Genomic DNA, 144179 nt, shown 5'->3' on the forward strand with positions numbered 1-144179 from the left:
TAACCTCGTGCGTGCATGTTCAGCTGGCTTCTTCGTCTGAATTCAATATACATCGACTCTCAACATACCACAGAGTTAACCACCTCTAGTGGTTCATCAAAGTACTGCACCAAATATAACAGTTTCTTTTTTCTTTTTTTTTTTGTAGCACATGAAACAAAAATAGTTATAAATAATTTTACTGTAGGACTAAAAACAATAAGAAAATATGAATGTACAATTCAATGGGGTTACACAATCATGGCTCTTTCTGAACTTCCCCAACCAGTCACAGATCTGGCTATTACCTCTGCTCTGCGGCCAAGGAGAAAGAGGAGGAAGAAGGGTCCTTTCTGTCCTCCATCCTTGTCTCCCCCCTGAGTCCGTGATGCCTCTACAACTCGCCGCTGTAACTGAGAGCGCTGTTCCTGAGAATGCTGCTTTAAGAGCGGTTCCAGAGGTTGCTGCAGAGAAGGCTGTTCCGAAGACTGTGGTGGAGAATGTTGTTCCTGAGATTACCTCAGTAAAGGAGGTTTCTGAACCAGCAATGGAGAGAACTGTGTCTGAGTCTGCAGTCGTAAGTGCTGAGGAGAGAGCTGCAGCCGACTCGGCTGCTGAAGTGGTGTTGCAGTCTGTCTCTGTGAGCCATGCTCCTTTTCCCCACTCCACAATTGCCTCCTGCACCCCCTGTCATGGTCCAACCCTGGACTGTTTCTCCCAAGCTCATTTCCCACCCAGACATGCCCGGTCCCCTCACCATCAGCCATCGTCCCGTCAACTTAAGACCTCCGCTCCACCCATCCACCATGGACACCCCCCCCCCCATGAGCTTTGCTGTCCCACCTCCTCCTCTTCCTTGTTTGTTTGTTTCTTCTGATGTCACCCAAACCCTGTCGTGGTGTATTATTGTTTTACTTTATTGTTGTTTTTTAGGGGAAGTCGTGGCTTAATGGTAAGAGAGTCGGACTCCCAATCGTACAGTTCTCTCTCCACCTTCAATACCATGACTTAGGTGCCCTTGAGCAAGGCACTGAACCCCAACTGCTCCCCGGGCGCCGCAGCTTAAATGGTTGCACACTGGCAGAATCATGTGTTTCATGGTAGCCAATCAGAGCCAGTGTTTTTACACACATGCCGGCTAAGGGGTCATTCACATATCACGTCTTTTGCGCGCGCAAGTTCGTTATTTCCAATGTAGGCGTGCGGCATGCGTGCTCATAATGGAAGCGACGTGGTCGCGACGTGCACGCGGTGCGACGCGCCCGTTTTTCCCAGGCGCGTCCGCACCGCATCGAGTTAAAAACATCACAACTTTTCAGAATGCCGCAAGTGCACCGCAGGTCATGTGACAAGAACTAACCAATCAGCTTCATCCTTTCCCGTAACAATGTTGAAAGCTCAGCCAAGATGAAAGGAACAGCTGATCATAGTTGTATATGGATTTCCATTTTGAAATAAATTTAGTAGCAGAGCTACTGCAAGCGATTTTTAGAGCTGCAAATCCATATATCCTTTGCTAAAATTTTCGCGTCTTCATGGAGAGAGCACGTCATGTTTGCTTGCTGAAATTTCTGCGTCTTCATGGAGAGAGCACGTCATGGTGGCTTAGCAAAGGCAGACGCCTCAGGGGCGCAATTGCCCAAGCGCTTTGGAAAGAAGGAGAAAGCGGCACGCCTAGCGTTTTCCACGCGTTTTTAGGCGAGATATGTGAACGGCCCCTAACGCGGCAGCGCCAGCGGCGCCAAACACACACACGCGCAACAGCTACACAGATATTCGCAGCAGCAGCAGAAATGGCGAGTCAGGAGCAATCCGATGAAAAGTTGGCATTTTCAAGGTGGAGATATAAGCACTACTTCAAATTAATTGTGGACAAAGGCAAGAGCGTGCATGTAATGTGTACATGTAATGTGTGACACGCATCTACAAAGCTAGTGGCCAAAAACGCTTTTCTTACAAAGATAATACTTGGAAGTGCAGGATAAAACTCTTGCTGTCTGTTTCACATGCAATAAATATTGAAAGTTATGTACGAACACCTGTCTGTTCTACTCATTTTGTGTAGACTTGTGAAAACTGCTTAAAAAAATACAAATACAAATTCTGGAACAAGTAGTGAGTAACTATAACTAATTACATTGTTAAAGTAATGTTCCCAACAGTGCCTATGATGCACTGCAGTGCCTGAACTATCTAAACTGTATGTCTCCTTAAAACACTGTTTCAGTTTCTTTCACAGACAGATCGTTTTGTGTCTTTATACATCAGTGTATCGACATAAGCTGCAGGGTTAAAATTGGTTTTGTTTATGTATGTTTTTTTTTTTTTTTTTTTTTTAGCCGTGATTCCCATCCACTTGCATTATATGAATAACAGACTGTTTTGTTTTTAAAATCTTTGTTTGTGTTCTACTGAAAAAACAAGGTCACCTACATCTTTAGATGCCCTGGGGGTAAGCAGATAAACATCAAACTTTAATTTTGGGGTGAGCTATCCCTTTAACTTTATGGCTGACAGCCCTAATTGTTTTGTATTATATATATTTAAGCAATATCACATGAATAAAAATGCTGTATTTTTGTATATCAGCAGACTCACCATAGCTTTATATAGAGAATAAAAGCACTCAAGCTCAGGCAGATCAAAAAATTAATAATAATGCAGACCATGCCAATTGCAATACAGAACGTACATGCACTCAAGTCGGCCTATGTTTATCGTGTGTAAATTGTTTCATGTGTTTTTGTTGAGAAAAATAATAATATCCACGTGTCCAGTTGAAAGTTGGCTCCTCAGTTTAATAATAATAAGAATGTGCCAACACAGAAGTTCCAAAGACACAAAGATAATGCTGTGCTAAGCAAAGTTTCTTACAGCGCTTTGTGTTTTCTGTTCTTTAACCACTCTCCCTGGAGGAAAATTAAAGGAATTAAAGGATCATAGTATCAGATAAGCTCTCTTCTCGACTCACTCAGGATACAGCTGCGATTTCTCATTGTGGTGTGGTGATATTACAATAGTTTGACCGATTTATTTGATCAAAAGTTATTTCATTTTGTTAGATCAGTTAGTAAGACCAATGTAAAATTCAAAATAAAATTTGAACAAGATGGTGCCGTGCATGGCTACCTTGGTTTGTAGCTCCTTGGTACTTTAACTATTTTTGTTTGTCCGTTTTTTTTTTTTTTTTTTTTTTTTTCTCTGCTGTCCAATCCTTGTACTTCCTTCAGAATTTCAGTCTGTCATTGACATTTTTCTTGGAGAGAAGTGGCTTCTTGCTGCCCTTGCTGACACCAGGCCGTTTTCCAAAACTATTGGCCTCACTGTGCATGCAGATGCTCTCACACCAACCTGCTGCCATTTCTGAGCAAGCTCTGCACTAGTGATGACATGATTTCATAGCTCATTCCTCAAGAGGAGACAGTCCTGGTGCTTGCTAGACACTCTGGGATGTCCTGAAGCCTTCTTCACTGCAGTCAAACCTTTCTTCTTGAAATTCTTAATGATCCAGTAAATGGTTCTTTCAGGTGCAATATTCTTTGTAGCAATTTTCTTGCATGTGAAGCCATTTGGATGCAAAGTGATGATGGTTGCATGTTTCTTTGAAGGTAACCATTGCTAACAAGAACACAATGATTGGAAGTGCTTCTTCCCTCCTTTTATAGTGATCAGTCTTCTCTTACAATCTAATTAGTGTGATAGGGATTTCACCAGGCTAGTACTCATTCACAATTAACTTAATTTGTTGTTAACTAGTTAAGTATTCAAATAATCAATAACTTTTTTAAATTATTTTATTATTTTTTAATGACATGAGACTGTGTACTTTGTGACTTACTGCACTCGCTATACTTTGTCATTTTGTAATAAAAAATAAAAAAGTTGAAATGGCAACTGAGCTGATGAGTGATCCGCTGCTGCTATCTGCTGGCTATAATGTTATTTTCATATTGTGTTTTCATTCTTACAATTTGTTTTCCACCAGGTGACATTTTTTTTTAATGTCATCTTCATGAATGATTTGTGAGTCTTTAAAGTGAATTTTACTGCAAGTCTGTCACCTTTTTTAACCATAATGAGTTTGCATCCCTTCAGAAGACAGTAGTGCCATCCTCCAGCATTGCAAGCATCATAATATTCCACAAGTAATCGACATGACTACAGTCCATCAATTAACCTCTTGTAACGTAAGAAGCTGTGTAGTTGACATTTTTAACATCAGACTGTTGCTTCTGGCTAAAATAGTCCTGTATACATAATATTGCTTTATTTAATGAAAAAGTCAGTTTCAGTTTATTCTGCATCAGGAGAGAAATATGCACAGATTAAGTATAATTTACAAGCAAAAACAGTTCTAACCAAATTTGTTTGTGGTTTTTAATGTGATAGGACAATAGCATGCAGCTGCCATTCTCATAGCACCTATTCAATGTAGAGGTGAAGTAAGTAGCAATGTGACGTAAATTCTCCAAATCTGTTCTGATGAAGAAACAAACTCATCAACATCTTTGATGGCCTGTTGTGTAAATTTTCAGCAAATGTTTGTTTAGGTGGACCTACATAAAACTTTAAAGGAGGCAGCACACATCTGGTGGATGACTCAAAGTTTCCTAAAAGTTGAACACATTGTTTTCTATGAATTTGCATGTACTGTGCCACTCACACAACTATGACTTCTGAGGCTGCTCAAAATCCTTTCACACCACGCAGCCTTTTTTTTCTTCTTTAATTTCTTTAAATATATTTTTCCTTGCTAATGTACATACTGAATTTACACTATAGGTTAGGAACATTAGTATAGACTTTTTTTTTCCCCCAAGTTTTGTGATTTCACAGCATAACTTCAAGTAAGGTCACCTTTATTTGCATAGCACATAATGCAATACAGATTTTTTTTGGAAACAACTTTACAAGGATAAACAGGAAAATAATGGTTTAATGATTGTTTATAGCTAAAGCTTGCTGTAAAGCAGCTCTGAAAAACAATAGTGTCATTGTTCAGATGAGGTCAGTGTAGTGTTGATTAGATCTATGAAGATAATCAATTATAAAAGTAGTTCAATACAGCTGTTAAGCAGCCTTGTGGAAAACAGTGATGCCATCATCCTGTTCTGTTGAGTTATCCAATGGTGTTTGTAAAGTCAATAATATTGTTGTCTGTACAGTAAACAATTCAGTAATATTGCTGAATATTAAGGGAATAATGTATATGCAACATAATAAAGGGAAATTCTATAATCTACAGTACATCGTCCTTGTAATCTTGTAAAACTATTTGCACTGCTGTTTGCATGGCAGGGTATTTTTCTTTTATCTTTTCTTTTTTTTTTGAGAGAGAGAGCAGATTTCATACTTACCAACTTGTTCATTCTTGAAGTGAACTTTTGCCTGCATGGTGATTTGAAAGGTATTAAAGAATGATGTCTGGCATTCAATACTGCGTGTGCATTGTCACACCCTCAACATGACTCTGCATGGAGCTTTTTGTCCACTGTGTTACTGGCTTAATAAATCTAGATAAGGTTTAATCCTAAGGGATTATAGTTTTAAGCCATTACCACTAAATTATCATATCTTTAAAATCATGCACAAAGGGAATAAATCTCATTAAATATACAAAAATCTTGAATTTAATGTTTTTAACAGAAACAATTGAAATGGGTAGTATATTCGCTGACTGGCTTTACTAATGATTTTACAAGCATAATAATTTCCATATAGCTTACCTTTTCATATTTCTGACATTTTCTTACACTGTCTCTCATTTCTGTTGCAGAGGGCAACCCTCAGACTGGCTGCAGAAGAGAGAAAGCCATCGGCATCAGCACTTACTTGCTAAGAAACTGCATTAAAATCATGTGAAAAATGGTTTGTTTAATAGGTTTACAGTTGGTTAACAATTCACCATGACAAATTATTTTATTGTGAAATTGAACAAAATATTTGATTCCTGGATTCAATTAAAAGAACCGGCCAAACAAGATTTACAGTAGAAGGAAGTGCTGAATGAATGAAGGATTCATGGTTTATAGCATTAACACATGAATACAAAATACTGTATGCACATTCATTACATATTTTAATTCAAAGTTTAAATTCAACTCTTGAAGTCCATAACAGATTCACTGCTATCTTTATGGAGCAACTAACAAGGTATGAACTTTCACCAACAATCCACCAGTGCACCAAGCTTAGAAAGAAGACTTGCACTAGTTATTTTAGTCTGTGTTTATTTTCACCACATACTGTTGCAAAACAGAGTATCCTGTGTTATAAAAATATATAAAATATCTAATATATAATTATATATAAGGGTGTTATAAAGACCACAATATGGCAGAGACAAAACAAAACATCTCATTACAAAAACTACTCTGCAAATTGAGTTACATGAACAATTTGAACAATGAAACTGGCAATTTTCCTCACGGCAACCCATTTGTGCCATTTAATTCGTTTTATTTTTGTGGCTGTAGGAACAAAAAATAGCAGAGTCAAAACTGACAGGGCTCATTTCACACGGTCGCAAGCAATGTCATTATAGTTCAATATTTAACAACCACAGTTCGCTAACGATGCTTATGGGAAACAGTTTGTGAACCATTGGTTTCCACACTGGTTTCATTAAACAAAATAAATGATTATTTTAAAAGACTAACTCAAAAGAATATTCTGTTCACGAATCGGATCATGAACTTGTGTGGCGTTACCACACCAAATGCGATCTATTCTTGAACATTTTGAATGAATAAAGACTAAAGTTAATCTGTAAAGCACATAAAACTATCATTTGACTTTATAAACTTTTATTTGTTAGTTTATAAAGTAGTATGGATCTGTTAACTGAATGCAAAGTGTGAATTCTAGGGTAATTTTTGTGTCATGATGATGAGTATGTATGGACGCACACTAAGATTTGCTAAATGAACAGGCTGCTGCATGCAGATTTATTTTATTTTTTTTCAACGGAGAAATTGGTTGCCGTATTGTTGAAAATCCCCAGAATGTTTACTTGAGTATTAAATTAAGAAGTTACATTAAATTAAAAGTAATCACTTTGGTAATATAAAATACTTTTTGGATGTAACTGTAGTCTGATTACCCCTTATTTAAAATGTAATTATAACAAAATACAGTTACTCATATTTTGTATTTTAAATACGTAACGCTGTTACATGTATCTTGTTACTCCCCAGCCCTTTAGGTATGGCATATCAAGATGCTGATTAGACAACATGATTATTGTGCAGGTGTGCCTTAGGCTGGCAACAATAACAGGCCACCCTAAAATGTTTTATTACACAGCACAATGCCACAGATGTATCAAGTTTAAAGGGAGCGTGCAATTGGCATGCTGACTGCAGGAATGTCCACCAGAGCTGTTGCCCATGAATTGAATGTTCATTTCGCTACCATAAGCATCTCCAAATAGGGGTGTAAGAAAATATTGATACACGAGAGTATTGTAATGTTTTGTTTGGCGATACTGTATTGATTCATCAAAACAGAACATAAATACACAATGAAAAACCAGTAAAAGCATGGAAAGGTTCAAAAATCTGTATTTTATTGTTTTATAACAATATATATATTACTTGAGTATGTGTGTGTGTGTGTGTGTGTGTGTGTGTGTGTGTGTGTGTACTCGTACTGCACAAAAATTGGTTCAGTAATGTTGAATGTTGCAGGGACTGATTATTGCAAATGCAGATCCCACTGTGTTCTGGTTAAATTATTTGTATTTACTTATTGCTAAGGTTTGCATATGGTGGTGTGTTCTTACAACATACAGAACTACCAAATTTTGCTTTAAGTTTGATTACATCATTTAATTGCTGTTAATAGTGTTCAGCGTCTGTTTGATTATGTCTTTGATTTTTCCGTACATTTCTGCCATATGTACATAAACTGACAGTCACCACAGAAAAGCGACTACTAAATAAAAATATTGTAGAAACTAAATTTTCTGTAAAGTTGATTTGCAGTGATTTGTATTGTAAAAAGGACAATACAAATAAACTTGAATTAAATTGTGTTCTTAATGACAGCTTTCCTAAAAAATATGTCGCAATCTATCGCAACACATCATATCGCAACCCATGTATCATGACCCAGACAGCAAGCAGTTTCGGCCCAGGTCTGGCCCACATCTGGCCCACATGGATTTCATGCGGGCCAGATGTGGGTCAGTTCTGGGCCAACACTATGTTGCTGTCTGGGGATACGTATCGTAGCCCCTTCTCTTTGGGGGCTTTTTGTGCAATACAAATTGATCCTGCAAGCACTTTATTTTCCATATTAAGCAGATGTATTTCTTTTGTTTAGATCGAAATGTTATTATAGGAGGTCACTAGGTGGCGCTTTTAAGGGCAGCCGCATGACTTTTGAGCTGCTCAGAACATACCTTTTTTTAGCTTTTTAAACAGTACTAACTTAACATAGTCTAGAAATGCACGAACGGATCACCTAATGGTGTGATTTTATTCTTAAATTGGGCATCAGGACATCTGGATGGAATTACTCTGAGGAGATATGTGATGGATTCTAGGAACATTGCGGCCTACTCGACTACAGTTGGATGGATGAAAATTCTCCACTGCAACCTCTTAAGTAACTACCATTGTCTTTCCCCAAGTTAACAATGACACAACTCAGTTTTAAGAACAATTTAAACTTTATAAATAGCCTGAAAAAATATGCATTCCCTTTGGCCCCTGAAGTCAAAACCATCTTGCAGCAAACTGGGATTCTACGACTTAGATCTCGCCCAAGGGGTAAGAAAGCTGGGAAAAACCAAAGCTGGGTTTGCATATGGTGGTGTGTTCTTACAACATACAGAACTACCAAATTTTGCTTTAAGTTTGATTACATCATTTAATTGCTGTTAATAGTGTTCAGCGTCTGTTTGATTATGTCTTTGATTTTTCCGTACATTTCTGCCATATGTACATAAACTGACAGTCACCACAGAAAAGCGACTACTAAATAAAAATATTGTAGAAACTAAATTTTCTGTAAAGTTGATTTGCAGTGATTTGTATTGTAAAAAGGACAATACAAATAAACTTGAATTAAATTGTGTTCTTAATGACAGCTTTCCTAAAAAATATGTCGCAATCTATCGCAACACATCATATCGCAACCCATGTATCATGACCCAGACAGCAAGCAGTTTCGGCCCAGGTCTGGCCCACATCTGGCCCACATGGATTTCATGCGGGCCAGATGTGGGTCAGTTCTGGGCCAACACTATGTTGCTGTCTGGGGATACGTATCGTAGCCCCTTCTCTTTGGGGGCTTTTTGTGCAATACAAATTGATCCTGCAAGCACTTTATTTTCCATATTAAGCAGATGTATTTCTTTTGTTTAGATCGAAATGTTATTATAGGAGGTCACTAGGTGGCGCTTTTAAGGGCAGCCGCATGACTTTTGAGCTGCTCAGAACATACCTTTTTTTAGCTTTTTAAACAGTACTAACTTAACATAGTCTAGAAATGCACGAACGGATCACCTAATGGTGTGATTTTATTCTTAAATTGGGCATCAGGACATCTGGATGGAATTACTCTGAGGAGATATTTGATGGATTCTAGGAACATTGCGGCCTACTCGACTACAGTTGGATGGATGAAAATTCTCCACTGCAACCTCTTAAGTAACTACCATTGTCTTTCCCCAAGTTAACAATGACACAACTCAGTTTTAAGAACAATTTAAACTTTATAAATAGCCTGAAAAAATATGCATTCCCTTTGGCCCCTGAAGTCAAAACCATCTTGCAGCAAACTGGGATTCTACGACTTAGATCTCGCCCAAGGGGTAAGAAAGCTGGGAAAAACCAAAGCTGGGTTTGCATATGGTGGTGTGTTCTTACAACATACAGAACTACCAAATTTTGCTTTAAGTTTGATTACATCATTTAATTGCTGTTAATAGTGTTCAGCGTCTGTTTGATTATGTCTTTGATTTTTCCGTACATTTCTGCCATATGTACATAAACTGACAGTCACCACAGAAAAGCGACTACTAAATAAAAATATTGTAGAAACTAAATTTTCTGTAAAGTTGATTTGCAGTGATTTGTATTGTAAAAAGGACAATACAAATAAACTTGAATTAAATTGTGTTCTTAATGACAGCTTTCCTAAAAAATATGTCGCAATCTATCGCAACACATCATATCGCAACCCATGTATCATGACCCAGACAGCAAGCAGTTTCGGCCCAGGTCTGGCCCACATCTGGCCCACATGGATTTCATGCGGGCCAGATGTGGGTCAGTTCTGGGCCAACACTATGTTGCTGTCTGGGGATACGTATCGTAGCCCCTTCTCTTTGGGGGCTTTTTGTGCAATACAAATTGATCCTGCAAGCACTTTATTTTCCATATTAAGCAGATGTATTTCTTTTGTTTAGATCGAAATGTTATTATAGGAGGTCACTAGGTGGCGCTTTTAAGGGCAGCCGCATGACTTTTGAGCTGCTCAGAACATACCTTTTTTTAGCTTTTTAAACAGTACTAACTTAACATAGTCTAGAAATGCACGAACGGATCACCTAATGGTGTGATTTTATTCTTAAATTGGGCATCAGGACATCTGGATGGAATTACTCTGAGGAGATATTTGATGGATTCTAGGAACATTGCGGCCTACTCGACTACAGTTGGATGGATGAAAATTCTCCACTGCAACCTCTTAAGTAACTACCATTGTCTTTCCCCAAGTTAACAATGACACAACTCAGTTTTAAGAACAATTTAAACTTTATAAATAGCCTGAAAAAATATGCATTCCCTTTGGCCCCTGAAGTCAAAACCATCTTGCAGCAAACTGGGATTCTACGACTTAGATCTCGCCCAAGGGGTAAGAAAGCTGGGAAAAATACATTCACACAATATGTACAATTGTTGGAAATCGTCCTTCTCTCTGTGGGACTACAGTGGATGCTAAGAGCAAGCTGACTGAGTTAAGTCTGTTTGCTTCTGACTGTTGTCACCATCCCAAGAACTTAATTTACATTAAGACAAACCAACATAAATCAAGACCAATCATGCCTGGTTTTCTACTTTCCAATGTGCGCTCCTTACGCTTCAAGTGCGATGAGTTGTACAGTATAGCTGTGAATAATAACTCAGCAGTTATTGCTGTATCCGAGACCTGGCTAAATGCTGATATCCCAGACTCAAATGTAACTCTGCCAGGATATACAATACATCGGCGGGATCGTGAGGGGTGTGGGGGAGGAGGAGTCGCTTTGTATGCCGATGAAAACATCACCCAGATTCGACTGACTCATGTAGAAGAAGACAAACATGAAGCATTGTGGGTCTGGTTACGTCCCAGTCGTCTTCCTCGAGGGTTAAGCTGTATTATTGCTGCTGTGCTCTATTTTCCTCCACAATCTTCAACAACAGCACAACCTGACACACTAATCACTCAGTACCTGGATCGTTGCCTTAGGTATATTGAATGCAACTACCAACAGGCTGCAATTGTCATACTTGGTGATACAAATAAATACAAGTCTGAAACCATCTGCAGTAGACATGGTCTGAAACAAATAGTGACTGGAGCAACAAGAAAGAACAGCCAATTAGACTCAATCTTTACTAACATTTCCTCCATGTTTGAGTCACCAGAGCATTTGCCTCCTGTTGGCTCCTCTGACCATGAGACTATCCTACTAAATGCTGGAAACTGGCCCATCAAGCCCGTCAAGCACATTTTTTGTAGAAAACGTACTTCTGAAACAAACAGGCAACTGGGCCTTCTCATGAATACCTCTGATTTTTCTCACATTTATGAGGCTACGGACCCTGAGGCTAAGGTTAGTGCCTTCACTTCCACGATCAAGTCTATCTTAGATAAAACAATTCCATTTAAGAAAGTCTCTATCACAAATAATGATAAACCTTGGATGACCATACAAATCAAAGATTTGCTAAAAGAAAGACAACGTGCCTTTTGTTCTGGCAATAAAACATCCTACAGTAAACTAAAAACAAGTATTGCCAAAAAAATTAAGAACGCAAAGAAACAATATTATAATCATGAGGTCGAGAAACTGCAAAACATCAAGCCTAAGCAATTGTTTTAAGTCTGTGAAGGCTTTAACGGGGATGGATGGTTATAAAAGTGATGTGGTGTCTCAGGATCTTAACATCATGCAATATGAGTGTGACAACTTGGCAAAGCACTTTGCTTCTGTCTGGGATTATGCAAGTCATATTTCTCCGTCTGAGGAAGAGGTTGCCTGCAAGTTATCCAGTTGTAGTATACCTCTTTTGAGTATTGGACAGAGTTAAGGTCAGACTCCGCAAAGTGAAAGCAGCAAAGGCTGCTGGTCCCGACGACATTCCTCCTTGGATATTAAAGACATTTCACGAGGAACTGGCACCGGTGCTGTGTGATATCTTTAACACGTACATGCAAAATAACATTTTCCCAAAACAATGGAAGGAGGCTGTGGTCAAGGCTGTTCCCAAAAAAACAAAGCCCAGTTTTCCAGTAGACTATCGGCAGATTTCATTACTCAGCTGTGTTGGAAAAGTGTATGAAGGAATCCTCAGAGATGCAATTCTGGAGGACACCGTTGCTAAAATTCAACCATCACAACACCGCTTCATGGCGAACAGATCAACTGACACTGCTCTGATTCAGATTTTGCAATCTTGGCATGATGCACTTAACACCAATCATAAATTCGACATCCATGCTGTTTTTGTTGATTTTACTCGAGCTTTTGACACAATTGATCATTGTCAACTGCTCTATGCCTTAGCTGACATGAATATCAGACGACCGCTCTGGCTCAGTGTAAGGAGCTATCTGAGTAACAGAGAGCAAAAGGTGATGTGGGGCTCCTGTGTGTCTAACTCCTATCCAATTGCAGCTGGTGTCCCTCAGGGGGGTCTTCTATCCCCTCTGCTTTTTGTCATCGCCATAAACAGCTTGGATTCCTTTCTGCCTCCCTCAGTAATTCCGGTCAAATATGCTGATGATTTAACAATTACTGAATTTTTAATGGGATCCCTACCAGGATTAACTCAGAAGGCCTTGGACTCAGTGGAGGATTGGGGACAGGAATTTTCATTGGCAATGAACAAAGGTAAGACAGTGGATATGATCATTAGCACCAGGAAAGATGAAAACATTCCCTCCCCTCCCTCTCCCGTAATATCAGGATATGCAATTGGCAGAGTTTCCACCTTTAAATTGCTTGGAGTCCAAATTTCTTCTGAACTGTCATGGGATGCCCACGTTAAATACATGATTTCGAAGGTGTGTCCTAGAATACACTATCTCTGTGTTGCTAAAAACGCTGGTCTCCCTAGTGATGTTTTAATGAAAGTATATCTGACATTTATACAGCCAGTCCTAGAGTATGCTAGCCCGGTATGGGGTGGATTACCTAAAGGTCTCTCTGATGAGCTAGAGAGGGTCCAAAAACGTTGCTGCCGGATAATAGGTGTTCCAACTTCTACTGTCCCATTACTGAGTCAGAGGCGGAACGAGGCCACTATACGTACTTTTATAAAACTACTTAAGGACAGTTCATCACCTCTGCATTGTTTCCTGTCTGTGGCTCCCAAACCTACTTACCTATTACGGCAGCATAGGGAGTTTGTTGTGCCCAGGAGTAAATCAAAAAGACATGAACTTTCTTTTATTCCACGTGCTCTTAAACTGTTTTATAAATAATTTACAGTTTGTTTTGTTTTTTTGTTTGAAGCCTGGTTTGTTTAATTTATTTATTAATTGTATATAAGGTTGTTTCGAGTATGTGTTCTGTTTGATACATTTCAGGGTTTTGTTCTTCAATATCCTGCCTTGTCAAACTCTAAATAAAACTAACTAACTACATTGTATGTTACAATTGTAAACTTAAACTGTGAACTTTTAAAGCAGGGTATAAACATACATGTGGTATTTTAATAAAATACATTTTCTATGATACATTTAACTAAAGGATCCTGCAAGCACTTTCTTTTTTCCCCTTTACGCGTACTGCATTAAAAGTGATTGAATGTTGAATGTTACAGGGACTGGTTATTGCTTGCGCAGATTCCACTGTGTACTGGTTGAATATTTTTTATTTATTTGTTCTTAATGACTGCTTTCATAAAAATATATCCTATATCCTATTCCTAAAATAAGAAATAACCCAATATATAGCCTTTGCTTGCAGTATCACAATGTATTGGGTATTGACATATCGTATCGCAACCCCTGTATCATGATACGTATTGTATCACCAGATTCTTGGGAATACACAGCCGTAACACCAGCCCAGGACCTCCACATTCAGCATCTTACACTTCAAGATCGTCTGAGACCAGCCACCTGGACAGCTGCTGCAACAATCGGTTTGCATAACCAAAGAATTTCTGCACAAACTGTCAGAAACCATCTCAGGGAAGCTCATCTGCATGCTCTTCGTCCTCATTGGGGTCTCGACCTGAATGCAGTTCGTCATTGTAACCGACTTGAGTGGGCAAATGCTTACATTTGATGGCATCTGGCACTTTGGAGAGGTGTTCTCTTTACGGATGAATCCCGTTTTTCACTGTACAGGGCAGATAGCAGACAGTGTGTATGGCGTCGTGTAGGTGAGTGGTTTGCTGATGTCAATATTGTGATACAGGCATATGTTATGGACAACGAACACAGGTGCATTTTGTTGATGGCATTTTGAATGCACAGAGATAACGTGACGAGATCCTGAGGACCATTGTTGTGCCATTTATCCATAACCATCACCTCATGTTGCAGCATGATAATGCACAGCCCCATGTTGCAAGGATTTGTACACAAATCCTGGAAGCTGAAAACATCCCAGTTCTTGCATGGCCAGCATACTCTGAGAAAGAGGCATTTTGTGTACATAGAAAAAGAATTTCAGTTCAGTCAATTTGGAACTGCATCAATTGTTGACACTAGGGGAACTCCACCCAGGAGTGATGATCTCTGAAGCACGTACAGTATTCTTTGGCAAATGAAGCTCTACAATAGCACTTTTGCATCTTGACACATATAACCAAAGCCAAGAACCATTTTATTTAGATTTTGTGTCTTGAGAGTTGCTATAACAGTTTCTCTGAGAGTCCAACATTTCCTTATCTGTCATTATTCAGTGAAAAAAAAAATAGATGCAGAAGAGATGAAAGAAATGCTTTTGTCACATTTTGTTTGCAGTTGAACTGTATTCTGTTGTCAGGTAAAGAACAATCACTTTTTCTTCTTTTTCGTAAAAACAGATTTTTTTCTGAACTACTTTTCAGCATCGGTGTTCCCCTGCTGCTATATAGCACTGCAGCAAAATGTAGCATTTTACCTTGAGTGTAAATGCGAATGTGAATTTGAGCTTGCAGTCTGTATTTAATATGACTTAAAACAAGATTGTATTCCAAAAAATAATGGCAAAAAATATTTCTGTTGATATTTCTGTTGAGACACCCGTTGCTGGCTGAACTCAAATCAACATACAATGCAAGTAGTCGGATTTAGGGAAAATGACTCCTCTGAACAAGTTATTTTACTAAATAGTCACTGAACTGAATCAATCAGAGCATCTAATAAATCAACATCTGGTTCACTTAATCACTAATTCCCTTAACTGCAAGAACTTTACATTGAGTAATGTCCATATCAAAATGTGTCAATACCATTACTGGTAAAAAAAATAAAAAAACATCCAGGGATCTACACACCCAATTTGACTCAGAAACACTTACAGCTCAGTCTGCATTTTAAAATTGAGCATGTCATTCTAGGTCTAAGATTGATCCCATTACTCAGATCCCAACCCATCAAATCAAACAATGTGATTCAAGTTGGACAGTGCTGAGACAAGCTTATTGGCCCTGTTAGGGTCATAAAGGTTCACCAGAAAGAAAGACACGTGAAAAAAAAAATAATAATAATAATAATTATATATATATATATATATATATATATATATATATATATATATATATATATATATGAAAGAAAATCCAAACACAATCCATAAGACAACCTTTGGATAAAGCAAAGATTAAAAAATTATTTTATGAAGATGTTGTGGTCTGTCACTGGTTTCTTTAGTCTAAAATAAGTAAGTATTACCTGAAGGAGGACTTTAGGTTTTATGAGGTTTAAGTTGAGGAAAAATACATTGTCTGGTATACTGGGCCAATTACAGTCATCAGGAATTAATCCTAATGACTGACATCCCTGCACTCTCTCTACTACCAGGGGCATCATGCAGTTATTATGCAGTCAACCATCCACACACATTTCTGTAATTAATCACAATCAATCACACCTAATATTAAAACTTGTGATCATAAGCATTTTCACATTAAATCAACAAATTAACTTATGCCCATTGATTTTTTTTTTTTTTTTTTTTAATCAAAATGTTGATGCTTATTCCTGTAATTTCTGCTTTCAGCTTTGTTTGATTCTTTATTTGGTTTGCTGCAACATTTTCTTTTGTTTTTAATCTTTGTTTTAAAGGTTTAAATGAATAATTACACAAATTTATTTAATAAAATGCATGGTACATTCAGTACTTTGGATAATGTCATAAAGCAATTTCATAAATATAACTGTGTACGTAATGTAAAAAAAATATATTTTATTTTTATTAAGTTTAGAGTTTGCAAAGAGAATGTGCAGATATTCTTTCTTAATACAGCACTATGCTTTCATGCAGAAATTGCAAGGGAATTGGCCCCAAAGTACGAAAGCACCTGAAGGAAATCTCCGCCACCCGGCTCAACCCACCACACCACCTCTGGTACGCAGTGTGAAAATGTGAGGATGCCAAGGCAGGCCATCCTCACAGGATGACAGCCATCCTCCTTTCCAGTACCTTTTAGCATTCCTTCAGCAGGGTGAGTGTCTGTGTTTTCCAGGATGAAGATAAGCATTTACCTTCTTTACCAAAAATGCATCTTTTGCAAGAGCCAACAACAAGCACAGAGGAATGAGATAAGAAATGAAATGGTGGTTACAGCATGTGATGACTTGCCTGTGATGGGAAAGAGCTACAAATGGTCAGAGTAGCAGAACATGTAGTGGTAGATTCAAAGCATGATGTCTGATACATTACAGAATTCGATTAAATAAAGCTTAAGATGGGTGTGATGTTCACCTCTAGGGTATTTATGGATTGGTTTATAGCCCAGTCAATGTCCCATTCAGCTCAGTTTAAGCTCTAATGTGATTCACACATGACTGTTACAGTTCTTAAATGACTCATACTCCCTTTAATCAGATCACTGTGGGAAATATAGCTTCCCAGGTTAACACTAGGGTACAAAGGTATATGTATCAGTGCTTGCTTTTTTTAGGGTCCTACTGTTGTTGGAACCAAAATCTGAGGAATTGATGGAAAAAGGGAGAGTCACAGAAAACAGATTCATCTGATTCTTCTTGAAAAAGTGATCCAACTGTGAGCGGCTGGTTAAGCTTTCAAGAGTCCCAGTACCCTGCTGGCAGCCTGATTCTCCCCCAGAATCCCCCAACGAATTGAAAGAGCTCACAGCAGGCTAGACTTGTGGCATGATAAGCATTCAGCTGATGAGACAAAACCCAGCCAATCTTACAATGATCTTAAAAAAACTCATGTCCTTTTCTCCTACACACAAACTGTTTCATATAGTCATTTGTGTTCTCAGTGCTTATACACATCAAGCAAGTACTTTGAGCTTCCATTTATCATATTTATCTCTTTCCCTGACAGCATTTGTGAAAAAAAAGTTGCCAGCCACCGCCAGCATTTTTGATTTTCATTAAAATGTAATGGCCCCCAGAATATTTTTTTTATGAATATCTGAATATGCAATACATTAAAATAAAGAACAGATCCTCCACTTTTATTTTCAGTTTTATTCCAGCTTAATTTATATATATATATATATATATATATATATATATATATATATGAACACTTAAAAAAAAGCAACATTTTGAGCAAAAAGGAGAGAAAATCAAATTTTTATCAAACAGTGGCGGCTCCAGACATTTTTGATTGGAGGGGCAATGGGGGGTCCTGGTCATTTCAAGGGGGGTCTCATGAAAACCAACAAAAAATACAGTGGACACTGCTAATAACTGCATATTACTGCTACTAAACAACAAAAACAACAAAGCATATCAACTACTTTGTTTTTAATTAATTAATCATTTGCAGTTTGCAAACAATATGCTCAAACTTTAAAGGGTTCGTGTTTTAAATGGTTCGCGTCTCCAATACGCATTAATCCACAAATGACCTAAGCGGTTAACTTTTTTAACATGGCTGACACTCCCTCTTAACAGGGCCATGCAGAGACCTTTGGAGGGGCAGGTGCTCAAAGTATAAAAGGGGCACATGGAACAAGGATTTAAATGGCGCTGTTCAAAATATCAATACAGCAATATGTTGTGAGGCATTCGTTGCTGATTCACGTATAGATATGGATGGTTATGTATTGATACAGCAGCAAATACTTTGATGCAGTTTTGAAAAAGAAACAATAGAGAAGACAATTTTAAGTTTAAAATAATAATAGCTCTGGGATTAGAAACTGAAATGTCTTAAATTGTCCCAACCTGATGGCTTTTTCTTCTCTGTTCTACAGAATAATTAAGAACAGCGGTTATAGTTAAAACTATAGAAAACACTTGTGCCTCTACATTTTCCTCTTTCTCACCAGCCTCTGTCTCCCGGCTTGTTGTTACCTGCTCTCTCTGTCACTTGTGCCTCCACATTTCCATCTTTTTCTTCCTCTTTCTCCAACTCCTCATCTGATTTATTACTTTCCACTCTCTGTCCATCTAGGAACAAGCAGGGGCGGAGCCAGAAGATGTAAACATTCGGGGCTTAGCCCAAACCTAGGGGGCTGCAGGGCTGTACTCCGCAGGGGAGATTTTTTTCCCCCATTTATGTCAGCTAAATGCACTATTTTTCAGGCTGTTTGAGATAACAGAATGCCTAAAAATCTATACACTATCTGGGAAAATGATGGTTACTCAGAAAAAAAAAATATTCACCCAGTAGAGCCTACAAACTATTTTGTATTTAATTGTTCTCCAGCTATATTTCTCAATTAATCTATCTTCTTATCCCACTAATGTGCCGAGAACAGTTGTAAAACATGCCCTGAAATAACTTAGCATTTGATACATTGGGATATATTGCTTTTGAATCTCTCGCTGGCCGGTGAGGTTTGCTGTTACGAGTTCCTTTTAAAAAAAAATTATGTCCATAATGTTAATTTCAGGCGGTTAGTCAGTGAGCTCGCTACGACGGCGGTGAAATAAAAAGCCCACCAGCCCCTAATGACAACGACGGAGAAGATGATTTATATTCTTCTTCGTTAGTTTTTATCAGCAGTTGGCAAACAAGCGAAGTGATGCGTGATGCTTTACCGTCCGCCACAACGCACAGTAATAGAGCTTTTGTTTCTTTTTTCTTTTTTGCCGCTCCAGTCTGAGAGACTGAGAGGAAATGAAACAAAGTTGAAATTATTTTAAAAAAGCTAAAAGATTCGGGGCTTTTGACAAAACATTCGGGGCTTAAGCCCCATTAGCCACCCCCCCGCTCCGCCCCTGGGAACAAGGCTCAATTTACTATTTCAGCATTAATCTATTATTTTAACCATCACTACTACTCTTGCACCTAATCAATAAGTCCACCTTAAATATTGATACAAAACATAAAAAAACTGATACACTGGAATATAATGATTCATATTATTATTACTGTTGTAGTTGTCTAAAATTGAACACCTTTGCAATGTAAACAAATGACAGGCTACATTTGTTATTCATATCCTTCACACTGCACTTTCATGTCAGGTATATTATGTATTTTTTATTGACATTGGTATTTATACATTTATTTCAAGAGAGATATTATTGAGTTTACAGGCTAAAGTGGTCTTGCTGTTGTAAACTGTTGCTATTGTAAAAAAAAAAAAAAAAAAATATATATATATATATATATATATATATATATATATATATATTTGCGTCACATTTAAAATATAATTATATTTTAATTCATTTCTGAATTGTTATCATTGTTATAATGATAATTCAGAGAATGAAAAAATCTGAATAAGCCTTACCAGTGTTGTGATAATTATTTTTAAGGCACTCTATGTGTTAAAATAAACAAGTACTGTAATATCTCTGAAACTTTTCTCCCACAAACAGCACGTTAATGCTACTTCTACACCACAGGCTACACACAGCAAAATAAACAACATATCTGCATGTTCTCACATCACATTGTTCTTGTAAAATAATAATAAGTAAATAAACATCAAAATCACTTCGCTGAGAATGAAACACCACTTACCAGCTGCCGTGGCATTGAAAATATCCTTTAGCAATTAAAAAATGCGAGTGAGGAATCGTCCCGGTGGGATGAGGTCGTCGTCGTCAGGTGAAAGGTCATCATGTTGGTCATTTTATTTACGGCTAAATTATTATTAATAAACTGTACTAATATTATGATTGGGCGTGGGCAGGCATTCACAAAAGGGAATGTTATTACAAAAATGCTGTTTATTGTTGATGATTGCATTGTTTTTTGAATGCATATGCATACATACAAGATTGCTAGTTTCTGTGTCTTCCTCACATTTGTTTTTGAGCGGCACATTAGTAACATTGCCGGTGTTGTGTCCAATTGTGACCCCACTCCCCCCCCCCCCCCCCCCCCAACAGATTTGTACCCCCCTAGTATTGGTTGGTTAAGGAGTAGGTGTTGGGGAGGGGTTAGGATTTGGAGTGGTTTTAGGGTTAGGCAATCAGGTAGTGACTTCAACGATGTGGATAATAATTTGGCAGGGGGTCAAAACTGGATCAGTCCCAGAACAAGCCCTGTGTGAACAAAAGCCAGGACCAATGCTGTAATGGGTGTGTCGTAGTGATGATGCACGTTATCATGTGACTCTTTTACCTTGACTCTTTGTAAAGCAGCTCAACGTTCACAAAGAAAAAGATTTGCAAATTGTAATGAAGCAGAGATCAGGGAGCTCATCACTATCCACGCTGAGATTGTTTGCAAGTTTATGCCTAGTTCACACTATAGGATTTTAAGCCCAATTTGCAAGTTAATGAGCTCACTGAAAGGTTGGGCTGTGATCAGGGGAAAATAAGCGGGTGATCAGCGCTCGGCAATTTTTAAGTCAAGTCAAGCTTCATTGTCTTCCGGTACATGTGTCGACATACAACATAAATGTAAACATACACACTAGATGTACAAATTTTTAAACCTATACATAACTAACTTATTGAAAGCAGTAACCTAACTATAAATATACTATAAATAGTTGACTATACATATACATTACCTAAGACAGACTATACCAGTACTTTACATAATAACTGTGCATGATATTTGCAAAAGAGATATTTAAGGTTAAGAAGCAAATAGTTCAATATGATTCGTGCAGTGGCGGCTCCAGACAATTTTGAATGGGGGGGCAATGGGGGGTCCTGGTCTTTTCAAGGGGGGTCTCATGAAAACCAACCAAAAATACAGTGGACATGGCTAATAACTGCATATTACTGCTACTAAACAACAAAAACACCTTTGCAATGTAAACAAATGACAGGCAACATTTATTATTCATATCATTCACACTGCACTTTCATGTCAGGTATATTATGCATTTTTATTGACATTGATATTTTTACATTTATTTCCAGAGAGATATTATTGAGTTTACAGGATAAAGTGGTCTTGCTGTTGTAAACGCTGTTGCTATTGTAGAAAAAATATTTGCATCACATTTAAAATATAATTATATTTTAATTCATTTCTGAATTGATTTTATTTTTATAATGATAATTCAGATAATGAGAAAATCTGAATAAGCCTTACCAGTGTTGTGGTAATTATTTTTAAGTGTTAAAAATAAATAAGAACTGTAATATAATAAAAGTTTAGTCAAATAACATAAAAAAGACCAGACCCCTCGATGCCTGTGAAACTTTTCTCCCTCAAATAGCACGCTAGTGTTACTTCTACACTACAGGCTACACACAGCAATATAAACAACATATCTGCATGTTCTCACATCACATCGTTCTTGTAAAATAATAATAAGTAAATAAACATCAAAATCACTTTGCTGAGAATGAAACACCACTTACCAGCTGCCACGATGTTGAAAATATCCTCTAGCAATTAAAAATGCGCGTGCAGCGTGAGGAATCTTCCCGGTTGGATGAGGTCGTTGTCAGTTTATGTTATTACAAAAAAAAAATTAGAGGAAATTTTGCTTTGACAAAAGGGCACTTAAGGGGCAAAAGAGCAGGTGCTCAAGTGAACCGGTTCTTTCAGACAATTCGATCAAATAAACCAGTTGAAAAAAAAAATGGTTCACCGGTTCTTTTGCGCTCGATGTAATGCCGTCATTGGCGATGATTACCCTTCATACAAGCCTTTGGTTTACCCGCGCTTATAACATTAGCACAGAATCAGTTCAGAATCAATCACCAAAAGAATCAGTTCGGTTCAGATGCGCTCTGTGTCAGTCTGCTTCACACTGAATCACACATGCGCAGTATCATCATATTTTGAAGAGAAACATTTTTGGATCTTTATCCCGAATATATAGATTTTTTAATCAGGAAGAGGGTCAAATGGGGGGTCAAGGCATTTTTTGGCAGGGTCTTGAGACCCCCCAAAACCCCCACGACCCCCCGCCCCGCCCCCACCGGCGCAGCCGGTGGATTCGTGGTGCATTCACAATAAACATTTGTTAAGTTCTTACGTTCTTGTAACATGGAGTGTTTATAAGAAAGTGTCTGGTGCATTTAGTGAGAAAAGAGTGATTCAACATATGGTTTGTCCAACCCACTCACCTGTGTGTAGCACAATAAGAATTGCACAATATTTTCCTTGCAACATAGAGTCTTTATAAGAAACTGTCTAGTGCATTCAGAGAGAAAAGAGTTTGTTTTTACAGGTGGGTAGAGGATCCTTGTTTCAGGAGGTAGGGTTGTTGGATGAGTTTTCAGAGGGGGGTGAGGTGAATGCAATTGAGAGCTCTCACAGCCTGAGGGAAAAAGCTGTTGAGCAGAGTGGGATCTGATGCCCCGATACTGTCTTGCTGATGGCAAGAGCTGGAAGAGATAATGGAAGAGATGTGTGAGGACCTTCACCATACTGGTGGCTTTACTGGAGCATTGTGCAAGGAAAATATCCAGAATGGAGGGGAGAGGGGCACAGATGATCTTTGCAGCTGTGATCACTGTCCACTGTAGGTCCTTGCAGTCTGAAGCACTACAGGTCCCATACCAGACATGGTGCCCCTGTAGGATGTAGTTAGGATGTGTGGAGGGAGATGTGCTCTTTTAAGTCGGTGCAGGAAGTGGAGCCGATATTGCGCCTTCTTGGAGAGTGATGTAGTGTTGGTGGTCCAGGTGAGGTATTCTGTTATGTGCACCTCCAGGAGCACATTTAGTGCTGCTGACTCTCTCCACAGTAGAGCTGTTGATGGTCAGTGGGGGGTGCTCAACAGATCTCGCATTTCCACCGCTGGAACTTTACCCAGGAACTAGGGATTTTGGGCTGGTACTCTGTGTGTTTCCTCCGCTGGAATCAGGACATAAATAAAGTTCTGGGTAAAAAATAATGCCCCTCAGAAAGTCCCTGCTGGCGAGGTAATACTTTTTTCAAAGTTCTGGAACTTCCGGGGGCGGGACTTGGGTGCTAAACATGCTGATTGGTTGAGTTCACAAAGCATTATGATTTCAACCACCATTTATTTGGATCAATTTCAAAATATTACTGATATTGTGTCATGAAATGTAATTTTAAAAGTATATCAGATGAGAATGTAGTTGTTTAAAACTCAAATTTGCAGTTTATTTATAAAGACAGCACCTATTTAAAAATGTGTTTCGCCGATTTCAGAGATGGTCTGCTCCACGCGATCACTGGGAGCTCAGTGCATATGTATCTGCCTAGAGCAGTCTCGACTCGACTTAGTCCTTCTGACATTTGCCACTGGCTCTGATTTCTCTTTAGTGGTTAAACATAAAATTTAATTTGTTTTGGGCAAATCTAACAGGTAATCTTTGGTCTGTATTCAATCTATCTATGTGTTAAAGTGAAAATAAAAAGGGGCAATTGATATATTTTGTTTCATTGTAATGGCTGTATATATACACATTTCCCTAAACTTCCTGGTACAAAACGTTCCGTGTAATCTCGGTGGAAACGCGGCAAGAGTTCCTCCTGAAGTCCACCACAACCTCCTTTTTCTTACTCACATTGAGGCACAGGTTGTTTGCACCACACCTTTCAACCAGTTGTGCCACTTCCTTTCTGTAGTATTTCGTCATTATTGTTGATGAGACCTACCACAGTTGTGTCATAAGCAAACTTGATGATGTGGCTGCCAGTAGCCGCTCGCATCAAATTCAAGGTACTGATGCTTGCCTACAAGACGACCACTGGCACGGCACCAACATACCTAAACTCACTGGTTAAATCTTATGTGCACTCCAGAAGTTTGTGCTCTGCAAGTGAACGACGCCTTGTGGTGCCATCCCAAAGAAGTTCAAAATCACTCTCACGGACCTTTTCCTGGACTGTGCCCAGCTGGTGGAATGACTTCCCAATTTTAATTCATACTGCTGAGTCTTTACTCATTTTCAAGAAACATCTAAAGACTCATATTTTTCGCCTGCACTTAACAAACGAATACCAGCACTTTTCCTTTTCTTGTCTTTTCATTTATAAAAAAACCTGGCTATGCATTCTATACTAGACTAACTGAGACTTGTCATGGCACTTGTATACTGTTGTTGTTCTCTTGTTGACCTTACTGCTTCTATTGTTCTCATTTGTAAGTCGCTTAGGATAAAAGTGTCTTCTAAATGATTAAATGTAAATGTGGTTGGAGCTAAACTTGGCAGTGCAGTTGTGGGTCAGCAGCATGAAGAGCATGAAGAGTGGTTTGGATGGTATGAAAACTGGACTAGATAGAGTGTGTTGGGGAGGCTGGGTTTGATATTAATAAATAAATATTAATAAATTATAAATAACTCGGCTGGCATCGCTTGGTACAACTGCTTTTCTGCAGCATATACAGCAAAAATATCTAAGATAAATTGGTGGTTTATTCTTAAACCAATTAGCAAGCCTGAATAGTGGAAGTCAAGTCAAGTCAAGTCACCTTTATTTATATAGCACTTTAAACAAAATACATTGTGTCAAATCAACTGAACAACATTCATTAGGAAAACAGTGTGTCAATAATGCAAAATGATAGTTAAAGGCAGTTCATCATTGAATTCAGTGATGTCATCTCTGTTCAGTTAAATAGTGTCGCTGTAGATGAAGTGACCCAAACTAAGCAAGAGGCGACAGCGACAAGGAACCGAAACTCCATCGATAATAGAATGGAGAAAAAAACCTTGGGAAAAACCAGGCTCAGTTGGTGGGCCAGTTCTCCTCTGACCAGACAAAACCAGTAGTTGAGTTCCAGGCTGCAGCAAAGTCAGATTGTGCAGAGGAATCATCTGTTTCCTGTGGTCTTGTCGTGGTGGTCCTCTGAGACAAGGTCTTTACAGGGGATCTGTATCTGGGGCTCTAGTTGTGCTGGTCTCTGCTGTCTTTCAGGGCTGTAGAGGTCCTTTCTAGGTGCTGATCCACCATCTGGTCTGGATACATACTGGATCCGGGTTACTGCAGTGACCCTCTGATCTGGATACAGACAGGAACTGGTGGATACGGTGACCTCGGAATAAGAGAGAAACAGACAAATATTAGCGTGGATGCCATTCTTCCAATGATGTAGCAAGTACATCGGGTGTTATGGGAAGTGTTTCCGGTTCCGGTTTACCTAATCAATGCAGCCTTAAAATTCTTTAATGGATTTGGATATTAAAAGCATATTAGTATGTTATGTGTAAGCCAGGTTAAAGGGGGGGTGAAATGCTTGTTTTCACTCAATATCCTGTTAATCTTGAGTACCTATAGAGTAGTACTGCATCCTTCATAACTCCAAAAAGTCTTTAGTTGTATTATATTCATAAGAGAAAGATAGTCTGTAACAATTTTTCCTGGAAAAACACGACCGGCTGGAGGCGTGACGTGTGGGCGGAGCTAAAGAATTACGAGCGCCAGTAAGCTTTTGCGTTTAGAGCGTTTGAAAGCTGTGACAATACCGTGAGGAAAAAAACATCCAAAACAAACCATGGATAACAGTCAGATTCAGTGTATATTTATGATCCAGAATCAGATCCAGAGGCTGAAATTTAACAAGAGCAGCAGCAGCAATGACGTCTCTATGTGGTATGTACTGAAACTGTATATATTTGCTTAGCGGTTTTGGAAAATGACTAAGTTCCACTTTTTTCTTTTTTTTTAAGCTGTACATGTGGAAAGTACAGTTTGATGACAACATCGCATATTGTTTACTTGATGTGCTTACGCGCCGATAGCTAAGTTAACAACACAGAGATATTTGAAGCAGTTTTACTCACCGCATGCGGTTCCAACACACGATCGTGACCCTTTTTCGTTGGACTGCATTATCCTTAAGAAATAAACGATGTGCAAATCCGGCGTCAAACTGGGCCTTGTTTGTAAAACAAGCATCTTCAAAATGCAGGGAACAAACAAAAACACTTGCACAACTCCACTGATGCTCTGTAAAAATAAACTCCATCCACTGGTCCCTTAATGCTGTTTTTTTTTGGTAATCTGTGCAGGGTTGTCTTGCCCTGGCAACCAAAAACACACTTTTTTTGTGACTTTTCGCGACGCTCTCGCTCTGATCAGTGAATTTCTGTGTTCAGCCTCTCAGTGCTCTGATATACGGGAGCGCGCGCTCTTCCGGCAGAAGTGCCCTTAGGACCCATATAAGGAAATTCCGCTCCATCTAACGTCACACAGAGCCATACTTGAAAAAAACTTTCCGAAACTTGTGACAAACCGGAAGGAGTATTTTTGGAACAGAAATACTCCCTCAAACAACTTAATTTTTGAAACTTAATGGCTTAAATTTTTAAACATTGTCCATGTTTAGCATGGGAATCCAACTCTTTAACAGTGTAAAAAACTCAGTATGCTGGAATAGCATTTCACTCCCTCTTTAAAGAGATGGGTCTTTAATCTAGATTTAAACTGCAAGAGTGTGTTTGTCTCCCGAACAATGTTAGGTAGGTTATTCCAGAGTTTAGGCGACAAATAGGAAAAGGATCTGCCGCCCGCAGTTGATTTTGATATTCTAGGTATTATCAAATTGCCTGAGTTTTGAGAATGTATAGCGGACGTAGAGGAATATAATTGTGACTGACTCGTCACAATTATATATATATATATATATGTATATATGTATATATATATATAAATAAATAAATATATATATATATATATATAGTCACGGGGTGAAGAATCACTTTACAAGATGTGCGTGAAATCAAAGGCCCCGGAGGGTGGATTTATTGAATAGTGTGGGGTGCCTAGTGAAGTGTGCTGCTCCGCTTTCTGCTGGCCGGTGCTTCCCGTGTGTTCTCTGTGCTCTTCGGTGCCAGTTAAGGTGAAAGTGGGTGTCCTGACGTGCTCCAAAGTGGGTGGGCTTTCGGTCACTCGCTGCTTTCTGCGAAGAAATGAGACAGGGGTTAGACCAGCGTTGCATTCAGTCCGAGTGCAGCATGTGCTGCTTAAGAGCGTGTAGGCAGATGGGGAGCAGCTGTGACTGATCAGCCAGTGACGAGGAGTTGCAGCTGCTTTCTGTCGGTTGCCAGGACCACGCTGATTCCTCTGGGAGCGCTCGTCACTATATATATATATATATATATATATATATATATATATATATATATATATATATATATATATATATATGGGGTTAGAGTCGTTGGGTGACATAGCCGTTGTTCAGCTTGTGTAGTGTGTGACCCCCTGTTGCAGATCATTTATGTAGTGTTGCATAATTTGAACACCACAATGACTTCAAAACATCCAAGAAGTCATTTTATCTGAACAGCATAGCGATCAGCCGACATTTTAAATTGTGTAGTGTGAACTAGGCTTAAGTGGAATGGTATGTGTCACATTACATGTCACAACTTAATGTCACCTGGTTTTATGAGATGTGTGTGAATGCACAGAATCCAGAGAGTTGGTTGTGGCTACAAGGGATACAGCAAAAAACAGAAGCTAACAATAAATTTAATTTTCTACCTATTAGATTGTTTTATTTTACGTCTATACATACCCCAACCTTAAAACCTACAATAATGCAAAAATAGTAATTATTGTTGTGTGCGTGCCAAGTAGTTTTTGATGTATGCCATCTAGCCTTATCTCCACTGGCAGTGTGAATAAACCAAAAGCAAACAATCTGTGTTTTCTGGAATCTCTGTGTGAAAGAGGCTTTAGATTCATTCAGGAGACACGTAATAGTTGCTCCGAATGTACAACAGTGAGAACGCGGAAACCCAGGAAATTCTGTGCTTGGCTGGGAAGCATTGTCTCCTGAAACCTGGAAAATTCTGTGATTTGTGGGGAAAGAGTTAGTATGCCCTATTTATATGTATTGAACAGTGTTTAGCCATCGTGGTTCTTCAGAACAAATGGATCAAGCTGCTTGATTCATAAGAGTTTCAATAAATTAGGTTTTCTTTTACAATGTCTTTTTGAACTTTTTGAGGTTCTGTGTAAATAGAGGGACAACAATTTCTTAGATATCATTAAAAAATATTAAAGCGCCAGTAAGATGAAAATTCTAAGCTTCCTATCACTGTTTATAAGTCCTGTACAATAGGTTTAAATCCATCCAAGGTTAAAAAACATTATCATTTTGTCAAAATTTCATTTTAATATTATCTAAATTCTCAGAGTTCCCCAAACGGTTCGCGCGAAGCTGTTCAAAAGATTCAGTTTCCTTGAACCCCACCTTTCGGTAACATACTGTGTTCTGATTGGTAAACTGACATAGTCAGGTTTGATTGGTTGTTCCGCACACAACTTCATGGTAAACAATGTGTTAGCATCTTTTTGGGGTGAATTATGTCTTATTCCTCTCATCGCGAAGCAAACAGTAAAATAAAAAACTTGAACAGTCTCGCTGCTTTTTCTTCTGTGTGGGTATATTCAAGCCACGGCGCGGGTGCGTGGTCACATTAGATATAATGAAGGCAGACGTGAAAAACGGACATCGCGTTGTTTTCATATGGATTACTTTATCACAGAATATCTGTTAGCAGCACTTATTTAGTTTTAAAGAAGACGTCAAGCTTTCTATAGATATCTCTCTCATGTCTCTTCGTTGAGTATTCACGGAGTTACAATTCATTTTAATGACGTGTTTGTAAATGAAGATCAGTGGTGTAGCCACGGGTGTGCCAGGGGAGATGCAAAAATAGATGCAGAATTATTTTTTATAGTCTCAATAAAAAATGTTTACTAAACTTGGACTATTGTTTTTTACTTAGAATATATATATATATATATATATTTTATATCAACGTTTTTTTTATTTATTTAACTCGTAAATTACAAATATTTTAACTGACCCCTTTTTTCCATGGCAACGCGTCATGATTGTCAAATTACATGATTGTAATTTTTTATTGTCACGTGACACGCCGCGGCCACTAACAGATGTATCGATATTCGTTTTTCGTTTTTAATTTTTTATTAAAATATATACACAAACTTGCTTACCATGTCAACTATCGGATATTCCGATTCTTCGTTTAAAAACCTTTATAAAATATCTTGATCTATAACGAGATGAGCGCTGCAGTTCAGAGTCCTGTCAGCCGGATTTAACGTACAGCACTTGAATTCCCCAGTTTCTCCCGAAGTACATAAAAGTGGCTGTTGAACTGGACGAAGAATAGAGTAAACTTTATTTTTCTGCTATGTGTGTCTGATATATAAATAAAACACGTCTGCAAATTACTTTTGATTAGATAGTTTTTGCTGCTTCCATAGACATCAGTGTGTATTTTACAAACTACCAATGTATTTTTTTACTAGTGATTATGTATATTTAAATGAATGAAACCTAAAATAAACATTATGTGGTTGAAAACACTGATATATGACAAGCGCTGAGCGCATCTGTCTCTGGCTCAGTGCCAGCCAACATTCAAAAGCAGTTTGAATCTGGCAGTTCTGTCTGTGACGCCACTGAACATTCTAAATCATACTCTCAGGGGCACAGAAACAAGAATCCAATATATGGTGCCATAATGCTCAAAATGTTAAAATGTAATTTAACTATTTTTGTTAAAATATATCTGCCGACAATTGGACTGCCAACCATCAATCAGCAAACAGCAGCTGACTGTGACCCCAGCAGTCTATGATATAAACAGATAATTTTTGATTTCACATTGCTAGCTAGCAATATGTCGCAGAGCTCCTTTCTTAATTTTTTTTTTAGCAAAACACCTTGGCTTGATGGACAGCTGGACACAAGGCCTTAACGTTACACCTGATGAGGATGTTTCTCCCTCCCCGGGCCAAACATCAACAGACAGTGTTGCCAGATTGGAAATGTCCAAGTATTGTACCAGAAGTTCAAAATGATCGTACCAGAAGTTCAAAATTATCGTATTTGGAAGAAAATTATTACATTTAACAATTAACTACGTTGACGCAACCTGCAAATTACCACTAGGAGTATGGTTGGACGGAAGCAGTGTGACAAAAATACTATCCCATAATTTTGCACAGTAATATGACAATAAATGTGGCACACCCAGATTTTCATATGCACACCCAAAATCTCTTTTCTGGCTACGCTACTGGCGCAGAGAAAGGCTGCAGACAGCACACATACTGATAAGACGCTCGGGAGAAAACAAACACATAACTTCATAATCATACTTTGCGTTGGGATTCGGAGATGCTCGTTGGTCTAAATAAAGTTGGTAATGAACCCTCTTTTATGGCCAAACGCATTGAAAATCCCTCCTTGTACTCACCGAGATTAGAAAAGCAGTCATCAGTGAAATGTTGTGAACACAACAAAAGGTATTTGTTGTACTGCTCTGTTATTGTGGTAAAAATTCATTTTAGCCATTGGTTCTTCTGATCTTCATTATTTGGCAGTGAAAATAAAACAAACTTGCCTTTACGATTAAAAACACACTGTCTCCTCGACATGATGCTCTCACACCAACCAGAGCGTCTGTGTGGGGGGGTGGGGCAGGTCAGAGTTCCGTTTCTCCCAAGACGGTAGGCAGAGATTATTATGCAAAGTGTTCCTTAGTTTCGTACATAGAGATGGGCAAATTTTTCAAATCTATAACGACTCGTTTCAGTGATTCAGAGTCGACTCCTTACTTTAGAAGCCAATAACTTTACAAATCGTGTACTTTTTGGTTTAATTACTTTGCACATTGTTTACACTGATGGACAGCTACATCATACACTGTAATACAGGTAATTTTTGATTTCCCATCTGTGTGGCTCTTTAATTTGTGTCTTAAAGATGAACAAAAGTTGAATGGGTTTGAAACGGTGAATAAATCCTGACAGCATTTCATTTTCATAGTGTTATATAAACAAAAAATCTATATATCAATCAGCATTTGAACTGCTGTGTGGGTGTGTGTGCGTGCATGTATTTTGTAGTTTTTCATATGTACTGTATGATTACATTATTTAAGTAAGCTGCAAACCAATACCTGCATTTAAAGTTGTAATCTGACAATTAAGGACACAGCAAACAAGTGTAACTTGCCTGGCCAAGTCTTCGGGTTTGAGCACTGATCTATATTACGATCACTACTGTTGAAATCACGACGTTGTTTCACCGTCTTACCTTCATCATGGGTGAATTATGGCTTTTCAGTGGACATTGGATTAACATTGAATTATGTGTTAATTTTGCAAAGCGAATTAACGTTGATTAAGTGACGTCGTTTCACCGTCATACCTTTCAACATTGGTAAATAACATAGACTGTGTAAACACATGGATGTAGTGTCCGTGACGTCACCCATTGGTTTCTGAAGAGCGTTTTTGAAGATCAAAGTGGGCAGAAGCGGCCTTTGCTGAGCGTCACTCCCGGATAATCGAAAATGGGCAAAAAGGCAGGAGCTGGTTTTCTGAAACCACGCCCACCTAGCTCGACGGCGGTGACAACAGCGGCAATCCACCTGTTATTCAAGTGGCTGAGCCCTTAATTATGCAGAACTTTAAAAAAAATAATGCTCACCTGAGGTGGTGATGCAGTCACGATGCGAAGTGGAGTGGCCGTTACACCTCGAGTGTGAATTATTTTTCGAATAAATCAACTGCCTGGAGTCAATTATTCCACTTATACTATGGTTACCACACCTCAAGAATTCATCCGGTTTTTGTACCTTAATCGCTATTGAATCGTGAATACGATTATTTCTTCTGCATCTCATCCAATGCCTATTTTGCTAGTATCAAAACACAATTAATTTCTGGGAAACACACGGCAAACGTAGTTCCAGGCAGCTCTCCTGACCACATTACAGTTCCATATCACTTTGCATAGTTAACTGAAATAACGGTCACGCAGTTTGCATTTTTTATCAGTTAGCCTACGTGTAACAACTTAAAGGCTACACATGACATTTCTCAATAACGAGGAGACAGTGCTGTTTTGAGATGCAAAGAGGTAGCCAAAATTATCTTTTAGACCGGCCACATCTATTAATTTTGCCTTGGCCCCCCACTTCATCTTGGTTCACCTCTGCTTAATGGTCAAGATCAAGTTATCTGCATATCCTGTGCTCCATCAAGCAGTGATGGAGTACTCGAGTCCTGGACTCGGACTCGAGTCCGACTCGAGTCACTTTTTTTTGGACTCGAGTCCGACTCGAGACTCCATTCTCTGGACTCGTGACTCGACTTGGACTCGTGGACTGATGACTCGTACTTGGACTCGGACTCGAGGATATATAAAATCGGACTTGAACATTCATTACGTTGTTTTTGACTAAAAATGTTACAAAAAAAAAATGTTTCGTGCCCAAGACTGGCCGGGATCTATTCTTTTCCCTCACAGCTCACAGACACTGCTACCACTCGCTCTCTTTGCTTGACAACACACGCACTGACGTCACTCACTTTAGTTTCAGTTTACTTTTTTTCCAAAGCAGTCGGGCACTTGCGGGAAAGGATGAAGCTGATTTCTTAGTTCTTGTCACATGACCCGCGGTGCGCTTGCGTCATTCTGAAAAGTTTCGATATTTTTTAACTCAATGCAGCGCGGAGGCGCCTGGATGCTGCCGTTATGAGCGCGCATACGCTTCCATTATGAGCGTGCATACCGCGCGCCTACAGTACATTGGACATAACGAACTTGAGCGTGCAAAAGACGCGATATTTGAACGGCCCTTATACCTTGCTTTCTGACCATGCGCGTGCCGTCACACACACATTCACTTGAAAACATACAAACGCACTCACGCTAAATCACTCAGTCACACACAAATGCTCTCTCTCTCTCTCTCACACACACACACACTCACACTCATTGTAATATGCACGTTTCTTTTTTTTGTATTTCTGTAATACAGTGTTAAAGGATTAATTCACACAAAAAAGAAAGTGTCCTAATCATTTACTCCTCCCAATGCCATCCAGGATATCCATGGCGTTTTTTCTTAAATTATGTTTTTTTTTTAAAGAAAACATTTCATGATGTTTTTTTCATTTAATGGACTTCAATGCCTACCAACTCAGTTGGTTGCTATTGTTTCCTCAAAAAAAAAAAAAAAAAAAAATTCCTACTGGGGACTCGAGACTGGACTCGGACTCGAACTCTGGTAATGGTGACTCGACTCGGACTCTTCTTTGTTGACTCGGACTTGGACTCGGACTCGACAGTGGGTGACTCGACTACAACACTGCCATCAAGTCACTCTTATATTAGCTGTCAGTGCTAAAATTAATGCACAGCTCAGATTAAATGTACAGCATGTGTATGTGTATGACTCTAATAAAGTTAATATTTTATCATGAATAAATCTTTCAGGTACTCTTGTTAAAGAGTAGCTGTGGCTGGAATAAATTTCCTATATTAATTGCTCTTAAAAAGATGCAATCTAATCCTATTTACATTAAATAAGACTTCTCCAGAGCAGGTCGTTGCTCTGTTGCTATGACAGCAAGTCTAGAGGGGTATTGCACAAAAGTAGAATTAAGAAAGCCAGTATAACAGAAAAGGCGCGGCTTGACCTAGTTTAATCAATGCATGCTGGTTCAGTCCGTTGCACATTTGCTGAGCCAGGAAGAGAACATGCAGCTATGTCAAGCCAGGTGTAGATAGTTGGGATAAATGCACGTTCGCAGCATTCTTAAGCAGACCAATCACAGAATCAATGATGCAAAAATGGTTATAACCCGTGCTGTATTCTTCTCACCAGCTGAGCAACAGTTTCTAATGGAAACATATGAAGAGGTGAAACATAGCTATAATAATTATAATAGTAATCTGAACAAGCGTGTATGGCCAAAAAAGTATCTGGCAGCAAGTCAAGAATGAGTACAAGAACATTTTGCAGGCTGGTGATTTGATGGCTGAAAAACAATTTACAAATTAGGTGAATAGTGTCTGCTGACACATTTTATTGTCTGTATTGATTATATCATTTATTTTAGTGTAAAAAATGTTTTAACTGGCATGGGGGGTGGCTTTCTGACCCAAGACTTCACCACAGCAGAGGAGCTGGCCCTGGAGTTGAATAAAGGGAAGGCAGTGATGGAAGGGATCCATGGAGGACCAGCCACTAACTTTGGCCCAGCAAGTGAAACTGGCCTCTTCATACAAGGTACATTATTGCCATTCTAAAGCACATGGAAAACAATCAAATATTTAGAGTTTGTTATGTGGACTGTTTGACTTTGCCTTACTTAGCAGTGTCTGGTAATAAACGTGCACTTCTGGAACCACCAGACTATGATCCGCCGGTGAGTACTCTTTAATAAAATCATAGGCTTGGCACGTCCTGTCAAAACTATCAATAGAAGTTCTACTGAATATGGCAGAGGGAAGGCAACTGCAGCAGTGATGCCAATGATGAGACTCCGCTGCTGGACTCAGAAGGCTTGATGTGTCGTGTCAATTTTGTGTAAATTTTTAGTCCATAATGGTAAGTAGTCAGCAATGTGGTTCTGATAGAAAATTAACAGAATTACAGAATTAACCAACTGTCAGACATCTCTACACAATGCATCTTAAGAGACAGATAGAGCTGGCAGAGGACAAGATAGAAGTGAACAAGAGAAAACTGCAGGATATAGACCTTGAGATGGAAACTGGACTTGAAAACCCAGAAACTAGAGAGAGAAGTAAGTGATTTCAATTCACATTGCAACCATGACTGCACAATGATAATCATATTTTTTTCTCTCAAAAGCTCCAAGATGACAAGTGATGGCCGCAAAATAAAAAACTACAAAAACATTGTGGTCTCTTACCTTTTTCATTAATCTCCAGTACACTATAGAGTTATTGATCCAGCGAATTGTAACTTGAATTTGGGAAGATAAATACACAGTGTGTGCTATTAATGCCAAACAAAATGCATGCACACATGAAAGAGTGACATGCAGTATTCTTTATTAAAGGGAAATCAAAACAAAATTAACTGAAATAATTTGCTATATATTTTTCTCTGACCAGTCTACCATTTATCCCAGTTATCTGGGAAGATGGCAGCATTGTCCCAGTCAATATCCAAAGCAACTCTGGGAGCCCTTTCTATTCTTAGGCTGCAAATATTGTGCAGCACTGTTCAGGCAACAGTCATGTCTCAGGCCCTGTCTGCGGAGGCCCTCAGGTGGTGCAGGCACTGAAATCATGATTTCAGGAGGCTGAAGGTCAATTCTGAATCAAGCCCTCATCCCGGGATGGTTGTAAGCCTGCTGTGCTGAAGTTTGGGTGTCTGCAGTTGTTGTAAACAGGAACATCTCACAGGCATAGCTTTGTCTCCTAGCAGAACACCAGAGAACTCATCTGAGAATACAAAATATAATTCTTACAACAAGCAGAGTAAACTTCTGAAATGCACATGATGTACAAGGTGCTTAAAAATATTGGGCTGGCTTACCTAGTGAATGTCTCTGGTAAATTATTCTGACCCGAAAGACAATTTAAGTTACAGTTTGGCCCTGTTATAATTTGGGGATTGCTTTTCTTGGATGCTGATGCTGGATGCTGAAAAGAATGTTAATCAAGACAAAATATTTTAGGTAAGACAGAAACAACTTCAAACATTACCGATACCTGCAGATATAGCTCCTATTGAATAATAATAATAATAATAAAAATACGTTGTTACAGCGTTAAACATATGCAGGTTTTTACGTGCATTGGTTACTGCCTACATTTTCAAAAAGGAGAACACTTTAACCCTTTTAATTGAGAAGTTGTGTGTCCCATATGCAATGCCTCTATGATCCCACTACCTTTTTGTTTTTTCTTCTGCAGATCAGGTTTCTTGTTTTGGTGGCACCATGAGTTGGAACTTCTTGACTCGCTTGCTTGATGAGATCTCCAACCATTCCACTTTTGTGGGAAGTTTATATATTTATATATTTATATATTAGAAGTTTATATATGTTTAGTTTATATATTTCATTATATTTATTAAATAAACTTTTATTTTATAGGGGAAATAACACATATTGACATTTGTTGATTTTTTTTTTCTTTTTTTTTCCTTTTTTTGCGATCTAATAAATCACCTTTCCTGTCATTCCAAATACATTTTGCCCAATCCTGATAACTCATATATATATTCGAATCAATATTTACAGTAGAAACTGAATGATAATTTATTTATTTTTGCCAGGAAACGAATGCGCTCAAGTTTCAGGGTTTAAAAGGCTTTCATGTGGGTGTAGACGAGCTGAAAACGCTGCTTAGGATGGATGCTCACGTGGTGCGTGGCTTCCAAACTGTGTATGGGTTTACGTGAAAAAAAGGGAGTGGAAGTTAATTGAGAGATAGGTGAAACGATAGTGTCGGAGTTTTGATCAAACACAGGTATTGTCCAACAGCTGAGCACAGGAGTACTAAACACCTGTTGGACGAAGGTATGTTAATGTTTTGTTTTGTTTCTTGTTTAAAGTGTAATTGCGCTGTGTATTTACCCTAGCAACACGTGACTTGAGAATTAAGATTTAATTTCAGTGATACAAAGTTGTCGCGAATAAAACTTAAAATAGATTTTAATCGGCTCAGATTGCTGAAACTTTATTTTATCGATTAATAAATCGATTGCGGAAAAGACTTTTAGATGTAATTTAGAAGCATATAAGAAAAATAAAGAATTATGTTTGTTTTCTTATTCATCAGCTATATAATTTGTGCGTCTTTCAACCTTTTCTGGTTTTATTTATTTTATTTTATTTTTGTACTGTATGTAACGCAAATAATTGTTTAATAACACATCACTCAACTTTTACCTGAAGTTTGAATAGTCAGACACCAATCAACAATCATTCCACCAGCTTGAATTCTGGGGATGTTATGATGATCTTTTATGAAATTTGCATTGTGTATAATGCCGTATTTATTTATATCTAGAATGATAGGGGACAGTCAATTCAGACAGTACTGTAGCAATGTAGGTATTGTGGTGTTTCCACAAGCAGCTGTCTTCTGTGGCCTATCTGTTGTCAGCATAGGTAATTTGTATGCAAACACTTTACCATACCATCGACAGATTTTTCAATAGTGGAGTTAAAATGTGAATCGTCTGTGTAGTTCCATGACTGTTCACAACACATTCTTTCTCTTAACCGCAGAACCTTAGACATGGTTAGTTTCAGGTTGTGACCTGCTGTGACTTGTCCTTATCTTTGAAGCTCCAGCTCACAGGTGAGGTCGCTGATGATGGCATGCAGCTCAGTACATTTCCATTAAAGGACGTAACAAACATTTTTCTCATGTTTGAGTTATTGTTATAATAATAATAATAATAATTATTATTATTATTATTATTATTATTATTATTATTATTATTATATTTAATTTTCATGTATTGTTGCAACAAAAAAATGCTCTTTGGCAGTAGGCTATTTCATATTCAGTGTATATTATATATATTAGGGATGTGACGAAAGACTTATCACACAAGATGAGACGAAACAAGATGTTTAGACTTTTTTTTAAGAATTCCTTTAGGAATATATTGGGGAAAAATATTGTATTTAACTGAAAATCAACTAGTACTTTATTAAATTAAACTTCTATTTTAAATAATTATATGCAGCAATAAACAACATGTAAACTGGAGCTTCAAGGTTCTGGATAAACTAAGAATCATGTTTACACACACACACACACACACACATATATTTGCATAGTCTTTAAAAAAATATATATTAATTTGTACAAAATAAAAATTTAATGAAGGAGTCAGTGTCTCAGTTCATAAAGACCTATTTCTCAATTAGAATCTTTTGAATGAACGATTCAATTACAAATACTTTTTTTAAACGGGCAGTTGTCGCCACCTCGTGGCGTAAAAGGATATGGTGTTACAATACATTCACGTGTTAAGAGATACTTTCGTTTTGATAGATTCTGTATAGAAAATAATTGTTTATACCCATATTATAAACTTTTATCCCAGTACTTCTGCTATCTAAATGTATTTAACACAGAAATAATGATGGGTGGTTGAAAAGACTGTTTGTGTAGCTCTTTCTGGATCAGCTGCAGCATGAATGATTACTTCACATGGCAGCAACAAAACATGCTTCTCACGCTCCACTGACACTCTCGATGTGGAACAGTCATAACAGACATAGCTGAATCATTGTCATTCAGGAATAAGATCGCGTGGAGGGTTAAACTGAGATCGCCATCTTTAAACGATTAATCTTGCAGCTCTTATGTAAACACAGCAAATTGTTTTTGCGAGAATTATCGTCACGTTCTCGTGTATATATGTATATATATATATATGTGCAGTGCACAAAGTCAGATCATACTTTGGTAAAGTTGCTGAAATATCATTTAACACTTCTGACCCCCCCCCCCCCCCCACCCCCTCTCTCTCTCTCTCTCTCTCTCTCTCTCTCTCTCTCTATATATATATAAGGCCAGAAGTGCTTAAATTACATTTCAGCAACTTTCCCATAGTATGATCTGACTTTGTGCACTGATTTCAGTAGTTTTTAATAATACATTTGTACACACGTGGATGACCTTACTACTTACTGAACACTATTTAACATTTATTAAAATAATAAAAATAATAATAAAGCACCTCTTTGGCACCAATATTTTATTCCATTTTGTGTATAAAAACATGGGCGCATCTGATGACAATATCAACAAAGCATTACATTAATGAGTTTAAAACAAATAATCTATTGTGATTAAAAATATCACATAAAAAGTCCTTATATCAAATTAATTACTTGAATGTGGGTAATTCTACTAAAATAGTAATCCCAGCCACTTAACTATATGGCTAAACTATATTTTGTGTGTGTGTGTGTGTCTAATGAACACTGACACCTGCTGGTGACTTTCTTCATCACAGAAAATAATAAAAATACGTTGTTACAGCGTTAAACATATGCAGGTTTTTACGTGCATTGGTTACTGCCTACATTTTCAAAAAGGAGAACACTTTAACCCTTTTAATTGAGAAGTTGTGTGTCCCATATGCAATGCCTCTATGATCCCACTACCTTTTTGTTTTTTCTTCTGCAGATCAGGTTTCTTGTTTTGGTGGCACCATGAGTTGGAACTTCTTGACTCGCTTGCTTGACGAGATCTCCAACCATTCCACTTTTGTGGGAAAGATCTGGCTCACACTCCTCATTATCTTCCGAATAGTTCTGACAGTGGTGGGGGGCGAGAAAATCTATCAAGATGAACAGGGCAAGTTCATATGCAATACTGCACAACCCGGTTGTAATAATGTATGCTATGATGCATTTGCCCCTCTATCACACGTTCGATTCTGGGTTTTTCAAATCATTTTGATTTCCACACCATCCATTATGTACCTCGGCTTTGCCATGCACAAAATTGCTCGAATGGCTGATGACGAATACCGACCACGTAAGCGAAAACTGCTGTCTATGGTTCATCGAGGACTGAGTCGTGACTATGACGAGGCTGACGAAATGGATGATGAAGTTCCCATGATCTTGGAGGAGCCCTCTGAAAAGGATAGTAAAGTGGTAGCTGCAGCCAAGTCTGCCCCTACGTCCAGTGCTACGTCTACGAAGCATGACGGCCGTCGTCGCATCAAAAGAGATGGTCTCATGAAGGTGTATGTGCTGCAGTTGATCTCTCGTGTTGCGTTTGAAATAGCCTTCCTTTTTGGCCAGTATATTTTGTATGGTTTTGAAGTTGCGCCATCCTACATTTGCACTCGAAGCCCATGTCCATACACCGTGGACTGCTTTGTCTCACGTCCCACTGAAAAGACCATCTTCCTGCTCATCATGTATGTTGTCAGTATACTCTGCCTGGTGCTGACTGTGCTGGAAATCCTTCATTTGGGAATTGGTGGTGTGAGGGACAGTCTCCGTAGTCGCGCGGCTCGGAGGATTCCCATACACAGGCCATCCACATCCACTATCTGTCACCGCCTTAGTGCACCCCCGGGATATCAGGCCGTCCTGAAAAAGCACTCCACTGGCAAACTTAAGGCACAGTCTGGACGGGAGTCATTGGGTGATGGCTACAATGGTCGGGATATAGAGCGTCTACGGAGACACCTGAAAATGGCACAGCAACATCTGGACCAGGCCTACCACTCTGAGGATGTAAGGGCTCCACATAGTAGCGGTCCAGACTCTACCAGCACTGCCATTGAGCAAAACCGACTCAACCTAGCTCAGGAAGGCTATGTCAGCTCTAAGGAAAAAGGTTTGTTTTGAGTTTCTCAACAATCAAAAGCAAAATTGGCTGGCGAATAAATTTCACTTAAACTGTTCATGAGATATAAATCATCAATGTCTGTCAGACCTGAAGTGCATCTTGATATAAATTGCCATGTTTTGTGATTTATGTGCATTTTTTTTTTTTTTTTTTACATATTTGATGAATACTTAATAATATATGTTTTCCTTTTCTGCTTTTTCAAGAGGGTCATGCTTGAAGAGACTAATGGCTTTTCATCAAACAAACCAACTCCAGGCTGAGATGCAAATTTTGGTGGGCAGTCGTTGACAAGATTTTGTGTGTTTTTCCTGTTCATCTGGCATTGAATAGATAAACTCAAAGCTGAGAAACAAATAATGGAGACCAATTATTGACAAACTTTTGTGTGTTCCTCTAAATGCATATCAGAAGAAGTGTTACTTACAGCATTAAAACCATAGCTGCCAAATGTAAAGACTAGACAAACACCAGCTCTTAAAATACACACTACTGTACCTTTATCAAGCAATTATATGTGCACATATTAAAACAACAGCATGAGCACAAAGACACATTCCCTGTGTTGTTGAAGATGTAAGTATTGTTTATTATTATCCAGTATTTATTGTTTAGCCAAAAATCACAGGTTGAGTAGGTTTAGGGAAGACCTTTTTCAAATAGAAATAAGGGCACAGTAATGGTTGTCTGTTTTTCTTGGTGAAATTCATTTTGAGGATTTGACATTTAGAACTTTATAAATAAAATCATTGCAATACAAATGAATCTGACCAGAATTTGAAAAAAAGAAAAGAAAATGAAAAAAAAAAGAACCTGGAAATTGCTTGAATTGTTTATTAAAAGCTTTAATGATCTTTATTACTGTAAGATAATAATAAAAATAGATGAAAAAATAAATAAAATCATCTATACAACATGCAATTGCATTACTTTTATTACAAGAGATATTTTTGGTGTACTTGAGATTTATGGCGAGATTTTACAATGACATTATATAGATGCTCACTGTTTGTGTCTTTGGTAAAGTATTTGGCACATCTTAGGAAATGAGTAGTACTTTGAAAAATATGTTTGAAATGTAGACTCTTATGCGATGAAGGCTCATTACTATTGTTTGATAAATTATTTTTTGTTTTCCCTGATTTGTATGTCACTTACATACAACCATACATACAACCATCTTTTAAATGTTATGTAAATGACTCCAGTTGTGCCAGTGGCTTATAGGAATACCTGTTAATACCTGTATTTAATGGATTTAACAGTGGCTACCATGTTTATATTAGACGTAACAATCCAAATGGTTATGACATACAACATTGGTTAATGCCCCTTTAAAAATAAAGGTGTCATTTGTTTCTTGCCTTCAGGATTTGTCCTTTTCATTTTAATCAGAATGTTAAAGTCTTATTAGAGTGTGATGGTACAACAGCAAAAAATCTGACCTGGTTAGCCAAAGGTCTTGTATTTAAATTGTAATACAAAAGTTCCTTTTCACTATGCCTCTGAGAAAACCAAAATGCTTTCTGTGGCTATTCATTTAGTTTGTATCTTATTTTCAAGTATCTGCTATATAATCAATGACATTCAACACATTACATTGTATTGTATTGTTTATAATAATTATATATATATATATATATATATATATATATATATATATATATATATATATATATTTACTATATACAATTGTTACTTTCTACAGAAGTGAACAATTGTTATTAATGTAGAAGTGGATAAAAGATTATATGTGACCCTGGATCTTAAGTCGCATGGGTATATTTTTAGCAAAAGCCAAAAAAAAAACAAAAAAAACGTATGGGTCAAAATGTTCGAGTTTTCTTTTATGCCAAAAATCATTATGATATTTAGTATTTATGATCATTATGATATCATCTCCCATTAAGATATTTTGTAAATGTCCTACTGTGAGTATATTGATTAGTAATATGCATTGATATGAATTCAATTTAACAACTAGCAATTTTCTCAGTACTTTTTGCACCCTCAGATTCCATATTTTCAAATAGTTGTATCTCAGCCAAATATTGTCCTATCCTAACAAACCATACATCAATGAAAATATTATTTATTCAGCTTTCAGGTGTGCAATGTACAATGTTTCAATGTACAAATCTCAATTTGGAAAAAATTACACTTAAGGCTGGTTTTGTGGTCCAGGTTCACATATAATAATGACATGTCTCTCTCTCTCTCTCTGTTTTTTTTTTTTTTTTTTTTTTTTCAAACATTTATGATTTATTTTGATATATACTGTATGGGTGCTGTGCAATTTCTTTTAAGTATTTTAGAATTATTTTTCAAAGAGCTTAGTGTACAAGGTTAAGATGCTTTTCTGTAATTGGCTGTATAATTTAGTTCAATGAAATAAATATGCAAATACGCAAAAAAAACAAAAACCTCATTTGATGCTATATGTGTGAACTTTACTGAGCAAGGTTTTACTTAGGAAAACTAGTAATTGTGTATTAACTTTTAACTTAGCACAATTATTTGCTTTGATCATTCATTTAAAATGGCTTATCTGTGTTTAAAAAATCATTCCCACATTTTACAGATCTTAAAGCTAAGAAACAGCAGAGTGTTAGAAGCAGTTGCACTCTTCTGGTGTGTTGTTATGCGGGGTCTCATACTTGAATGAATATCCCCCGTCTGAGGTGGTGGTGAAACGGATAGGCTTCATGCTCTCTGGGACAGGAGCGCAGCAATGGTTTATCCCAAGTAGAGTAGTAGTTTGCTCAGCACTGGAGCAGTTGCTATGGCAGTAGTACTGTAGAAGGTGAAGGCTCTAGGATAAACAATCCAGTTCTCCCAGCCAAGGTCCTTGAAGGAGATTTCTATCCGTTTTCTTTTGCAATCTGTGTCATCAGAAGCAGGTCTCCTAAGCTTATCTTAAATACAGAAGCCCATTATATTTTTTTATGTGAATGTGATGTCATTGCATTTTGTCTTATTAGTCAAAGGTGACCCCTGAACTGAATTAGGCGTGAAAACATTTTATTATATCCTTATTAGGGGCCAAGCACCGAAGGTGCGAGGCACCTATTGTTTTTGTTGGCGTTCTTCTTATTATTATTATTCTTCCGACTGGGAGTCTATGGCAGCCCATAGAACCGAATGCGGGAAAGTTGTTTTGGTTTGACATTCTGATAGAGGACAGTGCCAACATTAAGTACACCAATTTTGGTGTGACTAAGACATTGCCTCTAGCGCCACCAACTGTCCAAAATTTCACTTTATTTTTGTTAATAACTTTTTAACCCTAAGGCCAATCAACGAAATTATTTTTTCCTCTAATTTCTGAGCTCATGCTGATTCAATTGCACCCTACGAAGTCATTTTACGTCATAGAAATATGGCCGCCATTTAGAATTTTTGAAAAACCTACTTTTTCGAACTCGTCCTAGACGGTTTGTCCGATTCACACAAAAATTTAACCATATCATCCTCAGGCAGTGCTGACCAAAAGTTATGCAAATCAAATTGATTCGTCAAACCGTTTTCGATAAACGCTCTAACAAATTTTACGTAGTGCTTACAAAAACAGTCGTAAGGCTGTATCTCGGCAACTACTTATCATATTCAGACCAAACTTGGACCAGTAGGTGGTGCTGCACCCAAACACAACATGTCATAACAAGCATGACCTGAGGCAACATGCTGTGTTTGGGTGCAGCACCACCTACTGGTCCGGAGATATGAAAAACTGCTATTTTTGTTAATAACCTCTGAACAGTTTGTCCAAAAATCATAACATTGGTCTGGTTAGATTCAGGGCAACATGCCGAGTCGACTGATATCCAATTATACCATCTCATCCATTTTGACTGTCGGCCATTTTGTATTTTGTGCTAAAATGCTGTATTTTCAGAACGCATCAACGGAGTTTTACGAAACTTGGTATGGGTCATCAGCACAATGTCCTGAAGGAGCGTGAGAAGTTTCGAAACAGCGCCACCTAGTGGTGATCTTCTTTATTTAAATGCTTATAACTTTGGGTGTGGTCGACTTATTTTCACGAGACTCATCAAATTAGTCTCCTGAAACCTTACCCAGTCCTATGATACCAAACATTCTAGGTTTCGCCTTACGGTTTGTGTAGCGTTGTGATTTAGCGCTTAAAAAACATCTGGCTATATCTTCGAAACCGCTTGTCTGATCGAGACGAAACCACCGTCAGAAGTTCGGAAACATAGGTCTATAGCTATACGCCAATGCCCAAATGCCAAAATCTTGATAGTAAGGGGTAGTGATATTCAATCAAAGTCAAGAGTCAGTAAATTTTTACATGCTTTTTCATATAAATGTCTATAACTCTGAAGTGAATTGAGATATTTTCACCAAAATTGACACACATATGTATGGGCTCACTTTGAGCACACATAAAAAAATGGTGGGACTGAGCCTCTTGGTGGCGCTATAATAGAACAAAACATGAAATTCTCATTGACTTCAATACAGTTTTGTGAAATAAAATGCTATACGAAACAAATGCATTGGTGTAATATTACGAAACTCAGAACGTGCCAACAACACAATCCCCTGAAGGTACTCAAAATATATTGAAACCGCGCCACCTAGTGGTCAAAAGTTATAACTCAATTTACATAAAGGCTAATAACTTTTGAATAAATCTGGCTATTGACATGATGCTGGTCTTCATAGACTCCTTGGGTCAAGCCGAGAAAATAGATATAAAGTTTTTCTTATTTAGCTGAACTTCCTGTCCGCCATTTTGATGAATGTTGAAAACCTACTTTTTCAAACTCCTCCTAGACCGTTTGTCTGATTTTCACCAAATTTGACGTGGATCATCTTCAGACCATCGTGGCAAAATGTTATGGATTTCGTATCGATATACGAAGCGGTTCTCATTTAGCGCATCAACGAACCTCTGGAAGGGTGCCAAAATGCATTTGAGGCTGTATCTCTGCAAAGCTTTGACATATTTGCACCAAACATTGTATGTGTCATCGTCACCTCACACTGACCTTTCCAAATAATTTGGTAACAGCGCCACCTATTGGTTACACGTGATAAGCAAATAAATCCTATTACTAGTTGTTGTGTTTATTGTTTTCAAGCCATTTTGCCTAAAATAATCTTAAAACTGTCTTAATTACTCATTCCTGCCGTTCGTCTGAAGCTTGCTTCTGTAGTGCTTGGCCCCGTTATTGCTGCTTGCAGCTATATTTATTATTTTTTCTATGTAAGATTTTTCTTACAGTTTGGATACTATTATACCTGCTTTCCCACAGTATAAAACATGATGTTTAAAAGAACAAACAAGATATTGCTTTATCAGATGTTTGACCTAGATTGTGCCAATATCTCTGCCAAGATACTGTTTTGTCAGTAGTTTTGCCAGTTCAGCTCAGCCACTCTCCACTTCACATAAACCAACAGAATGAATAAATGTTAAAGATAAGACATTATGTTTGATATGAAATATAGATAAAATATAATGCTTTCTCTCAGCTCAGATTAAGAAATGTTACATTTGAGTCACAGTTTTGTTTATCCGGTGCAGCAGCAATACATCCTGATAGTGTCAAATCAGCATTCTGCACAGCCTGTGACCAACCTGCAAAGGACTTTCAAGAAGAAATGCATACTTCTGTTTCAGAAATTGATTCGCTCACACCAGGTGCAACCATTAATGAATGTGACAAACTCACCACTTCGTCAAAACCTAAGAGCTTGAGCTCTCATGATCACACATGCAGGGAATGATCACTTGACCACCAGCCATGTAATTCTCTAAGATGAACTCAACTCCATCTACTGGGAGTTGTGTGCAAACAGCCATATCCACATACCCGGTTACCAAGTCTGACTTCAAGAAAAATATATGTAGAGGAGCTTTTATACAATGGGTATCCACCCCGCAAAGAATGTCCAATATAAGTCCCTGGGACCAGTTTTAACACGCTATTTACAACTAATGATTGAGCTGCTCCAGTGTCCCTTAATATAGAAATTGATGTAGCCTCGTCCCCTCTCTCTTACACACACTCCATTTCCCTCTCTTGTATAAACAGACCCTGGTACTGGACTAATACTACATAATCCTGTGAAGGCTTAAAGATTAAGCTGCAGTTAATTAAGCTATTCAGATGCATTGTGTTGAGGTAAAACATTTATCTTTCTTGTTATTTTTATTTATTTATTTTTATTTATTTATTTTTTACTGTAAAATGGATTTTGGTACAAATAAGTATGATGTAAAGCTTAATTTGCCTTGAAATTCACAGTCCCATATTCTAGTGTGCATGAAATGGAAAATATAAATGGTATTTATATATACAGGTGCATTGCAATAAATTATAATGTTGTGGAAAAGTTCATTTATTTCAGTAATTCAACTCAAATTGTGAAAATCGTGTATTAAATCTATTCAGTGCACACAGACTGAAGTAGTTTAAGTCTTTGGTTATTTTAATTGTGATGATTTTGGCTCACATTTAACAAAAACCTACCAATTCATCTGAAAATATAAGAATATGGTGACATGCCAATCAACTAATCAACTCAAAACACCTGCAAAGGTTTCCTGAGCAGGCTATAGAGGAGAAGTTAGGAATGAAGCACCGGTAGTATCCCACCAACCCCAAGAAAGCTCATACCTGGGTCTTGTTTGTGGGACGTGGGAACTTCTTCACTGCCTCAACCTTCTTCTCCTGGGGCATGATGAGCCCTCTCCCAATTTTGTTGCCCAGGTATTTGGTGTCAGTGAGGACGAGGTGACACATCTTGGGGTTGGCGTCAATACCCTCTGTAGATGCTCCAGGTGCATCTCCCAGCTCTCCAAATGGATGATAACGTCATCCAGGTAAGCTGCGGCGTAGGCTTGATGGGGCCTGAGCAGAATGTCCATCAGCCGCTGGAACGTTTCCGGTGCCCCGTGAATGCTGATGGGAAGCACCCGGCAATGCCAGTGGCCATTGGGGGTGATGAAGGTGGTCTTTTACCGGGAGCTTTGGGAGAGTACCCTTTTGTCAGGGCCAAGGTGCTTATGTATCGGGCCTTCCCTAGCCAGTCCAGGAGCTCATCCACCCGTGGCATAGGATGCCTGTCGAAGGCAGAGACTTGGTTGAGCTTCTGAAAGTTGTTACAGAACCGGAGGGAGTTGTCCAGCTTTGGTACCTTCACGATTGGGCTGGCCCAGTGGCTACGGGCGGTCTGGATGATTTCTAGATGGAGTATCTTCTTTACCTCATCCTCTATAGCTGGCCGAGCTTCTGGTATCCGGTAGGGACGCTGCCAGATTACAACTCCTGGTGGTGTGTGGATTTCATGCTCAATTATGGTGGTTCTGCCTGGGGTTTCACTGAACACATCCTTAAACTGCCGGACGGTGTGGGCAAAAGCTGCGAGTTATTCCGGCCAAGGAACCTATTTTTTGAGCAGGTTCACATGGTGGATCACAGTACATCACCAGCCCCATTCGTACCACCATGGTGTAGGGCCCCTGCCAGGTTGCCGACTTGCCGCTGTCGGGACCAGAACTACCACCCTTTCCTCTGGTAGGAATTTGCTGACTTGGGCTGGGTGGTCATATAGCTGTTGCTGGGAACACTGGGCCATCACGAGGAGTTCCTTCACTAGGGGCAAAGATAATTTCACTCATTTCCCGCATGTGCTCGACCAGGCTGCGCAGTTGGGCTGGCTGGTTCTCCCACGCTTCCCTTGCAATGTTGAGAAGGCCTCTGGGTTGCCTTCAAAACTTGAGGAAGTGGCAGAGATCTGCCATGACCTGACACATGAAGGGGTGCCCTGGTCCATCAGTATTTTCTTCAGGATCCAAACCCGGCTTGCCAGCAAAAACAGCTCTCATGCAATGTTCTTGGTGTTGGCGGTTGGAAGGGGGATGGCCTCTGGGTACCGGGTGGCATAATCTACGATTACGAGGATGTGTGACCCCAGGCAGACTTCGGCAGTGGTCCCACCAGCTCCATCCTGATCCGCTCGAAGGGCACATCGATGAAGGGGAGTGAAATGAGTGGGCTTTTTATTTATTATTATGCACTGTGAACCAACATGAACAAACATTTTTGTTCCAAAAATACTCCTTCTGGTTTGTCACAAGTTTCGGAAAGTTTTTTTCGAGTATGGGTCTGTGTGACATTAGATGGAGCGGAATTTCTATATATGGGTCCTAAGGGCACTTCTGCCGGAAGAGCGTGTGCTCCCGTAGAGCAGAGCACTGAGAGCAGACACATTCACTGATCAGAGCCAGAGCGAAATGTCACAAAAGAAGTGTGTTTTTGGTTGCCAGGGCAAGACAACCCTGCACAGATTAAACCCCCCCCCCCACCCCCCACCAACAAAAAAATAAAACAGCATTAAGGGACCAGTGGATGGAGTTTATTTTTACAGAGCATCAACGGAGCTGTGCAAGTGTTTTTGTTTGTTCCCTGCATTTCAAAGATGGTTGTTTTACAAACAAGGCCCAGTTTGACGCTGGATTTGCATATCGTTTATTTCTTAAGGATAATGCAGTCCCAATGAAAAAGGGTCACGATCGTGTGTTGGAACCGCAGGCGGTGAGTAAAACTGGTTCAAATATCTCTGTGTTGTTAACTTAGCTATCGGCGCGTAAGCACATCAAGTAAACAGCATGCGATGTTGGCATAAAACTGCACTTTCCGAATGTACACCTTAAAAAAAAAAAAAAAAAAAAAAAAAAAAAGACGACATAAAGTGGAACTTAGTCATTTTCCAAAAACGCTTAGCAAATATATACAGTTTCAATACATACCACATAGAGACCAGTGGTGGACAGTAACGGAGTAGCTTTACTTCGTTACTGTACTTAAGTACATTTTTCAAGTATCTGTACTTTACTGGAGTAGTTTTATTTTGAGCAACTTTTACTTTTACTTCACTACATTCCAAAGCATAAAATCGTACTTTTTACTTCACTACATTTCATAAAACATATCGTTACTCCCTATAATATCACGTGCTCCGACACGCAGAAGCGGTGTCTGATTCATCATGAACGAACTGAATCTTTTCAAAATAAACTTTTAAATCGGATCGCGAATCACACCAAACGATTCGTTTACGAATTAGAATGATTCGATTGCAGCTGTTCTGGAGTCGACCACTCACTGATTCAAATGAACCGTTTAGTGCGAGTCACCAGAAGTAAGAACCGGCAGATCTTGTGAGCGTGCGTGCGTCTGACGTTGCTAAAAGTAAGTTATTAATGTCGAAATTTTGGATTAATTATTGTAACTGAAAATCATATTTAGGTCAAAACTGTCAGTTGTTTGGAAACTAAATCCGTTGTAAAGAGTGATCTATTTAAGCCCACTGAAATGCTCGAGTGCAGACGATGCAGACACATCAATTCTAGGTAAAAAACAAAAACAACAAAAAACCCATAAAATAACACAGATTAAATACAATAACTCGTGCACGTTCAAATTCACCGCTGCCGTAATGTTAACAGTTTTATTAAAATGTCCTTACGTCTGTTTTTATATTGTTTATCGACAGTAACGTTATACATATGTATATTGTTTGGATTAACTAGACGAGTAGACAGACATGAATGTTCATCGTACTGAAAATAAGTAAATATTGTTAGCTGATGCTAACTGTCTAGCTAACAAGCTTGTTGGTGCTAAGTTGATGTAATTTTTATAAATAATGTCCAAATATTTTTATTCAGCCACCTATATATATATATATATATATATATATATATATATATATATATATATATATATATATATATATATATATATATATATAATATAGTTTACATCTGGTTAGAAAAGAAAGGATGTGATGTTCAGAACATGGTAACTACAGTAATTATCAGTGGGAAGAGATGCACCCCGTTTGGCCAGGGGTGTTTTTAAACCACAGACAAGATTTGAGAAGGAAAAAATAATTATCTTTATTTACATTTTTTTTTTAATTTTTTTCCGTAAAATGTTCTTCCTAACTTCAGGCCTTATTATCATGTCATATATACAGTACAGACCAAAGGTTTGGACACACCTTCTCATTTAAAGAGTTTTCTTTATTTTCATGACTATGAAAATAGTAGATTCATGCTGAAGGCATCAAAACTATGAATTAACACATGTGGAATTATATATGGAATTATATACATTTCAAAAAAGTGTGAAACAACTGAAAATATGTCATATTGCAGGTTCTTCAAAGTAGCCACCTTTTGCTTTGATTCCTGCTTTGCACACTCTTGGCATTCTCTTGATGAGCTTCAAGAGGTAGTCACCTGAAATGGTCTTCCATTTTCTTGAAGGAGTTCCCCGAGAGATGCTTAGCACTTGTTGGTTCTTTTGCCTTCAGTCTGCGGTCCAGCTCACCCCTAAACCATCTCGATTGGGTTCAGGTCCGGTGACTGTGGAGGCCAGGTCATCACTCTCCTTCTTGGTCAAATAGCCCTTGATGCCTTGAGTGAGACTCTACAATTTTCATAGTCATGAAAATAAAGAAAACTCTTTGTATGAGAAGGTGTGTCCAAACTTTTGGTCTTTACTGTAATTTTGATATTCTGTAAAACAACAAACTTTAAAATACTTTGTTCTTACTGGTGAAAATCAGATGGTCATCTCTTTTCTCTCAGGTACATCACAGTGTAAGCTTCACAGTGAACATTACTCTCGTCAGCGTAGTCCATATCAACAACAAAAATATATCTTGACTCCATATAGTGGTTATTTTGAAAAAATCCAAGGTATTTTGAGCAGTAGGATTATAAAAAGAATATGTGCTAATATAAAATTAAATTAAGTAGCCTATATAAAATTGCAAACATCTATCTTGCAGTACTTTTTTACTTAAGTACATAAAAACTCGAGTACTTTTGTACTTTCACTTGAGTAAAATTGAAAAAGGAGTACTTTTACTTTTACTGGAGTAATATTTTACCATATGTATCTGTACTTTTACTCAAGTACTTGATTTGTGTACTTCGTCCACCACTGATAGAGACGTCCTGCTGTAGTCGTTGATGCTGCTGCTCTTGTTAAATTTCAGCCTCGGGATCTGATTCTGGATCATAAATATACGCTGAATCTGATTGTTAGCCATGGTTTGTTTTGGATGATGGTTTTTTCCTCACGGTAATGTCACAGTTTCTAGCGCTCTCAAAGCAAAAGCCTACTCGCGCTCGTGATTCTTTAGCTCCACCCACACATCACTCGTGTTTTTCCGGGAAAAAACGGTACAGACTATCTTTCTCTTATAAATATAATAAAACTAAAGGCTTTTTGGAGTTATGAAGGATGCAGTACTACTCTATAGGTACTCAAGATTAACAGGATATTGAGTAAAAACGAGCATTTCAGCCCCCCTTTAAAAGTTATAGACACTGAAGTACCTTGAAAAATGTTTTACACACTGATTTTTTTTTTTTATATATATATATAAAAATAAATGAAATCAGTCCTGGAGGAATCTAGAAAATGAATGGGTTGAAAGTCACATATATCTTTCTATTTCGAATCTGAAGAAGATATCATGAACATTTAGATTTCTGCAAATATTATTCTGAGACTATGTCTACAACACCCCCCCCCCCCCCCCCCATATAAAAAATATAGTATCGAAGGCTCCTACAAACTATTTTTGTCATTAAACATTCCACTGCATATTATTTCAATTATAAAACACTAAACAGAAACTTAGAAATCATATAAGTGATTTATGTGAGCTATCTAGAAACTATCTTTCTCCTATCTTTCACTTTTTTGTGGATCGTCTCATTCTGTTTGTGACACTGTATGTTGCAAAACCATGCCGTTATTCTACTACCAAGACACAGTTTCTTACCATGAGTTATTCCATAACGGTCACAAACAGTTCCTGAATAACTGAAACATAAACAATGGAATTAACATCCATATTACATTATTGCATCGTTGGACTAAACGTGCTCCGTGATATGTCATTCAGTGGACCCATACCTTTCTAACTAAACCGGGATTTACAGTTGTGGATGTGTTTATGACTCATTATTATGATGAATCTGGTATGTACTGCATTTTTATTCTTCATGTTTTGATGTGTACTGCTTACACAAATGTAGCAAATACAGTGTTTATAACCTTTCCATTGAAAAACAGCGATCTGTCGTCAATGCTCGAGGCTTAGATCTTTATAATTATATGTAGTTTACCAAGATTAAATTTGTCCCGGTTCATTTAATCTATTCATAAATATTGACACGTGCGAACATGGGGAGTTGAGGATGCCTCTGTCGGGGTGCAGGTTAACAGCGAATACACGGTTGAGGGTGAGCCAGAATTTGGAAAAAAGGCCAGACTTGAACACAATTTGCAGCAGTTTTTGGGGCCACACTATCACAGTGGGAAGAAAATGGGACACTCTACAGCAGCCAAAGAAATACATAAAAAATTAAGCACCACAAATTCCCACAATGGAGAACCCCTTGCAGTGGTGGGCCCGTAACCACAACAATTTTCCCCGTTTGGCCAAGCTTTGCAAAAGATACTTGGCTGTTCCAGCTACCAGCACCCCAGGCGAGATCAGTTTTTTCACTGGCTGGAAACACCAACAGCAGGCAAGCCTCCATCCAGCTCATGCCAATTCCCTTCTGTTCTTATATGAAAACCATGATCGAAAAGTAAAAACTGTGAATGAGCAGGACTGTCACAGTGGGAAGGCTTACAGCCTACCTAGCGTAAATGGCATCATTATGCCGACATAATGCATCATTTTGTTATTGTTGCATTGTTACCGTTAAGTTGCAAAATATAATGAGCTGTCTTTTAGCATCTGTATAATTGTATACTAATTGGTTGCAAATTGTGGCATGTTGCAAAGCAGTCCTATATATTGTGGTTTTATGAATGACGTCATCGACTAGTTGATGTCAACTCCACTTTGATCTCATAACAGTCAACTTAAAAAAAATCAGAAGTTGTTTAACTAATGCTAATGGATGGACATTTATTATAAGGTGTTACACCAGAAAGGCTTGTTTTATTCTTTTTGAATAATGGGATTAAACTGTGTAAATTTCAATGCTTCCAAACCATTTCAAGCCTTACTTCTGTGAGTTATTGTTGTTGTGCGTCTAAAATAAACAAGATTCACAGCAACTACAAAGTCAATGGCTATGACTATGCAGGGTCACAAGCTGTCAGAACACTCAGTTCCTCTCATTCTTTCTCTTTTGGGCACTGTATATCTCGTCCTGTTCTCTTATCCCCACAGTCTCTCTCTCTCTCTCTCTCTCTCTCTCTCTCTCTCTTTCTCTCTCTGTGCACACATGCTGAGTGAGTGGGCAGAGCATTGAGCGTAAGTGGACAGAGTGGTGCGAGTGCAGGTTTTTCCTTTCTTGAGCTTTTGTCTTCAAGTGTTTGATACTTATTTGACTTGTTGGGCCACGTGCTGCCGTTCACTGTGGTCACAGGTTCTCAGTAATATCACGTGGCACCATGGTGTGAAAGTGGTGTCCGCGAAGACTGTGTAAGACTACTGCTTAACTGTAGGTGAGGTCGTGGGGCATGAACTTATCATGCCAGCAACCAAGAAGAACAGTGCCACAGTTGTTTTTCTTAGCTTAGTGGAAAAAGCAAATGAGTTAGCTAGACTGGTATAGTTGTTGACAACCTTTTTACTCCTGGTATGGTAAACTGGTGTCACCTTTCAAGATTATACCAGTTGGCTGCAAGTCCCCTCTCTTGAGACAGGTGGTTTAATTTAGGCGTTTTCATGATCATAAAAGAAGACAAAGAATTCGAATTGTCTCTTCATCTTAAAGTTGATTAATTAATGTGGTGGTGGTGTGTGGGTGGTGTTGGCGCAGTGGGGTGGTGTTGCCTCAGTGGCTAAGACAAATGCCTTTGGTGTGACAGACCTGGGTTCAAATCCACTGGGAGACACCAATGTGTCTCTGTGCAAGACAGTTAACCTATAGTTGCTCCAGAGGTGTGCAACCTCTGACATATACTGTATAGCAATTGTAAGTCACTTTGGATAAAAGCGTCTGCTAAATAGGTAAATGTAATGTTTTGCTGAGGAATTTGCTTTGGATGGCAATGAAATGGAGGCAGAAAATAACCAATTTAAAGTGCTAACAAAAATGAAAAAGCAGATTGTTAAATCAAAGAAAGCAGATGTGGAGAATATTTATTGTGACGATTTATGAAACTGAGGATATTAAAACTTTTCTCAGGGCTGTAAAAAACAAAAGAGGGGTGCGTGTAATTGAGTATTTTCCAGACATAAAACAGTTTGTTGACAAAACTAGGCTTTCCATGTCATGTTTTTCCTATATTTCTTTATGGATTAAAAAAGGTAGTGACCTTCGTTAACATAATCAGAGAGTGTTTCACTACCTTTTTTAGTGAAAAAAAAAGAGAAGAAAACGTCTCAGGTTACGAATGTAACCATGGTTCCCTGAGTAGGGAACGAGACACTGCATCCTCTAGGGGTCATTATGGGGAACACCTCATTGTCACCCGTGTCTGAAGCATACATTGAAAAAACACCAACGAGTTGGCCGGCGACAACCTCTGACGTCTCTACCGGCGCTATTATAAATAGGCGCCAGGAGAACACATCATCCATCTCTTCGTCTGAAGCTTGCGTCCGAAGCATGGCGGGAGCTAGAGGACGCACTGTCTCATTCCCTACTCAGGGAACCATGGTTACATTTTTAACCTGAGACGTTCCCTGAAGGTTTGGAATCAGAAAGGTTTCCTTTAAAGGGATACGGCCAAGAACCCAGTATTTATACTAAGTCTTGCCTGTCACATAGGGGCTACCGCTTACTCTTGCATAAGCTTGCTGAAGGAGCTGTCTCAACAGATAGTAGCAACACCCTGTTTAGATAGGTGACCGAGGACACATAAGTGGAGTGGCACCCAAGATGAATGTTACCAACTCAAGAAAGGGCACGAAGCAACCGCGCAAAGCCCTCACCATATAGGATTTTAGAAAGAATGCAGGGCACTAGCGTGCAAACTTACGTACGAAGACTATACTTGCACACCATAGCATGGCTTTTCAAATACTGTTCTAAGGAGGGGCTCTCGTGACACTCTAATAGAGCAGCTCATACATGGAATGTTGCATCTCAAAACAACATGTTTGAGAGTCATCAACTCGATCTGTAGAAATAATGATGGAGTGCTCTGGGGAAAAAACAGAGAACTCTGTCTCAAATGAGAGGAGAACTCCGAATTCAGAGTAGCGCACTCATAGGCGACCCTTCTTGGAAAGGGGAAGCGCTGCTAAAATACCATGAGAATCACCCAAATAGCCCCTCACATTGAGGGAAGCGATGCTTGAAGTGTATAAACAGATACACACTGGCTGAATGGAGCCCAAGGAACCAAGGTCTAACCATCTCAAGAAAGGAAATGAAGCTGAGTGCGTAACCCTTACAGTACAGGATTTCAGAAAGTGCGCAGAGTCTTGTGTACCAGTGATGCGCGGGTCAATGTATTAATAACCCGCACCCGACCGGCGTTTTCAACTAACCCGCCCGCAACTCGGACCGCAAAAGAAATTTTATAAAATAATGTACCTGACCCGCTTCCTGACCCGCATTTTTAAAAAGCAGTAAATGCTCATCGTAGCGTCATTGGCCATAGGAACGTAGGCAAAACTAACTAGGCAAAATAAATCAATAAAAAAACGAATATATTATAATTTTGTCAAGAATTATAAAAAATCGTCAGTAAACTCATAATTTGTACTAAAATAGTCTAGTCTGGCTTTGTCTATTTGTATGTTTCTGCAAGCTCAACAGACATTGAGGCTCGGGTTTGTTCCGATCAGAGCTCGTGAGCGGAGAGTGCATTTCTGAATATCCCGATCCACTCCCTCATTCCGTGGGGTCTCGCTCAACACAGAATGGCCTGCTGGTTCGAAAATATGCAAGTAGTCATTTTATTGTTTAGTAATAAACTGGTGTTTTCTGTGTTGCTGCAAAGATGAAGTTGACAATGCAGACTCGCCATGAACGCCAGAGATTACATCATCAGAGAGTAGCCCATTTATTTTGGTTTGAATATTTTTGTTTAAAAGAAAACATTTCAAGCTTTCTGTAATATATAGCCTACATTTCTCTGTTTTCATTATGACTTCATCGGATGCCCATTTTCCACAAGTTGATATGGTTCTTTAGGGTCTTAATGAAAAGTCTGTAACATAGTTTGGTTAAAATTTCTTAATGGTAGGTTAAAAAACACCTTTTTTACCCTGTCAAAAGCAGCTCTTTTCAGAGCAAGCTGTTTTGTAGCATTTTCCTTTAAATGTTATTGAGCTCTGCTGACCCCTCCCCTCTCTTCCGAGATGCTCCCCGAGTAGGGTGGCTATATGCGCCATTCATACAGGACAAGTCCCAGCCAGGATTTTAATATTGCCTAAAACATCCAGAGCAGTTTGACCAATAACATGCAGGTATTGTACATAATCGACCAATCGTGGGGCTGCGTGTGCGAAGGTGAGATCTAGAAGGAACGATAAAAGCAATGCAAATATGCACACGTTTGTTCGTTGAATCAAACGAACAAACACATGAAAGTGATTCGAAAGCATAAGGAACTATCTGCTCTGCTCTTTATAGCTCTAATGAATGTTCACAATGATCAACCTGCACAATGCAAATAGCCAAAACCTGGATATTTTAGGCATTATTAAAATCCTGGCTGGGACTTGTCCTGTATGAAAGGTAAGATGCCAGTCCAGTCTGTGCTAAAACGCTACTGTAAATCGAACTATTGTGGGAGGGGCCTGTGTGTGTGATGTCACAAAGACAGGCATCTGACATCGGCTCGATTAGGGGTAAACATTTTGGTAGATAAAAAGAAAAAAACATTGGGATTTTTAGCATTATAGGGTTTTTGTGTACACACACTGCCAACACAATTTCAGTTCAAACTACTTGTAAAAGTGCATGTAGCACCTGATGAACCCTTTAAATCCAATAACCCTATACTTTAAAGCTACTGAATTAATTTACACAGTTAAATAAAAATAGAAATGAACTGCAACGAAATTTAAAATAACAAGTCAGTTCTTTATCTTATTGATTGTTGTTTTGAGGTAGGCTTAGATGAGAAAATGTATTAATCTACAACATCATTATCTTTAACATTATTGTCTTTGTTGTTCCATTTATGCATGTGTGCTCGATAAAGATTGAATGTCATTCTCCATGTAGTAGACAGAATTTTATGCATATAGTTACAAAATTAATAGAATGTTCATTGTGTATGCTGAATAAATGAATTCAATTAGGTAGCAAAAGAAAAAAAGTTAACTCTCTGTGTCAGCTTTCCTCCTTTCCCATTCCAGCAGGAGCACCATCGACATGGGAGTAGTGTGACGTAATCACAGCCTGACAGAATATATAATTGATGCTTTGTGCTGAGACCAATACTCTCTCTCTCTCTCTCTCTCTTCAAACTAACACCAGAGACAAAGGAAGAGATGTGAGAAAAAGAGAGATAGCACAGAGTGGAAGCTGAAAATGTTGTTTTTGCTTTGACTGCACTAAGATCTGCCTCTATTATTACCTGCCGCTTGTTATTTGTTTCTCTTTTTAGTCTCATCTACCACTACCCAATTTCTCCAAAGGGGATTGAAAGAACGCAAGTGGGTGTCGGTAAAAGACTGATTTTTCATCCCTTCTCTTGTGACTAGGACCAAGCTGACCTCCACCTCCTACTGTGCCTTTGGAATATCTTATTACTTGGATTTCTGTTTGACATTTAAGAGCATCTGAATCCAAGAGCTTGGATGTCGTTGTTGTTGTTTACTTGAGGATTTTTTCACCCCCTAAACTATCTTTTGTCACACGAGGATCATGGTTGGATGTTTGAATTTTTATTAATTTTTGCATATTAGTGCATTTTGATACATTCTTTGAAGTAAAGGCTCTGGCAACGACATGACTGATACTATTAGGAGAGTACACAGGAATCAGTAATAACCAGGATTCAGATTAGAAATAGACAGTGGTCTCTGTTGTTTAGTCTGAAAGAGAGATCAAGTTCATCTGAGGCCATGAAGAAAATCTGGTCAAAGAAAAGATTTCAGGTGAGTTTAATCATTCTATCCAGAATCATACAGTCCACAAAATATACCATTTGTCTTGTGAGATTTTTTTTTTTTTTAATTTGGAAAATCACACTCACAATGTAGTAATGTAAAATAGGTGATTTAGTTATGAACAACACAATAACTTTTAAAGAAACAAACCTAATGTCACTGAGTAAAATGTTGTTGTTGTTTGATATCAAACAAACTTACAGCACACACACACACACACAGACATATATATATATATATATATATATATATATATATATATATATATATATATATATATATATATATATATATTGCCCCAGTTATTTGCCTTTATAATGGGTGATAAACAATACAATTCCTCATGCACCGTGACAACTAAATTACCCAGTTGCCTTGGTAGCAATGTAGGAGTGCATTTGAAATGCTGCAAACCAGCATGATAATTGACAAAGGAAGGGAAATAAGCATACGTCTTCATATATATGAATTGCGTTTCATTTCTGTGTCAGTCCTGTGTCACCATGATATATTCTTGAATAGCTGTTGAATGAAACCCAAATTATTTATACCACTATCATAACCATATGAATGCAACAAACAGGCTAAGAAAGAATCTATTTAAAATGTTCCAAAATTAACGAACAGACTTTTGTGTATTTTATTTGTCTTTCCAGAGAGCTGGACATTCTAGCTGGACGTTTGGGAGATTCACTCATGGTGTGTTTTGCTTACAACAAATCTGTAAAATGTCCAAAATGGCAAACATGTTGGTAGAAAATACAACAACTAAAGAGTGTGCACAACCTTAGGATATGTTTTGCAAAATAATCATAGCGTACATGATTAAAAAGGTTTAGAAATAGCTGCTAAGATAATACATTTATATCTATAGATTTTTAAATGTAAACATCAGAAATTGTTGGGTTTCCATAAGGAAAGGAGTGCAATGCTGATTGTAGCTGTACAATAATAAAATTTTTAATTTTGCCTGTAATTATACAATTGTGTTCATGTTTGTGTGTTATATATATATGCTCCCACACAAGTGCATGTCTGCAGACATTGGTTTCTATAGTAACAGTCTTCTCTTGTCCACCTCTGCATGCTGCCGTTATGGAAGTGAAGTTTTTCACTTGTGCAGGAAGGAAAGCAATGGTAATTGTTATCCATTTCTGTGATCCTTACCTTCCATTACTGGACTCTTGGATTGGTTAGCATTTGCAAACATGCGTTATTATATTAGTTTTACTCCAGAGCTCTAGTTTCAGTTTGATTTATTTTCTTTTAACTTAAATTCTACATTATTTGTTACAGGGAGAGTAAGGCTTGTAATGCAGCATTATTTTCTTTCTTTGTTTCTTTAATGCCAGTTAATGTGGATTCCTATAATTTCAATCCATAGGGAGATTTTATCTGAAACTGCCATGATATATCCAGGAAAAGAAAATTACAGTATGAAAGTATTTGTTTAGTTATGAAAGTTACGAAACAATGTAAGCCTAATTAATTTATAAGTTATACATCATTCAAAGTTTTGAACTCGGGGCCAGTTGTATTAGTTGGTCTGAACATAGTCTGACCAACTAGCAGTTAGCCAAGGGTTAATAAGTCTCATTTATTTATTTATTATTTAAGTTATACCAATACATGTTTAAATGCAACTGACTTTAAAACATTATGACCAGTTTTAAAGAAGAAGAAGAAAAACATCCCTAACTCGTAAGACTAGTTCTAGCCTTTTAGGCAACTGGCCAGTTGTTTACTATAAAAAAATCTTTTAGTGACAGTAATTTATTAATTTGTGCTGGGAATTGTGAAAACTGGAACTTTAATAAATATGTGCCTTAGATTTATCCATAAGAACCAATTCCTTTAAGGTAGTCCTGAAAGAGTTCCACTAAATAACATCCCTCATGGCTTTTAATTCAAAAGTGTGTGAATTCTCATGTTTAATTACATTTTTTATTATTATTTATTATTATTATTATTTTCTTACATTTTTTACTAAAAATTTTACTCAAAATATATGCGATGAGACAAAATACTATAGAGCTCATTATAATCAGTGATGCTACCTACACTGGATACGGTGCGGCGATACACGACAAGTCCCCGACAGAAAACTTCTCCCGCGTTTTATTTATGTCATATTGACACAAATTTCAAATGATTTTCAATGGTCGCTTTGTTGCGTCCAGTGTAGACAGACTTTAGCTGTTGCAGCTCGGCGTGACAACTGTCGAGTCTGGTGTAGACACGTTGTAAGTTTTGCATAACTTTTCTAAAATTATTTATTTCAGAAATTTATTGCAGCTAAATCATTGAGAGAAATGTCAATGTTATTTTTGTAAAAAATCATACCAATACATTTCAACAAGCCTCGACTACTCCCTCTTTAGACTCAAACAGTACAGAGGATGAAACTGAAGAGCCTCAGGTCTCCATGGAGATGAAGGAACAGTATATGCCTTCCCAGGGGGAAGCAATAAAGAATCAACCCACTGGTAAGAACATAGTGAGTGAGTACTTGTGATTGTTAAGCCTTCCAACAAAGCTCAGAATTCATAAAGGTAGAATTAATCCATCCATCAAACTAACCAATTGAAAAAAGCTTTAGATTATTATAATATTCTATTAACAGAACATGTTTTTTTTGTGTTTGTGTTTTTTTTAAGGCCGGGGGAGGGCAATGCTTTTCCATATCCCAGGTGATGGTCCAGTAGTAGAGAGAGAGATGCAAGCTCTGGGCTCTAGAGCTCCTGGTCTTCAGGATCCCTTGTCACCTGGCAGGCAAGCAAATGCTGGGTGTGTTGAGAGCCCTCCAGCCAGACACCTGGGGATTGAAGCTCTTGTGCGGGCCTCACAAATAAGTGTGTACTATGTGGCACTGGGGTCAGAGGAGAGTATGTCAATAGCCAGTGACTACTATGGCAGTGTTTTGAGCCTCTATCGAAGAAGGACCTTTTCCATTTATAGTGTTCAATAATGAGCGCTGGCACACTGGATATGAAAAGGCATAACGTAACTTGAATCGAGGTGGCACAAAACAAATGTATCAAATTTAGATTACAGCTCTAATGGAACATTTTAAAAATAGTTTGCATTACTTTATTCTTCATTTATCGTGGCCTATTTATCTCAACCATGTCATGTTATTTATGTTTCCTTGATTCCTACTTTCCCGTGGCTCCACTTGCATAGTTTTTTTTTTTAATGTTTTTATTTTCTTACAAACTATTTTGCATGCCATTGCATTTGTATGCTAATTGCAGTCTTTTTTGTTTATTAATCTCCAGCAGTGCTTTACATCTTTCAACATGGCATGTTTTTCAGTGCATGTTTTATTGTATAACTATGACATTTTACTTTCTTTCACTCAAAATGCACTAGTAACAAAATATCCACACAATTTATTTATTTTTATTTTTATTTTTTTTGACACGGATTTGCCATTTTAATATTTTTATTTTCTGTCATAATGCAACATTTTCAACAGTCACCCTTATTTCAGGAGCTAGTTTGACTTTATGACAGGGAAACATTTCCATTTGTTCAAACCAAGCCATTCCAAAAAGCGAGTGATGTTGAGCCAACAACAGATCCAACAAAAAACAGGCATTAATGGAGCTGAGCTACCTTTTGAAATCTCAAAAATCTCATATTCATGTCAAAGCAGTGGTTCCAAAGATAAATTCTCACTCCAACCCCAAAGGCGTCACAGGCAAGTTCCAAAATATTTGATAAAGTGAGAGCTTTTGATGAATAAAAACACAGCAGTAACATACCAAAGTTGTCTTCTTCAAGACTATCATGGGATCTGAATCGAACATCATCCTGCAATTCTGAGGATAGTAAAAGTAAATCAGGGAAGCCCCAAGACAACTTCAAGAGTGATGTAACACCCAAGAGGTCTTTCTTCAAACAGAAGGCATCCTATCTGTAGGAACAGTCAACCCATGTATAGAAACAGTTTCAGAATAAACTCTCAATAGAGCTTAACCGAATAAAAAAATATTTGAACATCAATAAAGCATTTTTAGTGGAACAGCGCACCCAGACTGGCAAGCAGTCCACTGGAAACACTGAGTTATTTCCAGCCCAGGTAATTCTGAAGGTTGAAGACACTACTAATTCAAAAGATTTACCAGAATCAAAAGAAGGATGATCAACATTTCCAAAGGAGGAATCACCACAACTACAGAGAAAGAAATTGGCAGATGAATCAAAACAACCTGAAAGAAAATCACCTTTTGATATTACGGAAAACCAGTGGAAGAAAGATTCTAAGCCCAGGTGGTTGTTAGACACGCAATTCTTCAATGAAAAGGTCATGTTCAGTAAAACACCAGAACAGTGTTCACCTAAGGTGCCAAGGACAAGTATGTTCAGCAAATTCCCAAAATCACCTGTAGAAATATCACTTGCTCAACCCATAATTCAAGGGGGGTTAGTGCAAGCAACCCTAAAACCTCCAAGGTTGTTTGGTTCAGTTTCCGTGCTCCCAAAGTCATTAAAGAAAACAGAGGAGAAAAAAAGACTCATCACTTATTGCGAAAAAGACCATACCTACTATTGTGGTTGAAAATAAGCCTGTTGGTGAAGAGGCAGATAAAATAAAGTGTTGTCAAAAAGAAGTTGAGAAATATGAAGGAAAAACAACTAGAAGAAACAGAGGTAAACCTTCTTTCAGTAAGCCACTATTTTTAATTGAATTGGATGAACATTCCTAAATAAAATTGTACATATTCAAAACAGGTTTGGAGCAATCAACATCATTTGTGACATAATGCAGGACACCACAAAAAAATTTGACTTATTCCTCATTTCTTTAAAAAAAGGTTACACTGAGCTAATTTTCGGTGCAATGGAAGTTAATGGGGGCAATTTTGGAGGTCTGAAAAGTGGACATTCAAAGCTTATATTTTTTACAAGCGCTTACATTAATTGTTCTGTGGAAGTTGTGTTTTATTTTTCAGATAATCAGTATTAGTATTTAATATAATATTATATATAATATTTTTTTTGCTGTTGTGTCTTTGAATTCTAGCTTAAAAAAAATAGTAGTGTGGCTATATTATTGAAACTGTACCTTAGTACCTTAATTCCTGAGTCTCATTGATTTCCATAGTAAATTACTCACAGTAACCTTATTTTTTTATTATTTTATTTTTTATTTTTATAAAGATAATGAGGAACTACTGGAAATGTTTGTGGTAATCAGCATGCCACAAATGCCATCTATTGATCTTAACTTGAACACAGAATGCTCCTTCAAAACTCAAAGATCAGACACATCTTTGAAGCCAATTTAACTGCATTACTGCTAAGTCTGCCATAATGGAGCAACTTATTAAAATGATTAGTTGTTTGCAGCATAACGTTTAAATTTAGATCACATACAGTTATTTGTAACCAGAGTCAGAGACATTGTGGGGTTGTAATGAGTTCATGATATAGTATTTTACCTTAATGTCACTTGGTCTCTCTGTAACAATCGTTGCCTGATCCTTCTAGAAGACCAGTCAGATGCCACTTAAGAATGCTGTGGTAGCTGCTCGATCAGAGGTAATGCTTCAGTATGTCAACAAGGGAAAACCTGTTCCCAGAGGTAAGATCTCAGACCTAATATACAGTTTTATATAAATGCTTGTTATGTAGCTCCTTAAATTATTTTATGATCATCCTTATGGTATCTTCTCATGTAGGACTAATACTATTGCAAGTAGTGGATACACTTTCTGTAAATTACGTATATCATAACATGGTTTGAAATTAACCCCAACCAAATGAAGGTAAAATCAATTATGGTGGGTAATTCTGTCAACTCACTTGCCAATCTTGACGGGTTGTGATTCATTAAACTGTAGAACTACAGCAGACAGACCATCTCTATAAGATCGACATCATAACTGGGTTCAATTTGTGAAACACTTTCAGGAAAGTTCATGTAAAATCTGTGCAGATTCAGTGGAAATACTCAGAAATAAGTCATGGTGTAAATATCATCAGATTTGTGCTGCATCTGCGCAGATCTGTTGACATGAACATGACCATCTTTAGCAACAAATGACTCACTCTACTGTTTGATTTGTGCCTTCTAAGAAGAGTTTCATAATAATAATACAATTTAACATTGAAACGTTTATAATTAACCTAGGGAGTATCAGCATAAAATATTATCTGTTCATCTTATATTAATTTAAAGTTAATTTAACCATTTAATTCAACTAACATTATTAAGTATCACTATAGACCAGCAATAAATATTTAAATTTATATTGCATGATAATGGCAATATAAACACATTACAGTCATGTATGGCAATTATCGCAATTTAACTTAGCAAAAGTGTGTATAATTTTATCGACTTCTCTGAACCAACCTAATAGTGATACATTGCTGTCTAGCAATACTAAAACTACTCCTCTAAAGTGTGTATAAAATAGAATTACCCCTCTTTAAAATAATCACATTTTGTTGCTTTGCAGCCTGAAATGAAGACAGATATACAGTAGTTTTTGTTTTATACTGCTGTATTTACTCCACATCCAAACTATAACATCCCATTGAAAAACAGAATCAGGCAGCATTTTTGCACGAAGGCACCTCATGAAACTGATTTTGAACAGGCATCTGAGGCAGTGTAACAGATTAATGATCTACAACAAAATAGAATGAGTTTTGGTGATAACTAAACTTATATTCAATCAGTAAATTAACATCAAAAGTGCAAAAAGTTAGTCAGTGATATACATTTACACACAAACTGACCACCAAAAGCAACTTTTAGATGCCATCTTTATTTCTTTGTTCAACCGTCACAGAATGGAATGCACAGGATTGTAGGATATTTAAGGCAGCGAAGGATATATCTATGCTGCATTCAAAAATAGATCAGATGAAGGTATCTCATGAGACAGGAACTGAAGCTAACTTTAGACTCAAAGTGACATGACATACAGCCAAGTATGGTGACCCATACTCAGAATTTGTGCATTTAACTCATCCAAAGTGCACACACACACACACACACACAGCAGTGAACAGCCATTTATGATGTGGTGACGGGGAAGTAGTTGGTGGTTCAGTGCCTTGCTCAAGGGCACCTCAGTCATGGTATTACCAGCCCAAGACTTGAACCTACAACCTTAGGGTTAAGATTCAAACTCTTTAACCACTAGGCCACAACTTCCAATTCAGGTGTGCCTTGATGCCTTCCTTCCTTGGAATGCATTCTCCAAAGGCAGCATTTTAGAACTTTTGGATGCAGCATTGGAGAAGGATCACCCATCTCCTAAAAATGACTTGTAAACTTATTCAAGTGTAGCTAATCACCTTTCAATGGCACACAAAGCTGTGGTCATTTTGATTAGCTCAGCATGAAAAGAGCTTGCCTGGAGCATTTTTCTAGAACAGTCCTTGGTAACTTATGCAAATAATCAGCTATGGGTTAACTGGGTTAGCTATGTTAAAAGATCAAATCAAGGGATGGATAAAAAAAAAAAGGCAAAGGCGTTATCAATGCCTAGAAGCAAAGTGAAATCTATTATTAAGCAGTGGAAGGTATTTGTTACAACACAGTCCCTCCCTGGATAAGGATGTCACTCCAAACTGGATGAAAGAGCCAGGGGGAATCTGGTCTAAGAAACCTACAGCAACTCTGAAGCAGTTGCAGGAAGTTATGACAGAGTGGTCATTGTGTGCATCTAACAACAATATCACACATTCTCCAAAAATCTGGCTTTTATGGGAGAGTTTCAAGAAAAAAGCCACTCCTCAAGAAAGGTCACATGCAGTCATGACTGAGCTTTGCCAAAACAAACCTTGAATATTCTGAGGCCACATGAGACTAAAATGTAATTATTTGGCCTCCACACTAAACGATCCAAATTCCTCCAGTAACATGAAGGTTGTAATATCCTGTTATGGGGGTGTTTCTCTGCAGCAGGGACTGGAGCACTTTTTGGGGGGGTTAGAGAGTTGGACTTGCAATCAGAGGGTTGTGACTTCGAGGTTTATTATTATTATTTTAGATGGGGGAGTGAATGTACAGTGCTCTCTCCACTTTCAATACCACGACTGAGGTGCCCTTGAGCAAGTCACCGAACCCCCAAATGCTCCCCGGGCGCTGCAGCATAAATGACTGCCCAATGCTGCGGGTGTGTGTGTTCACTGCTGTGTGTGTGCACTTTGGATGGGTTAAACGCAGAGCACAAATTCTGAGTATGGGTCACCATACTTGGCAGATGTCACATCACTTTCACTTTTTTTCACTTTTTCAGGAAAGAAGGAAAATGGATGGGGCAAAATGCCATCAAATTCTTGCAGAAAATCTGCTGCCCTCTGCCAGAAAGTTGTCAATGGGAAGAGGGTTTACCTTCCAACATGGCATTGACCCAAAGCACACAGCAAAACTGACACACAGTGGTTAAAGGAGAAAAAGGTGAATGTCCTTGCATGGCCTAGTCAGAGCCCAGACTTAGATCCCAATGAAAATCTGTAAAATGACTTGAAGACTGCAGTCCACAAATGGTTACCGTCAAATTTAACTGAACTTGAGTAATTCAGCAAAGAAGAGTGGGCAAATATTGCAAAGTTAATAGAAACATATCCCAGCAGACTGAAGGATATAATTAAAGCAAAAGGTGCTTCAAGAAAATACTCACACAAGGGGGTGATCCTTTTTCCAACTCAGTGATTCAGTTTATTTATTTTTTTAATTTTTTATTTATTATTTATGTTGGTGTTATATCTTTGACTCAGATATTATAAATTGCACTGAGTAAATATAGCTGGATAAAACAAAAACTATTTTCGCCTTCATTTCAAGCTGCAAAACAACAAAATGTGGCGGAGATAGAATTATTTTCTATACCCACTGTAAGTACTGTACTTCTGTTATCTTTGGCAAGTGGAGAAGTTTCCTTTTTAGGTCACAAAATACACAACACATTTATAATCCCCCTTGTTCCTTCACATAGCTGCAGCTTTGTTTTTCTTGCATTGTGTAAGATTGTTGTATTTAACTACCCTTCAAATAAACCACTGATGAATTAAAGTTTAGATAAATCCCAGGATGTTTTTCTTCAGATCTAGTTTGATAACTAATTTATGCATGGAATTTAACCGGATACTTTGTGCAAGTGATAACGCTGTAGCGAATAACATAACTCAAATAGGAGCACAATTATCGCTGTATTATTTTGGAACACAACAACACATGAAAGCAAGCTCGACAGCTAGAACTGTCTGTTCTCATACTTGCACTGAGTATGTTTCAGACTTACAGTGACAGAAAAACACCTCACTGGCATTTCTTGTGATCCACAAATAAATGAATCTGTGTCTTTCAGCTTTTCACAGAAAAGGCATTGGCATTTAACTTTAGATATTGCTTGTACTGAGAAGACATAATAGAGCAACATCAAGCATGTAGTTAATGTCATGGGAAACCAGATCCAAAGTATATGAAAGTATCAGCAAATCTACCAGACAAGAACTTTATAACAATGGAAGGGTTGAGGATATATTTCTTTGAAAAAAATAATAATAATAAAAAACAGTGAGCATAACAGCTGAAGCAACACATATTTAAATTTTTAGATAACTGCCATGACCAGTTTAACCTATCAGAAATTATATGACACCTTTAAACAAATAAACAAATAAAGATTAAAGGAATCTTTATGGAATTTTCCATTAAGCCACAGCATTTATTCTGTGCTGGGGGGACTGCCTTTCATACTGTAAGTGGAAAAACTTTGATTGGAGCATGGAAGCAAGTTAAATCTATTATCTCCCACGCTGTGGTCAGTTAGAAATCTCACTCAGAGCCATCTGTGTTTGTTCATTGGCCAAGATTCACTGCAGATTTTCTCTTCTTTTGCCAAGCATGACACTGTCATGATAACCCTTGTGTGTTGTTCATATTTTTGTTACTCAGCCAGTGTTCGTGGGTCTGGTACAGTGAGTGGTCATTGAAAATTTGTTCTGATATATGTTCTTCACAGAAAATGATCCAAGGCCAATGAGTCTGAGTTTGAAAAAAAACATTATACTTTTCATTATTTTTATTTTGATAAAAGTGAAAACTGGTCTCATAGAACTGAATAACATACAAGGGTTAATGTTAGGAAATAAAATAAAACCCAAGTCGGTGGAATCAAATTACTGGCATTTAGTAACATCTTTTATTGTGCTAATGTCGATGGCAAATTCATGGCTTGAAATAATGGCTGCTTAAAATAATTGTTTTTGTTAGTAGGGGGACCACATAATGTGATCAGGCAGCCCTTCACAACAACAATTTGAATAAATAGTTTAACTACACTATGCGTCTAAAATTATTATATACATAAAACTATACATTTCAGGTATAGTATACATTTCTTACTATTAGGAAGCTCTGAACTGCAATGTGAAAAAAATCCTGGTTTTGGTATCATCTGAAATCTTTTTTTTTTTTTTCTGGTTAGTACAAACACAGTACAAAGAAAATTGTGCAAATTATAATCAAAATGCATCATGGAATCTGATGTTATACTGTATTACAAATAGGCCTTTAGGAAAGTCGAATTGTCTAGTTACATTATTGAAGACCAACAATTTTTTTTCAACAAAATATTTCATGCCTCTCTCTCTCTCTCTCTCTCTCTCTCGCTCTCTCTCTCTCTCTCTATCTCTCTCTCTCTCTCACACACACACACACACACACAAACCCTTTATTTTATTAGGGCTTCTGTAGCAATGCCCCCATTTTGCTTTACAGCAAGTATTTGAGCTGGCATGGTCTCCACGTAAACTTATGATTTAAGTTATTAGAAGGTTTTACAGTGTTTACACTGATGGAGTGAAGAGAACATGGAAATAAGTTCAAGAATTGTGTTGAATTGTGTATTTTTATTTTATTTTATTTTATTTTTTGCAATTCTACATTGAACTAATTTATGAACTTTGGATGGTATAATAACTTATAACTGTTCTTTTTTGCCATTCAGTTTCTGCTGAGTCATCTCTGACAATTGCCAGACCAATGCAGGATGTAAAGGTCAAGGCAGGAGAGATAGCCTTATTTGAATGTTTTCAAACTGGTCCACAGGCTGTGGATGTTGATTGGCTGGCTAATTGGAAGTTTATACACCCCGCACTATTTGATTGTAAGATGCAATTTACCTTCTGTTAAAATCTGTGCAAGATGACAACAGTGGAAGCTATACTTGTAAAATCAGTTCAGCAAAAGGTAAGAGTCCTATAACAACATTCCAAATTGAGCATAGCTCTTACATCATTTATGCATTAACATCGAGCTGCCTATTCTTTAATGTTATGTTAATCTTGTTTCTTAGTAATGCTTATTTGTTTGCAATTACATCATTTTCTCAAATGCTAACACACTGATTCATTTGGCCCAATTTTCAAAACCATTAAAGACTCGTTTCTCAAAACGTTTAACACATTTCTCCTGTTTGTACACATGGTCCAATTTGCAAAAGGCTAAAAATAAAAAAAGCCCCCTAACCCCCCCCCCCCCCCCCCCCAAAAAAAAGAACAATTCAATTGTTACCTTTCTTTACCCCTTTTCTGTATTGATTGTTATTATTCACTATTCAGGTCATGGTTACAGAAAATGCATTCAGTGTATGTGTGTGTATGTATGTTTGTGTGTGTGTTTAAAACCATGTAAAAAAAAAAAATGTAGCTATGGGATGTAGTGTGTCAGATGGTTCAGACTCAATGGCCAAACTAGTAATAGTGGGTTTTCCATCCAAATGTAGGCAAAACTATATATCAGCTTATCCCTAAAATTTATTAAGTTCCAAACAAGTCACATTTCTATCACTTTTGATATAGAAGCTTTATAACAAATACATTTTTTATAGCAGAAATTATGAAATATAATTAGGAGTATCAGTGTCTCTAAAAGGCAGCTTTAGAAAAATGTTTACCTTTTCCCCTGATGTTCTCAAATTTTCAATGTCCTTTTTTCATTTCATATCCTGCTTCACTTATGTGCATTGTTCAACAACAAGCTCTAGGCTTAGGCCAACTCATTGACTGAGGTACTGAGAAGAATTGTACTTGAATTCTGTCTCTACTCACATCAGAGAAATTTGGAGATATCTGTTACTTTCTTATGACATATTTATTAATTCTGTCCCTGATTACACATGTATCTACTGCTATTCTGCACTTTTAATGAATAAAATGGTCATGCCTATAGTCTTACTTCAGCACAGCGGGCAAAAGCAAACCCACATAAATCTTTTGTCTTGCAAAATGCTGGCTGTGTCATTTCTTGATTTTTGCACATTGCATGTAGACTTGATGAAATAATTTATTATCATTATTTTAATTGTTTTTATATCACAGGACAGTACTTGATAGATATTGTTTATGAACCAGCCTGTCACCATCACAATAAAACTTAATCATGTCCAATCAAACTCATGGAAAAGGTTAGTGACAAATACAAACCAAACATTCAAAATGCAGTATAAATTGTGTATTACATTAACATAATATTAAGTAAGCCATTGTTTACTAGAAGTGGTGCTTCTCAACAAACCTGATGTATTAGAGATGACCATGCCTGATGATGACCAGGATATTTCAGTATATTTTAGTGCCCCCTTCATTTGAGACCATCATGGAGGACTTGGATGTGTGGGGAAAACATGTATTTTTGCTGCGGTTGTAGACAGAAAACCTGACCCTATTATTCTCTGATACAAGGTCAGTTTGCACTATTGACTATTACGCCAACTGAAATGTCACTGAACATTTTTTCCGTGTGATTCCATGCTATATGACTTTCAGGATAATATCCTTCTGTCACAGAGCAGTCGTTTTACCTTTGTGTATAATGACAGAGATTGCTCGCTTGTGATTCTTAATGCCAGAAAAGAGATCTAGAGAGTAATTCACCAAGAAAACACTAGCTATGTATGTTTAAATTAGCAGTGTTATGTCACTTACATATACATGTCTGATGAATGTCTCCATTTAGATAGCAAAGTAAATGTGTGTAGGTGTACTTACAATTTCACAGCCAAAAATGTGGAGGAGGAGGAAGATCAAATGGAAGATGAAGGCACAATTCTACGGTGGACGCATAGGATGACTGATTAATATGACATACACAAACAGATTGGCAGGTCAAACACCATACAAGAAGGACACTCCTGTTTATAATTCCTTTATTATTAAGAGTATGCTGTATATATTTGGATCGGACAAGTCTGTAAGGTCCTTGCTCACAGAAGGGCTTTTTCATATGTCAAGCGAGTGACATGGGCAAATATTTGCAGCAAAATCAATTCTCGTTCCAGGCACAGAAAGAGATGACCCTCATGTCAGAGTTAGACCATGAGAAGATCATTCTCACTTCTATGTTGCATTTTAAAAGAGGCATGTAGTGGTTGTTATTACTGAATTACTGAGTCAAATTCCCAGCCTGATTTACTGTCCCAGTCCGCCTCTGGGTGATATAGTCTAGTATGGTCAAGTTTTTATAGATTGTTCAGTTTTTTAGAACACTTTTTAGAACACTTAATTCAGTGTTCTCAGATGACTCTAGTTTTCTCTTCCAGATTTTGTTACTCTGAAGATGATGTAGTTGGCTTTGTTGTCCAGATTCTTCAGTGGTTAGAATATCTCCACAGCTGCCGGATTCTTCATCTTGACATTAATCCAGACAACTTCATGGTCACCAACCTCAACCTCAACCTCAATTAATGTCATAGATTTTGGCAGTGCTGAAAGTTTTAATCCTCTCTGCCTCTAACCATACAGCAGAGAACTCGGGACTCTGGAGTACAAGGGTACGTGCAACATAAAATTATTATCCTGTAACGGTTCTCTACATAATGATATAAAATATCTATTCCTACATGGTTAACATTAATTACCTGTTTCCTGCCTTCTTCAAGCTCCAGAATTGTTGAAAGGTGATCTAGTAGGACCCCTAAGCTGACATTGAGTTCATTCCTATATTATGTAAGTCCAGTCTATAAAGGACTTCAAGTTGGCATGAAACTTGATGCAACCGAAATTTTATTATGGTTTATTTTTGACAGAAGTGGTAACATGCAATAGAAATATAAACACTGTTCACCTTGGTATAAATACATAAATCTTTTTTTACAACTTTTCAATTTTAGATTATTACACAACAATGTAAGCATTCCTTCTTGAGAAATATTTAACCTTTCAAAATGCAAAAATATTTTCCTTTAAAAGAACAGTATTCATTAATTGGAGTCTAATTTTACGTTCCTTTGTTTACTGTAGACTCAGCGTTAGACTTCCTTTCCGAGACAAATACCCAAATCTAACAGAGAACAAAATCCATGCCACAAAGTTTGATTCAACTAAGCTCTACCCAAAGGTGTCCCAAAGTGCCTCCAAATTTCTTAAGAAGATATTAAATGGCGATCCATGGTGAGTATTTATTAAACAACCTGGAGTCAGTTGCAACTTATGTTAACACTTATTCCTTAAATACAAGGGTTTTCAAACCCTTTCTGGAGCCTCCACAGCACTGCACAGTTTTAATCAGGAGTAGCTCTTGGAGGTTGACTTTGTTTAGAGTTTAATTCCAACCATATTCAAACACACCTAAACCATTAGTCAAGGTCTTCCAGATTACTCTAAACTTGGTGTGTGATGTTGTTAAACTCTGCAGGACTTTAGGTGCAGCAATGGATACCCCTCTGTGACTCTACCATTTTAGAAAGCGTAACAATCATCTAGGATCACGGGTGAGTCAAAAACCAGCAGTTACGATTCTCACCTTCCACCATCAGCTTGGCAGTGGATGTGTGTCCCCAACCTCAAATCTTATTATAGCCTTGATGCCACAGAATCATTTTCAGAAAAAATCCTGAAGACAGAACAAAAAGAGTAAATGTAGTAGATATTCCAATAACCTGACTGATTTTCTGGACCTTTTCCTCAGGTGTTGACCCACCATTAAGGACTGCCTCAATCATTCATGGCTTCATAACTCTAAATCTAAAGAAGCTGCGTCGACAGACCTTGACTTTCACTACTACACAGCTCAAGGAATTCCAGGAGGAGCATCAGTGAAGATGTGCAGAGACGACTACTAAACACAAGGTCCTCCTAAGAGTCTACCAGAGTGGGTCTTCATCCCCAGCCTCACTGACTAAGCCTAGCTCAACAAGTGAAGAATAAAAAAATATGGACTTTGAACAGGATATGGTAATGAATTTCTTCAGAGCTGGAAAATCTTTGGAAATTATACCCAGAGGTTTCCTTGATGACACCCATAATATGAGTAATATGAGAACAAAATAGACTATATTTAAAAAAAATAAAATAAATGTAATATATGTCAATGGTGTTGATCATAATTGTTTGATAGCTTGGTGATGGACATTAAATAAGGTTTCAATACTGGATTCAGTTAACTTTGGATCAGTAATTATACCCGAATGTATGTTTTTTTTTAAAGCATTGTCATTTAGTGTTTTATGTACAATAGTTTGCTACATGTGATGCATTGATTTGGACTTAAATTTTAACTGAGAATCAATTTAAGAATTACAGAAACAGGTAATAAGGCCTGTCCATGAAGAAGAATACAGTAATACTGTTTTCTGCATTTCATAAAAACATTGTTTTCTTTGAGAATTCTTAAAATACACAAACTTATCTGCAGTGTAAAATGCTGATTTGTCAGTGTTTTAAATATTTAGAGTGTAAACAACTAATTAAGCTTTATTAAAGTTTAGAAACATTATTCAGTGGTGTTCCAACACTGTCAATACATTCAGTTTTATTATAGATTTTTTTTTCTGTCGTTTTTGTAAAAAAATTAAAATACAGCAGGTAAGGGTAACATATATATTTACTAAATGTATTTCTGATTCCTGTGAGATACTTTCATTTCTAATAAATTCTTATTTAAGCAGAATTCAAAATAAAACTAATTAAAAACACACAATTGACATTTTTTTTTACAGATGGGCATCTTCTGACTTTTATTTTACTTTATTTTTTTTTACTTTTTTTACAGGACATCATGTTTACAGCTATAAGAACATTAGTACCCTGAAAATGGTTTCATATGACATTACTGCAATTACATTTTTCATCTATAAAATAGAACATTCTGTCAGTCTATTCTGTAAAATATTAAAGATTACAAATACTATAAAAAACAAATCAGTCCACATAACATTCAACTTTCTCTTCTTTATCAACATTAATGAGTGAGTTTTATTACATTAATGGTTTTGCTGCAAAAAAAAAAAAATATATATTATATTGCAGCCATTTGCTAAAATCATTTAAAATAATTTGCTAAAATCATTCATACAGGAGTTCTTTTTTTCCCCTCATTAATGTAAACACACCACCCCATATTGACAGAAAAACACAGAATTGTTGACATTTTTGCACATTTATTAAAAAAAGAAAAACTAAAATATCACATGGTCCTAAGTATTCAGACCCTTTGCTGAGACACTCATATTTGTCCTGTGACTATGTCACAATTATAAAGGCCTGAGTCACTGATGCTGCATTCCAAGATCTGTAGACAGCATTTACATCAAATGGAATAAATACTCAAAGTCTTACTGGATTTCAGCTCCAACCCATTCTGCCAATCGATCCATCAAAAGAAAACAGCTCAGTGAGAAAGAATGAAAACATATTTAGGAAGGCACTGTGCATGTGCATTTTTTAGGAGAACCTTTAGCTATCTGACTGTCACATTTGGGCTAGTCAACTCACACTCCAAAATGCAGATTCCTCCTCAAGCCTGACATTGGATCGCTTCTTAATGATCGTCACTGGTGTTTCTAAGAATTTAATTTACAATGTTTGTTATTTTTGCTAACTATGTGAAAAAAATTATATATTAACCCTTACTAGTAACCCCCCTTTTTTGGCATGGAGACCGAAATTACATACCCAAAATAAAAAGGTTTCTGCTTATGATTCTTTCTGACTAGATACATAATCAACCTTTGTTCACAAAGCTGACACTTTAAAGTTTACTGTTCAGGAATCAGAATCACTCAGACTGTTATGATAATAGAGATATATAAGCTCAAACATAAAAACAAAAATAAAAAATATTAAAAACATATGTTTTAAATGTATTTAAAAAATTGTTGATGTAGGAAATGAGTTTGAAAACACAGTGTAGCTAAGGCCACAAGTCTTCCAAAACTTCATAAAAAATTTCATAATCGAATCTGTAAAACTGTGAATTTTATGAAATATTTTCTAAGGCCATGTCATGTGTGTTTTTAGAGAAGGCTAATCAGATTGATTTATGGCCCTTGTCATCTCTGTGAGATCTCACATGTAAACTCTCCTGTGTATTTTGTGTGTGTTTGGCTGTGAAAACTGCCCGATTCATTATTCCATTGTTCTCACCAAACGAGTCTTTCACACCTCCGCCAGGTATGACACATTATCCGCATTATTCTTTTATCATTATTCTTTTGTTTTTATTCCACCTTTATTAGCCTTGATTGTGGTTTTTCAGGCTTTACAAAGACACAAAGCAGCGATCTCACTTCAGTCTCTCTTTGCATTTAGCCCTTATTTATCAAAAGTCTTACTATAAAAATACAACAAAACATTTTCCTACGACCTTACGTGAATTATTGTGACAAAAATGCATTATGAAGAAGAAAAGCACCTGCTATTAGTAGCATCAGAGCTAACGTTAGCATCAAGCTACATCAGACAATTTATGAAATTATTAGTACACTTTTACTCAAAACTCACTTTAAACGCCGATCGAGTGTTTATAATAACTTCCTTTAGCGATCAGGGGTGGAATTTGGTCGTTTACTGTTGTAAAAATATGTTATTTGTAGCCTTTTTCATCGCTGCACAAGTTAGCATTTCCGATGTACATTTTCGATTTTTTTTATAAAAACGCCCCAGATCTCAATAAATTCTCATAACAAGCTTTACTATCGTAATCGCGGGTTTATTATTCGGATATTTCGTGTGTACAGAGGTGTTTCAGTGTTGTTTTGGCCAGATAACTACCAGGAAGTGTGCAGGAAGCATGTGACACGATGTGGCGGTGTCCATATATGACACTCTAAGATTGACACTGGGAAGGCCCAATCAGAGTCTGAGCCACACACAGCACGAGCTGTGACCACTGCGCACACACACAGATCGCTGGGAGAGGCTGTTTATCATCAGATCGCGTAAATCCGTGGAAAATGAATAGAAATGACGATTCTGTCTGAAGAAATATGAAGTAAATATATCCATATATCTCCGCAGATATGCATCTTTTGTCTATAAATCCTTATTGACGCTGTTCAGTGAGTCTATGTGAACACAAATAAACCGCTGCTGACGTGACTGAATATGAGTGAGTGGTGAATTTCTATTCAAAATATGGCATAATACGGATTTATTATTTTGCACTTCTGACATAAATCACTAAATATCTGACACTGCAACAATGTTTATCAAAATATTGGTCAAATATCGAAGCTAGAGTCTTTAAACTTTCAATTGATGCACAGTTTGTCCAGATGAAGTAAGACAGTGATGTTTAATGTGCTGTGAAAGTGAAACAATAATAAACTGGGGCCGTCGGCGATGTTTGCACGTTAAAGGGGTTAAGATGCCCTAAACTTGGAAGTATACTATGAGGCCTAGTTTTAGTTTTGTTAGTATTAGTTATATACTGTCACGGGGTGAAGAATGACTCGACAAGAGGTGCGTGAATTAAATGCCCCGGAGTGTGGATTCATTGAGAAGTGTAGGGTGCCTGGTGAAGTGTCCTGATCTGCTTTCTGGTGGCTGGTGCTTCCCGTGTGCTCTCCGTGCTCTTCGGTGCCAACCAAGGTGAAAGTGGGTGTCCTGACGTGCTCCAAAGTGTGTGGGCTGGCGGTCACTCGCTGCTTTCTGCAAAGAAATTAGAGAGGGATTAGACCAGCGTTGCATTCGGTTCGAGACCATCTTCTGAGTGCAGCATGTGCTCCTTTTGAGTGTGCTGGCTGATGGGGAGCAGCTGTGACCGATCAGCCGGTGACGAGGATGTGCAGGTGTTTTGCTTTGGTTTCCAGGGCGACGCTGATTCCTCTGGGAGTGCTCGTCACATTCCCCCCCTTAAGCGTCGTTCTGGTCCTGTGAAGACATGTAGAAAGTAGGGGTGAAATTAGGGGAGGGTGGGGAATGACCCCTGACAGACCTGCATAAGCTGTCCAGATCCGGGAGAGGCCATCGGCGTTTGCGTTGGCGGCCTCAGCTCGATGGCGGACTTCGAAGTGGAAGTCCTGGAGTGCTAGGAACCAGCGAGTAACCCTGGCATTGGTGTCCTTGGCGCGGGCCATCCACTGTAGGGGCTGTAGTGTAGTGGTCGGTTACCAGGGTGAACTTGCGGCCCAGGAGGTAGTACCGGAGCTCCAGGACTGCCCACCTGATGGCCAGGGCTTCCTTCTCCATGGCGGCGTACTTCCTCTCGGCGGGGGACAGCTTCCTGCTGATGTAAATGATCGGATTCTCCTCACCTTCTTGAATTTGGGAGAGGACTGCTCCCAGTCCTGTGTCGGAGGCATCCGTCTGCAGCAGGAAGCGGCAGCTAAAGTCCGGGGCGCAGAGTACTGGCGAGGACGTGAGTGCTGCTTTCACCTGGGAGAAGGCTTCTTCCGCCGACGGGGTCCAGCATACTTTCTCCGGCTGCCCCTTCCTGGTCAGGTCTGTCAGAGGGGTGGCTAAAGAGGAGAAGTTGGGGATAAAACAACGGTAATAACCCGCCAACCCCAAGAAGGCTCGTACCTGGGTCTTTGTCTCGGGTCTTGGGGCGGCGTGGATGGCCTCAACTTTCTTGTCTTGCGGCCGGATGAGTCCTCGGCCGACTTGGTAGCCCAGGTACTTGGCCTCAGAGAGGGCTAGGTGGCATTTTCGGGGGTTGGCGGTAAGTCCAGCCCGCTGGAGCTCCAAAAGCACCCTCCGCAGACGATCCAGATGTTCCTCCCACGCTTCGGAGTGGACCACGACGTCATCCAGATAGGCGGCCACGTAAGCCTGGTGGGGCCGCAGGAGGATGTCCATCATCCGCTGGAACGTCGCGTGGGCCCTGTGTAGGCCGAAGGGAAGGGTCCGGTACTGCCAATGGCCACTGGGGGTGGAGAAGGCGCTCTATGGTTTGGCAGCCTCGGAGAGTGGTACCTGCCAATAGCCCTTGGTGAGGTCCAGGGTACTGATGTACCGGGCCCTTCCTAGGCGGTCCAGCAGTTCGTCCACCCAAGGCATGGGGTACCCGTCGAATTCAGAGACTTCGTTCAGGCGGCGGAAGTCATTGCAAAAGCGGAGGGTGCTATCCGGCTTTGGGACCATCACAATGGGGCTGGACCACGGACTCCGGGATGGTTCTATTACCCCTAACTTCAGCATTTGTTGGACCTCTTCCTCAATAGCCTGCCGACGAGCCTCCGGAACTCGGTAGGGCCGTTGCCTAACGACGACCCCTGGGGGCGTCCGGATATGGTGTTGAAGCACGTTGGTCTGCCCGGGCTGAGAGGAGAACACATCCTGGAACTGACTGACCAGGTGCTGCAGCTCCGTCTTCTGGGCAGCCGAAAGGTGGGGGTTGACATCCACAACCCCGGGCTCAGTGTGGCTCAGGGCGGCTATTTGGTCCCGGGTCCCCACCCATTTCTTCAGGAGGTTGATGTGGTAGAGTTGCTCCGCCTGCCATCGTCCCGGCTGTCTCAGGCGGTAAGTGACCGGCCCAATCCTCTCCACTACCGAGTAGGGTCCTTTCCAGGAGGCCAGAAATTTGCATGCGGAGCTGGGGACCAGGACCATGACGCGGTCTCCCGGTTGGAACTCCAGTGGTTGGGCTGCCCAGTCGTAATGACGTTGCTGCGCCTGTTGGGCCCTGCTGAGGTGTTCCCGGACTAACGGCATCACTCGGTCGATCCGTTCTCTCATTTGCCGGACATGTTCGATGACGGTATGATGTGGGGCCGGCTGCTGCTCCCACGCTTCCCGGGCCACATCCAAGAGGCCCCGGGGTTGACGGCCAAACAGGAGCTCGAAGGGGGTGAAGCCAGTTGAGGCCTGGGGAACTTCGCGGATCCCAAAGAGCACGTAGGGGATCATGAAGTCCCAATCCCGCTTGTCCTCCGCCGCCACACGTCTGAGCATTTGCTTGAGGGTCTGGTTAAATCTCTCTATGAGCCCATCAGTTTGGGGGTGATAGACAGTGGTCCTCAACTGCTTCACCCGCAGCAGCCGGCAGAGGTCTGCCATTAGCCAGGACATGAAGGGGGTTCCCTGGTCAGTCAGGATCTCCGAGGGGAGGCCGACTTGGCTGGCCAGTAGAAACAGCTCCTGGGCGAGGGGGCCTCACCTTCTCTCCCACTGTCGGAGACGAGCAGGGCCGGTCGGCGGCGGGGTCCAGGCGGCCACCTCGGTCTTCGACGGTTCCCCTTGGGGCTGTAAGGCTGAGTGGCGGCGGTCAGCAGCTTCTCGAAGCCGGGCCAATCTCTTCCAAGCAGTACGGCTACCGGCAGGTCCTTCACCAGGCCTACCTCCACCGGCCAGGCGCCCTGGGGGGACGAAATGACCATCTCACGGGCCGCGCGGTACTTGGCGAGTGTCTCCGTGCACACAGGTAATCGGTAGGAAGTTTTTACGGCCACTTCGAGGGGTGCACAGTCGTGACTGAATGAGGGTGACCGCATTGCCTGAGTCCAACAAGGCCCGGAACCGTCTTCCATCCACCTTCACCTCTGCTTCGGGGGCTCCCTCCGGCACTCATTGGTGAAGGATGCAGCCTGCCAGCCAGGCTCGCGGAGGCTGTGATTCTACACTTGGCATGGGCTCATCTCGCGGTGGGGGAACCGTCGGCCTGCTGACTGGTCGCGCGGTGCCTTCGAGCGGGCGTCGCTCCTGGACCACCCTCCGGGGGAATGGCAGCAGCCGGTCCCCTGCCCCGCTGTGATGGACAGCATCCGCCGGCTCGATCGCCTCCACCAGTTCCTGGACGTCACGTGGGTTCCTCATGTCGACGGCCTGTCGGTGGGCGCGAGGTAGTGCGCGCAGGAGGCGATCAACCACCACTCGTTCCGCTACCTGTGTTGGGGTTTCCTTCCAACAGCCAGTGCTGGGCGATGCAGCTGAGTTCGGCCGCCTGGGCACAGGCTGGCACCCGGGGCTTGTATTCCCACTCGTGGAACTGCTGGGCGGCGCTGACAGGGGAGAGGCCCAGCCTCACCAGGATCTCTCGCTTAACTTCGATATAACTGTCGGCACTCGTTAGGGGGAGTGAGAAGTTTTCCCTCTGTGCTTCACCGGTGAGGAGGGGTGCCAGCGCACGTGCCCACTCGTCCTCTGGCCATCCCTCTCGGTGGGCGGTGTTTTCTAAGACCTGAAAGAAGGCTTCCACATTGTCATCGGCTGTCATCTTAGGTAACAGATGGGTGACTTGTGCCCGAGGCTCAGGTAGCGGAACGTGCTGGGCCGCGGCCGCCCGGACGGCGGCGAGTTCATCCTCCATCCTGCCCAGGGGAGTGGCGAGGTGTTCCGCTATTTGCTGCTGGCGGATGCTTACTTCAGTGAGGCGTTGTAAGACGTCCTCCATCGCCGGGATGCGCGTGCCGCCTTCCGTGGTGCTGCTGACAGAAACAGGGGGAAAAAAAGGGAAAAAATTCATGCGTTGGGACGGTGATCTTGTCGGTGATTCCTCACTGTTCTGCCCGCATTCTCCACCACTGTCACGGGGTGAAGAATCACTCGACAAGAGGTGCGTTAATTAAATGCCCCGGAGGGTGGATTTATTGATAAGTGTAGGGTGCCTGGTGAAGTGTCCTGATCCGCTTTCTGGTGGCTGTTGCTTCCCGTGTGCTCTCTGTGCTTTTCGGTGCCAACCAAGGTGAAAGAGGGTGTCCTGACGTGCTCCAAAGTGTGTGGGCTGTCGGTCACTCGCTGCTTTCTGCGAAGAAATGAGAGAGGGATTAGACCAGCGTTGCATTCGGTTCGAGACCATCTTCTGAGTGCAGCATGTGCTCCTTTTGAGTGTGCTTGCTGATGGGGAGCATCTGTGACCGATCAGCCTGTGACGAGGACGTGCAGGTGTTTTGCTTTGGTTTCTGACAGCTAAATTTAAATTAAAAATATTATTCATGTATATAGAAAAACATGCAGCAATAGAATAGAAGAAACAAGTGACTCTAAAGTCACTGATTCAAACAGCAATGTAATCATTATAAATCAGATTAAAATATATTTCATAAGGTCCCCATTTTTAACCACACAATTAAATAAATAAATAATAATAATAATAATAATATTTCTGTGGCGAGTGGGGCGGGGCCGAGAGGCGTGGGAACGAGGAGTGAGGCCAGGTGTAGTGATTGGAGATGAGCTACACCTGAGCCCCACCCCTCGTTCCCACGCCTCTCGGCCCCGCCCCACTCGCCACAATTTCCTTACATTTATATAGCGCTTTTCTAAGCACTCAAATCGCTTTACGTGAAAGGGGGTATCTCCTCATCCACCACCAGTGTGCAGCATCCACCAGGATGATGCGACGTCAGCCATAGTGTGCCAGAACGCCGACCACACACCAGCTTACTGGTGGAGAGGAGACGGATGAGTGATGAAGCCAATGAGTAGATATGGGGATTGTTAGGATTGTTTCCAGTACCTTGAAATTTAACAATGGTTATCATTTGGTCATCAACAGCATTGCACATGTATTTTCCAGAGTCAGAAAGTAGGATGATGGATTAAGTCAGTTTCCAGAGAATTCCATGGCTTTCAATGTGTACACTCATTAGGGACCCATGGCTTTTCATTGAATAGCTACTTAACTGGGGCATTGGCTCAAGAAACCTCACAAGCTAAGATGAGATCATCTCCTGTCACCATCTCCTGGTAATCCGGATCACCAACATTGCCAGTGATCTTCACTGATCCCTAATCAAAAGTATCTTGTTATAACTTTTGTTTCGCTATAGGTATCATGCACAGGTTCACATCAATACAATTGAAAGACACTTTTTACCTTGTATTGTGACATGAATTAAAATCGAATCATTTTTAGCATCAACAATATATTCTCCAGAGTCCTGCAGCTCTGCACAGAGAATGACCAGGGTTCTGAAAACACCTTCCACCTCAGAACAGAAGTGTTCATTCTCCTCAATAGGACTTCCAATTTTATACCAATTGACTACACTTGCAATGGACAGCTCACACTCCAATACAATGTCATCATATAACGCAACATTCTGCTCACTCTTCATCTGATCTTTATTTTGGATTTTTACTGGTGCCTCTGGAAGAGATAAAAATAAAGAAAAACTAACCTTCAGAAAAAAGAATAATAACTTTGTAAAAGAATAAAATAGAAATAAAGGTTTACCATCATACCAGTAATTTTGAATTTAAAATCCATTGTGTCATCTATGGCATTGCAAGTACAGTATATTTCCCAGAATCCTTCAGAGTTGGAAAATGAATGGTAGGCTTGCGAATGAGGCCATTCTCAGTAATTGTGATGTTGCTGCTCTCTTCCACTTCCAATGGACACTTGAAGCTCTAGGACTACATGTTCACCAACTAAACTCTCTGTAATGCTGCCTGTCTTCTTGGAGCAAGAAAGTACAAAGTATCACCAGCAGAATAAAAAAAAAAAACTATTTTAAAATAGACATAAAAAAAAAAAAATCTTCCCACAGTCCTGGGTCATTTCTGACTCTAGTACATACAAACTACACAAAATTACCTTCTACTTTCACCCAAAATGCGATTCTGCGCTTAATCCTCCAATCATCCACCAGTTTCAAGTTATCATTCTATTCTACCTCCATGTCATTACAAAATCAGCAGACTTCTGTGTCTGCTTTGGAGCTCACCGCTCAGGACCAGCTTCTCAGAGCTCAGTTTACACACATATACCTCTGACTCTCTGGGGGACACAATGCCTCTGATTTTAGAAAAGGTAAGTGCATAATGGTTGACAAAATATGAAAGAAATACATGCTGGTGGTTTTTGGCAAATTTTACAATGAGGCAAAGGTTATTCCAGCTGTATATGAAATCAGTATAACAAATATTTGGTTAAAATAATAATTTAATCATTTACTATAGCAATTACTACTTAACAAATACCAATTCTAATAACTTAATCAGTCAACAAAAAACTAATCTAGACAAGAGGAATAAAACAGAGAGAAAGAAAAGAGAAAATCACTTGAAACCTATCCTTTTACTTACCCATAATTATTAGCTGAAATTGAATAAGCTGAAATACAGAGTCGCATACTCTCCAGAATGCCATCAGTGCAAAGAATGGTTACTCTCCTGTGTGGACCTTCAGCACTGAGTCTGATATTCTCACTCTCCTGGAACTTTAGGCCAGCTCCATTTGTTCGAGAGAGCTCTCAGTTCAGGACAACCTCCTCAGAGACATAACGCTCCATGTGGATGTCATCTTTTGGGTCCAAAATTGAAACTGGTGGTTCTAGATGTGATGCAGTCAACATCAATAAAGTTTTTTTTTTTTTTTTTTTTTTTTTTGTGATTTCATTGTACTGTGACTCAGGTGGTAATGGAAGATAAATGGAATATAAATACAAAGTTCTGTCATGAAACTCTAGATGGTGCAGGCCGGTTCTAAATCAATCTGACATGATCACATCATTATTCAGATGGTGCAGGCAATGAGCTTACTGCCCAACATTTAAATAGTTTAAATCTGTATGGCATCTTTTCAGAAAGCATCCGAAATCCACAGCTAAGATAAGTTAACACTCTTACGCATTTTACTGTTTAAGTGGTCTCCCTTATTAATTTCTAAATGAGCAACCATAATCAAGTTTTAAACTGAGCATCATTTTTACCTAAAATATAACTTACTTCACACCATATTTCTGATATTATTGATCAATCTTATCAGTTTTATTTTGATCGTTCACTTTTATTTTATATCCTTGAGTGCAGTAGCTACACCTGCTTTGCGTTAGCACTCGTTAGCTTGTCATTAGCATTTTCATTCATACCTATCGCTGTTTTCTTTTCTTTTCTCCTCTCCTCTCTCTCGCTCCAGTTTTTCACAAGTTCATCAAACAACCGTGGTAAGAATATTTCATCAAGCACAGTGAATAATGGCTTCTCCTGCTATTGTTATTTGCACCTCTTGTCACATGTACAGTTTATCTATCTCTGTTGCAGATGAGGGATTCACGTTTGATAAATGCAGGGAAATAGTTAGGCTGACAGAGAAGATTTCAGAATTAGAGACACGCATCCAAACTTTAATTGAGGACAGTAAGAATGTTAGGGCTCTAGATACGGCTTTGAAAGCGTCTCACTCAGGGACTCCTGTACATTGTTTGGTTCCGGCAACAGAGCCCTTGCAGCAGGGCAACTGGGTAACAGTGAGGCAGCATAGTCGTGGGTCAAAACACCGCTCTTCTGTTCCAATCAAAACATTAAACAGGTTCTCTCCACTCAGTGATGCACCCACTGAGAAACCTGATGAAAGTGCTCTAGTTATTGGTGATTCTATTGTACAGAATGTGAATATAGAGACACCAGCCACCATAGTCAAATGTTTACTGGGAGCCAGAGCACCTGACATCTTGGCAAATTTAAAAGTGGTGGCTAATGCTAACGTAAATACAGTATGATTGTTATTCATGCGCTAATGATGTTCGACTTCGCCAGTCGGAGATCACTAAAAATAACATTAAAGAGGTGTGTGAACTTGCAAGTATGATGTCAGACACTGTAATATGCTCTGGTCCCCTTCTTGCTTACCGTGGTGACGAGATGCATAGCAGATTGTCATCACTCAATGGCTGGATGTCTAAGTGGTGCCCAGAGAATAACATAGGTTTCATAGACAATTAGACAAGCTTTCGGGGCAGACCTGACCTGTTGAAAAGAGATGGTCTTCATCCCTCCTGGGGTGGGGCCACTCTTCTCTTTAGAAATATGGCAAATAGTCTTAGTGTTTATACTTGACTAACTGGGGCCCAGGTCAGGAAGCAGACAGACTGGCTAAACCGACAGTCTACTAGCTGCCTCACGTCACAGAGGTCTGCTAATTCTCAGCACATAGAGACTCTTTCACCTAGATATCATACTATAGAGACTGTGTCTGTTCCCCGAACTAGAAAATACAAAAAAAACGCCCACACCAAGTTAAGATTAACAATTTAATTGAGGTTCAACAAATAAAAAACAAATGCAATATGGATAAACAAATGATAAAGCTTGGTTTGTTGAATATCAGATCCCTTTCTACGAAAACATTTTTTGTAAATAATATGATCACTGATCATAATCTAGATGTGCTCTGTTTGACAGAAACCTGGCTAAAACCTGATGATTACATTATTTTAAGTCCACCCCCCAAGATTACTGTTATAAACATGAGTCACGTCTAAAAGGCAAAGGGGGAGGTGTTGCTTGAATTTATAACAACGTTTTCAGGATTTCTCAGAGGGCAGGCTCAATTATAACTTGTTTGAAGTAATGGTGTTTCATATAACATTATCCAGAGAAACAAATGTTAATGATAATTCCCCTGTTATGTTTGTACTGGCTACTGTATACAGGCCACCAGGGCACCATACAGACTTTATTAAAGAGTTTGGTGATTTTACATCCGAGTTAGTTCTGACTGCAGATAAAGTTTTAATAGTTGGTGATTTTAATATCCATGTTGATAATGAAAAGGATGCATTGGGATCAGCATTTATAGACATTCTGAACTCTATTGGGGTTAGACAACACGTTTCAGGACCTACTCATTATCAAAATCATACTCTAGATTTAATACTGTCACATGGAATTGATGTTGATAGTGTTGAAATTACGCAGCCAATGATATATCTGATCATTATTTAGTTTTGTGCAAACGTCATATAGCCAAAATTTTAAATTTATAATTCTTGTTACCAGTATGGAAGAACCATCACTTCTACCACAAAAGACTGCTTTTTAATTTATCTTCCTGATGTATCCAAATTCCTTAGCATATCCAAAACCTCAGAACAACTTGATGATGTAACAGAAACTATGGACTCTCTCTTTTCTAGCATTTTAAATACAGTTGCTCCTTTACGCTTAAGGAAGTTTAAGGAAACCAGTATGACACCATGGTATAACGAGCATACTCGCACCCTAAAGAGAGCAGCCCAAAAAATGGAGAGCAGCTGGAGGAAAACAAAACTAGAGGTATTTCGTATTGCTTGGCGGGAAAGAAACCTATCCTACAGAAAAGCATTAAAAATGCTAAATCCAATTACTTTTTCTTCTCTTTTAGAACCAACATCACAGCAGTAATGACTTTATGAACTACTTTACTTATAAAATCAATACTAATAGAGATAAAATTTTAACCATTCAGCCTTAATTAAGTCTTAAGACCGCCATCAGTTCGTAGCAGTGAATGAAGATGTATCATATCGATCACAAGTGCAGTATGGAGTACCTCAAAGCTCAGTACTAGGGCCGCTACTCTTCACGCTTTATATGTTACCCTTGGGAGATATCATCAGGAAACATGGTGTTAGCTTTCACTGTTATGCTGATGATACGCTCTATATTTCTTCGCGGCCCAGTGAAACACACCAATTTGAAAAACGAATGGAATGCATAGTCGATATAAAAAACTGGATGATGAGTAATTTCTTACTGCTAAATTCTGAAAAAAACAAAAGGTGTTAATTATAGGACCTAAAAACTCTGCATGTAATAACCTAGAACACTGTCTAAGACTTGATGGCTGCTCTGTCAATTCTTCGTCATCAGTTAGGAACCTAGGTGTGCTATTTGATCGCAATCTTTCCTTAGAAAACCACGTTTCTAGCATTTGTAAAACTGCATTTTCCATCTCAAAAATATATCTAAATTACAGCCTATGCTTTCAATGTCAAATGCATGAATGTTAATCCATGCATTTATGACCTCAAGGTTAGATTATTGTAATGCTTAATTGGGTGGTTGTTCTGCACACTTAGAAAACAAACTACAGCTAGTCCAAAATGCAACAGCAAGAGTTCTTACTAGAACCAGGAAGTATGACCATATTAGCCCGGTCCTGTCAACACTGCACTGGCTCCCTATCAAACATTGTATAGATTTAAAAATATTGCTTATTACTTATAAAGCCCTGAAGGGTTTAGCACCTCAGTATTTGAATGAGATCCTTTTACATTATAATCCTCTACGTCCGCTACATTCTCAAAACTCAGGCAATTTGATAATCTAATTTGATCCTTTTCCTATTTGGCGCCTAAACTCTGGAATAACCTACCTAACATTGCGATATTGTTGACTTGATTGCAAATAAATGCACAGACACTATTTGACCTGAACAGAGATGACATCACTGATTTCAATAATGAACTGCCTTTAACTGTCATTTTGCATTATTGACACACTGTTTTCCTAATGAATGTTGTTCAGTTGCTTTGACGCAATGTATTTTGTTTAAAGAGCTATATAAATAAAGGTGACTTGACTTGACTAGCATATGTAATTTCTGCAAGGACACACCGACAAGTTGCAATCATGAGAACAGGTGAAATAATCATTATCACATTTGTATACACTTAAACAGGTGTTTAGGCATATTTTAGTTTTAAGATCCTTAGTGAAGAATTAAGAATGTTTTGATTAGGGGCTGAAATGTCATAACAAAGAGGTATGTTACTCTATCACGCGTGGGTGTGCAAAGTAAAGCTCATGATGAAGGAGATAACAAATAAGGCTTTTAATGATCCACCAGAGGGAAAAGGGCACATCCAAAAACAAATCCAAATAACTGAACATCATATTAATGTGGACAAAATTGAACAAAACAAACAAGGTATTTAAACACAAGGAAAGTAATGAGAAGAACAGGAACAGGTGGGGAGTAATCAATCAACTAAACTAAGAACGGCACATGACCAAATAGGACTGACAGTTAGTTGTTAGGTACAAATATGTTACTGAAAAATCTAATTAAAAATGGAGTTACCTATAACTGACAGTTGCACAGCACTCAGTTTCCCAGTGCGTTTGAGGCGGCACATATTCAGAGTCCTGACGGTGAACTTCTTAGCCTTCCACACATTCAAGTGAGGCTCTTTGGAGCGTTTGGCCCTAAGTTGGTGCACATGGTCCACATGGTAGTAGGAAATTTCATATATCTCATTCAACTGTTTACTGACTTTCTCCCTAACCAACTGAGGTAAAGGCTCACCTGACAGCTTGCAAGTCAAGACTTGCATGGTCAAGTCTTGAAAACGATGCTTGTTGTCTTGGAATGGGTCTGCTTTCTGTACCACCCCATCCTTTTGTTGATTCACAATTCTGACTTCTTGTTCTGGTGGATTCCGCTCCCATATCACATATCACATATCACAGCGCTTTTACTGTCTTGTAATGACTAATTCTATGTTATCACTGGAATTAGAAATGGCACAAATATCGAGGGCACATATCCAGCTCTAGAAAAAATAATAAATAAATAAAATAAAACATTTAACACTCGTCAACATTTTTTAAGCTGACATTTGTAAAATTCCTGTCATTATAACTTCTTGTAAGTTATGGGTCTAACCAGTTTGTGTGTGGGTGGGTGGGTGGTTGTGCTCTCTCTAAGTTGGGAACTTGCAGCTCAGTTAATCACCAAATACTTTTTTCAGATGGTTATAATGAGACAAAGCTGGAAAAGTTAATGAAGAAATGCACATCATTTTGGCTAATAATAATAATAATAATAATAATAATAATAATAATAATAATAATAATAATAATAACTCTCTTTCTTGAATATTCCTTCTGGATCCAGTATGCTTTGTGATTTTTAAATGCTCTACAGTAGATTGTGTTGCCAGCTGTTAGTCCACAGTTGAAAAAAATTCCTAAAGAATATGCAGTTTACATTGCATGGTTAGCACAGGGTATTCCTATGAATACAGCTGACATCAGGGCAGTGTCCCAGTGTATTCCCATCAGTTCCAGTCAGTGGTCTGCTGCTATCAGTTTTAATAGAAATACAAGTACGGGTGAACTACATTTGCAAGTTTTGAGTAGTAATGTTTCGAGAAGGGTCTGGCTGCTGCAGACTTGCACTTGCACTCTCAGACCCTTGTGCTTCCGCTAGCAACGCCACTTGCAGTCTTTATTTTTGTATTTTGTTTAAATCTCTCAACATTTTACAACAGTAGCCAGGTGGTGAAGACAAGAAAAAATAAACTAAATTACAATGTCACTTGCAATCGGCACTTGCACCGGCAAATCCGTGGCCAGAACAGCAGAATATGAACGCAATGCAAAAAAATCTTTCATTAAGCGTTTTCCTCCTGTAGAAAAAACAAACACTTAATATGGCATAATGTACTATTAAGATGCATTAAAGAGACCAAATTCGATATATAGTTATTACTTAATGTACTACAAGGCAAGCAGATGGCTATGAACACAATGCGCAAACTTTGTCCTCCCATAGAGCTTGGCAACCGACGTCACAGCGCAGTGCATTCTGGGACGTAAAAAGGAGGGCGCCACCATTTTGTGAGGCCACACAAAAATTTATCAAAACAATGTTGAAAAGTGGATTAAATGAACGAAATGTACTATATAGAGACAAACTTCTACCGGACGCAAGAAAACGGTACCTGGAAAAGATGGCAATGATCGGAAATCTGGATCCATATGAGGTGCCTTCAAGAGAATGTACTCGAGACCCCGACGATTTACCTCCTCTGACTTTTCCAGATATTTTTGTATATTTAGTATGTGGTGTGAGTGCTTATACCGAGGCTCAATTTCGTAATTTTAAATCTATGGAAGCCCACGTTCAGTTCACAAATGGCTGGGTCCATGACTTGGAAGCCTACAAATCGCCGAGTTGTGAAAACACCGTCGTCCGTACAAAGGTGAGTATCATCTTGCTTACCTACCTGCGATCACAAATGACCTATATATTATATACAACAATGTAAAAACATGTTCGTTAAATTATCTTTTTTTAAAAAAACACGGTGTCTCGTTCCTTGAATGAATAAGGTTTTGAACGAATTTAAGAATCGAGTGAGCCAGTGATTTATCTGCCCATTCAGATGGACAATTTTCCCGCCTCCCAATGTGCATACTATCTAGCCTATCTGCCCTAAATAGTATTGATCGTTTTATTGTCATCATTATTTATCCATGATGAGCCTAAACTAGGCAAGGTTTTAGCACAAAAGCACATTTAGCAAAATATTGTTTAATTATCAATATTGACAAAAATTCCTCCATTTCAGGCCCAAGAAGGAAAAAAGAGAGCTTATAAATAATAGTTCATTTAATAAGGCTACTTTTTCATTAAATGAAAACCTTTTTTTAAAAAAATTATGTGAAATTAGCAACAGGAACCAAATACAGTATTGTTCAAAATAATAGCAGTACAATGTTACTAACCAGAATAATCAAGGTTTTTAGTATATTTTTTATTGCTACGTGGCAAACAAGTTACCAGTAGGTTCAGTAGATTCTCAGAAAACAAATGAGACCCAGCATTCATGATATGCACGCTCTTAAGGCTGTGCAATTGGGCAATTAGTTGAAAGGGGTGTGTTCAAAAAAATAGCAGTGTCTACCTTTGACTGTACAAACTCAAAACTATTTTGTACAAACATTTTTTTTTTTCTGGGATTTAGCAATCCTGTGAATCACTAAACTAATATTTAGTTGTATGACCACAGTTTTTTTAAAACTGCTTGACATCTGTGTGGCATGGAGTCAACCAACTTGTGGCACCTCTCAGCTGTTATTCCACTCCATGATTCTTTAACAACATTCCACAATTCATTCACATTTCTTGGTTTTGCTTCAGAAACAGCATTTTTGATATCACCCCACAAGTTCTCAATTGGATTAAGGTCTGGAGATTGGGCTGGCCACTCCATAACATTAATTTTGTTGGTTTGGAACCAAGACTTTGCCCGTTTACTAGTGTGTTTTGGGTCATTGTCTTGTTGAAACAACCATTTCAAGGGCATGTCCTCTTCAGCATAGGGCAACATGACCTCTTCAAGTATTTTAACATATGCAAACTGATCCATGATCCCTGGTATGCGATAAATAGGCCCAACACCATAGTAGGAGAAACATGCCCATATCATGATGCTTGCACCTCCATGCTTCACTGTCTTCACTGTGTACTGTGGCTTGAATTCAGAGTTTGGGGGTCGTCTCACAAACTGCCTGTGGCCCTTGGACCCAAAAAGAACAATTTAACTCTCATCAGTCCACAAAATGTTCCTCCATTTCTCTTTAGGCCAGTTGATGTGTTCTTTGGCAAATTGTAACCTCTTCTGCACATGCCTTTTTTTTAACAGAGGGACTTTGCGGGGGATTCTTGAAAATAGATTAGCTTCACACAGACGTCTTCTAACTGTCACAGTACTTACAGGTAACTCCAGACTGTCTTTGATCATCCTGGAGGTGATCATTGGCTGAGCCTTTGCCATTCTGGTTATTCTTCTATCCATTTTGATGGTTGTCTTCCGTTTTCTTCCACGTCTCTCTGGTTTTGCTCTCCATTTTAAGGCATTGGAGATCATTTTAGCTGAACAGCCTATCATTTTTTGCACCTCTTTATAGGTTTTCCCCTCTCTAATCAACTTTTTAATCAAAGTACGCTGTTCTTCTGAACAATGTCTTGAACGACCCATTTTCCTCAGCTTTCAAATGCATGTTCAACAAGTGTTGGCTTCATCCTTAAATAGGGGCCACCTGATTCACACCTGTTTCTTCACAAAATTGATGACCTCAGTGATTGAATGCCACACTGCTATTTTTTTGAACACACCCCTTTCAACTAATTCAACTAATTGCCCAATTGCACAGCCTTAAGAGCGTGCATATCATGAATGCTGGGTCTCATTTGTTTTCTGAGAATCTACTGAACCTACTGGTAACTTGTTTGCCACGTAGCAATAAAAAAATATACGAAAAACCTTGATTATTCTGGTTAGTCACGTTGTACTGCTATTATTTTGAACAATACTGTATATATAATACTTTTGCCCACTGCTCTTTTCATTTACTGTTGTTCTGTATGTACACAGGTTATGCACTCACAGCGATTGAATGAGCCTCCTCTAAAGCCCTGGGTCATTGTGAGCAGCGCTGGAAAGGTGGAGTGTGCCCATTGTACCTGCATGGCAGGGATAGCTGAGACCTGTACTCATGTAGGTGCTCTCTTGTTTAAGTTGGAGGCAACAGTTCGAATTCGTGGCACAAAGACTGTCACTGATGTGCCAGCATACTGGGTTTTGCCCAGTAACTTAAGCAAGATTCACCCAGAAGTGGGATATAGGATCAACTATACCTCCTCAGTTGCACAAAGGAAGACATTAGACCAGCGAATAAATATGCAGCCCACAGCACCAGCCATAAGGAGTCGGGCACAGAAACTGAAAACTCCTCCAGGTAATCTTGAAGATTTATCCCCGCTTCTTGATACGTTACTGCACCATAGCAAGGCTGTTGGTTTGTCAGGGATGGAGAAGTACTATGCCCAATACACACAACACACAGCTGCTGCACCATCCTCTGCTTTACCTCCATGCCTGGCAAAATCCCTGTATGATGAAAGCATAGATGCAAGTGACCTGTCTGCTGTCCTGCTGGCCTGTGAGAAGCACATAAATGCTGTAAGTGTGACTGAAGAGCAGGCAGTAGCTGTAGAAGAGTACACCAGGCAACAACATCTGTCATCTGCATGGTATGATTACAGAAGCGGAAGAATTACAGCATCAAAAATGCATGCAGTATATGCCACCTCTCTGGAGAGGCCATCCCACACAGTTTTTACGCAGGTGTGTTACCCACACATACAGCACACAGTATCAACTGTTCAAACCAGATGGGGTATCAGTCATGAGGGGGATGCTAGAAAGGCCTACACTGAATCCAGAGCTGCATCTCACACAAACTTCAAAATTGAACCGTGTGGCTTTATAATTAACAGTAGCTTCCCTGAAATCGGAGCGTCACCGGATGGCCTGACTATGTGTGAATGCTGTGGGAAGGGCTGCCTGGAGGTGAAGTGTCCTTTCAAGTATCGGTCCTGCAACATCCAGCAGGCATTGGACATGAAGGACAAAGACTTTTGTCTCCAGTTGTCATCAGACAACCTTCAGTTGAAAAGACACCATCGCTTCTACACACAGATCCAGACACAAATTTTTGTCACCCAATCAAATCACTGTGATCTTGTTGTTTGGACCGAAAACGATTTCACAGTGGTGCGTGTCTTTCCAGACCAGGAGTTCTGGGAACCTCGTCTACAGAAAGCACAAGAATTCTTCAAGAAAGTGTGCCTCCCAGAACTTGTTGCAAAATATCACTCAAAGGACATGCAGCCTCATGTTCCAAGTGAAAAAGAGCAGTAGTAAAGAAGTGGCTGTTGTTCATGAAAGAATTGCACTTAGGCCTACTCAGTTAAGAGTTGTTGTTTTTTTTTATGTTTTACTTGACTCAGAGTATTAGCCTGTTACTTGAAAATTGTTACTTGAAATTCAGTGTTTCAAAGTAGTTCAACACAAGAAGCACAAGAAACAAAAACATTTGCAGGATCTTTTTTTTGTATTAAAAAATTTTTAATGTTCAAATTGTCATCCATTTTCATTTGAAGTATTTAATGTACAAATAGCATACCATGTTCATTCTAAAGAAGGTACACACACCCCAAATACAAACATGCTCAATATCAGGAGGGTACCACACATTCACACACACCAAATTTCTCCAGGGGTCTTTTTACCATTTAACATGCACACTTTTCTGTTTCATCTGGCCTTACAACAACACTTGGACACATGTTAACTAGAATACAACAAACATTAACTATTTTATCAAGAAAGGTAAATTCTTCATCCTTACAGGGAAGCAACAAACTAATTGGTATGGTGTTATGTAACAGTGTGTACTTATTGCGCAAGCTACCTATTACCCTTTCTACATGTATCCTAAGGTGTGCTATAGCACGTGTGTCTTCCACATCCTTAGCATCAAGTTGACATCTGTGTTTAGTGAATGCAGGAATTTTAACTTCCGCACACATCATTCCCACACTGTCTTTAATATTAAAGCCTCTGTCTGCTAACACTACATCACCAGGCAACAGTTTGTTAAGAAGCCCACAATTCTCGGTTATGTGCTTGTCAGATGCTCGTCCCCCCCATCCCTTAGAAATAAATGAAATTAGGCCTTGGGGTGTAATTCCTATCAAGTATTTCATTGTGTGTGTACCTTTGTAGTGGGAAAATGATTGTGCACGCGCCATTAAATTTGACGGCCTCTCTGTACGTATTTCAAAACAGTCAACAATAATCGCAACACGCTTTCCAAAAGCTTGCAGAAATTGAGGTGGCATTGTGGCTTGTAAACAGTGCCGCTCAGGCCAGTACAACAAGGGAGCGAGGCGTGCATACAGCACATCTATGGTGTCTGCAAAGGTAGCAGAAAGAGTTCTACGTGACACATTAAAAATGTGTGAAAGATGCTGGATTGGAAGATCAAGCCTTAGACGAATGAGTGTCAGTAAAACCATTTGAAACTGTGACAGCTTCTTTGCAACTGGCAGGAAGGGCTTAACAGTAGTAAACATTGAAAACAAAATTGCAAAACATGGAAGTCCCGTATAATATCGTACCTTCTCTGTATTATCTTTGAAAAACTCTTCATCCATCTTCAATTTGTTTAACTCAGACCTAAGCTCCCTATTTTCTTGCAAAAGGCGTGTTACTTCTGCACTGCTTTGCTCACAGAACTGGCATTCTACTCTTAGTCTCTTAGCCGCTAGTTGGTCTGTTTCTGTCGTTTCCCTGTATTCTTCCTCTTCCACAGCTGCCTCTGCTTGATCCCTATATCCCTCTTCTTCTGCATCTTCTCTCTCATCTTCGTTCATGATGTTTTGATCATTGTGGCCTCCTCCCTCAGATTCTCTCAAATGATGTCTATGCTGTCTGCGGGCATGCCGATCTGACACTGTGGCTGTGACTTCAGAGTGACCCAGGTGCAGGGCTGGAGCCCAGTCTGGATGAGACTCATCCATCTCATATGCTGGTTTACCTTTGGGGAGACAAAATTATCCGAATTGAATCTAAATATTGCAAACAACAGTGGGAATGCTATATACTTCAGTTCCAACTTAACTCATGTGGTAAACAATACTAACAGGTGGCACACATACAAATGTTAAGAGAATTTATCGTGCTTCAGTCATAGTGATCAAAAATTGGTCTCTAGATTCGGCTGGATTACCCCTCAGACATTCTGGGTGCTTTTTTTGATCACATTCATTTAGCGCACTTTATTTGAACTAGCCTAACTTAGCTTGCTCACTGTGCCACAGTGTCGACAGAATAGTGCTTAAGTTACAAAATGCAAAGGAACCTAAGACTACTCCACTCGGGAACAGAACAAAATAAGAACACATAATCATTTGCTAAGTGAAGTTTATTTACTTACCCGAATGAAAATGCCTGGAACACACTTTCAGTGATTGTGGGATGTCTGCGAAGTGTATGTCCGTGCGTCTTATGGCGGATATCCAGGCCATCCGTCTCCGCTTGGTTACATCGGACACACGACTCCCTTCATTCTGTTTCCAGGCCGGAAAACAATAAAAAGAAAGTCCGTTGTCTAATTTTTTGCCCCTTCGATCGTGTGAACGGACCTTACATCCAACGACACAACATGTTCTTCCCATAGCTACGACTTCATTGGCGCGTAACAACAAGTGGCCTCACAAAATGGCGATTTTTCCCATCAGCCACCGCGGCGCTAGATCAGTGACGTCACGCCCCCATCCCCTATACAGCAAAACGCTTAATGTGGCCTAATTACAGACTAAGATGATAAAGACAATTCAGTAGGCTTAGCTATGTCTTGTTGTTAACTCAACGTTAATACAGACCAGTAAATATGAACGTGCATTATGAAATGCATTAAGTGATTTTGAAAGGATCAACTCGGTACAGGCAAGCAGACGAGTGCAGAACGCAGTGCGTTAAATTGTACATTAAAGGTTTTCCTCCTATAGAAAATATGTAGCTTAATGGACAAAGGCAGTGATATAAACGAGTTTTAGACAGTTTATTCTATATGGAAGAATGCTTTACGTGAAACTTTGCGTATTACATTTATTCTGGGCTCACCTGCTCGCCTGTACATATCAGTTATGTGTTTTAATAATGTAGAGAAGCATACTGAGCTTGGCCTTTATCATCTTAGTCCATTATGCCAAATTTTGCAGTACGTGAGGAAAATATATACATATTCATTAAAATAATTAACTGTATATTTAATTTGACATTTTAATAGCATCTTAATACATTAAGCCATGTTAAGTGTTTATGTTTTTCTATGCAAATGTCATATTCTGGTGTTTTGGCCACGGATTTGCCAGTCTTGTCTTTTTCTAGCAGGACCCTGTACGTTATAGTACTAAATTAGTTTTAATCATTTAATCACCACCACAGCTTCTTGTATCCATTGGCAACATACACGATTTGTGTAGAATGCAAGTGACGTCATAGGTAGTGGAGAGTGCAAGTAGCGATTTCAAGTGACATTGTAATTTAGTTTCTTTTTTTTGTCTTCACCACCTGGTTACTGTTATAAAATGTTGGGAAATTCAAGCAAAAAGTAATAAAAAAAATCTGTGACGTGGAAGTGCAAGTGTCTGAGAGTGCAAGTCTGAGAGTGCAAGTGCAAGTCTGCAGCCAGACCCTATTGGGATGTTTCTACTAATTTTTTTTTTTTTTTTACTGTTCAAGCACAGTAATATAGATGTAGAGGTAGATATATTAATATCTGTAGTAAAAGTGTGGTGAGTTTTCACTGTTGCAATTCTGCAGATCTTTTTTTTATTGTGTCCAAATTACCACACTCTACAGTTAAAATGTTGCAGTTATTTATTTTTATTTTTTTTGTAAGGGTACAATACAATGTACATTGTGAACTGTATACAGTATAGTGAAACATATACTTGCATTAAGGAAATCCTCTTACAGTAGTCAAGATAACTCCAGTCCATATTCCCTACTTAAACCTAGACAGCTGGTGTTGTATATCAAGAGGAAGCATTTAAAATAATCTGTCCAAATAAAGATGTGGGAGATTTGGCCATGTGCAGTACAAGACAAAGCATGTTCATATGAACTACTTTAACAATCACTCATAGCATCATGATTCATAACTCTTCTGTATCAGGGACTATACATCAAAGGTCCATCACTGTTAGCATGATTTTTATGAGAGCATTTTGCTAACATAAACTCCATGCTAAGTATATATTTTTTTTCATATAATATTACATATAGAAATATTGTATGTATACAAATCCATCTTAATTTACATGCAAATTACATTTCACACAATGGCTGGTTTTCAATACTTTCTATCCAAGTCAGGAAATATTTGTTTACTGTTTAAAAGCTATTCGTACATGAAGTATTTTTAACTCTTGGTCGATTTACACATGAGCAAATGTTTTGTTTGTCACATACAAATAGCAATACGTGATGCAATACAATGTTTTTAGTGTATTTCACCATATGTTAGGCCAACCTAAATTTTATTTCAGAACAAATCTGAACTTTGTTCTGTTCCATATATTTCTAAATATGTTTTTGAAAGTAAATAACACTGTCTCTGTCAGTGAATGAACAGAGAAGCTTCTATGTAAAATCTTTGTCACAACAGAGAGTGAAGGTAAACAAACCAAAACAATTTTTGAGTGATCTCCATTTGGATCAGATTGCCATCATGGGCATTTTGGGCTTTGAGAATTTGTAAGTTTAAATCCAAGTTGACTGTCATATCAGTCAGCACAATATAAAAGATTGTTGAGTGCATGTTTAAGACATAGTGCATGAATAGAGTGCATGAATAGTAATTGTGTCATGCAAATATTATATGTAATTATCAATGAAGATTCGGGAGGAGCGCGTCAGATACTTAGCCTAATCATCACAGGTGGACCACAATCAAGTAATCAATCCCACAGTATAAATATCGCTGACTTACCTCTATCCATTGACGGTTTATCAGCATGCTGGTTCGCTTCGTCAGTCACCTTATCACAGACCCAATTTTCGTACCAACGAAGAGTGCTACACAGGGGATTTATAAGACCTGCTGCTTTTGCCGGACCCGAGATCATTTCTACCCAGCCAAACACGGCCGTTGAGCAGCATTAAGCGTCATCGCGACAGCTGCTATCCTCGCCAAGCCACACATCGTGGCCAATAGACCGTGCAACTCCGAGCTCGCCTGCTCGATACACGATGTGCCGCCCGAGACCGAGCTCTCGTCGAGCGCTGGATTGCAGCAGAAAGAATCCAACCACGGCTCAGTCTTTCACCACGGCGTTCCGGCCGAGTGGCAGTTTGAGGCCGATTTTAACGGCAGTTTGCATTCAAAGTGTTGCATCTAAAAGCAGTTTTGCGGCTAAAGTTTTGTTAAACTACGTCTTGACGTAGTTCCGTCTTCTAGTAGTGTTTTATGGCGGTTTTGGCAAACCAATGTAAAGGTGCATTACCGCCACCCGCTGATCCGGGGTGTGGATCCCGCATAGATTTGGACTGATGATGCCACTTTTTTTAACCACGAAGCCAAAGGCATTAGGTTAGATTATTGTAATGCCTCGTTCTCAGGCCTTCCAGCTAAATCGCTGAGCAAGCTTCAGTGTATATACAAATTCTGCCGCACGCTTGTACTTCTCCTCGCGAACACATTACACCGGTTCTTTCACAATTACACGGGCTTCCCGTAAACGTGAGAATTGATTTTAAAATTCTTATCTTAACATACTAGGCACTTCATGGGACTGCACCTGAGTATCTTTGTGAACTCCTCAGTCCTGATATTCCATCACGCTCTCTTCGCTCTACTAACTCTCTTTCACTTCACCAGCCATAATGTGAGCTAAAGACCATGGGGGAAAGAGCCTTTTCATATAAAGCCCCTAAGCTATGGAATGTACTTCTTCTGAACGTCAGATAGCACCTATGTTGGGCGATTTTAAAAAGTTGATTAAGTCCCATTTATTCAAGACTGTCTGTCTTTAATGAATTGTTGTATTGCTTTTGGCGTTTGTTCCTACAAATAAAATGCATTATTATTATTATTATTATTATTATTATTATTATTATTATTGTTTCATTCGCCTTACCGCGCACGTTTAAACCTCGCCGAAATGATACAGACATAAGTTCCAAAAAAAAAAAAAAAAACTTAAGTCTCTGGATAAAAGCGCCTGCTAAATGCTTAATTTAATTTAACATTTTAATTTCCATGCAAGTCTTCTGGTAAGACCAAATCATTTAGGTACCATTCACTGGCGTGATCACTCAAAATTAATCTAAAACGCATCTGCCCTCGTGTTTTGATGCAGGATAGCAAGTGTGAGTAAAATTACCATCGCTTTTTAATGACCGTAATACGAAAAAACCTGAAAGTAAATCTCTTTAGAAACCACTTGGAAGTGAATAGCACATAACTGCTGTTAACCCATTTGCTGCAAGCATCGCCAACGGCCCCAGTCTACGTTTCATTTTCACAGCACGTTAAACATCACTCTCTTACTTGATCTGGATAAACCGCGCATCAATTGAAGTCCAAAGACTTTGGCTTTTATATTTGACCAATATTTCGATAAAAAATAATTCCAGTGATTAATTTTCCATCATGTCAGGAAAACTATTCCTATTCCTGAATGGTAAACGTCAAAGTGTTAGCTCGTGGACAAATGTTGATCATGGATCTAGTCAGAAAGAATCATGAACAGAAACATCTTTATTTTGGGTATATAATTTCTGCCTCCATGCCAAAAATGGGGGGTGTCTGGTAAGGGGTTAACGTTACTGCTATAATCATGTCTTTTGGTACAACGCCTTACAAGACTAAACATGCTCAATCGTTTCCAAAAGCCTCTGTTTCCACAGTCCATAATACAACGTGAAAACAGCGTTCCAAACGTATCCACTCGGGAGTCCGTCTAAAGAGCCCGGAGGCCAAATGAGAGGAAGATGCTTTTCCAACAGGAACATAAGGTGGACAAGGCCTGAGGAATTGTCAAATCAGGCAACAAATTGCTAAGCTGGTAACACAGTAGGCTACCCATCCATTTTTAGCTTGCCCCATCAAATTTTACTAACACTTTTTACTCTTCCCACAGCCAACATCTACAGCAGCCGAAGCAAGTAGCCTTTCATGTACCTCCTCACCGCCGCAGCAGTGTCTGCTCCCGCAGGAGCCTTTCCTGTACCTCCCCACCGCCGCTGCAGTGTCTGCTCCCGCAGGAGCCTTTCCTGTACCTCCCCACCGCCGCTGCAGTGTCTGCTCCCGCAGGAGCCTTTCCTGTACAGCCAACATCTACAGCAGCCGAAGCAAGTAGCCTTTCATGTACCTCCCCACCGCCGCTGCAGTGTCTGCTCCCGCAGGAGCCTTTCCTGTACAGCCAACATCTACAGCAGCCGAAGCAAGTAGCCTTTCATGTACCTCCTCACTGCCGCAGCAGTGTCTGCTCCCGCAGGAGCCTTTCCTGTACCTCCCCACCGCCGCTGCAGTGTCTGCTCCCGCAGGAGCCTTTCCTATACCTCCTCACTGCCGCGCAGTGTCTGCTCCCGCAGGAGCCTTCCTACACCTCCTCACTGCCGCGCAGTGTCTGCTCCCGCAGGAGCCTTTCCTGTACCTCCACACTGCCGTAGCAGTGTCTGCTCCCGCAGGAGCCTTTCCCGTTCTCCCCACTGCCGTAGCAGCGTCTGCTCCCGCAGGAGCCTTTCCTACACCTAAATATATATAAAAAAAAAAAAAAATACCACACATCACCTCCGCCTAAAGGCATGCCATGCATCCGAGGTTGCGGTGATAGCATCATGTATCGACAATAGCCAAGACGATATTAGGCCCATTCTCCAACCAACGTTTTTTTATAATAATCATTAGGCGGCCTACCATAATTCGGCTATCAAACCGCTCCGTTATCCCATCTCAGCACTGAATTTCCCGCTCCCCCGTGCTCTCAAAGGATGATGTGAGCCGGTAGGTTTAAAAAAAAAAAAAAAAAAAAAAAAAAAAAAAAACAATTCACTGGACAAGCGAGATGACCGTAGTGCCGACTACATGAACTAGCAGTATTTAAATATAGTATTTATACTTAATACCAGTGTATCAATACGTCCGAAAGTATATTTTTTGATTATTGGTGATTCCATAGGCTCTTTTCGTGCACCTGCATGGTCAAAATGGTAAATAGTAAGCTCAGACAGTATAAAGAATCTTTCTCTTACTCCACCCATGCACGATTACATCGTCGATATGTACCATCGATCTCACATGCTGACAATGACCACATCGCCGATACATGGCACCTATTTGGGGTACACTGGCACAGGAAATCCAATTTATTTTTGCACGCTTAATTTCGGATACTATGACAGCACCAAGATTTTTCAGACTCATTATCGGAAGCAGCTCATTGGATTTGTTAAACAATTATTCAAGTAAGCCTCACAGCGTCTACCCTCGTAGACAAATAAATCATCCTTAGTATCGAACTCCCTGCCAGGCGCTGCAAGTGGGCTCCCGGTTGAACCAACCTTTGCCTTCTCCATTCAACTATTAGCAAAGCTTACTCGTTTGACATCGCAAGTATTAAAATCCTGCCAGATGCTTTCCCACTTAATCAATCTTGGACTTTCCAATCCGACCACCAGCGAAGCTTACCCGATTAAAAAAGGCCGATTAACCCAAAAAAAAAAAAAAAGTGACATTTACCTATCGCACACCAATGAGTACATTGCAGCCCAAACAAATTTTCCCTCCGATGGCAAGATGTACCCATCCAATACCGCAAGTTACGCTTTCGCCGAACACTAACGGGCTCTTTGCAGATAAAACAATCTCAATTTTCCCTCCGATGGCTGGAGAGACTACCCATCTGGTGTTGCGAATTTTAATAAATATAATAAAAATAAAAATAAATATAGAAAATAAATAAATAAATAATAAATAAAAAGACTAAGCTCCTGTCGGACGAAGGTAAGAGCCTCCCGGCCGGACAACCTTTTCCGTCCTTCAGCCAGAGAGGTTTACCCATTCGATTCCTGGAGCTAAGCTCCTATCGGACGTCGGTCCGAGCCTCCCGGCTAGACAACCTGACCTTTTCTACCCTTGGCCAGCGAGGCTTACCCGCCCGATGCGAGTGCTCCCATCGGACGCTGGCGACAGCCTCCTGGCCAGCCAACCACGACCTTACCACGTGGTTTAGGTTACAAACCTACAAGCAAGCTGTTCAAATACTGCAAGTACCAAACACACAAATAAACCCTCCTTCCTTGCTATGGTCGCCAAGGCTAACCCGTCTCTTGCCGGGAGTAGCAGACTCCCTTAAAACGCTGACGACAGCCTAACGACCACACAAACGTACCTTTTCCATCCATAATCATTTGCTAAGTGAAGTTTATTTACTTACCCGAATGAAAATGCCTGGAACACACTTTCAGTGATCGTGGGATGTCTGCGAAGTGTATGTCCGTGCGTCTTATGGCGGATATCCAGGCCATCCGTCTCCGCTTGGTTACATCGGACACACGACTCCCTTCATTCTGTTTCCAGGCCGGAAAACAATAAAAAGAAAGTCCGTTGTCTAATTTTTTGCCCCTTCGATCGTGTGAACGGACCTTACATCCAACGACACAACATGTTCTTCCCATAGCTACGACTTCATTGGCGCGTAACAACAAGTGGCCTCACAAAATGGCGATTTTTCCCATCAGCCACCGCGGCGCTAGATCAGTGACGTCACGCCCCCATCCCCTATACAGCAAAACGCTTAATGTGGCCTAATTACAGACTAAGATGATAAAGACAATTCAGTAGGCTTAGCTATGTCTTGTTGTTAACTCAACGTTAATACAGACCAGTAAATATGAACGTGCATTATGAAATGCATTAAGTGATTTTGAAAGGATCAACTCGGTACAGGCAAGCAGACGAGTGCAGAACGCAGTGCGTTAAATTGTACATTAAAGGTTTTCCTCCTATAGAAAATATGTAGCTTAATGGACAAAGGCAGTGATATAAACGAGTTTTAGACAGTTTATTCTATATGGAAGAATGCTTTACGTGAAACTTTGCGTATTACATTTATTCTGGGCTCACCTGCTCGCCTGTACATATCAGTTATGTGTTTTAATAATGTAGAGAAGCATACTGAGCTTGGCCTTTATCATCTTAGTCCATTATGCCAAATTTTGCAGTACGTGAGGAAAATATATACATATTCATTAAAATAATTAACTGTATATTTAATTTGACATTTTAATAGCATCTTAATACATTAAGCCATGTTAAGTGTTTATGTTTTTCTATGCAAATGTCATATTCTGGTGTTTTGGCCACGGATTTGCCAGTCTTGTCTTTTTCTAGCAGGACCCTGTACGTTATAGTACTAAATTAGTTTTAATCATTTAATCACCACCACAGCTTCTTGTATCCATTGGCAACATACACGATTTGTGTAGAATGCAAGTGACGTCATAGGTAGTGGAGAGTGCAAGTAGCGATTTCAAGTGACATTGTAATTTAGTTTCTTTTTTTTGTCTTCACCACCTGGTTACTGTTATAAAATGTTGGGAAATTCAAGCAAAAAGTAATAAAAAAAATCTGTGACGTGGAAGTGCAAGTGTCTGAGAGTGCAAGTCTGAGAGTGCAAGTGCAAGTCTGCAGCCAGACCCTATTGGGATGTTTCTACTAATTTTTTTTTTTTTTTTTACTGTTCAAGCACAGTAATATAGATGTAGAGGTAGATATATTAATATCTGTAGTAAAAGTGTGGTGAGTTTTCACTGTTGCAATTCTGCAGATCTTTTTTTTATTGTGTCCAAATTACCACACTCTACAGTTAAAATGTTGCAGTTATTTATTTTTATTTTTTTTGTAAGGGTACAATACAATGTACATTGTGAACTGTATACAGTATAGTGAAACATATACTTGCATTAAGGAAATCCTCTTACAGTAGTCAAGATAACTCCAGTCCATATTCCCTACTTAAACCTAGACAGCTGGTGTTGTATATCAAGAGGAAGCATTTAAAATAATCTGTCCAAATAAAGATGTGGGAGATTTGGCCATGTGCAGTACAAGACAAAGCATGTTCATATGAACTACTTTAACAATCACTCATAGCATCATGATTCATAACTCTTCTGTATCAGGGACTATACATCAAAGGTCCATCACTGTTAGCATGATTTTTATGAGAGCATTTTGCTAACATAAACTCCATGCTAAGTATATATTTTTTTTCATATAATATTACATATAGAAATATTGTATGTATACAAATCCATCTTAATTTACATGCAAATTACATTTCACACAATGGCTGGTTTTCAATACTTTCTATCCAAGTCAGGAAATATTTGTTTACTGTTTAAAAGCTATTCGTACATGAAGTATTTTTAACTCTTGGTCGATTTACACATGAGCAAATGTTTTGTTTGTCACATACAAATAGCAATACGTGATGCAATACAATGTTTTTAGTGTATTTCACCATATGTTAGGCCAACCTAAATTTTATTTCAGAACAAATCTGAACTTTGTTCTGTTCCATATATTTCTAAATATGTTTTTGAAAGTAAATAACACTGTCTCTGTCAGTGAATGAACAGAGAAGCTTCTATGTAAAATCTTTGTCACAACAGAGAGTGAAGGTAAACAAACCAAAACAATTTTTGAGTGATCTCCATTTGGATCAGATTGCCATCATGGGCATTTTGGGCTTTGAGAATTTGTAAGTTTAAATCCAAGTTGACTGTCATATCAGTCAGCACAATATAAAAGATTGTTGAGTGCATGTTTAAGACATAGTGCATGAATAGTAATTGTGTCATGCAAATATTATATGTAATTATCAATGAAGATTCGGGAGGAGCGCGTCAGATACTTAGCCTAATCATCACAGGTGGACCACAATCAAGTAATCAATCCCACAGTATAAATATCGCTGACTTACCTCTATCCATTGACGGTTTATCAGCATGCTGGTTCGCTTCGTCAGTCACCTTATCACAGACCCAATTTTCGTACCAACGAAGAGTGCTACACAGGGGATTTATAAGACCTGCTGCTTTTGCCGGACCCGAGATCATTTCTACCCAGCCAAACACGGCCGTTGAGCAGCATTAAGCGTCATCGCGACAGCTGCTATCCTCGCCAAGCCACACATCGTGGCCAATAGACCGTGCAACTCCGAGCTCGCCTGCTCGATACACGATGTGCCGCCCGAGACCGAGCTCTCGTCGAGCGCTGGATTGCAGCAGAAAGAATCCAACCACGGCTCAGTCTTTCACCACGGCGTTCCGGCCGAGTGGCAGTTTGAGGCCGCTTCCTCTAGCGGCGCAGACTAATACATTTCCAGGCGAAGACGCTAAAAAAAAACAGGTTCTTCTTTTTCTTCATTGGATTTTAACGGCAGTTTGCATTCAAAGTGTTGCATCTAAAAGCAGTTTTGCGGCTAAAGTTTTGTTAAACTACGTCTTGACGTAGTTCCGTCTTCTAGTAGTGTTTTATGGCGGTTTTGGCAAACCAATGTAAAGGTGCATTACCGCCACCCGCTGATCCGGGGTGTGGATCCCGCATAGATTTGGACTGATGATGCCACTTTTTTTAACCACGAAGCCAAAGGCATTAGGTTAGATTATTGTAATGCCTCGTTCTCAGGCCTTCCAGCTAAATCGCTGAGCAAGCTTCAGTGTATATACAAATTCTGCCGCACGCTTGTACTTCTCCTCGCGAACACATTACACCGGTTCTTTCACAATTACACGGGCTTCCCGTAAACGTGAGAATTGATTTTAAAATTCTTATCTTAACATACTAGGCACTTCATGGGACTGCACCTGAGTATCTTTGTGAACTCCTCAGTCCTGATATTCCATCACGCTCTCTTCGCTCTACTAACTCTCTTTCACTTCACCAGCCATAATGTGAGCTAAAGACCATGGGGGAAAGAGCCTTTTCATATAAAGCCCCTAAGCTATGGAATGTACTTCTTCTGAACGTCAGATAGCACCTATGTTGGGCGATTTTAAAAAGTTGATTAAGTCCCATTTATTCAAGACTGTCTGTCTTTAATGAATTGTTGTATTGCTTTTGGCGTTTGTTCCTACAAATAAAATGCATTATTATTATTATTATTATTATTATTATTATTATTATTGTTTCATTCGCCTTACCGTGCACGTTTAAACCTCGCCGAAATGATACAGACATAAGTTCCAAAAAAAAAAAAAAAAACTTAAGTCTCTGGATAAAAGCGCCTGCTAAATGCTTAATTTAATTTAACATTTTAATTTCCATGCAAGTCTTCTGGTAGGACCAAATCATTTAGGTACCATTCACTGGCGTGATCACTCAAAATTAATCTAAAACGCATCTGCCCTCGTGTTTTGATGCAGGATAGCAAGTGTGAGTAAAATTACCATCGCTTTTTAATGACCGTAATACGAAAAAACCGGAAAGTAAATCTCTTTAGAAACCACTTGGAAGTGAATAGCACATAACTGCTGTTAACCCATTTGCTGCAAGCATCGCCAACGGCCCCAGTCTACGTTTCATTTTCACAGCACGTTAAACATCACTCTCTTACTTGATCTGGATAAACCGCGCATCAATTGAAGTCCAAAGACTTTGGCTTTTATATTTGACCAATATTTCGATAAAAAATAATTCCAGTGATTAATTTTCCATCATGTCAGGAAAACTATTCCTATTCCTGAATGGTAAACGTCAAAGTGTTAGCTCGTGGACAAATGTTGATCATGGATCTAGTCAGAAAGAATCATGAACAGAAACATCTTTATTTTGGGTATATAATTTCTGCCTCCATGCCAAAAATGGGGGGTGTCTGGTAAGGGGTTAACGTTACTGCTATAATCATGTCTTTTGGTACAACGCCTTACAAGACTAAACATGCTCAATCGTTTCCAAAAGCCTCTGTTTCCACAGTCCATAATACAACGTGAAAACAGCGTTCCAAACGTATCCACTCGGGAGTCCGTCTAAAGAGCCCGGAGGCCAAATGAGAGGAAGATGCTTTTCCAACAGGAACATAAGGTGGACAAGGCCTGAGGAATTGTCAAATCAGGCAACAAATTGCTAAGCTGGTAACACAGTAGGCTACCCATCCATTTTTAGCTTGCCCCATCAAATTTTACTAACACTTTTTACTCTTCCCACAGCCAACATCTACAGCAGCCGAAGCAAGTAGCCTTTCATGTACCTCCTCACCGCCGCAGCAGTGTCTGCTCCCGCAGGAGCCTTTCCTGTACCTCCCCACCGCCGCTGCAGTGTCTGCTCCCGCAGGAGCCTTTCCTGTACCTCCCCACCGCCGCTGCAGTGTCTGCTCCCGCAGGAGCCTTTCCTGTACAGCCAACATCTACAGCAGCCGAAGCAAGTAGCCTTTCATGTACCTCCCCACCGCCGCTGCAGTGTCTGCTCCCGCAGGAGCCTTTCCTGTACAGCCAACATCTACAGCAGCCGAAGCAAGTAGCCTTTCATGTACCTCCTCACTGCCGCAGCAGTGTCTGCTCCCGCAGGAGCCTTTCCTGTACCTCCCCACCGCCGCTGCAGTGTCTGCTCCCGCAGGAGCCTTTCCTATACCTCCTCACTGCCGCGCAGTGTCTGCTCCCGCAGGAGCCTTCCTACACCTCCTCACTGCCGCGCAGTGTCTGCTCCCGCAGGAGCCTTTCCTGTACCTCCACACTGCCGTAGCAGTGTCTGCTCCCGCAGGAGCCTTTCCCGTTCTCCCCACTGCCGTAGCAGCGTCTGCTCCCGCAGGAGCCTTTCCTACACCTAAATATATATATTAAAAAAAAAAAAAATACCACACATCACCTCCGCCTAAAGGCATGCCATGCATCCGAGGTTGCGGTGATAGCATCATGTATCGACAATAGCCAAGACGATATTAGGCCCATTCTCCAACCAACGTTTTTTTATAATAATCATTAGGCGGCCTACCATAATTCGGCTATCAAACCGCTCCGTTATCCCATCTCAGCACTGAATTTCCCGCTCCCCTGTGCTCTCAAAGGATGATGTGAGCCCGTAGGTTTAAAAAAAAAAAAAAAAAAAAAAAAAAAACAATTCACTGGACAAGCGAGATGACCGTAGTGCCGACTACATGAACTAGCAGTATTTAAATATAGTATTTATACTTAATACCAGTGTATCAATACGTCCGAAAGTATATTTTTTGATTATTGGTGATTCCATAGGCTCTTTTCGTGCACCTGCATGGTCAAAATGGTAAATAGTAAGCTCAGACAGTATAAAGAATCTTTCTCTTACTCCACCCATGCACGATTACATCGTCGATATGTACCATCGATCTCACATGCTGACAATGACCACATCGCCGATACATGGCACCTATTTGGGGTACACTGGCACAGGAAATCCAATTTATTTTTGCACGCTTAATTTCGGATACTATGACAGCACCAAGATTTTTCAGACTCATTATCGGAAGCAGCTCATTGGATTTGTTAAACAATTATTCAAGTAAGCCTCACAGCGTCTACCCTCGTAGACAAATAAATCATCCTTAGTATCGAACTCCCTGCCAGGCGCTGCAAGTGGGCTCCCGGTTGAACCAACCTTTGCCTTCTCCATTCAACTATTAGCAAAGCTTACTCGTTTGACATCGCAAGTATTAAAATCCTGCCAGATGCTTTCCCACTTAATCAATCTTGGACTTTCCAATCCGACCACCAGCGAAGCTTACCCGATTAAAAAAGGCCGATTAACCCAAAAAAAAAAAAAAGTGACATTTACCTATCGCACACCAATGAGTACATTGCAGCCCAAACAAATTTTCCCTCCGATGGCAAGATGTACCCATCCAATACCGCAAGTTACGCTTTCGCCGAACACTAACGGGCTCTTTGCAGATAAAACAATCTCAATTTTCCCTCCGATGGCTGGAGAGACTACCCATCTGGTGTTGCGAATTTTAATAAATATAATAAAAATAAAAATAAATATAGAAAATAAATAAATAAATAATAAATAAAAAGACTAAGCTCCTGTCGGACGAAGGTAAGAGCCTCCCGGCCGGACAACCTTTTCCGTCCTTCAGCCAGAGAGGTTTACCCATTCGATTCCTGGAGCTAAGCTCCTATCGGACGTCGGTCCGAGCCTCCCGGCTAGACAACCTGACCTTTTCTACCCTTGGCCAGCGAGGCTTACCCGCCCGATGCGAGTGCTCCCATCGGACGCTGGCGACAGCCTCCTGGCCAGCCAACCACGACCTTACCACGTGGTTTAGGTTACAAACCTACAAGCAAGCTGTTCAAATACTGCAAGTACCAAACACACAAATAAACCCTCCTTCCTTCCTATGGTCGCCAAGGCTAACCCGTCTCTTGCCGGGAGTAGCAGACTCCCTTAAAACGCTGACGACAGCCTAACGACCACACAAACGTACCTTTTCCATCCTACGGCCTGCGAGGCTCACCCAGTTTTGTCCCCGCCAGACGCTGGCAAGAGCCTCCTGGGCACCTATCGTTACCTTTTCTGTCCGCCATCAGGAGAGGCTTACCCGTTCGATGCGTGTGCTCCCTTCGGACGCCGGCGAGAGCCTCCCGGTTAGACAACCTTACCTTTTCCTTTTCTATGGTCAGCGAGGCTTACCCGTTCGATGCGCGTGCTCCCTTCGGACGCTGGCGAGAGCCTCCTGGACAGACTTGCTTTACGTTTCCACTCTACGGTCGGCGAGGCTTACCAGTTCAATGTGTGTGCTCCCTTCGGACGTCGGTAACAGTCTCTCGGCCACGCAACTTACCTTTCCATAACCCTAACAACGAGATGACTTCTCAGAAACCAAATCAGCCCCCGCCAGTACTCTGCTTTTTGGGGGGGCATTCTTTAAGCTGGCGGCTGTCCTCTTGTACATTTGCCTTTTTGGGGGGTACTCTAGGTTCGGGCAATTCCCGAGCTCGGAGCCCTTCCCCGGACAGCACGCCAAATACGCATACCATACCTCAGCTAATTATATGTAAGCGTGAACTAGTGAAATGTAATTATCAATGAAGATTCGGGAGGAGCGCGTCAGATACTTAGCCTAATCATCACAGGTGGACCACAATCAAGTAATCAGTCCCACAGTATAAATATCGCTGACTTACCTCTATCCATTGACGGTTTCTCAGCATCCCTCCTCCACCCCATCTCCTCACTTCAAGTTCACTTTACAATATACGGGGAAGGGGGGGTACTCTAGGTTCGGGCGATTCCCGAGCTCGGAGCCCTTCCCCGGACAGCACGCCAAATATGCATACCATACCTCAGCTAATTATATGTAAGCGGGAACTAGTGAAATGCCTGGTAAATTTTCCAGAAGTCCCCAGTCAAGTAATAAGAACCATGCCCTAATAGTATTCTTTTTGTCAGATGATTAGCAAACTCTGTTATAATGTTAATATCCATGACCAAAGACCGTAAGATGTGTATATTATAGCACATTGACTGGAAATAAAAATGTAAGCTATTTTTTGTGTACTTATAATCTAACATTAACATATCGTTTTAATTAATGAAATATTAATGAAAACTATAGGACTATAATGATTTATTATTAGCATTAAGATTGTTATGACTATAATTGTTATGAATGCAAGTTTAATAAATATTCATATGTGTGTGAAATGTGGAACTACTGATCTGTTAGGCAATATTAGATTTTTGATCATGGGCCCTAATGAAAGTTATTATAAATTGTTATCACATTTTTGTTTATCATATGTTCATATTCAGGGCCGTGGTGAATTACTGCTGCCTTTCAAAGTTATTCAAACTGTGGACAGTTTAAAGTTTAAATAAAGTTTATCTGTGAATGTTTCCTTAGGTCATACATTAATTAGCCTATATCTTATACTTATGAATTATATTTGTAGTAAAATTCAGTTTCCAGTGCATACAGTACTTGTGTATGTTGTACTTTGATACAATATTTTTATAGTCTTTTAAAAACCAAACTTTGACTGAGACTTTAACATTTGTGATTGTGCCCGAGAGGTTTTTGTTTGTTTGTTTGTTTGTTTGTTTGTTATATTAAAACGTAAAACAAGGACTTTTGATTTTTACAAGGATGATACAAGTTGAAAATGACTTATTTTTAACAGCAATTTCATAAAGAATATGCAGGAACAGTCCCATTGTTAAAATATTGAGTACTTTTACATTTTTTTTTTCTTTAGATTTTTTAAACGAGAAATGAGATTCAATTTATCTAGCCATTATTTTCCTTTTTATTTTTATTACATTTAAAATGCAAAAGAGGCAGAGGTGTAAAAAGGTACTCAAAAATTTTACTCAAGTGACTGTACAAGTATGTGGTCAAAATCATACTAAAAGAGTACAACTTTAAATTGTACTCAAGTATTAAAAAAGTAGAACTACTTTTTTTCTGACAGATAATACTGAAAAATGTTAAAGGGAGAGAACAAAAAAATAAAAAATAAAATGGTACAGGTCAAACATGTAAATTTACTTCAACAACAACAATTAAAATGAAACCCAGCGGAACACCAAAAAAATAAAAATAATAAATAAATACAGGGAAAGGGATTAAAAGGAAATTCAATTTCCACCCTCATGCCAGCCTATATGACTTTCATTTATCTGATATACACAAACTAAGAGTTTTAGAAAAAAATAAAAATAAATGATCTTTATACAGTCGTGCCCAAAAATATTGGCACCCTTGGTAAATATGATCAAATAAGGCTGTGAAAATTAATCTGCATTGTTAATCCTTTTTATCTTTTTTTTTTTTTTTTTTTTTTACATTTCACAAAAATGTATCCTTTCATTGGATAATAAGAAATTTAAAATGGGGTGAAATATCATTATGAAATAACTGTTTTTCTCTAATACTAGTTGGACACAATTATTAGCACCCCTAGAAATTCTTATGAGTAAAGTATCTCTGAAGTATATTCTCTTTCATATTCACAATTTTGAGCACTCCAACGTGATTATAAACATGAAATTATCGAGCCATGGCCATGGTAATTTAGCAGTGCTCCCCTTTTTCCAAAAAAGGGTTGCCTATGAGCGTGCTAATCTGAGCTCGGAGTTCTGCTCTCGTATGAGACGGAGTTCTCTGTTTTTTCTCCAGAGCGCTCCACAGTATTGTTTCCATAGATCGAGTTGATGACTCTCAATCATACTGTTTTGAGATGCAACATTCCATCTATGAGCTGCTCTATTGCAGTGCCACGAGAGCCCCTCCTTAGAACAGTATTTGAAAATCCATGCTATGCTAAGTGTGCACGTGTAGTCTTTGCACACTTTCTGAAATCCACACTGTGGTAAGTTCGCACGCTAGTATTCTGCCTTTTTTCTAAAATCCTATATGGTGAGGGCTTCGAGCAGTTGCTTCGTGCCCTTTCTTGAGTTGGTAAAAGCCCCGTTCATCTTGGGCGCCACTCCACCTATGTATCCTCGGATACCTATCTAAACAGGGTGTTGCTACTAGAGAACTGTTGAGACAGCTCTTTCAGCAAGCTTATGCGTAAGCTAGCGGTAGTCCCTGTGTGACAGGCAAGACTTAGTACAAATGCTAGGTTCTTAGCTGTATCCCTTTAACATTAGAAGCGCCAGAATTCCAAAACTACTAGAACAGCCGTGAGCGGTCATTTTGACCGCTATATTATAAACGCTATAATCTCTAAATAAATTGCCCAAATGAGAGATTAATGTATTAACTGTGTTAGGATATCTTTTAAAAAAAACAAATAACACCAACATTTACATTTTTTATTTAGTTAAAAATGATAATTATAAATTTAGAAATATTCGCATCATTTCATAGTAAAATGTAATTATTGCATATTCAGTATTCCTCTGTATTTATTTTACATAACTCAGAACAACAAAATAACATTTAAAATGATCTATTTGATTATGAAAAAACAATGTTACAACATTTATGATACATTATAACACAGAACATAAGCTGGAAACAAGCAGCTCTAAAGTTAAAAAGAGTCACGAACGAAGTTTGGAACCATAAAACAATTACGCTACAAATTCTATATTAAATAAATCTATATCGTGCTCGGCTATTTAAGATTCACAGTCAACACAAGTTACTTCTGTTCTTCTCGCACAATTTCCACACACGGGTTTGTGGCATTTGCAGCAGGTGTCGTGCGTTTTATTTTGTTTGCAGATTCTCCGCACCTGGCACTGTCTCCGTTTTGGTGTCAGTTGCGGGGGTTGATTTTTTTGATTGGGACCTTGTGTCAACTGCGACGCTGCCCTTTTTTCCCTCCATGAACTCCGCTCTCAGCTCCTCTGCCAGTTGCAGCAGGAACTTCCTCCGGGCAATTTTGCTGCTGGTGCACTCCTTGAAAAGGATGTGGGCATTGATTCCAGCAAGGTCGAGGATGTTGTAAAATACAGCCACTGGCCATCTACGCGTACCGCCTTTCACAGAGTATGCCCGTGCCATCTGATCTAGGACATCCACCCCATACTTGGTGTTGTTGTAATAGGTCACAGACTCCGGCTTTGCTTTCGGCCCATCGTGATGCCCACGCTTGTGTGCACGGAGCTCAAAATGCACACATTCTTCCTCGGCTTTCCCTGGTATATCGTGAGCGTCGCATCCGCACATTTTAGCACTTTTGTGTTATACAACTCCGCTTGCTCTTTTGCGGAGGGGGGCAACTCGCGCTTACTTTTTCCCATAGTGCCAACCAGGCTGGTCTTCTTGGCCTGTAAGGGGGTGGCCAGTTTCAGTGAAGTGAAGAAATTATCCGTTGTAATATTTCTTTCCTTACCCAAGAATGGCTCCGCCAGTTTCAGCACCACACTCTCTCCCACGAGCTGACCTCTGCTCCGTGCCTCTTCTTTACCCAGAAACGGAGCCCCGTTCAGCATGTATTTCGAACGGACATCAGCAGCCAGCCAAAATTTGAAGCCAAATTTATCAGGCTTATTCCCCATGTACTGAAGAAATCTGCACCGGGCCTTGGTGGGGAACAGCTGCTCATCTATGGTTATGTCGGCACCGGGCTTGTAACAGGCTATGCTGTTCTGAATAAACTTGTTCCAAGTGGCCGATACCAGGGCAAACCTGTCATCCTGCAGACGCACACGTCGGGTTTCTTTTTTATCGAACCGCAGGAATCTCATTATCTCCCTGAAGCGATTTCTGGCTATGGTTTCTTTGAAAAACGGGAAGCCCCATTTCTCCGACCAAAGGCTCCCCAAATCCATGTTCTTCGCACCCTGTACTCCACGGATATATAACAGAGCTATGAAGGCTTTCAGTTCAGCCACTGTCAGGTCCCATGAGCTGTCACCACGGTGCTGTAAGGGAAACAGGTCAATTTAGCTCAAAGGGAATCATTTAAGATTTTAAAGGGAATTTGAACAGAATCACTGTTTCACGGCTGTTCACGGAGACGCGCCTGCGGTTCAGTGAACGAGCCGTTTAACATCAAATCTGCGCTGGATACTAATATCCAAACTATAGTGAAAACACTATCAATTAGCACAGTAACAAGATCGGCAGTTTAAGACATTAACTTGTAAGCACAAAACACAAGATACTTCTCTTTTCAATATGAATAAGGCTTTATTAGATAAATCTAAGACATATAAACTAATCTAACACATAAACGCACGCACACACACATTCACACAAGTTGCAGGAAGGTCGAAAGTTAGGGAAAGATGAGTTTAAGAGAATGGAAATATGGAATCCCAAGTTAACAGCAATACGTTAAATTGCATAAACATGAACAACCATCAATCACGTAATTAGCGCTCGCATTGAGTTCCTCAATGAGGTTAAAATTATATTAGATACACCAGTAAAGGTCACAGTCTGGAGGTAAAGTTACTTGCATCTCCTGTGAAGAAGGAGCCTCGGTGAAAGGGCTATCCCGAGGTCGTTGATTGGCTGGAAGTTCAGTCTCTGAAGTGACGTCTTGGGAAGCCCGTGGTTGTTGGGCGTTGGCTGAAAGTGCAGAGCCGTGTTCGCTGGTTGAAGTTGAATGGACGTTACAAAACTTAACTCAGAACACGAAACTCTCAAACGGAAAAGAAAAGAAATAAAGTTTGACGAGACTAGGTTGTGTTCCTTCTCATAGTAGCAGCAGGCAGGCACGCTGGAACCGCGCTCAAAGAACAATGATGACTAACCACATGGCTAGATGCTACAAGCTAAAGCTAGGTAGCAAAGCTACAAGCTAAAAGCTAAGAGCAGGCATGACTAATAGCACGAGGCTGGAACTAAAAGCCGACATGGCTAATAGCAGCAGCTAGCGACTAAAAGCAGACTAAAAAACAAGGCATGACTGATAGCACGAGCAATGCTAGAACTAAAAAAAGGGCAAAATTTCATGGGATCCAAAGTATTTAAAACTTCCTTGTTGGCCACCCCTCAAATGTTGCCTTGACCAATCAGATATGGTCTTGAGTCTGGGGTATCATAAATCATTTGTTTATCTTACCAAGCATGTGGTTCTTGCCTCACAGGGTCTAATTTTGGACATGATTCCTATAACATGATTATGATATATTTTACAAATAAATGATTGTCAGGACAATATCAAGCAAGAAAATTCGATTTGGTCAATACTAGACATGACTATGTATCCTATAGTTATCAAAAGACATACACAATAAGTGATTAATACATGATAGTCAAATGTGTGGGTTACACATAAATGAATATGGAGTTAAGCAATGGAACGATTCATTTATAAGTCTTTTTGAGTTCATTCTGGTCCATATATAATGTATAAAAAGCAGTTTCTTTGCCATTCTCTGGCAAAGGGACTTTTCTGTGAAGACAAAGGTTTAAAGCCCTTCCCCCTTAGGAATTTCAGTCTGGCTCTGCTGGATGGGGGAAGTCAATGCAAGTATTTAACTTGATCTCCTGGGTTTACATGTGATGTCCAGCGTTGCATTCCAATCACGAACAATAAATTTGACAATCTCTTCTTCGAATTAAAATTGTCAATAATTGTTCTATTGGTGTTAATGTTGAAAGCTGTTGTGTGAACAAGTTGGTTGGTTGGTTATCTTGCTTGGTTCTTGTGGCACTAGAACTGATTTATGACTTCCTGAGGAGTTCGGCTCTCGTTTCAATGCACACAGCTCTGATAGACTCTTTGATTTGTCTGATTCGACTCATTTCTGCTACATATATCCCCCTTTCGATCGGCGAGGTGTTTAGGTGAAGACATCGTCGATCGCTGGAGAAACAAAGGCAGAAGAAGCAGACAAACACAGCAAACAGCAAGACAACACCTCCATGACAGTTACTGTACTGGTGCAGGCATCAGGTTATTTAGGTACACGTGGTTAAGTTCAATTAGTCAATGTAGTTTAGCACATTGAGGGTAGTTTAGATCGTTTTGGAAATTGTTGTTTTATTTTGATTCATCAATCAAATTTGTGGTTAACTTTGTTTGGTTCTTCTAGGTTGTCTTACTTTACACATTTACCGTTAGTTTTCTAGTAATTTCATTTTCAATTCAATGAATTGACCTATCATGCATGGAGCTCTCTGGCTTCCATTCAGTTTAGAGTGGCTGGCGGATATTAGGTGTTGCGAGTCAATCCTAATATCAGACCTTCGACCCTCGCAGGGTGTCTAGGCGTTTCACCTACTCAGGAAAGAGGGGAAGGAGAAGGATAGGTAAAAGAAGCACAAAACAAAACAAGGCTGCTGTGGGTTTTCCTAGCATGTGTTACAACTACTATTGAGCTAGGATGTCAGGTGCAGCTAGTGTGTCGTGAACCTTAACTTAGTGTCAGGTGTTTTACCTATTGTGAGGATGGCTGCACGTTTCTTCATGGTGGGTATGTGTAACTTTGTTACGCTAAAAGTTGGATATTCTACCTGTGGGAAGAATATGTTTGTTGACTGTGTTATCAGTAGATGTGTTTACCTCTGGGTGTAGGTAATGTTGTGTGTTACTGGTGTAGTGCATGTGTGGTCAGATCTGTTCAAGTCTGTGTTGTCTCCCCCTTTTTCTAGCATGTCACTGAAGACTGGCTCTCTGCATCCTTGGCTTGGATGAGGGTGTGTCCATGGTCTAATGAGGGGTCAGTCCAGCAAGGCAGGAAGTTCTTTAGCACGCAGTCGGAGGCAGTTTGGCATGGCTGTGTGAAGCTGAGTTGCAAAACTTGTCTCCTATGTTGCATTCTTCTTGTGATGCCTTCTGGCTGTAGCAGACTTTCTGACCTTCTGTGCTCTGGTGGTTGCTGTTGCACAGACAGGGAATTTGGAACTTGGAGTTGGAGTTCATTTGACAGTTTGTTAGTGACTGAGGTGATGTCCTTTAGTACCTCAGATTTTTCATCAACAGTTGGCCGTTAAAGACTTGTTCATTCTGGGTCGTTGTTGAACAGGTGCTTGTCATCTCTAATGTGGTGCACCAGGTGATCACCGGCCTTCCGTTCTGTCGCTGGTCACAGCGAGCATGACTCAAATTTGTGGTCACCTGCATGTAAATTGTCTTGAAGGAACTCTCTTAGTTGTTCCATGACTTGTTCCGTGTCTTCTAATGGTAAGCGGTTATGTTCTTGTGCATACTCAGCACTGTGCATGTCTGAGTGGTGCTGAGGTGGGTTTTGATGTCGCTTACCCACACGAGTTGCTCTTGGATGAGTCAGCTGATTACCTTTGGATATCTGGTTAGGTTTCCAGATGTCCTTATCCTTTTGGTTTCTTGAGAAGCGTGGCTGGTCCCATGGATTTTTCCAGCAGTTGGGCTGAGAGCGGTCGTGGATATGGGCGTCACGTTCTCTGTGCTCTTGATGGAAGACTCTGGTGTTGTGATGCCACTGGGTGTCGTCCAGTGCAAGGCTTGAGTCTTTGTTGACAGAGTTCAAGAGTGTGGATGTTTTGTTACCTTTCTTTGAGGCCAACTTCTGCTTGTTATAGACCTTCTGTGTTAGGTCACGCAACTGTTGGATGGTCATGGAGTTCGGACAGGCCATGACACCTAGATGGTGACTGACTCCAGGGTGCAGATTCTTTAGGAAGAGGGTTTTGAAGTTCACATCCTCTTCAAGGTCAGAGTTGTTGTGTGCACCAAAGTAGGATTGTCGGAGTCGGTTGTAGTAAGCTTGTGGAGTCTGGTAGTTTGACTTGGTTTGACTGGGCTGTCGATCTAGAAAGTTTCGTACCTCGGAACTGGACGTGGCTCTAAGGAGGTATAACCAGTCTCTGTCAGTCACATGAGGTCTCACTTCCAGGTGAAATTCGATATCTCGCAGATAAGCTTGGATGTCGGGGCTCTCTGTGGAGTTCGGGTTGAACCTGCTGATGTTTTTAGACAGCTTGTTGAGGTCTTTGATGGTCATCCCGTGTGCAGCTTCAAGGCCTTGGACGGGAGGTTTTCTTTCGTTGGCAGGAAAGGGTTGTGTGGAGAAGGCAGGTGAGGTTTTGGGTTGTGGCCCTTCGCTCCTTTCGTCATATGCCAGTTCTTGGACGTGGGACTCTGCTCTGCTCAGCAGTGATGAGGCTAAGAGATGTTTCTCTTTTCTTGGCTCTAGTTTGTGCTTGTAAGCATTTTGGAGTTCTTTTCTGACCATGTAGAGCTCATCGTTGGTATCGTCTAGTTGTTGGGTCAGATTGTCCATTTCAGTTCTGTACCTTTCAAGGTGGTCTTTCAAAGCACTGATTTCAGAGTTCTTGTTTCTGATGTCTATCTTGGCTTTCTCTAGTAGCTGTTCGGCATACTGGAGTCTGTTTACCAGGTCTTTCTGAGCAGCCGTTGTATGTTGCTGGTCGAGCTGAGCTGCTGCCAGGGCTGCTAGGAGCTTCATAACTTGTTCTGTTGTATCCTGCTCCCTCTCGCTGGGTGCTTTGAGTTGATTTTGAACTTTCACTTCCAGCTTGTCTATGCGACGTTGAGCACGTGTCAGCTCCTCTTGAAGGTGGGTGATGTGCTTGTTGCTCAGTTTCAGCTGGGTTGTGAAGGCATAGCTTAGTGAGCTCGTGATCTTGACTAGCTCCTCGTGGTTGTTGTTCTGGCTTGAATCTTGTGTCAGGAATCTTCTCAGGATTAGGAATATTATTAAAAATAATAACAGTTCAAATGTCTTTGGAGTGAGGCTGTCTGTTATGCCTCTCAGCCACATGTTCACATCTTCCCCATGGGAAATGGGGTCTGCAGTCTGCGGCATGTTGGCACGCTGGGGAGAAGAGAGACTGACACAGATCTCTGTGGAGTAAAAGCCTATGTGTGGTGGGACAACTAAGTGTTGTATCAATGATTGTGAACCACTAGTGAAATGTGGTGATTACTGTGTTGGTCTCAGGGTGTCTAAGTAGACTAGAGATGCGAAGACTTTGTCACTCTAATGAGGAAGAGGAAAAGAGAGACAGAGGTGAAAAACAAATTCAAATGACAGGCAAAATTTCTGTTTTTCAAATGAGGAAAATTATTTTTTCCAATTAAATGTTATCAAAAACGTAAACAATATTATTATATTTCTTGCTTTGGACAAAAGAATACAATAATAATTCTGATATCTCTTTTCTTAGTCTGACAGGATTGACACCGTACACCTTTCAGTTGGACCGCTCACCAGGGAGTCAGCGAAGGCGACAGTTGCTCAACACGTATCTCTATTAAATTGATCTCAACAATGAATGAGATGCTAAAACTTGGATTGCGTTTCCAAATGTAGGGAGGTTAGGAAGAACAAATGAGAGGATGATTACAATCAAATTCATAAGGATGATTCGTCGTCTTTGGCACGATTGTGTATTTACTTCACTTAGAATTGATTGATGGTTCTTACATGTCCTACAAATGTAAAAAGAGAAGAGGAAAGTAAAGGAGAGAGAGGACGGAGATGGTAAGTCTCAGTAGCGGTTATCTGAACTACAAGGAGAGCGTTGTGTTAGTTGCTGCACAACTTATCAAACAAAATAAACTTTAAGTGAAAGAGAGTTGTCTTTCTAATTTATTTGAACTCGTAGTGAGGGATAACAATGTCTCCTTTTAGGGCTCAGGTTTGTCGTTCCCAGGCTAGGTTACACAAAAGAAATGGTAAGAAATAGGAAAATTAAAAAAATTAATAACTGGGCAAAATATGCAAACATGAAATTAAAAAGAGGAAATCAATACGTAAAACAATAGTGGTTAAGTGTATAACCAAAACAGGAAGAGGGGTAAAACGCATTCAAATAAGTAAAGGTCTGAATAGCATATATTCAGATGGGTAATAAATAAATTAGGAGGAATAAGTTTACTTAACTTCCAAAGTTCAAGGCTTATTCATTCCTAAAATAATTAGACCCAAAAGAGAATACTAGAAATAAAAGATCAAATGAAATGATCTGAGAGGGAAATTTTAAATGCTTCCAAATAAATTTAATGTTTCAATTAAATTTCAATTTGACAATTAATAATTGTGAGTCAGTATTTCCCTTTCTAGTAAAATGAAAATAAGTGGTCTAGTGAGAAAAGAGAGCGATAAAAAGAAAGAGACTAACAAGTGTTAGTTAAGATGTTTAAAATGGTTAAATCACGTCAGTGTTGATTTAACACACATTATTCTACCACTGGATGGTAATGCTAACTGCTAACCTTTGAGGCTAGTGGCTTTAGTATAGACTTCAATGTAAATGCAATGGTTTCGTTAGCTTAGCGACACCGCAGAGTTTGTGCGCTGCGCGTGCACAGTTCAGAGTTGCTCCGGAAGTACGTTAGGCTTCCGGGTCACGGTCGTCACTATAGCAACCAAAACACATTCTAGTGGATTAGCACATGAATCGTTGCATTGTTGCAAATACAGTTAAGCATGTTACATGAAATGTCGGCTCATTTCAACACTGTACAAATAACAACACCGCCTTTCAGTTGGTTTTGCGATGTGGCACTTAAACTCTCAGTTTGTATAGAGTTAAATTTATCTTAATTCAAATAGCAGCTTCCTGCTGTAGTTATTATATCAATCTCAGCAATTTGATTCTCCGTGCCAGTTTTTTCTGGACACAAACATAAAAGTTTTCCTTCGCTGTTGGTACACAGTTAAAATTTACTTGATCAAGCTTTTAAAACACTCCCATTCAAATTACTCTCGGACACACGCCGTGTTACGCGAGATTGCATTCACTTTGTGAACGGATACAAATGGGCAAACATTGTTCTCTAATGTTTAACGTTAACTTAGGGGAGTCGAATATCAAATTTGATTCGGCAGTGGAACACGCACTGGCAATCAAACTATATGAAATATGAATACGGGGACTTTGATAAATAGATTGAGGAACCCGCTCAAAACTATTCTTTATTCACCGATTTATATCCCTTTTGAAACACTAACAGTTTAGCTCCGTTCAGCAAACAGTGACTGAGATAGCGTTTGAGACACTGGAACACGCAGTGAAATCAAATCAGCTATAAAACAAGGCATTACACAAATGAGGAACACGCTCAATTTCTACCTTATTGTACGATCTCAGATGTTTACTTTTAAGTTCACTTACTGCTGTTAACATTGAAGAGACGGACTTGAGTTAAAGTTTCTTCTAGCTCCTTTCATTCAAGCGGGGGGGGGGCGCGCGCTGCATTCGTCACGCGTCACACAAACACATACTCCGGTCTCGCAAGCTTCTCATCTTTCATTCCTTTAGCAAAATCAAAGATTAAATAACTTGGTTTATGCTCACAATTTAGATTAAACTGCCCGCATTTTCTCCACCATTATAAATGTAAAGGAAACAGGTCAATTTAGCTCAAAGGGAATCATTTAAGATTTTAAAGGGAATTTGAACAGAATCACTGTTTCACGGCTGTTCACGGAGACGCGCCTGCGGTTCAGTGAACGAGCCGTTTAACATCAAATCTGCGCTGGATACTAATATCCAAACTATAGTGAAAACACTATCAATTAGCACAGTAACAAGATCGGCAGTTTAAGACATTAACTTGTAAGCACAAAACACAAGATACTTCTCTTTTCAATATGAATAAGGCTTTATTAGATAAATCTAAGACATATAAACTAATCTAACACATAAACGCACGCACACACACATTCACACAAGTTGCAGGAAGGTCGAAAGTTAGGGAAAGATGAGTTTAAGAGAATGGAAATATGGAATCCCAAGTTAACAGCAATACGTTAAATTGCATAAACATGAACAACCATCAATCACGTAATTAGCGCTCGCATTGAGTTCCTCAATGAGGTTAAAATTATATTAGATACACCAGTAAAGGTCACAGTCTGGAGGTAAAGTTACTTGCATCTCCTGTGAAGAAGGAGCCTTGGTGAAAGGGCTATCCCGAGGTCGTTGATTGGCTGGAAGTTCAGTCTCTGAAGTGACGTCTTGGAAAGCCCGTGGTTGTTGGGCGTTGGCTGAAAGTGCAGAGTCGTGTTCGCTGGTTGAAGTTGAATGGACGTTACAAAACTTAACTCAGAACACGAAACTCTCAAACGGAAAAGAAAAGAAATAAAGTTTGACGAGACTAGGTTGTGTTCCTTCTCATAGTAGCAGCAGGCAGGCACGCTGGAACCGCGCTCAAAGAACAATGATGACTAACCGCATGGCTAGATGCTACAAGCTAAAGCTAGGTAGCAAAGCTACAAGCTAAAAGCTAAGAGCAGGCATGACTAATAGCACGAGGCTGGAACTAAAAGCCGACATGGCTAATAGCAGCAGCTAGCGACTAAAAGCAGACTAAAAAACAAGGCATGACTGATAGCACGAGCAATGCTAGAACTAAAAAAAGGGCAAAATTTCATGGGATCCAAAGTATTTAAAACTTCCTTGTTGGCCACCCCTCAAATGTTGCCTTGACCAATCAGATATGGTCTTGAGTCTGGGGTATCATAAATAATTTGTTTATCTTACCAAGCATGTGGTTCTTGCCTCACAGGGTCTAATTTTGGACATGATTCCTATAACATGATTATGATATATTTTACAAATAAATGATTGTCAGGACAATATCAAGCAAGAAAATTCGATTTGGTCAATACTAGACATGACTATGTATCCTATAGTTATCAAAAGACATACACAATAAGTGATTAATACATGATAGTCAAATGTGTGGGTTACACATAAATGAATATGGAGTTAAGCAATGGAACGATTCATTTATAAGTCTTTTTGAGTTCATTCTGGTCCATATATAATGTATAAAAAGCAGTTTCTTTGCCATTCTCTGGCAAAGGGACTTTTCTGTGAAGACAAAGGTTTAAAGCCCTTCCCCCTTAGGAATTTCAGTCTGGCTCTGCTGGATGGGGGAAGTCAATGCAAGTATTTAACTTGATCTCCTGGGTTTACATGTGATGTCCAGCGTTGCATTCCAATCACGAACAATAAATTTGACAATCTCTTCTTCGAATTAAAATTGTCAATAATTGTTCTATTGGTGTTAATGTTGAAAGCTGTTGTGTGAACAAGTTGGTTGGTTGGTTATCTTGCTTGGTTCTTGTGGCACTAGAACTGATTTATGACTTCCTGAGGAGTTCGGCTCTCGTTTCAATGCACACAGCTCTGATAGACTCTTTGATTTGTCTGATTCGACTCATTTCTGCTACAGTGCTGATGTGCCTCAGCCACAGTGCAGTCCCTGATGTGTTTCAACATGCCATCGTCAAACAAACACAGAAAGGCAGTGAGCGCATCTTCGATGTTGCGCTTCGCGTGCGCGGTGGGACCGGCAGCTTCAGTCAGAACATTTTGGCTCTGCCTTCTCCCTGGACGTTCAGTTGACTGAAGGATGGTCCACACCATCCCATCCTTTCCCTTTTCCACAGCCACCTCCGGCCGAGATGACTCTAAGGGCGGGTTGAGCACTCCAGCTGGCTCAAGTGCAGGTACTGGTTCGGGAAGGCCTAGGACAACAATATAACACTAATAAGAATAATAATAACACAAATATAATAATAATAATAATAATAATAATAATAATAATAATAATAATAATAATAATATCACAATAATAATAATAATAATAATATTCTAATAATAATAACAATAACAATTATGTAAGAATGATAGTAATATTCTAATAATAATAATAATAATAATTTTATGATATTATAAGATAATAAAATAATAATAATATGAACAGCAGAACTAGTAAATATGGGCATCCAAGTTTACCTGGAACGTCAGCTGTGAACGGAACATCTGGTTCCCTAATCTCCGAGGAAGGTAACCGCCTCTTTTTCCTTTTTACGGACTCTGACTCACTCTCTGATGAGGATGAACTGTTGTCTTGCACCCAGGAAAGGTCGCTGTCACTTTCCACCTCAGACAGCGCCCCTGCATCAGAGTCATCACTGTCCAGATTGTGAAGCATTTCCAAGGCCATGGCAAAAGTCATATTTCTCTTCATTCTATTATTTGTATTAGACATTTTCTAAATGCTCCCTATAAACTCTTTATAAATTTATTTTTTAAAAGGCAATAATAATTTGTAGTCCAGGAATTTGTATTTATAATCAAATGAGCATATGCTAATAGTACTGGTGACGCTGACAGAGACAATAAGCCGCGGGAAATAACAATAGAATCGCGCCTGATTTAGAGCGGTCAATATGACCGTTATGGCTTTAATAGGTAGAAATGCTCATATTTTTTTTGCCTTTTATGTAATTTATATAAAATCTATTGTAAGTAAAAATAGACACACTTTTAGGAAAAGTCACAAACCAGCAAGATTGTATTTTTTTATTCAACAAAGTTATTGTAATTATTGTATATACATTTCAAAACGGTCATTTTGACCGTCATGGCAGTTCTAGTGTTAAAGGAATCTTTCCTGATTCCAAGCCTTCAGCTCTACCCTGGGCCGAGGCCCTAACATTTAAGTTGGGTATGTAGCTTAGGCCTTTTGGCCATAAGGGGTACTGTCACAGACAGTCTAAACGTCCCAGGGGCAACTCCCATGGAAATGGTAGAGTTGGTACTTAGAGCTCGCCATGATTCTGGCCTGCATTCCCCTCAGCATGGTGGCGTGGGTATACTGTTCCCCAAAGCGCCCCCTAGAGGATGCAGTTCAAAGTTCCCTTGAAAGGGAACTGTCCCAGGTTATGTATGTAACCAGAGTTCCCTGAGTAGGGAATGAGACACTGCATCCTCTAGCTCCCTGCCATGCTTCGGACGCAAGCTTCAGACGAAGAAGATAGTGACGTGCTCTCCCGGTGCTGATTTATAGTTGTGCCGGTAGTGGCGTCGGAGGCTGTCACCAGCCAACAACCTGAAATGGTCTTCCAACAGTCTTGAAGGAGTTCCCCGAGAGATGCTTAGCACTTGTTGGCCCAGCTCACCCCTAAACCATCTTGATTGGGTTCAGGTCAGGTGACTGTGGAGGCAAGGTCATCTGGCGCAGCATCCCATCACTCTCCTTCTTGGTCAAATAGCCCTTGATGCCTTCAGTGTGACTCTACAATTTTCAATTGGAAAATAAAGAAAATTCTTTGAATGAGAAGGTGTGTCCAAACTTTTGGTTTCTCTGATAGGAGTGTTCTGGAAATATTAGAAATATTACAGAGAAATCAGTGACGCAGGACAACAGTTGCTCATTCTCAATTCACTCAGATTATGAGCTCATCTTGCTCTGTGCATTGCTAAATCACCCAGTGTGACGCTGCTCGTGGTTACTGCCTCCTAGTGTCCATTTTATGAAATACATGTCATTATGTGCTTTTTCCATAATCTCTCATTAATATTTAATTATATGAATCTGAATAAAATAAAATACTATTTAAATAAAAGGAAACAAAAAGTAATAATCTCAACAAAACGTATTTTGTGTGTGTCACATCAACCCCGACAAACAAAAATGCCTCCTGACATTTGTTACAACAAAAAAAAAAAACTTGTGTGGTGACTGGCATGTAATGTGTAAGGCATGTACATTTGTGGTGCATAAGGTGTAGGCAGGATAAACTGTCTGGTTATGTGTGGCATGAATGGTAGAGGAGACATAATCTGTGAGGAAATTACATGGATTTGTATTGAAGGTTGGCCAAATTATTCATAAGTGAACTTTGGCCTCTGCCTCCTCTCTCTGGCTGACCTCCTAACTTCTCTGTGTGTATCTTCTGCAGGCCAAGTCATCATAGGGGGATAACTCAGTCTTTCTTCCTGTACTTGTTCAGCATGTTCCTTTTGCTCATCCTCTCCAGGCTGAGGTAGGTAAGTGACATCAGGTTGTTCACTCGTCTGTAATTCCTCTCCCAATAATTCCCTCATCTGTTGAGCTTTGTTTATTCTCTTTTTCAGCTGTGTTTTGTTCGTGCTCACTTTCAGGTAGGTTTGTCTCACCCATGTGTGTAAAGCATCTTTCAGGTGTCCTTTGTTCATCTGGTAAGTGCGTGTCCATCCATTCAGTTTCCCTCATCAGTAATGCACCTGGACATTCTTTGTGGGTCATGGTCAGTTTATTTGGAGTCAGACCAGGCACTGTTGTAGGAGATGACTTTGACACCGGACTCTGTTCACTTTCTGAGGTCACTGATCTGTCATGTCCAACTTGATCATTTTCCATCCTGACTACAGGTGTTCTCAGCCAATAACCTCCTGTTCACTCATCCTCATCATCAGTGTCCGATATTCCATCCTTGTCAGCAGAATTTACCCTCTGTTGAGGCTTCTTTTGTCTCTGACGGGGGTTTGCAAGAGTCAGCTGGCTGTGCTGGGTTCTCATCAGGCAAGTCATTCACTAACAGCACCAAATTTCTGTGTATGGTTCTATTCCTTGCATTTGGGTCTCTCTCAGGATGAATGACAAATACCGGATTATCTGAGATTTGCTCCTTCACTACATAAATCCTCTTCTCCCAGTATGAGCGTAGCTTACCAGGTCCACCTCGATCACCCATGTTTCGAACCAGTACCCGATCTCCTGGTTTGAGGACCACGCCCCTCGTCTTTTGATCATAGTAGGACTTGTTCTTTGCACTTGATGACAGGCTGGATTTGTTTGCAATCTTGTATGCTTCCGTCATACTTTTTGACCATTTATCCACATATTCTTTGTGTTTCACTGATTCAGTGTTTCCCAATAATCCAAACAAGAGATGCACGGGGAGACGGGGTGCTGCCTATACAGCAGGTAATGCGGTGAGTATCAGGTGGACTCGTGGCGAGTACAGTTATATGCGTGTATCATTTGTGGCAAATGTTCTTTTTTTTATTTGTGGTCTGTTAGGGTCTGTAATATTTGCAGCACACTATGGTTGAACTGGTCAGTGGGATTACATTGCGGTTGGTATGGGGATGTTCGTGAGTGTCCGATCCATGACAGGCATCCAAGGGGGTGGAGAAGATTCTGTGTTCTGTGCCAACGTGTCCCATGTTGTCATGGAGATGTTTTAGGGCAACTGACCGGTACTTGATGGGTAGGACTAACTGTTTTCTCTCTGGTGTTTGGCAGTACAGGACTCCATTCTCCAAATGTAGTTGATTCCACTCATGAAGGAGCTTGCGAGTGAGCCCACTCACTGACCTTCTGACCTTCTGACCTCATCAGTAAGAAAAATTATTTTACTCTTTCAATGTCATTATTTCCCCTATTCCAGGCTCCTCTCAATGGGCTTTTGCCAGCTCTTCGTGGCTTATTTCGGGCAAGAGTGAATGAGGCTGTGGTATCACAACAGCAGAGGAGGTGTAAAGTGCAGCTATCCGTGCTACATCTTTCCTCTGGCCTGCTCTACTCCCTTCACAAGTTGCATGCAGCACATCCTGAGACAGATCCTCCGTGCATTTCGCCTCATAGTTGTCAATATCGAGTGACATGCGTGAGAGCGTGATCGTGTCTATATTGTTTTTCCAGGTCTTTATTAAATACTAAAGTGGAACTTGGACAATTCTCCAACCCAGTGATGTCCAACTGCATTGAGTTTCACAGTGCTCATGATGTAAGTCAGCGTATTGTTGTCAGTGTAGATGGAGAAATGTGGAGCATAGAAGAGATAGTCTCTAAATGGTTGACACTGCCCACTTCAGAGCAAGTAACTCAAGTTTTCCACTGTGGAGTCGGTAGTTCCTTTCAGCAGGTGTCAGAGTTCATGATCCATATCCGATGACTCGCATTTTTCCACACTGTCGCTGATAAAGGATTGTGCAGAGCCCGTTCTCTGATGCATCTGTGTGTAGGACGAATGGCTCCTCGACGTTGGGGTATGCGAGGACTGGGGTGTTGGTCAACATACTGACAAGCCTTTTCAAGGTGCTTTGGTGATTAGCCTTCCATATGATGATTGTTTTGGATGGGAGTTATGGACCCTTGGACTTGCAGTGACGTGGAAGGGGTTGGGGTATGGAGGACTTAACTTGGAGCAGCTCATATAATGGCTTTGCAATTTTAGCAAAATCCTGTATTTAGGAGTGGCAATACCTCAGGAAGCCAAGAACCCATCGGAGGTCACCAACTGTTTGGGGCGTTTTGGTTTTTAAAGCCATCACTGCCTCTAGGTATTTGGGGTAAATTCGAACTCCTTCGGCTGACACCAAGCGCCCAACATAGCGAACCTCCTCCAGAAACATCTCACACTTTACTGCCCATAGCTTTACCCCATGCTGCTGCAGTGCTTGGAGGACCTTGCAAATCACCTCCACGTGGTCACTGAAAGATCTGGAGTAGCACAGTAGGTCATCTAGGTACGGTATACAGTACTCGTCTCTCAGAGAGTCTAACATCTCTTCCATGCTCCTTTGAAAAGCAGCAGGTGCATTATAAAGTCCAAACGGGATCCTTTCCCATTCGTAAAGACCCTAGGGATTGATGAAGGCAGTGAGATTGCGTGACCCTTCTGCCACAAACCCTTGGTGGTAAGCTTTACCTTGGTCCAGTATGCTGAACATTGAGTACCCACCTAGTGTGTCTATCAAATCCTGTATTCACGGCAGTGGATGTCGGTCAGGTATGTTTTTTTGATTTAGGAGATGATAGTCTATGCAGAGACGAATGGTGCCATCCTTCTTCCGCACACATACAACTGGGGCGGAATAGGCAGACTTAGATTTTACTATCCATCCGTTTGTAAGAAGATCTTGAATGTGATCTTTCACTTCTTTAATCATTGGTTTGGGAACTTCAGCTGTTTATTTGGGAACAGATATGGCATTGCTAAGAAGGCAAGCAAGTAATGACAGTCTCTCTGGTTTCCCACAGATTACCACTTCCAAAAAATTAAAGCCAATCAATGGTTTATCCATGGGGTAGCTGCTGATGAGGAATGGGACACTAATGGACAAGTTTGGGTCCAAATTCCCTGGCAAGTTCACTGTAATACCCATCCACCCATCATAGGGAATGAGACTACCATTTGCAGCAATAACCTTCAGTTCCTCCTCTCCTAAGATCTCAGAAACTGAGTGAATACTGAGGTCAGGTAGGTACTTTTCTTTCCAGGCACGACTGACATTACTGACTTGGGACCCTGAGTCGAGCAAATAAGTGACTGCTAAGCCATTTAGATAGCTCTGAACTAAGGCCTTTTTCCCAATCAGGCTAGCAACCGCTCTAGCTTTAGCTACACGTGGTGACTGGGGAGGGAGCTGAGCTACTTGGTTACAGTGACTTAATGTGCTTGTCATTATTGGGGTTAAGGAGGGGAATGTTTTGTCATTGATGACCTCACTTTCTGGTTTTAACTTATTTCCAGACCCGGCCACTAGATGCCCATCTCCAGCCCGGTTGGAGTTTCCCTGTCTTTTTGGTCGCTTTAGACAGCCTGCTGCATGGTTTCCTTCCTCCCCACATGTGAAACAGTAGTCTTGTCTGTCTTGTTCCATGCAGCTTGGACAACCATAGGGTTTTCCACATTTAGATTGTGTCCTATTTTGACTGTACTAGTGCCCCTTGTGAGTCAGCTGTTATTGGTTTTGTTTTTGCACAGTTTCAACCAGTCTAGTGAGCTCCTCTACTTTGGTCGTGAGGGCTCTCAGAGGATCTGGTTTTGTTTGTTCTGCCCCTTACCCTCTCTGACTTTGTGATAGGTGTCTTTACTACATCTGACTCAAGCTGTGCGCTGTGTGCATTCGTCACAGTCTGTCGGCGGGACGAACCATGTCTTTTCATTCTCTCATTTTCTTCAATAGTGATTTTCATCACATGACGCAGAATCATCTAATCAGTGACCCCACTGTTTGTCAACAAAGATTTGAGCTCTCTGCATATGTCAGTATGATTGTGTCCAAAGCATTTGTACACGGTATGTAGGAAAACATCTTGCACCGGAGCTGTAGAATATTTAATGTTAGTGTCAGCCAGTCTTGATATCAATAGTATGCATTGTTTTAAGCCAATTAAACGATAGATAAACTGCTGTGGTGTCTGTTTCATACACATGAACTCTTGGAATAGCTCTGTGCTGTTTTTTTTTCTCTGAGGTGCGTTTCATCTAATATGTCTTTGTATATGCCTGGTCTTATTATATGCAGCACACCACGAACAATCTCGGAGAATCCTTCTTTGATTCCATCATCAATTTGCCTACAGACCTTATCGTATCTGATATCTGAGGATTGAGCACAGATCTGCCCGCCTTGCACTTTGAACTCTCTCAGTGAAAGGTAACTGAGTTCCCTTAAGGGGGGGGGGGGTGAAATGCTCGTTTTCACTCAATATCCTGTTAATCTTGAGTACCTATATAGTAGTACTGCATCCTTCATAACTCCAAAAAGTCTTTAGTTTTATTATATTCATAAGGGAAAGATAGTCTGTACCGATTTTTCCCGGAAAAACACGACCGGCTGGAGGCGTGACGTGTGGGCGGAGCTAAAGAATCATGAGCGCGAGTAGGCTTTTGCGTTGAGAGCGTTTGGAAGCTGTGACATTACCGTGAGGAAAAAAAACGATCATCCAAAACAAACCATGGCTAACAGTCAGATTCAGCCGTTTATTTATGATCCAGAATCAGATCCCGAGGCTGAAACTGAACGAGAGCAGCAGCAGCAACGACTCGCTCCGAGCGGGGCTCGAACCCTGGTCTCCGGCAGCACTAACAAGGAGGCAGAGATAAACGACTCAAAAACCAAGTGTTAAACATAGGGAAAGACTCAGTTAAAATACTCTAAGAGAAACAAAGCACAGGTAACCTGGATAACGCTAACAAGTGAAGACAAAGAAGAATTAAGACAGAAGGGAACACAGGGGACCTCTAGAGGCACGGAGACAAACTACAGGAGGTCAAACGCTGACACTGTTAATTAACAATTTCATTTATGTCTTATAGTAAGAGGCTTTGCAGTGTGATCATTAAAGAAACATATTTAAAGAAACAGATGGCTGACTAAAGGATGGTGCGATTCATTCCCACATTGGATGAGAAGAAATGGGGATGCCCAGGGAACTCCATAGGCCATGAGAGCAGAGAGTAACTGAAAAAAAGACATAATATGAAGATGCTATTTAACAAAACTTAGTTTTTATTTCTTGAAATGAGCAGAGTCCTTGGTTATAATTCACTGCATGTGTTTATGCCCAATGTAAACCAAGAGAGCTGGACAAATGGCAGATTTCCACATAAAAAAAAAAAAAAAAAAATTGTGCACTTTAAAACCTGGTAAGTTAAGAATACTCAAAACATTTGTGGTAACTTATTGTCTTAAAATATTTGAGTATACAAACTAAAAAAAAATTAAGTTAACAAAGCTTAAAGGGACACTAAGTAGGAATTACTCCCATCTAGTGGTGAAATTGTATTTTGCATTCAAACTAATTTTGCTCTCCAGCGCCTCGCTTTTTCAAATGCGCGTTGCATCTACGGTAGGCGATATGTACCAAAAAGCTTTGACGGGATGTCTTCTAATAGCACTTCGTCGAGTTTTCCTTCAGGTGAACAGGTGTGTTATTTCAAACAAACTGCAACATGACAACTAACAAACGAATGTTACAGTATGAATTACTGACTGTGGAAAACATGAAATATTGTAATTAGTAGTTATGTCTTCTTTATTCGTTATATTTTCTGAATTATATGCATTGTTAGATATAAAAAAAAATATTATAATATAGATTGTAACACTGACTTACCTGTCGAGAAGAAAACTGGCCACTTCAGCGTCTCTTTTGAAATCTTTATCAAGCATTAGCTCTTTACACCTAGAAAAAGCTTCCCTGACATTAACTCTTGTTTTCTGTAATCTACGGTCACGTTTCCTTTTACGTTCTATTTTTGACTGTTTTGGCGACTATGTTTTCTTCTCCTGTGGCGCGGCATATGTATGGTCCATAATAAGAATGCAATCCAGACTTTTAAACTTGCCGGTGCAGTTTCAAGCGCCTCTCACTGCTCTGCACCTGCGTTTCTGGCTCTGACCGAAAACGCGCTGTGGAAACGCGTTGGCTTAGTACTTTTTGTCCCTCTCTGCTATTATAGTTTTGCAAGATGGCGGAACTACATGGAAGCCTCTGTCGACCTACCCGTCCCATGTATATAAAGATAATAAATTCTTCATTTACAAGGATTAGTTTAAACATTGGCATAGGTATTTGTACACCATTGAGGGCATATTTATGAATAAAAATATTGATTTTAGATAATAAAATACCTAAAAAGTTACTTATTGTCCCTTTAAAGGGTTAGTTCGCCCAAAAATGAAAATTATGTCATTAATAACTCACCCTTATGCTGTTCCAAACATGTAAGACCTCCTTTTATCTTTGGAACACAGTTTAAGATATTTTAGATTTAGTCCGAGAGCTCTCAGTCCCTCCATTGAAGCTGTGTGTACGGTATACTGTCCATGTCCAGAAAGGTAAGAAAAACATAATCAAAGTAGTCCATGTGACATCAGAGGGTCAGTTAGAATTTTTTAGAAAATACATTTTGGTCCAAAAATAGCAAAAACGCCGACTTTATTCAGCATTGTCTTCTCTTCCGTGTCAGTGTGAGAGAGAGTTCAAATCAAAGCAGTCTGGATATCCGGTTCGCGAACGAATCATTCAGTTCACCAAATCGAACTGAATAGTTTTAAACGGTTCGCATCTCTAATACGGATTAATCCACAAATGACTTAAGCTGTTAACTTTTTTAATGTGGCTGACACTTCCTCTGAGTTCAAACAAACCAATATCCTGGAGTAATTCATGTACTCAAACAGTACATTGACTGAACTGCTGTGAAGAGAGAACAGAAGATGAACACTTGCAGCCGAGCCAGATAAAGAACAAAACATTGACTCATTCACGAGTCAAGAACCGTTTATGTCAGACGCGTCCGATTCGTGAACCGAGGAGCTGATGATACTGTGCATGTGTGATTCAGCGTGAAGCAGACCGACGCCGAGTCCCAATTCACCTACTTATACTACGACCTAAAAGTATGTACTTTTTTTGTAAGGAAAAAGTACATACTTTTGAGTGTGTAGCAAAAGAGTATGCACGTTCTGGGACATATTCTGATGACGTCATGCAACGTGAACGACAACGTGGTTGACTAGTTACGCACACCACAACTGTTAACATTTCATTCATTCTTTATGTCCAATAAAATTTTATTTACTATTCCCATCTTTTTTTTTTTCATCGTTTTTTTTTTCACAATACATTTTACAATGTGTTCTTCTACCAAGTTGAGGAGTGAAGAAGCAGGGCTGCGTCGTCGTAGAACCAAACGCAGGTCGTTTGTGAGGCAGCTGGTTCTGATGTTCATGTGCAATGTGTGTAATGAAATAAAATACAACTTTAATTAGTTATTAAAACTTTAATAACATTTGAATTCTTACACTTAAAAGCTGAAGGCTCATCTCCGTTGCTGCATCCGGCTGCCATGTTTACATCACCGCAAAGCCATCGCAAAGCTCCTCCCTCCCGCACGCAATGGGTTGTGGGCAATATTAGCACTTAGAGTGTGCATTGATCTGCACTTCGAATTCTAACCGGAAATAGTAGACCATCCGGGTATCTTTGGAATATTCTTTTTTTAACATACTACGATTTGGGACGTTCTAATTCTAGTTTCGCATACTATTTAGGATGGATAGTATGCGAATTGGGACTCAGCACGACACACAGAGCGTCTGAACTGAACTGATTCTTTTGGTGATTGATTCTGAACTGATTCTGTGTTAGTGTTATGGGTGCGGGTAAACCGAAGGCTTGAATCAAGGGCAATCATCGCCAATGACGCCATTACGTTGAGCGCAAAAGAACTGGTGAACCGTTTTCTTCAACCGGTTTATTGAATCGAACTGTCCGAAATAACTACTGGTGATCCGAACACCGATGCAACCGGTTCTTCACTCGTGAACGAGTCAGTCTATTGTTCGTTATCTGGCTCGGCTCGGTGTTCATCTTCACAGCAGTTCAGTCAGTGTACTGTTTGAGTGCATGCATTACTCTGGGATATTGGTTTGTTTGAACTCAGAGGGAGTGTCAGCCACATTAAAAAAAGTAAACATCTTAAGTCATTTGTGGATTAATGTGTATTAGAGAAGCGAACCGTTTAAAACGATTCAGTTCGATTTGGTGAACTGAATGATTCATTCACGAACAGGAAATCCAGCTGCTTTGATTTGAACTCTCTCTCACAACAGACACGGAAGAGAAGACAATGCTGAGGCCATCCTTAAAAATATTCTTGTTTGCCGTAACCCGACCGACCCTGTCAATTTAGCACAGACTCAAATTTTTTTATTTTTTTTGCTTTTAGTCCGACCGACTTGCCGATTGTAAATTTGCGTTAAGACCGACCAATTATTTATTTACTCTTCAAACAACTAATACAAACGCAATAAAATATTATTATATTTAAGTAAGTATTGTAAATATATAAATTGCCTTGGCCTACATACAAATAAAGGCTATCTTCTTTAATAAAAAAAAAAAAAACTTGACATCATCTGTATTTACACGGATGTCAGACTGTGGCCTGTGCGTTCGCTTCGTCTCCTCTCATTCACTGTCAGTCAACGGTTCGCGCTTGGTAATGATGGCTGCGGCTGCAGTAAACCAAATGTTCGCGGTCACTGTTCAAAGTCATACGGGTTCGGGCACCATAATACATCTAAAAAAATAAATTAAAACAGCTCGACACCGCTTTAACTTGGCACGAAGTTCTGGAAAAACTGTGCCCAGATCTTTTCCCATCCCTTCTCCTCTCTAGTCTAAAACCGTGACCATGTCGACTGTCACTTTATGTTCGAAAATCTATTGCACGAATCAACCAAGACAAGTTTAGAAAACGAAAATAAGAAATTGATTTTAACGACCTTCTCTCGGAGCGCGTCCAGGTATTTTTGTTTTGTTTTTGAACAGGCGTCACACAGCAACTGCAGCTTCGGACAAACGCATAACAGCATAATACTTCTGCACACTGTTTCTCTTTATACAACAGAAATGTGAATTCTGCCGGTATTCAGACAGTCTCATGCATACAGATAGGCTAGATTCGGGTTAGAATCGACTAGGGCTGTCAAAATAGCTGAAAAACTAAATTCTAATTTTTTACTTAAATATGATCAAAATTCGAATTTTACTCGAATTTTAAATGCACAATTTCAGTTAGGGTGAAGAAAAGCTTTTTGCTTCTCTTCTGAGGCTCAAGAGCGCATCGAGCAAAATATTACTGCATGTTTATTCAACGCATTAGAATACATGACTGTGAAAAATCATAATATTTAAAATAATGTTTATGAACCAATTATTATTAATTAAGTTGCTTAAAGAACTATAAACAAAAACAGCATCATGTATGCATGCATTGTTAAATAAATAAAAAGGGCGGAAAACCAGTCACACAGAATACATTTTTTCATTGAAAAACATGAGATGCAGTGGGATGGGGAACAAAAACCCAACATAAACTCTCGAAATATTTGTAGAAAATTAAATTAAATACATTAATTTTACATGTCTTTCTAAACATGCGATTTGGGATGTCCAACGGTGTCCCTCTAGAAAATGTGCGAAATATGCGTTCTGTGTGAACGGCTTGGTTTCCGTTTTGATGTAAACAAGATCTTCTCCACATTGATGTTCTTTTTTTTTTAAGTGGCTTCAACTGGATAGGCTAACATAACCTTAAAATGCAATGGCACATACATCGTCATCGCATCTCGTGCGCCACTGAAATACCTTGGACGATGCGCGTACACGAGGTGAAGATGAGAAAGCAGATACTGCGTGTCGAGCTTGTCCGCCTTTGAAAGTTGTGTAGACACAGCTGTGCGCGCGGCAAGATGGAATGGAACACATACCGGGGCTCATAAGGCAGCTTCCTTAATGCACACCTAAAATTCGAATGCGCATTCAAATGTGGATTTTATTTTAAATTCGACGAATATTCGAAAAAATATTTTTTGACAGCCTAAAAAAATTGCCCATGCAATTTTTTTTTGTTGTTGTTGAAATTTAATCGTAAACACAGCCATGTTGAAGCCGCAAGTAAAGGTTTTGCATTATGGCAGTCCACTCTGCTTATTGTTTTTAGAAAATGTTGCACTCCTGTTTGTCATTGCGCACGTAACTTCACGCAAATAAATCATCAGAAATATTGGTCTTTACCAATATATTGAATCTTAACATTCATTCTGCCTGTTGTCCGTGGATTTTGGTGTTATTTGCCGTTTAAAACTTTAGACATGCAAAATCGATTTTACAATCGATTCAATGAACATTCGTCACTCAAATAAAACAGAATTTTTTTCACAAAAGTTACAACCCAAGAAAGCAAAGTAAACGTTCTCTCATTTGTAGGTTGCATTGATACGTAGCTGTGGATGCAAGTAAAACAGTAGCCTACCTCATTTTTTTCTCACCTGAAATTCATGCAATAAACCTGATTTTGACAAAGATTTAAATTTGTTTGTGGTCTGTATAGCCTGCATCAAAATGAGGTTTGCAATGATGCGCCGAAGGCACTGGTTGAAGACCCAGTCAGTGACGTCACGATATGCTAATTTGTTTAAATTCAAACCGACATCATCACCATCACAAAAATGTACCTTTTTTTTTTTTTACATTGAAACTTGAAAAAAAAAATATAGATCCCGACCTACCGACCCTTTTTTTTTTTTTTTTTTAATTACTGTAACTGCAAACCAAAATATTTTTAAGGATGGCCTGAATAAAGTCGTGGTTTTTGCTATTTTTGGACCAAAATGTATTTTCGATGTTTCAAAAAATTTCAACGGACCCTCTGATGTCACATGGACTACTTTGATGATGTTTTTCTTACCTTTCTGGACATGGACAGTATACCGTACACACAGCTTCAATGGAGGGACTGAGAGCTCTCAGACTAAATCTAAAATATCTTAAACTGTGTTCCAAAGATAGAAGACAGAAACCTATGTAAATCCTAACATAACAAAACATTTAAATCCTAAATTTTGTCTGTCTCTGTTAATTTAGTGTAAAAACACACAAGATATCACTTAATTTCTGCATTTACTTTCCTTTTTGGCTGATGCAAAGCATGCTGGGAACTAGAAAACACAATAATTTTAAGTTCACCTTACTACAACAGCATTTTGAGTTTACAGAACTTATTTCAAATGAGTCCAATGAACTTTCATTATTATTTGAGTGAAATTAACTTTAATTTTTTATTAATTAGTTTTACAGTGTACCATAAGGGTGTGTTGTTACAAAAGTTGACCATCTACGGCTACGGCAACATGCCTAACCTGATTTTACCAAGTGAGACATGTTCCTGGGACAACATCGTTGTTGACCCTGGAACAACATTGTGATTAACCAATCAGATTTGAAGAACCAGTTTATAGATTTTGTGAAGTTTATGCTTAAAATCAGTGTTTGGTGCTTGTACATCAGTGTCATTCATCTATCATTTCCTCTGATTTTAGGGATTACTCATGGTTAAGGTTAGGTTTAGGTGTAGGGATATGGTTAAGAATATATTTTTGGAGTAAAATGTTGTTCCAGGGTCAACAAAATATGTTGACCTAGGAACACATCGGACTTGGCAAAATCAGGACGTGCACGGCAACATAGAAAAAATTAATTTAAGCCAAAGTAACAAGTTAATTTTGACTGAGATTTTGCCTTGAAGAGAGACTTTAAGATTACTCCATATTTGAGTATCACTTCTGATCTTGACAAAAATATTATTAAAACTGTTTCTGGCAATTTATGAATGACAATTGACACTCCTAATATAGGTTGTAGATAGAGTGGCAATGGTCCATTTGAGAGATAGGTGTTGACATTGCACTTATAAGTCTGCAATTTGCAATAATAAAGCAAGAAGAAGATGCCTCATGCACCTGCTGCTGAGAACGCCCATCAAATGTTCATTTTGGGGTGAACTATCCCTTTAAGCTATGAATTACTTTCTCCATGTGAGAGGCAAGAGTTTTAGCATAAAATTTTAGATTGCATGGGATGAGTGATACTGGTCTGTAGTTGGAGCAATCCAACAGATCTTTACCCTTTTTAAGAAGCAATGATATCAGATATGTTTTTTGATCTCTATGAAATGTACCATACTCAATTGCAAAATTCACAATTCGCAGAAGACATAGGAGATGACAATTTGTTTGACGCCTATGTTTGCTGGAGGATCAGGATGACTGCAGAAATATTCAATGTAACATTAAAATCTGGAATATATAAAACTTTAGTGGACTTGCATCCTTTGGTGTTGTATGTGACCCATTGGAGTTATGATTGGTGTTGTATGGACCCACCAACCTATGATTATATCCATATATGTGATCCGTCACGGAAACCAGACACAAGTCGGCAGCACAACTTTCGAGCAAAATGAGAAAGAATCATTTTTTTGCTGAATCTGTTAGTTTAGATCACGAAGAAGCCTCTCCGTGTTTGAGATAGCAGTATTGGTATATTTAAAAGCGTACATTTTGAGGTTTTTCGGAGATTCTAGCACGCAGTAGGGGCGTGTCATTGTCTGTCTGTATTTCCATACTCGATAAGCCGGCTTTTGTTTCTTTTGTTATTGCCCCCACCCTCCGAGGGAAGCGTGGCTACTTATTATGCAGCGCTCTGGCCGGCTCTAGCTGATATCAAAATTCAATGAAGATGGACGCCGCAAAGATGATCGCAGACGAGCTGAACCGTGGGCGTTTCACCGAAAATGTTTTGAAGTACTTCTTCGACAAGCCGGATGCTTGTGAACAAGCGCTCATTGATTCTGAAGATGATCTGAGCGACGATGAAAGCTCAGATCCAGACATTGTGTACAACATACGGCTGGATTCTTTAGCTGCGGAAAAAGAATGGCAGGACATGCAAATTATTGGACATTTAGAGGCAAACAGACGCACAGTGCAAACTTCGGAGATGGTTACATCTACAAAGAAGACCCCGACAAAGAGAAAGTGTGCCCGAACGACTTATTTCATTGGAGGCATCGAGATCTGCAAGAATACTTTGTTTCTTATGGGGTGAGTTTCCATAAACATCAAAGTTTGTCGTTTTGTGTTCATTCTAAGAACACGTACACGTTATCTCATGTTTAGTCCATGTTTAGACCTTCCCATATCTACCTATTGTTATTAGCTAGCTCAGAGCTCATGGTTAATCACAGAATCCTGTTAAAAAAGTCCTAATGCTACACAATTAAATCAGTTTACCAAGTTTTATGTAGAAAACCAGCAAATAACAAAAAAAATTAGCATCAATATGTACTTTTTGTTTACATAAACATTAAAATAATACAATTAAAAATGATGGCCAGATTTTATAGGAGTGTCTTGCAACATTATCTACACTGCACAAGTTCAAATTGAGTTTTGACAAAAAAAAGTTTTATAAAAAGATAAAACTCACATATTTCAGCCTCTAAATCATTTTAATTGAAGTCAAAAAAAGATAAATTACTGACATTTACAATGCACATTCTCCTATATTATTAATAGTATGCGGTACGATTTTTCCCGTTGTGTCTGTCGTTGCTATGCAACCATGCAGCTTTACAGGGGGAGCTTTACAGGGGGTATGGCTTATCTAAATGAGATGTAAATGAGCCCTATTGTCACTGCCAGCAGCAAGAACAGGTGAGAACTGCACAATGTTTAGAGACCATATACAGCCTTTTGAGCTTTTTTGAGTGCCTACATTCAATTGGCCACAACTTCTCCAAATCTTATCAGATTTCCATGTGTTACACATCGTTGGAAAGCTTGGAGACTACACTTTCAGAATCTGTCAATAACTCAAAATGCCCCAGAACCGACTTGTGTCCCTAATTTTCCGTGATTGGTCACATATGCGTTTACAGTGTGAAATGTTTACATATTTTATCCGACTGAATGTCCCTTTGAAGTTACGTAGTCATCTATTGTTTGCATCATAGCTTCCCTTATAAAAATTTGCCATGGTTTTACAACTAATAAATTCAGAAAAACATGGTAATTGTAGTAATGCTATTTTAAACATTAGTTAAACTATAGTGTATGTGTGGTAATACAAATGGTAATCAATATGTAAAAAAGAAAAAAAAAAACAGCTTTGTTTTGGGGGAGAGGACATGTCCCCAGATGTAGTAAAAGTTTGTACTATTCATAATAATGATGTAAACGTATTTTTTCCCAGGCTGGCAGTCCAGTAACATACTGCATGTTAAATCTTAACGTGCCCATCTTTCAGTTGAGCTTTGACATGGAGTTAGAGCTGAAGCAGCATTTCCGCCTGAGCAGAAGTGCACTGAATGCTTTGCAAAGGTTCTTACAAGAAGAGCAGGACCATGGCTGGGGTCATCAGTTGGAAACTCTAATCTATGTTTACTGGCTTGCTCATGGACTGTCGTATCGGGTAGTATCCAGTGTTTTTAATGTGCCGAAAGCTATAGTCCACCGCGTAATCCACAGAGAGGCCCAGGTTGGAATATATGGGAATACCTGAACAAAACCATCTCTTTCCCACAAGCAGAGGAACTACAGGCAGTGGGGCAAGTTGTCCAACTGTCAAGAACCTCTGCCTTTATAAATGTTATTCGAGCAATAGATGGAACCCACATAAGGATCAAACCCCAAAGCAGCACCAAATTGACTATTTAATCTACAAGGGCTTTTATTCCATTAACATGAAAGCAACATGTGACTCCAGTGGACGTTTCGTGGACAGTTTTGTTGGGTATCCAGGATAAGTTAATGACACATGAATATTGAAAAACAGTTGATTATTCTGGGTGATGGAGGCTATCTCCCTATTTAGACACCCAGTCTGCTTGATCACACCCTAAAGAGCCAGTGAATGGAGAAGTCCAGGGCCACTTCAATTGAACACTGTAAAAAAAAAATTTGCGTCAACTTAAATAAGGCAATTTATCGCAAGGGCTTTTTTGATTAAACTTACTAAAGTCCACCCAACTTAAAATATTAACTTTTTTTTTTTTTACTGAACACAAGGCCTATTATCTATAAGTAGGGGTGTCATGATTTCGATAAATTGATTTAAATCGAAATCGATCGAAATTAAGTCACAGTCTCAAACTTCGAATTAAAAAATGGAATCGTCGATGCTGCCACGCCCCCATGTTGTATGAAGGCAAATCAATGACAAAAATAACCGAGCATTCAACTGATGCTGGCGCGCGCGCTATATGGCTTCCGTGAGAGGAAAACTGAATCGGATGCGAAGAAACGGGAGCCCGCAAGCTCATTTCAAACTCTTGCGCGCGTGTGACATGTACTCTGCGCGCAATAAAAGCCCTCGCGCGCGCATGCTTATTCCCCACATCTTCGCGCTCGATCATCTCACCTCTGCTCGCAGAACAATTTTATTTTTGTCAGTCGTGGGGCGGGGCTTGCTGTTTTAGTTGTTATCTCAAATGTCATTGGTTATTCCCCTTTTCCTAAAGTCAGTATTCGACGCCTGTTAGAAAATGATTAATAATTCACTTGACTTGACCCATGACTTCATCAGAGGACCAGATACATGTGAGTAATCATTTCTTTTGCTTGTTTAATTTATTTTTGTCTTTAATGTAATTTAATGCATTGTTTATAGAGTAGATCTTTTGTAGATACTTGATTAACTGGAATTCTTCTGATTGCTAGTGATTGCAGTCTTGTAATAAGAGATACACATATTTTACAGACTGGAATGATGCACACACACACACACACACACACATACTGTACATACATACATACATGCATACATACATAATATATATATATATATATATATATATAGTCATCTTTTGTGAAGAAGACTGCACTTACAAAAGAGAAACTGGATGGCAGTTTATTTTAAGTTTTCAACTGACTAAAGATATAAGTTATTGTTACATTATGTTGTTAATAAAAGTTTTAAATTTGACAGTGTAATGTGGTACATTGCAAACAAAGGTCAGATATTATATTACATAAAAGTCTAGTTTGAAAAATGACAATCTGTGCTTTAAAAAGAATAAATGTAAAAATCGAGAATCGAATCGAACCGTGACCTTAGAATCGAAAATGCAATCGAATCGAGGATTTGGAGAATCGTGACACCCCTATCTATAAGCATAAACAATTTTTTGTATTATTCAAATATTTGTAAATAAATAAAAGACCATAACACGGGTAAAATAACTTTTTTTTTATTATTGAAAGTTTGTGTCCAAAGCACAAGGGCATACCGAGTTTTGTATATTAACTTCTTTACTCAATGCATCTTACACTAAACTCAACACATGGTACATAATGCATGTTAAATAAATCCAGTGTTAATTACTGTATACCTTTATACGTTAGCAGTCTTGTGGCATGAAGTACCTTTTTCACATACATTTGTTTGTTTTTAAAGGAATGTAGGATTATCCTTGAACAGTCCATTTCAGGAATGAAACCAACACCGCATTCCACAGTTCAGAACGATTCCCCATCGAACCATTAGTGTGTCATAAAACACATTCATGGTGCTACGATGGCTAAAGGAGATGTCAGCCCCCCCTTCTCTTCTCGTGCCTTTCTAATCTCATACCAGCGACGTCAGGACAGCAGGAAAATATTTCTCTTTGTTCCCCAAACTTAAGACCAAATGACCAGGAACCCTGTGGCGACCCCAATGCATAAATCCCCAGCCTTATCAGGAACCAGGAAGGATGCTAAGGCATTCCTTTGGCCCAGGATCACCAAAACCCTTAAACCATAGACTTTGTCTCCCAAAACCAAATTTGAAATACAATTTGAATATTTGTACATAATACAAACAACGGTCTCAAAATTGCTTCCAATAATCTGAATTGATTACAAGTATTTACCTTACA

At 39.4% G+C, this 144179-nt stretch overlaps 3 protein-coding genes and 1 long non-coding RNA gene across 12 annotated transcripts; 3 read left to right on the plus strand and 1 right to left on the minus strand.

Annotated features, from left to right (window-relative positions):
* Positions 1-36809: 36809 nt before the first annotated feature.
* LOC128015454 (gap junction gamma-1 protein) lies at positions 36810-42213 on the plus strand. 4 transcript variants are annotated; one of them, XM_052599284.1, is made up of 4 exons: positions 36876-37027; positions 37742-37814; positions 39668-40832; positions 41051-42213. In XM_052599284.1, the coding sequence occupies exons 3-4, from the start codon at positions 39689-39691 to the stop codon at positions 41062-41064; spliced, it is 1158 nt and encodes a 385-aa protein (XP_052455244.1). In that variant the 5' UTR covers positions 36876-37027; positions 37742-37814; positions 39668-39688; the 3' UTR covers positions 41065-42213. The 4 variants fall into 4 exon arrangements, with proteins under 4 accessions (XP_052455246.1, XP_052455244.1, XP_052455243.1 ...); XM_052599283.1 differs by having other exon boundaries at positions 36877-37027; positions 39663-40832; XM_052599286.1 differs by lacking the exon at positions 37742-37814 and having other exon boundaries at positions 36810-37027; positions 39663-40832.
* Positions 42214-58334: 16121 nt separating this feature from the next.
* Positions 58335-74869, plus strand: LOC128015455 (uncharacterized). 5 transcript variants are annotated; one of them, XR_008183907.1, is made up of 13 exons: positions 58335-58931; positions 59600-59642; positions 61325-61429; positions 61601-63599; positions 64440-64533; positions 69923-70164; positions 71295-71657; positions 71974-72079; positions 72515-72745; positions 72854-72920; positions 73215-73364; positions 73609-73684; positions 73882-74869. It is a non-coding gene; the product is annotated as an uncharacterized LOC128015455 (long non-coding RNA). The 5 variants fall into 5 exon arrangements; XR_008183910.1 differs by having other exon boundaries at positions 72558-72745; XR_008183908.1 differs by having other exon boundaries at positions 71295-71380; positions 71470-72079.
* A 15531-nt stretch (positions 74870-90400) lies between these two features.
* Positions 90401-94339, plus strand: LOC128015093 (uncharacterized). Its single transcript, XM_052598791.1, has 2 exons — positions 90401-90832; positions 93011-94339. Exons 1-2 carry the CDS (start codon positions 90497-90499, stop codon positions 94337-94339), a joined length of 1665 nt encoding a protein of 554 aa, XP_052454751.1. The 5' UTR covers positions 90401-90496.
* A 300-nt stretch (positions 94340-94639) lies between these two features.
* LOC128015456 (uncharacterized) lies at positions 94640-103774 on the minus strand. Of its 2 annotated transcripts, none has more exons than XM_052599287.1 (2): positions 103432-103774; positions 94640-96020 (listed from the first exon to the last, which is right to left on the minus strand). In XM_052599287.1, the coding sequence occupies exons 1-2, from the start codon at positions 103670-103672 to the stop codon at positions 94714-94716; spliced, it is 1548 nt and encodes a 515-aa protein (XP_052455247.1). In that variant the 5' UTR covers positions 103673-103774; the 3' UTR covers positions 94640-94713. The 2 variants fall into 2 exon arrangements, with proteins under 2 accessions (XP_052455247.1, XP_052455248.1); XM_052599288.1 differs by lacking the exon at positions 103432-103774 and adding an exon at positions 96420-96762.
* Between the last annotated feature and the right edge of the window lie 40405 nt (positions 103775-144179).

The sequence above is a fragment of the Carassius gibelio genome, chromosome A6 (genome assembly GCF_023724105.1).
Source record: "Carassius gibelio isolate Cgi1373 ecotype wild population from Czech Republic chromosome A6, carGib1.2-hapl.c, whole genome shotgun sequence".
Taxonomy (NCBI): Eukaryota; Metazoa; Chordata; class Actinopteri; order Cypriniformes; family Cyprinidae; genus Carassius; species Carassius gibelio.

Coding starts and splice junctions, on each gene's coding strand:
- LOC128015456 (XM_052599287.1), bottom strand. CDS start 103,672: ATGGGAAGAACATGTTGTGTCGTTGGATGTAAGGTCCGTTCACACGAT. Junction 96,021..103,431: donor TTCCAGGCATTTTCATTCGG/GTAAGTAAATAA, acceptor GTCTCCCCAAAG/GTAAACCAGCATATGAGATG.
- LOC128015093 (XM_052598791.1), top strand. CDS start 90,497: ATGTTGAAAAGTGGATTAAATGAACGAAATGTACTATATAGAGACAAA. Junction 90,833..93,010: donor ACACCGTCGTCCGTACAAAG/GTGAGTATCATC, acceptor GTATGTACACAG/GTTATGCACTCACAGCGATT.
- LOC128015454 (XM_052599286.1), top strand. CDS start 39,689: ATGAGTTGGAACTTCTTGACTCGCTTGCTTGACGAGATCTCCAACCAT.